Below are 121,896 nucleotides of genomic sequence, written 5' to 3' on the forward strand. Positions count from 1 at the left end.
ATTTCTCTAACTCACTCGTTACGGATTTTAACGCACCTGCCCTATAAAGACTCCTAACATTCCATGTTCCAAATCTCATGTCCATTTTCTTTTGCTGAGGTCGTGCCAAGTTATCAGTCCTTGTTCGAGGCTTTTGTGAATATTTCTGAACAAGTGCTTTTTTTTTTTTTTTTTTTTTTTTTTTTTTTTTACAGGATGAGGTTGTTAGCCCTACTTAAACCCCCAAGCTGGAGGACCGCTCTTAGTCGGCTGTCCGCGACTGCTTATTCAGTATATTCGCAGCTAACCTCTATATCTAGAGACCTTCTCCTCGATCCGCAACCTGAGGACGCGCCATGCCGTGGTGACAGGAACCCACGTTACACGGACAAATTATTTTAATTACTCTAAATTAATATAAAATTAATATAAACAAATTAATATATTAATATATTGTTATATATTATTAATATATTGTAGATACATGCGGTTGATATTATTTAGGAACATATTATTTTGGGAAAGGAAGCATCTTAATTATTAAATGTTATATCAGAATAAAGAAATGAAATATTGTCATATAATGTAAACACGTGTTTGTGTTTATGTGTTTACGTCAATGATTTGTATATGTGTTGAATGTTATGTTTTGTTACGACTAGACGCTAAGTCGTCAGTTTGTATGTTATTGTGATTAGTAATTTGTAATGTTTTGGTTAAGGAATGAAATGTCATCAAGATGTAATGCTGTAACAACGTGAATTCCAGGATGTCTGGAAACCGAGTATAAAAACTTATGGTCCTAAAGGATTGGGATCAGAAGGAGGTCAGAAGTGGATCATCATAAGTTGAGTATCAACGGAGAGAACCACTTGTACTTCTATCACAGTAGTCATTCAGCTGTGATTCCAGTCGAAGATTAGATCTAGGAGATCTAATAGTATCCAGTACAATCATTAAAGTGGATTATGGTTGAACAATAGTCAGCTACTATAGACTATTGCCAGCACGAGATATTCATCATCCAGAACTTCAACATCAGTCCAGGCGTCATCTACTCGAAGGTACGTGTATCTCAGCTATGTTCGAGTTATTCGTGATTGACTTCTTAGATGCTTAAGATATGTGATCTGACGCGTTATACACAGTCTACGCTAACAACAGTAATACATGATATTTATGAAAATACAAATATCTAAATGAAAGTTAATTTTATGTGGTTTTCTTCTGTTACCACTTCGTACCTACTCATTACAGATGGTGAGTAGTAGCGATCTTCAACCGTCACACATTAGTTTATCCCCATGCAATTTAGGCACGACGGTTGGAGGTTGTTATGGTGGAGATAGCTGTGGTTCGAATCCCGCGCCGGTACAGTTTTAGTTTTTAAGTGTGTTTCCCACCATTGTTATGGTGGAGATACTTTCGGTTCGAGACCCGGTGTGTGTACTAGTGTAGCTCTCACCGTGTTATGGTGAGGACAGCTATGGTTCGAATCCCGCAACGGAATAATTTTAGTTTAAGTATTAACCTACCATTGTTATGGTGATGGAGTGTTATGGTTCAAGTCCGGTTTAAAATAGTTATAGATTAAGTAATTTAGTATGATAAAATTTTGTAGTGTTAACGTTCACCAATTGAATACGAGATTTGGTTCGGATCTCGAATGGTTTAGGCATTGACTCTAGTAGATTAAGTAATTAGGTTAACCCTCACCACCCTCCCACACTTCGTAGTCAAAGATATAAGTTGCATTAAGTATATATTGATAAATGAATGAAAATACTGTGTTGAAGAGAGCGCAGAAAGCAAATAAGAGAATTAGTATTGAAGTACATAATTTATTTGGTGTGAGGACACCTGAACGACGAAATACTTCTAGTAGTCAGGACAAAGTCGCGAGTCCCAAAATTATTTTAAGTAAGGAACCAGTGTTCAATTTCCCGAGTAGTCCGGTAACTAAATCCGTGTCGGAAGATTTTCCATCCATTATAAATTTAGATCAGAATTTAATAAATAGTAACGGTAAGGATTTTAAAATGGCTTCTAATATTACTTTTTATGCGGACATAAATAAGCTACCAAAATTTGATTTGAAGAACAATAATGACATCGTTTCTTTCTTTGATGAGTTCGACGATGCTTGTCAGATGGCAGGTATCTCCGAAAACAAAAGAAAGGAATTGTTACCTAATATTTTTAAAGGAGTAGGGAGACAATGGATAAAGTTGTTCCTGAAACGGAAAAATACGGCGGAAATACAATACAAGGATTTGCAGGCTGAAATCGTGGAAGAGTTTACCAAATCGAATGTGACGCTCGATATCGAAGACAGAATTAAGGAACGGTTGCAACATGAAGATGAGGCTGTCATAAACTATGTATATGACATGCTCGTTCTTTGTGAGCGGTTAGATTCAAACATGACGGACATAAAGAAAATTGGTATAATAGTTGGAGGATTACATCCATACTATATGGAGAAAGTAGGGACGATAGCCTACTCTAGTTTAGATAAGTTCGTTGACGATCTACAAAAGATCGAAAAGAACAAATGTAAAATCGCGAAGCGCGTGAAAAGAGAAACTGGAAAAGTCACGATTAAAGATCTAGTCAAAAACATTAGGGAACAAGTAGAAGATGACGAAAGTGAGTCCGAGTTGGATCACGTAGTTTGTATGGTGGAGATAGCTGTGGTTCGAATCCCGCGCCGGTACAGTTTTAGTTTTAAGTGTGTTTCCCACCATTGTTATGGTGGAGTATGTTTAGGGTTCGATTCCAGGCGGAACTAGTTTGTCATAAGATTATATTGCCACTTTGTTATGGTGAAGATTTGTTGGTTTTGTAACGGTCCTAGGGTAGCTTTCACCGTGTTATGGTGCAGACAGCTATGGTTCGAATCCCGCAACGGAATAATTTTAGTTTAAGTATTAACCTACCATTGTTATGGTGATGGAGTGTTATGGTTCAAGTCCGGTTTAAAATATTTATAGATTAAGTAATTTAGTATGATAAAATTTTGTAGTGTTAACGTTCACCAATTGAATACGAGATTTGGTTCGGATCTCGAAAGGCTTAGGCATTGACTCTAGTAGATTAAGTAATTAGGTTAACCCTCACCACCCTCCCACACTTCGTAGTCAAAGATATAAGTTGTATTAAGTATATATTGATAAATGAATGAAAATACTGTGTTGACGAGAGCACAGAAAGCAAATAAGGGAATTAGTATTGAAGTACATAATTTATTTGGTGTGAGGACACCTGAACGACGAAATACTTCTAGTAGTCAGGACAAAGTCGCGAGTCCCAAAATTATTTTAAGTAAGGAACCAGTGTTCAATTTCCCGAGTAGTCCGGTAACTAAATCCGTGTCGGAAGATTTTCCATCCATTATAAATTTAGATCAGAATTTAATAAATAGTAACGGTAAGGATTTTAAAATGGCTTCTAATATTACTTTTTTATGCGGACATAAATAAGCTACCGAAGTTTGATTTGAAGAACGATAATGACATCGTTTCTTTCTTTGATGAGTTCGACGATGCTTGTCAGATGGCAGGTATCGCCGAAAACAAAAGAAAGGAATTGTTACCTAATATTTTTAAAGGAGTAGGGAGACAATGGATAAAGTTGTTCCTGAAACGGAAAAATACGGCGGAAATACAATACAAGGATTTGCAGGCTGAAATCGTGGAAGAGTTTACCAAATCGAATGTGACGCTCGATATCGAAGACAGAATTAAGGAACGATTCCAACATGAAGACGAGGCTGTCATAAACTATGTATATGACATGCCCGTTCTTTGTGAGCGGTTAGATTCAAACATGACGGACATAAAGAAAATTGGTATAATAGTTGGAGGATTACATCCATACTATATGGAGAAAGTAGGGACGATAGCCTACTCTAGTTTAGATAAGTTCGTTGACGATCTACAAAAGATCGAAAAGAACAAATGTAAAATCGCGAAGCGCGTGAAAAGAGAAACTGGAAAAGTCACGATTAAAGATCTAGTCAAAAAGATTAGGGAACAAGTAGAAAATGACGAAAGTGAGTCCGAGTTGGATCACGTATTTGTAAGGAAAAATAAGGAAGAGCACAAAATTAAACAAGAGCCGCAAAGTCTAACGCAGATCGCGGAATTAGAGAAAAAGATCGATAAATTGCAACTTGCATTGTCAGCGAAAACGCAAGAAGAGAAACACGATAATAACGGTAGAAAACAAGGAAAGAATCAAAATTATAGAAGTAATCGGCAATATAGAGGTAATAACCGGAATAATTATCGCGGAAATAAAAACAAGTATTGGTCTAATAATAATAATAGAGGTCAAAACAGTAATAGAAGAAATAATGGTTTTCACAACAAACGTGGTAATCGAGGTGGATATTGGAGAAATAATCGAGGACGTGGTCAACAGGGAAACTGGCAAGGCAGTTGTCAGAATTCTTGTTGTCAACAATCCTATTATTCTGATAATCAAAATCAGCAAAGATTTGTGCAAGTGGTACCAGCACAAGTGAATGGTACAACATACTACCAAACCGCAGGTCCTAGTCATTTAAACTGAACACATCTGTAAATGGGCGAGGCGCATTTACAGGGAACAGAAACGTAAGAACAAGAGAAATAATTGCCTCAGTAAATTTGGAAAACAATATGGTATATTTACCATTAGAAATCGATAATGTGATTCTGTGCGATATTGTGATTCTGTGAACAATTTTCCAAATTTTAACGAAAAGTGCGGACACGTTTTCATAGTCAACTGTAAGTATCGAAGCGACGCGACAAATAGGAAGATACGTGGAACTTTCTCAATGTCATTGCCAAAAACTTTGCTGAGCCATCAATCTATGGAAGGAAGTTACGCAGAGTTGCTAACTCTACGAATAGGAAAGAGACTAATAGTGAAGTGATTGATATTTTTCAAATTTTAATTGTGTTGTAAAAATCATGCAACGAGAAGAGACGTTGTTTATGAATATATTAGTGTACTATGACAAGATAAAAAGTGTATAATAAAGTGTGTTATGTTCATTGAAAACATCAGTGATGTGGACACTGATACTAGTGAAACAAGTGCAGAGATAACAAACACTGTTTTGGACTTTGCTACTAAAAGCAACGGAAAGTTTTCGAGAACGAGAGAACAAAAAGTATATGTATATGTGTTTCAGAGCACAAGAAGTGCTAGATAGTTACATGTAGTTATGTATATAATTCAACAGATGGCAGGAGCTGATACTTTTATAAGAACTCTTGACAAGATTTTTTTAAAGAACAACGATGAATGTAAATAAACGATGTTTTACAGTTTTTTTAAAAAAATATGATAAATAGCTAAATGAATATGCATATATATACAGGGTGTTGGATAAATATATAGTCAATTATTTTATACCAAGGATTTTTGTCAATTTCTCGAAAGAAATTTATTCGAGAACGCAGTTCCCTCATTTTGAAGGAGGGGCATGTAGGTACATGCGGTTGATATTATTTAGGAACATATTATTTTGGGAAAGGAAGCATCTTAATTATTAAATGTTATATCAGAATAAAGAAATGAAATGTTGTCATATAATGTAAACACGTGTTTGTGTTTATGTGTTTACGTCAATGATTTGTATATGTGTTGAATGTTATGTTTTGTTACGACTAGACGCTAAGTCGTCAGTTTGTATGTTATTGTAATTTGTAATTTGTAATGTTTTGGTTAAGGAATGAAATGTCATCAAGATGTAATGCTGTAACATTGACACACTTTGACTGTGGCATAATCGTCAAGTTTGCAGAAATTTGTTGGTCTGAGAATTTGATCACGATGTAATTCGGGTGAAACCAACGTTTTACCAATAGCTGAGATATACAAAAAGTCAACAACGTGAATTCCAGGATGTCTGGAAACCGAGTATAAAAACTTATGGTCCTAAAGGATTGGGATCAGAAGGAGGTCAGAAGTGGATCATCATAAGTTGAGTATCAACGGAGAGAACCACTTGTACTTCTATCACGGTAGTCATTCAGCTGTGATTCCAGTCGAAGATTAGATCTAGGAGATCTAATAGTATCCAGTACAATCATTAAAGTGGATTATGGTTGAACAATAGTCAGCTACTATAGACTATTGCCAGCACGAGATATTCATCATCCAGAACTTCAACATCAGTCCAGGCGTCATCTACTCGAAGGTACGTGTATCTCAGCTATGTTCGAGTTATTCGTGATTGACTTCTTAGATGCTTAAGATATGTGATCTGACGCGTTATACACAGTCTACGCTAACAACAGTAATACACGATATTTATGAAAATACAAATATCTAAATGAAAGTTAATTTTACGTGGTTTTCTTCTGTTACCACTTCGTACCTACTCATTACAGATGGTGAGTAGTAGCGATCTTCAACCGTCACACATTAGTTTATCCCCATGCAATTTAGGCACGACGGTTGGAGGTTGTTATGGTCACCATAACACATTAATTAATCCCCATACAATTTAAACACAACAATTAAAAGTTGTTATGGTGGAGATGCTGGGTAAGATGTAAAAATGTGAACATTATTAAGGCATCTTTTAATTTTTTAAAATTAATTTGATGTTTTTTGGTTTATATGAATTTGTGCTTTTTTTAATAATTGTTGAAAATTAGATGATATTTTTGTGTAGTTTTTATAAAACTTTTGTATGTAGTTTGTTAATTTAAGGAATGATTTAAGTTTTTTTGCGCTTGTGGGTGGCTTATAAGCTTTTATTGCTTGAATTACCTTGGACTTATTTTATATTTGGTTTTGCTTATAATGTGATTTAATGGTATATTTTTTTTATAAAGTGATATTATTTTATTGACAATTTTAAGCCATATTTTTTTAGTTTTTGAAAAGTAGAATGTAATATTGACATTATTTTTTTTGATTGTTTGCGTAAAGGAATATGTTGTTTATGTAATATTACATTGTTTTTGGATGAATGTTAGTTAATGTTATAGTTATGATTTTTGTATATATGGTGGGCGATTGGATGTATTTTATGGGGAGCTTGGAATATTGGTAAGCACCGACGCCAGGAATGTTAAATGTTGTGTATTTTTTTGATTTTTTAGAAATTGATATAGTGTGGTAAGCACTTTTAATGTTAAGTATACTAAAGAATTTGTGATTCCCCATACATGTTAGAATTTGATGTATGGGCGGCAACGCCACAGAATGGAACTTTATGTGTTTATTTAGCATTTGATAGTTGAGACAGGGTTTGATTGCTTTATTAGGTTTTTTGATGAATAGCATGGGTGAATTGTAAGAATTATTATTTTTTTTGATAATGTTTTGTTTGAGTAGGATGTTTATTTGCTTTTTATTTTGTTTTTTTATTGTAATTGGTATTGGATATTGTTGTTTTTTAAAAGGAACTTTTGTTTTTAATTTTATTTTATGTTTTATGCTTTTAACTTTATTTAATTTATTTTTTTATGCAAAAACATTTGCATAATTATAATATAGCTTTTTTAATTTTTTTAAATTTTTGGTTGAGTTTTTTTGCCAAATTTTAACTTTGTTTTGTTATAATTTTTTTGCATTTAACACCTTTTTAATTTTATTATTTGTTAATTTTTTTGTTTTAATTTTGATTTATTAATACATTTTTTTGTATTTTTAACTTTTAAATTTTTTGTTAACATGATTGTTTTGTTTGATGGATTAGTTATTTTTTTGATTTTTTTTGATAATATTGCTTTAGGTATAAATACATTGTATTGTGTTTTTAATAACTTATTAGGCTTTAATAAGTACTTGTTGTTCTTTTAAGAGTTGATTAGGTTGCTTTTAATAGTTGTTTTAGTTTTTGGTAACAATTTTACTTTATGTTTTAGGACTTATTTTGGTTTTAAATTTGTTTTTATATTAATTGCGATATTATTGGAAACTGTTTTTGTTTTTTGATTATTTTTACAATTTTTAGTTGGTCTCCCGAACCTATGAACTATGATTTTATTATTTTTGTAGTTTATTTGACAATTTTGTGTTTGCAAGAAATTGTTTTCAATTAACATTTGGTATGGAATTTTTTTTTTATTTTAAACTTTTGATGAAACGTTTGATTTGATATTTTAAATTTAATTACTGCTAATTTATTAATTATGAGTGTATTTTGCGTAATACCCTTAATTTTTGTTTGTTGTGGAATAATTTTTGCATTTGGTGGTATTATTTTTTTATTAATAATTGAAATTTGTGACTCACTGTTAAGTAATAGATAATAAGCATAGTAAATAGATCATCATAGATGAGAATAGATACGAGCATGTAAATAGTTAATAGCTAGGTTATATAACAGCATAATATTAGTGAAATCAGTAGCTCAAAGCTATGGAAAACAAAAGCAAAAAAGAGAAAAAGTAGAAAGAATTGTCTATTAGTAAAGCTAGACAAATAGAAGAATAATAGATATTGTAGATGCTAGTGATATAAACTAGTTCAGTAAGCTTACGAATCAAGAATAGAAGTCGTAAAAAGTATGAAAAAGTATGAAAAAGTCGTTAAAAGAAGTAAATAGTTTGAATAGAAAAGTAAGAAAAATAATAGATAATAGACGAGAATAGTCAGAATAGAATACAGTCATAATGCATCATGTCTATAATTGTCTTTAAGTGTATGTAAACACGTTATTTTTAGTCAAAATTCATTTTCTAAATTCAAGTTTTTTTAAAAAAAATAAGAGTAAAAGTATTGATTCATTATTGTTATAGAATGATCAATTGGCTTATTGATTATTATTATAATAATAAGTTAAAGTATTCAGTTCATTAGTAATTTCAATATTCATGTGGATAAAAGCATCAGCTTGTAGCATTTCAGTTCACTGGGAGTTACTACTTGCAGTGGCTGGAATCGCTTCTCTCGCGGAAGAGAGGAATGGGTTGTTAGGGGGCGGAGCTTCTAAGCAACATGGCAGCCACTTAGCAACAAGCCACACCTATTCATGAGGAGTTACATTCATTCACAACGATTTTTGATGCATTATGAATGAGTTCTAAGTAAATAGAACGTTGTAATGTTAAAGAATGATGGAATAAACATCAATAAAGATAGTAGTACCTACATATAACAGTAAAACTAGCAGTAAAGTGTATTTAAGTACATAAATATGCACGAAAATGTAGGACTTTACGACTTTAAAAAAATGAAAAATACGGCGTTAAATGAATTAAAATGTAACGAGGATAGCATTTTAGTATCCGAATAGGTTACATAATTATTAGAACACTAGTCATTATTTAGAATATGCATCGATTATGCATTTTATAGAGAATAATGAGCAAATTTCGAACATTGATACTAGGCCTATGGTAAAAGTACGTAATATTTTTACGAAAGAGAATCATAGACCGAGATTTAGCAATATTAGTTTTTAAGATAAATAAAAACGGGATTTCACAACTAGTTATTTATATTTACAGGCAATATGGAGAAGAAGTTTATGGTAGTTACTATTGCATTAACAACTTTAACAGTATTAGTACTAGCGACGTTTATAGTTATAGTATATGTAGTTATTAAATTAAGTAAATTTAGTAGGAAGAAAGAACAGAAAGGAAATGTAGAAAATAAAAATAAGGTATATGACGATATTAATAACATAGAGAACTACGAATCATTCCCAATATATGCAGTAGTAAATAAAAATCACACTAGAAAGCACACTAGTAACACAGAAAATAATTCAGATCACTATCAAAAGCACAGGGAGTTAGCACAAAATAACTTAGACACAGTTGGTACACACGAGATTCACAACACCAAAAATCAGAGTGATGCACTAAAAATCACGGAATCATCTAATTTCGAGACGGAAAACACGGATAGACATTTATCCACGAACTCGAGAAGTGAAAAACTTTACGTGAGACCATGCGATATTGTGATTCTGTGAACAATTTTCCAAATTTTAACGAAAAGTGCGGACACGTTTTCATAGTCAACTGTAAGTATCGAAGCGACGCGGCAAATAGGAAGATACGTGGAACTTTCTCAATGTCATTGCCAAAAACTTTGCTGAGCCATCAATCTATGGAAGGAAGTTACGCAGAGTTGCTAACTCTACAAATAGGAAAGATACTAATAGTGAAGTGATTGATATTTTTCAAATTTTAATTGCGTTGTAAAAATCATGCAACGGGAAGAGACGTTGTTTATGAATATATTAGTGTACTATGACAAGATAAAAAGTGTATAATAAAGTGTGTTATGTTCATTGAAAACATCAGTGATGTGGACACTGATACTAATGAAACAAGTGAAGAGATAACAAACACTGTTGTGGACTTTGTTACTAAAAGCAACGGAAAGTTTTCGAGAACGAGAGAACAAAAAGTATATGTATATGTGTTTCAGAGCACAAGAAGTGCTAGATAGTTACATGTAGTTATGTATATAATTCAACAGATGGCAGGAGCCGATACTTTTATAAGAACTCTCGACAAGATTTTTTTTAAAGAACAAAGATGAATGTAAATAAACGATGTTTTACAGTTTTTTTTAAAAATATGATAAATAGCTAAATGAATATGCATATATATACAGGGTGTTGGATAAATATATAGTCAATTATTTTATACCAAGGATTTTTGTCAATTTCTCGAAAGAAATTTATTCGAGAACGCAGTTCCCTCATTTTGAAGGAGGGGCATGTAGATACATGCGGTTGATATTATTTAGGAACATATTATTTTGGGAAACGAAGCATCTTAATTATTAAATGTTATATCAGAATAAAGAAATGAAATATTGTCATATAATGTAAACACGTGTTTGTGTTTATGTGTTTACGTCAATGATTTGTATATGTGTTGAATGTTATGTTTTGTTACGACTAGACGCTAAGTCGTCAGTTTGTATGTTATTGTGATTTGTAATTTGTAATGTTTTGGTTAGGGAATGAAATGTCATCAAGATGTAATGCTGTAACATTGACACACTTTGACTGTGGCATAATCGTCAAGTTTGCAGAAATTTGTTGGTCTGAGAATTTGATCACGATGTAATTCGGGTGAAACCAATGTTTTACCAATAGCTGAGATATACAAAAAGTCAACAACGTGAATTCCAGGATGTCTGGAAACCGAGTATAAAAACTTATGGTCCTAAAGGATTGGGATCAGAAGGAGGTCAGAAGTGGATCATCATAAGTTGAGTATCAACGGAGAGAACCACTTGTACTTCTATCACAGTAGTCATTCAGCTGTGATTCCAGTCGAAGATTAGATCTAGGAGATCTAATAGTATCCAGTACAATCATTAAAGTGGATTATGGTTGAACAATAGTCAGCTACTATAGACTATTGCCAGCACGAGATAGTTGTCATCCAGAACTTCAACATCAGTCCAGGCGTCATCTACTCGAAGGTACGTGTATCTCAGCTATGTTCGAGTTATTCGTGATTGACTTCTTAGATGCTTAAGATATGTGATCTGACGCGTTATACACAGTCTACGCTAACAACAGTAATACATGATATTTATGAAAATACAAATATCTAAATGAAAGTTAATTTTACGTGGTTTTCTTCTGTTACCACTTCGTACCTACTCATTACAGATGGTGAGTAGTAGCGATCTTCAACCGTCACACATTAGTCTATCCCCATGCAATTTAGGCACGACGGTTGGAGGTTGTTAATATATAAAATTAATATATTAATTAATATAATATTAATATAAACAAATATAAAATTTATTTTAATTACTCTAAATTATTTACTTATGAAAAATAGAAACATCAATGACAAAACTCAATTTCATGACTACAAAAAATACAAAAAGTGAGAACATGGCGTAAATTCATGTCAAAAAAGAACTCGGACACTTTATTTGGAGCAAAATTTTAGAATGTTATTAGATATTTTTAATATTTTGTAGTCAATCGTTTATTTTTCACGATCGCTTTCAATCTTTCTGCCATGAATTTTACAAGTTTTTTGCAGAAGGAAGGGTCACCTTTTTCCCATTCAGTCTGAAGTGCTGATTCCAAGTCTTCCTTTGTTCTGATAGTATATTTTAACTGGTTTACCAAATAAGCCCATAAATGCTCAAAAACATTAATATTTGGAGATTGCGGAGGTGTTTCCAGCACATGCGGACAATTATACAGGAACCACAAACGCACATTGAGTGCTTCGTGCTTGGGATCGTTATCCTGGTAGTACTGGAAGTTCTCTATTATTCCCAATCTTTCAGCACTTTGTACCAAATTTTGCTTCAGAATGTTTAAATACTTTGTTCAGTCAATAATACCATCGATTACACAAAGCTTACTTGGACCAGCAGAGGACATACAGCCCCAAACCATTACCGAGACACCTCTATGTTTCATAGTGGATCGTAGATTACTCGCTCTGAGTTCTCCATTAGGTTTTCGCCAGATGTAACATTGATCATCTGAGCGGAACAAATTAAATTTGCTTTCGTCTGCGAATAACACAGTGCTACTAAACGAAAAATCTTTATTTTTATAAGCTTTTGCAAAAGTAAGTCTCTTTTGTCAATTGCACTTGCTCACGAACGGTAATTTACGGGCTACTTTTCCATGTAAATTGCTTCTCTTAAAACCAATCTTATCGTTTCGTTATGCAAACTTTTATTAAGGTGTTCTGATACTTCTCTGACCAGTTTAGGACACTTATTTTGGAGTTTTTATTAACCTATAGTACAATCCATCGCTCGTCTGATTTTGAAAACACTCTAGATCTACCACTTTTTGGTGAATTTTCCACTGATTTCGTTGATGTAACATGTCTAATAATATTATGAACTGTAGAGAGTGACCTATCTACTATTTCCACACTATCATGAACTAATTTTCCCTCTTTATAATGTTTTTGAAAAAGTTCTCTCACTGCTAAAGATGTTTCCCACGTTGACTTCCCATTTTAACTTTTAAACACACAGTTTCATCCACGTAAAAACAGTACGGCTTCAACTCGTTTCATTTGGACACCTAAAACTGTCAAGCAGACAAACTCTTGGAAATTCCCCTATTAAGCCCAAATAAAAAAGAAAGAGAGTGGTGCTACCTGTCCAAGTTCTTTTTTGACACGGATTTTAGCTGTATTTTCATTTTTTTTTTTTTTTGTATTTTTTGTAGTCATGAAACTGAGTTTTGTCATCGATGTTTCTATTTTCCATAAGCAAATAATATAGAGTACGTAAAATATATTTGTTTGTTCTTTGAAGCGTACTATTGGAATGTCTATTCTCTCTTGAATATCTGAATATGTATATGTCCGACTTCTTTATTGAGCCACTGTATATACCTCCATTCTACATAATCATCTGTCATACAAACTGCACGAACACTTGCACTGGTAATGAATAGGATAAATGAGGCACCCACCCAGTCAGATATAGGAAAAAAGGCTGTTGCAGCGTTAAGAAATTCCAGGAAAACACGGTATATTTGCTTTTAGTTTCAATGTGTCACGGGATCAAACAGAATTAGGGCAAACTATGACAGCAAAAGGCAAACATTTGTATGGTTTTAGTCAGTCGTCCGTGACCCATACTGAACATGGGTACTCGATCTGCGGCGAAGATGTCGAAAGGTGAAATTTCTTTCAACCAGAAAGTTTTAAAGATCTATAGCATTCTTCTCAACAGGGAGCAGCAGTCTTTTGTATTGAGAAGCATAAAAATAGTTGTCATACTCCATTCCATTGAAAGCTGTCAGTCGGAAGCTGCCACAATTTTGCATGGCAAGTTCTCAAATAGCTGAATTTCCAGTCTTGAAGATAGATAAAGCCTAGGGCATAACTTTAACGCATTTTGGAAACAATCTCTGTGTACACTGAAGAAGAGAATATAAGGGAAATAGACTCTACATTCAAATTATAAGAGCAAAACCCCTCTGCTTTTAGATTGGAGAAAGAGAACAGAAAAGCTTCGCCCCCCCCCCCTTCTTAAAGTCAGCGCCAACAGATAGTGTGATAGGTGTGTGTATGTGTGTGTGATATTCGCCTTTGGCGTGGGAGACCCGGGTTCAATTCCCGGCGGGAGCTCATGTGGTTCGGATTCCACGTTAATCAGCAGGCCCACGTCTCATATAGCCTCGCTGCTGAAAGGGACGCTAAACTAAAATCAACTCAACTCATGTGTGTGTGATAGTATACTGCTGCGAGGAAAGAAACGGAAGAAAGACTGAAATATAATTAAATCGGGAAATTTTGGTCGAGTACTGCAAAGTTCAAAGTATTACTTTGTATAGTGATGATTACAGACGTCTTTCAGGGTCCGTTTTTGTGAAATATAATCCTTATTAGCTGAGAAAATGTCGAAAAAAATCGAAAAAAAACGCAATGCCAAAACATTAAGTGGGGCGAGCGCCCCCCACTTGCCCCCACGTGCGCACGCCTATGTTTCACGCCATACTATAGGTCTATGTTTCATACAATCATGACACTGAAATGAAATGTATGGGACTTACGCAGAGTTGTTCTGATTCATGATTAGTAACATACTGAAGAGTTCGACTAAAATATGTTTCTTCCAGTAGTCAGACTTTAAGTATTACGCTAATCAAACGTGAAAACGACTCTGTATAAGGCCCTGTATGTTTTGTGGACTAAATAGATAAACATATTCATGACCTGAAAAGTTTTAATTTTACAATTTAATTGAAAATATTAACTTTATGCCTAACAGACATTTCGTGGTAGCAACAGAGGAAAAGGGAAAATAAAACACAAACGCGACGTTTACAATGTAAACAGAGAAGAATTTTCAGATAGCTGACCTATGATAAACGTTTATATGCGCTAGCTTCAGATAATTGCATAATATAACCAACTTAAATTAGCAGTCTGAGTTAAAAACAAGTTTGGTGAAAAAAAGTTTTAAAAATAAGGAACATTTTTTAAAATCTTGATAGGCCATCTCCTTCAGCTTGTACAGGAGATTATTTTTGATGAATCTCAAATGCTGACGTCACCCGTGGGCAAGCGAGGAACTCAATGTGAGTCAGCAACCACTCCCTTTGTGCATAGCTGATTAACCTTTAATAGTGCAGTGGATTTAATAGATTGTTTAAGATTTCGTTAGCAGTCTTGCTTTTTGTTGAATTCTTGAGGGACGTTTTTGTTAGTTATTTTTCCTACAGCATTACTATAAAAATATATAGAGAGAGCAGTGATTAGGTAGTGTAGTGTGAAGCAGTGTTTCTTCCGAACATATTTTGGGGGCACTGTCGCCTGGAGCTCTGAGAGCGCCCCCCGGAGGAGACCAAAATAATACGTCTATAATATAATAATAATAATTAGAATAGTACAGTCTGAAAAAAATATGTGTCCCTCCGAATACCAAGTGTGACCCCTGGAATATTTTTTTCTGAAAGAAACACTGGTGAGAAGTAGAAAACACGTGTTAGTACTGCGTGTGCTGTCTGTTAATTGAGGTAGAAATGCCTAACACGTGCTGTGCTTTCGGTTGTAATTCTCGTGCGATTAAAGCCGAGGGACATAAAGTATTTTTTTTTACGTTCCAAGTCATGAAAAAGCACCAGATCGATCTCCTCAAGAAAATTAATTGAAAAAAATTGTGCTAATAAAAACACTCATATGTGTTCCAAACATCTTGAGGGGTTCGAGCAGTCTTGTTTACTGAAAGAAAAACTAACGCCATGGTAATCATTTACACGCAAACTGAGAAAGAATACTGTTTGAAGTATATTATTGAAAAGTTTAGAATCCGAGCCATTGGACAAGCACCGATATATGTCCAGTTACCAATGTAGAATTATCGTACAATATGCAATTGACGGTTGTAGTCAAGACGAGACATTAGGGGGTAATAGTGACAATGTCACTCATGATTCTGAAGGCACTGGTTTAGAAATAAATGTAAATACAACTGCTATACAATGTGAACTGGGGAATGAAATAAAATACTCTATTTGTAGAAGGAATCAATAACAATGACAATGTTCCTCAGGACATTGATTCATCGTTAATTTTTTCTGTATCAAATGACAATGATGAAACGGGTGACGAGAGTTGTTCCTCAGGGAGTGATGCGAATAAAACAAATTTAACCGGTAAAATATTTACAGATTTTATTTCATATTTGTCACATATCCCGTGTTCCTGTACATACCTTGAAGCACAAAATTATGGGGTCATCATTAAAAATTGCAACAAAACGTGAAAATGAACATATGTTTGGGAATCGGAACCATGATTAAAGGAAATGTACTTAGGTGTTGTAGCAATCTCGTCAACCATCTGTTTAAGTGGTATTAGTTTCGAAATTTTAGTTCCTTTTGTTAAACGCTGAACTTAGCTTTGCAGGAAAATCCACGTTTAATAATATTACAAAACTTTTGTGCAGACCACCATCCCATATTATTATTTTCTAGATGTAGATGATTTCTAAGTTTTTGCAGTCAGTTCTGGAAAAGGAAATCACACATGCCACTGCACCACTCACAAACGAAATGCTTGCAGCTGTGTATAGAAGCCTGATCTCCCAGCTTGACTACGGATGACGTCGTCACAAAATATATTTTCCTCTGTTACTCGCTAATTACTGGACGTATCGTGATCAAACAAACACCATTCCTTTTAGAATTTTCAACTCTATAAATGGAAATAATTTGTAAAAATACATTTCTAATTCGAACTGCTCGTTTAATTATTCAACGGTATGGGCATCTATAGCATGTAAAAGTTGAGGAGGACGACTTCAACAAAAAATGATTGTAGAACCCAACTAAATTTATGTTAAAATCGTAATGGAAATGGGAAGCTAGTGGAATCTGGCTTCTATCTCTACCAGTACAATTAATTACAATATATTCTTCCAGCTTTCTAAAAGTTATCCTAAACGTAGGAAAAATCCAAACCTACAACTCCTCGCGGGAGAAAGCGGCAACATCTTAGGCGGCCAAGGTAAGTGCAGACCGACTGACTACGGGGATAAGGAGTCTACCAGGTGCCAACGGCCTCCTAGGAGGGTGGTTGAGCGGGTAGAGATTAGAGCATCTTTTTGTCTTTAGGATGGGAACTGTCCTTAAAACGGATGAACCACAAAGTAGTCAACGGCATGGAGATACGGAAACGAAATAGAAGTACAGTGAAACCTGTCTATGTTGGCCACTATCGGTTCCATTGAAAAGTGGCCAACTTAGACAGGTGGCCAACTTACAGAAAATAAGTGTGACGGTGTATTTTTAGAATAGCATTACTTGATTGTAAAATTCTAGTAAGCAATGGCACGAAAGCTACTTTTAAATAATGTATATTGAGTAATCATAACAATATGCAGTACTAGAAAAAACTACGATATGTGTAATATGTGTACATACCTTTCCCTTCCTGAAAACTAGTCTGGTACACTGAATTATTCGCACTGAAAACACAACACAAACAACCACAAAATAGAAACACATGTACGCAGTTCATTGAAATTAATATTGTAGCACACTGAGTTATTCAGATTTAAAACAATAGAAACAAGTTTATAAATTGAACATTTTTGTGCAGTTTATACGACCGTTTCTCCTTTGCTACTGTTCTTGTCTATTACAAAATAGTCCCATATTTTTGTCTGTTTTCTTTTCATTTTTGAAAAAATCCAATGTGATTCAATTCTGTTGTACAGACGAAACATATAATCTGTAAACTGAGGTTCATAAGTGGATGTGTACGCAAAAAGTTCAGACGCACATTGCAAAGCTTCTGCATGACTCATTAGTGGAACCTGTTCTTTTATCTCTTGCGACTCCTCTTCATCTTCACTATTTTCAGACACTGACACCTTATGCTGCCTTTCTTTTACTATAGTTTCTAAGATATCTTCTGGTGTAGTTGGGATTTCTTCGTGAACATCTAAACCATCGTCGATTCAATTAATTTCATCCACTGGCACTAAATCTGCTTGAGTGTTTAACGGAAACGTGCGGATGACTTCATTTAGTCTTTCAACAATCTCAGCATCACCAGATTCACTACTTGTCACTTCGTTGTAAAATCCTGCACGACCAAAACACTTCTTTATTGTTTCCTTTGAAACTTGGTCCCAGACTCTGACTAACCAACGGATAGCGTCCAACACTGTTATTGACTTTACAAAGTCTGCCTTATTGCTACTAGCTTCAGCTGCAGTTACAACATATTGTAGCATGTGCTGACGATACTGAGATTTCATGTTCTGAATTATTCCCTGGTCAAGAGGCTGAACTTCTGCTGTTACATTTGGAGGGAGAAATTTCACTTCGATATTGCTAAAATCGTTTGTTTTGCGGTGGCTGGTTGCGTTGTCAATAATCAACAAAATTTTGCGATTTAGCTTTTTCATTCAACTGTTTAAATTTTCAAGCCAGTTTTCAAAAATGTCCAATGTCATCCATGCCTTTTTGTTCGAGTACCAATGAACTGGCAAACTCTTAACGTCGATTCGCTTTTCTTAGAACACCATGGGGCGTGCAACACTACCGATCACTAATGGCTTCAACTTTTCACCAGTAGCACTAGAACACAAAAGGACACTTAATCTTTCTTTAGCAAGCTTTCCTCCTTTGCACTTCTCGCCTTTCTGTACCAAACTTTTCCGTGGGAGTTGGCGGTCAAATAATCCCGTTTCATCGGCATTAAATATGTTTTCTAATGGGTAACCACTGATAACTTCATGCAATTTTGACTTCCAGTCTTCGACTACTTTTGTGTCTATTCCTGCAGATTCACCGGAAAGGAAACGAAGATTAATGTTATGACGGGATGTAAACGATTCTAACCACCCATTACTAGCATGAAAGTTTTCAATTTGAAATCTTCGGGAAATTTCCTTTGCTTTTTCCTGCAGCATCGGCCCTGTAACAGGAATGTCCATCGCTCGACACTTATGAAAAAATTCAAGGGTTAACGAGTTGACTACTTCGTAATCAGTTTTTCGTAATTTTCTTTTCCTGTCTTATTGTAGTTTTCCTCCCAGGCTTTAATAATTGAGTCCCTGTTTTTATTAATGTTCCCTACCGTAGATTTTGATACCCCACATTGTACGGATATTGAGCGTTGACTCACACCTTTATCTATCAAATCTAACGCTTCTTTTTTCTTCTTTACGCACAGTTCATTCAACTTCCTACGTTTTGAATCCATTATGAATTCATGAACTCAACACGTCCCCTTCCACTGAACACACACACAGAAATCGGAAATCGTTTTTTTTTCTTTCTTCTTCTTGCTATCTGTAGAGTAAGAAAATTTCATCTGAACTGACTAAACAGTGACAAACGTTTTATGGTGATTCATTCTAGACGTATTTCTTTTATTCTTTTTGGCACATATGCACAGGCTTGTACAGTATAGTATCGTCTACCTCTTGTTAATGAGCTACAAGTGTTTCCCTCGCAGCAAAAGATGTTTTGGGAAAATCTTAAGGGAATTCAGAATTTCCGCTACCCTTCGATGAGCCGTCAGGTGCCAATAGTTGACAATTGAGATGGTTAGCTTTAACCTTGAGAATTTTTCGGAATTACTAAAGCTTCCCACTGATAAAAGGAGCCGATATTCCTAATGGTTTTACCAAAACAGACAAGGTAAACAAACACGTACAACCATTTCCTGAATTCCTGTACGTGCTTTTTCTTATTCACATCTTCTTTCACCAGGGTAGTGTTCTGGCCATTGACCTCTAAGAACAAATCGTGGGAATCTATGCTTCTTGTCTCCATTCACAAATACAGAACATCTGCCTCTCGTATGTAAGTACGAAAAAGTTTAGAAAAACAACAAAACGGTATTTTGCGTGACCAAGATACACAGGTAAATTGATCATTATCATCATAGGATAACATTGCTTCAATGCGGCCAACTTCCGAGATAGACAGGTGGCCAACTTATAGAGTAATAAGTAACAAATCTCTTATGGGAGAATGAAGGTTGAAGACGAACCAGGCCAAGATGAGCAGGTGGCCAACTTAGAGAGGTGGCCAACTTGACAGGTTATGCTGTACTACCACATTATTTTTTCTCAAGAGAGACGAAGGAGGAGCACAAATACACTGATGGTTTTTCCTGAGGTGAAACATTTAGAATAGTTCCTGTTCGAATCTCCGGATGGGGACCACTTCAGGAAGAATCATGAAAGGAGAAAATCATAACTATTATTTCAGTACAGGAACCCGGAGCGTACGAACTTTACGAGTGCGGGTAAACTTAAAAATTTAGAAGTAGAAATGCACAAATGTAAAGTGAGAATAGTGAGTTTAAGTGAATTGCAATGGTCAGGAAAAGGTGGGACAATATCGGGAAATTACACAAAATTCTATTATAGAGGCATAGTATTTAGAAGTTTCTATATACTACAACCCATCGGAAATTTCATCTTGATGTAGGAATTATACTATTTTTTCCTTCCATCATACCACGTCACTCAAAGTACAATTTATTTAACAATATCAGAATATCTTTTAATAATTATTTAACATATTTGACAATAAGATCATGAGACGAATGTTCGGACCCAAGAGGAAGAATGGGGAATGGCGGAAACTTCATAACGAGGAACTAGATAATTTATACCGTTTACTAAACATTGTTAGGATCATCAAATCTAGGAGGCTCAGGTTGGCAGGTCACGTAGCCAGAATGGAAGAAAATAGGAAAACTTTTAACGTTTTAACTGAAGTCCAATCGGAAAACGACCATTAGGAAGACCTAGGCGCAGATAAGAGGACAATATTAAGATGGATCTCGCAAATTAGGAATATAAAATAGAAACTAAATCCAGTTGACTAAAGATAGAAGTCAATCAAGAGCTTTTGTGAACGCGACATTGAACCTCCGGGTTTCATAGGCATATAGTTAGTTTTTTAGTTGTTCTTTCACCTCTATTATTCTTAATGCCATCTATTAATTTATCGTTTCAACCAGCTAAGTTTTTTTATTTTCCTCGACATGCGAATTTCGGTATATTTTTTAATGGTAATAACTATGTTTTACTCCGAATAATGCAATAAGAAGCGTCTTACCCTCTTTGTTAGGCCTAGTTTTAGACGGAAGCATTTATCGTAGCAAAAATCGTATTGATATCCTACCATGTAAAGTAGCAAATGCTATAGCATTTCACATGCCATGGCATATCGTATGGCATTTCTCGTCGATAGAACCTGCTCTATTTCGTAGCATTTCCCCCAGCATTTCTGGTCCGATTGCAGCGCCGTGGTGTGTTAATTGGAAGCGAAAGAGTTTGTGGCAAATATCCATGCTGTTTGTTTTGTGTTGGGAAATTGAATTGTAGTAAAGAAAAATGAGTTGGAGGAGGGATGCCTTTTGCCCACATACTTTGTGGTTTTCGTTTTTAATATAACCGGCGAGAACTGTTTTTACAACCACTATAACTTTAGCTACCTCACGCTTTAGTTTCGAAACCATAATTGCGGTCTTCTCCATTGATTTGTTTGCTACGTCACGACAAGATGCTTATCAAAATGCTACCGTGTAAAAGAACCATATATACTTTTGATGCCATAGAATATTATACGAGATTTTTGGCAGCACATCTGCTACGAGAGATGCTACGATAAATGCTTCCGTCTAAAACTAGCTTTATTCTTCATTCAGAAACTCATATAGTGGGCTTCTCATCATTATCACTATAATCATCTTAAAGATATTTCACCATTTCTTAGTTTCATTTTCGTTTCTCATTTACCTTTCATACATTCGTTAATCGTACTACCGAACCATTGAAAATGAGGAATCTATTTTATTTGCTTTCCTCCGACTTTTATAATAGTCACATCCGATCATGATAACCACAATTGCACGAACGTTTTACACATTTTTAAGTCTTCTCAAATTATTTTGGTTTTTCTTTATCTTGTTTGGTATCTTGTTAATTTTTGAGTGAGATTCTGCAACAGCAGCCATACTATCCGAAAAGGAAATATACAAGTTCTTCTAGTACCTATCAAATAAACATTTCTCTAATCAAACTCTTCCTTGCTATTCTGGATAATGAATAATGCCACTGAAAGGCAAAATTTTTGTCGAACACCTTTGCAATATTCACTATCCTTCGCCATTTCTTGTATTCCAACTTTTAATGCTTGGTTTATATAAGAGTTTATTCTGAGTCTGATCTTTCATCTCGTTTAAAACATCTTTCAAGTGCCCAGCACAAGCGGGTTGAGGTATTTTCTTAATCAACGAATACTATAATTGTAATCAAATCTTTCATATTTGAAGCCGACTTTTTTCTACATGTAATGTGAAACTAAGGTACTGGTGTTGAAGCATTTTAGATCTATCGGGATATAGCCTGTATCGCACGAAATTCGTACCATAGAATGTGTGTCTTGTAGAGGGCATACTCATCTTAATTTCAAGGTCTTAGCACACGGCGAGCATAGTAAATGGTAAGCTAATCGTAGTGTGTATATAGTGCATGCTGCTCCTAGTACAAGCTTGTCGGCAAACGAAATGAGAGTAGTTAAGTGTGGATCTTTCCCAGGACGTCAGCGAATGTGTGTTGCACAATTAGGTGTCTTTTAGCTTAGCCGTATACTGAGACAGCAAAATTTCGGATGGTTCTTCGTTGAGTTGTCACTTGTATATAATGCTGTGTTAGTGGGATAGAGAGGTCCCATGGCCAATGTTCCCTTTCGGTGCCTCCTTGACGTACCTCTATGCTCCTGGAAAGAACAATTCAGGCCGTTCTACTGACAAAACGTCGACTTCCAGTGCAATCAGACCCTCCGTGATCCTCCATGCACTAAACACATTGAGCCCATAAACACTAAACAATTGATTGTTTAATATCAATATACCATCCGACGTTATTTTCGCATGATTACTCCTAACGCTGGATTTTTCCAAGAACATTTTTTTCTGTGATATCGATGAAGGCTGCAGTGTCAAGGTGAATGAAGAATGGATTATTCAGCGATGGGACTAGTTTCTTAGGCACAAAGATGATTCTGTGTGTGTAAGGGAAAATCCAAGTGAGAGGGAAAATCCAACGTGTTCTCATTCACCATATGGGATACACGCTTCACTTTCTGGTGAGTAGTAATCGCATGACTTGGCCTAACTTTTTGGCCCCTGGGTCCCTGCCTCAGGACCCATGGTCCCTGGCCGGGGTCAATGACCTAGGGGTACCTAGGACCACCCCTAAAATTTGGCAGGGGTACATAGGACCACCCCCCAGGACCCATGGTCCCTGGCCCGTGTCAATGACCTAGGGGTACTTAGGACCTCCCCTCTAGATTTTGGCAGGGGTACATAGGATCACCCCTTAAATTTTGGAAATTGCCAAATCTAAAAAAATTTGGTATGGTAGCCTAGGACCATAGTATGTACCTCTATCAGTATTGGGTGTCTATGTCGTTCCCTTTCATGAGTAAAAAATTGCCAAAAATTCAAATTTCGGGGCGTTTTTTGACCTAATTTATCCCCTTTGATGAGGTATTATTACCCTATATGGTTATATGTGCATATACAGGGATTCATTACCTTTCATAAGACATGGGTATATTGCTGCACCCCTTTAAATTTTTGGGAGGTGTACCTTGGCCCACCCCTTCAATTTTGGAAATTGCCCAATTTAAACATTTTGGTACAATAGTATGTATTACTATAAATTTGGGTGGTCCACTTCGTTCCCTTTTAGGGGTACAAAATTGCCAAATTTTTAGTACAAACACATGTTTGGTTTTTTGGCTCATTTTATTCCCTTGGATGAGGTCCTATTACCTTATATAGTTATATGGGTGTATACAGGTGTTTATTTCCTATTGTAAGACATAGGTATATTAATGCACCCCTTTAAAAATTTGGCAGGAGTGCCTTGGCCCACCCCAGGCACCATGCCAACTTCAGTGCAAGCAATTTTTGCGTATGAAAAAAGAACATGAACAGATTATGTTACATTACTACACATTTCTGCTCGTTGTTACGCATAGAAGCTTGTTATTGTGAAATTGCAGAATCTGCTTATACTACATCAGCATTTTTTTCTCAGCTGACGGACTTTTAAGCTCAACTTTACATTTATGTCAAAGACAGTTTCGTAACATATCGATGAGTGTTACATTTTTTCAATCAAGTTTAAGAAAAATGAATCACATTTTAGATGTGGTAATTTGAATGTCGTAAGAAACTAACGAGTCAACGGTATGATGTCATTATCAAAATTGCGATACTAGATGTCGTAATGATTGATGTGTAAGGAGAAAAAACGTGAATAATGTCACAACCAATCAGATTGCTTCTTACATCACGTTTCGGCTCATGATACATGATGAAAGCTGTGTTTTCATTGGTTCTCCGTGATGTCATTGATTCATTTTCCTCGTTTCTGATTGGCTGATAGTGTTGTCACTTTATAGTTGAACCGTTTCAGACCTAAATAAATTTCTTAATTTCATTTTCAAATCCTACTTCCACGAAGATCTTGAATGAACGTAGATGTACCTCTAGTGACAGCGTGACTTTACTCCGTTCCTTGAATTTGAGGTAAGTATCGACTGCGTTTTCTTAACATCAATGGAGTGCTTTTGCATGAGGATAACATTGTTATCATTGTTTTATTTTAACACGAAATATTTAGCAAATGGAAGAATAACCCTCACTTACTTGACCGGGGATCGAATTAGGAATCCCACACATTAGAAGTAAGCACGAGAAAATTGTTGATTTTGGTTTAGCGTCCCTTCAGTAGTGGGGTGCTAGGAATACAGCTTAATGTTGAATTTGAGCGCATACTGGGTGTTGAACCCGGGCCACATCCCACACATTAGAAGTAGGCACGAGAAAATTGTTGATTTTGGTTTTAGCGTCCCTTCAGTAGTGGGGCTAGGAATACAGCTTAATGTTGAATCTGATCGCATACTGGGTGTTGAACCCGTGCCAGAGGAACGTAACGCTAACCACTTAGCTCAGTTTCTGAAAGTAAACAAAGAAACTACGCACGAATTTGTTCCCTACAACGTGAGACGTGGACTTGCAGTTTAATGTGGGATCTGATCTCCCGCCGAGAAACGAATTCGAGTCTTTCTTGTCTTAGCTCGAAAAAAAAAAAGCAAGCGCATGAGATTTTGTTTTCGTTTCATGTTCGTCATACGTTTTAAAGTTCAGTGTCAGAGGAAAAAATGCTTACTACTACAATGATTCTTTCAGCACAGTTAGAAAAACAATTTCATTCATTCTTTTTATCACTACAGAAACTTAGGTCATTTACATGTTGATGTTGGTCCGGGTTTGATTTCCAGTATGACGACAATAAAACGTTTCAGTAGTAGAACTATTTGAGATATGATCATTCTTTTAGGATTGATCGTGTAGTCATTTTGATAACGTAGTGATCTCTGAATTCAATTTAATTCGTGCTTTTTTTTCTCTTTTCGTTTTAGATATTTGTTTTTCTTTGCCTATTCCTTTTTTGCTTACCTTACCTTTTTCCCTATTTGAATATGGCTACTTCTGGCTTTACTGTCTTGCGAGAAATCAATAGACATTATCGGCGTTTTAATCTTGAAGGACGAATGCTGGAAATTCAAATTAATGCTCCGACCAGTGGCACCGATATTGTGGAGTGGGTTCAGACCTCCTTTCAACAGATGTTGGATTACTTATTGGAAAATGTCGACGAATCATCGATGGTTGGATTATCGATTTTATCCCACGATGAGAAGAACAAACCGTTTTATCTATCTTTCCGGCATGCAAGTAATTTGACACTGGAGCATCCTTTGATCGCATCCTTCAAAGTAACGATAGTTTTCTCATGAACGAACCGTTCATTGTCCATTTTCATCATGTGGATGTGCCCCGTGGATTTGGATTGGTGCGTCGAGGTCTTTTATCAAACGACGAATTATTAAAGTGCAAGAAAGGCATTCTACGAGTAAAAAACACCGACAAGAAATGTTTAGCGTATGCAATTGTGATTGCTATTGGCCTAAAGAAATATAAGGATACGAACAAGAAACTGTACAGACAATATCACAACCAGAGCAAGTGTGTTGTTATTCCAGCCGTACATGAACTTTTGTCCAGATCATCAGTGAATTTAGACCATGGGGGATCCGTGGAAGAATTACGACAATTGCAACGCTACTTGACAAATTATAAACTTACCGTATACACTAGCTTTTCCGGAGAAGATATTCTGTATGAAGGGCCTGGTGGCGAAGATAAAATTCCAATCAATTTAATGTGCATCAATTCACATTATGACATCATCACGTCATTAACGGCCGTTTTCTCTACTGTGTATTATTGTGCTGCATGCCCCAAAAAATATAATAACAGAAATAGACACGTCAAGAACTGTTCGGCCATGTGTGAGAAATGTTTGCAGAAACCGCCATGCAGTAAGACCAATACGGAGAAGCAGTGCCCAGAGTGCAATCGTGAATTTTATGGTGAAACATGCTATACAAATCATCTGACTGTACCATATCATAAGGGCCAGCCAATATGCAAGATGGTGAAACAGTGTGCCAAATGTCTACGCATTTATTCGTTTGTCCATACAGGGGAAAGAAAACATGATTGTACTGATTATTTTTGTAATGTGTGCCATAAACACGTTACGTCTACCCACCAATGCTACATGAAGCCTGATACGACTCAATTAAAACCTGGAGTTCCATCAGTGTTACATGCCAAGAAAGCTATGATTGTCTTCTATGATATCGAAGCCACACAGGATACTTTCTTCGATGAAGACACATTCATTCATAAGCCCAATTTACTGGTGGCCCAACAAGTATGTTACAACTGTGTTCAAGATGAAGATATACATCATCCGTGTGAAGTTTGTGGACAGCGAGAACATATTTTTCAAGATGATCCGATCAATGCCTTTCTTGCGTATTTACGTCAACCACGACCCAACATCAAACTTATTGTATCTTTGGCACATAACTGTAAGGGATATGATGGTCATTTTATTCTTAAATCTTTAGTGGAAGAACATAAATTGAAACCTACTTTGATCTTGAACGGAGCAAAAATTTTAAGCATGAAAGTGAATCACTTATCGTTTATTGACTCCTTAAATTTTATGCCAATGGCTTTAAGTAAATTATCCAAGGCATTTCATTTACCAGCGACCAAAGGATATTTTCCACACTTTTTTAATACTGCAAATCAAACGTATGTGGGAAAATTACCGGACATCCATTATTATGGTGCAGATGAAATGAAAGTGGATGAACGAGAAAAATTCATGACATGGTACAACGAACACCAGAACGATACGTTTATTTTCCAAAAAGAATTGGTGAACTATTGTGTTCAGGACGTCAACGTACTTCGAATGGCTTGTATATCTTTCATGACCACTTTTGAACAAGAAACTCACGTTAATCCTTTCCTGGAGGCTATCACTTTGGCGAGTGCGTGCAATTTAGTATTTCGACGAAATTTCTTAAAACCTAATACTATTAGCATTCTTCCTGCACGAGGATACCGTCACAGAAACAATCAGTCACGGATTGCTTTGCAGTGGCTTGCCTACATGGAAGAAAAAGAGGGTCATTCAATTCTACATGCGGCCAAAGGTAAAGAAGTTTATGTTGCTGGTTTTCATCTGGACGGCTACTACAAAGATCCCGACACTAAAGAGGAACACGTGTATGAATTTGAAGGGTGCAGATTCCATGGATGTCCTCTATGTGTCCCTACAGGCCGTGATCAACCCATTTATGAGAACTCCGAAGAAACGATGAACTATCGCTACGAGAGAACACAGCGTAAAATGAAATTATTACGATCCATGGGATATAAAGTACATGAAATGTGGGAATGTGAATTTCGTCAAGTGTTAAAATCCAATCCAGCATTGGCCTCTTCTTTAAGCACACATCCTTATACTAATAAGACACCATTAAATCCAAGAGACAGCTTCTATGGTGGCCGTGTTAATGCCATTAAATTGTATCACGTCGCAAATGAAAATGAAGGCGAAGAAATAAAATTCTTGGATATCGTCTCCCTGTATCCTTATGTGAATAAATGTGGACGGTATCCAATAGGGCATCCACGAATATATCTACAGGGAGATCCAGAAATGCCCGACATTCAAGATGTCAACGGATTGGTCAAGTTGAAGATTTTGCCTAGCAGAAATGTGTTTCATCCAGTGCTGCCATTTCGCTCAAATAAGAAGTTGTTGTTTCCACTTTGTGCTGCCTGTGCCACAGCATTAAATCAAGATTCTGAATGTACACATTCGGACAGTGAACGAAGTCTAACAGGAACATGGGTGTCCTATGAAATTCAAAAAGCCATTGAACTTGGGTATCAAGTCATTGAAATTTACGAAATTTGGGATTACGACATCACCGTATATGATCCAGAAACCGAGACTGGCGGATTATTCAGCGAATACATTAACACATTTTTGAAATCGAAGCTGGAAGCTTCTGGTTGGCCTGCCAATTGCGTCACCGAAGAAGAAAAGCAGCAGTATATCCAAATGGTACAACAACGGGAAGGCATAACTTTGGATGCAGCAAATATAATGACAAATTCAGCACGTCGTAGTCTTGCAAAACTCTGTTTGAATGCCTTCTGGGGACGACTCGCTATAAGAGACAATTTCAGCCAAACGACCATCATTAACGACCCCAAAGAACTGTATCAAAAATTAACTGCTCCAGACATAAAAGTCAACCAAATTTTACCTGTTAATGATTCGATGTTATACCTTTATTGGCAGTATGAAGATGATGTTCCAGTACAAAATCACAATGCTAATGTTGTCCTTGGAGCATTTACAACGTGTCAAGCTCGTCTGGAACTCCACAAATATTTAGAACTGCTGCAAGAAAGAGTATTATATTTCGATACAGATTCCGTAATATTCACGCAGCGACCATCAGAGCCCACAATAGAACCAGAAGTATTTCTTGGTTCAATGTCAAATGAACTGGAATCAATTGGACCAAAAGCATACATTAAAAAATTCGTGTCTGGTGGTCCAAAACAGTACGCCTTGGAAATCTACGACCCCGACACGAAATCAACCAGTTATGTATGCAAAATTCGTGGATTCACACTCAATTATACTGCAAGTCAAAAGTGAAATTTTAATAGTCTGGAGCAAATGATCATAAATCAATCGAGTGAAAAAGTCTCCATTAGCACGCCGCACAAAATTTACAGAACCCACGATCATCATCTTGTCACAAAACCTGAAGAAAAGAAGTACAGTTTCAACTATAAAAAACGCCGATTAATACCAAACACATACGAGACATTGCCCTATGGGTATAAAAAAGCCAGAACAGAATAACAGCCATAATTTCCCCTAATCCCACCAACATCACCTCCCAAAGACGGGGCAAAGAATCAACGCCTCCCAAAGACGGGGCAAAGAATCAACGCAACACGGGACATGCTTCAACGAGGCCACAGCGAAGACAAAAACTCAGATAACATCACCTTGCAAAAACCCGTGGAGAAAAAAAAAGGAATTCAGGTACGTCACATTTGCGTTTCTTTTCTCACCTCACTCTCTCTTGATCAGTTAGTTCGATGTTAATAATCTGTTTTTCTTCTTTCACAGGAAACAAAATAAATATTACCATGTATATTCATATGTTTTATTTTCTCTTTACAGAATTTGTACCCGTCACGGACACGTCTTCCTTTGAAGAAAAAGAAATTCTGTATTCTATTTCACATGCTAAAAATAAATGTACAAAAACATGATTCTGTGTTTTTATTTCACATCCTAAAATCAAATTCTTTTTCCTGTACTGCGATTTCAATTTCTTTTTTCTGAATCAGTTTACCGATAAAATAAATCAATGTTTTGCGGGAAAAAAAAATCAAACTAAATTTTTTGTTTCAGAAAATTTTTTGTGTACGAAAAAAAACTGATTCAGAAAATTTTTGTGTACGAAAAAAAATGTTTTCAGAAAAAATTTTTGTGTACGAAAACAAAATTCTGTTTCAGAAATTTTTTTGTGTGTACAAAACAAAAACTGTTTCAGAAAAATTTTTATGTACAAACAAAATTCTGTTTCAGAAAAATTTTTATGTACAAACAAAATTCTGTTTCAGAAAAATTTTTGTGTGCAAAACAAAAATCAGTTTTCGTCACGAAACTGCTCCGACTAAATGAATCGATTCATTCTGATAGTGTTGGCAACACTGGAAAAATTTCGGTAAGTATCGCTCAGACCCTGAGTTACAGCGAACACAACTAGATTCGAACCAGCAACCTTACATGTCTGATTCATCTCTAAATACAGCCAACTAAACAATAAGATTATGTGTATACGTCAATGCTTTGCACTGAGTCAACAAGGTTTTCTTCAAGGTCAAAGTTGCACACGAAGTAAAAAAGATGACAACGCAGATCTTCTATCTTTCTATATGAAACATAAACCTAGTATAAACTGCTCGCACTGAAATGTGTAATGTAACATAATCTGCTCGTCTTCTTTTCATACGCGAAACTGTTCGCACTGAATGGAGTACGGCGGCTCAGCGCTTCAATCCACAACGAAGTAAGTTCATGTTTCCTCCTATCATTTTTCATCATCGTTTCAAGGGGACGTTAAACTCAACATTTCTTAAACTAACACACACACACAAAAAAAATCGAACTCGGGACCATGACATAGTAATCAACAAACTGAACTTCTCAATGGGCCATGGTGACTCAGCTCTTATTTCTGATGTGTGAGGTCTCTGCTTCAATCCGCAAGCAAGTAAGTTTATGATGTTTCTCATTTCTCATCATCGTTTCTAGGGAACGTTAACATTTCCTGAAACTAGCACCAAGAATCAAACTCGGGACCATTGCATAGTAATCAACACACGTGTACGATGGCTCAGCGCTTGTCTCTACTGTATGAGGTCCCTGCTTCAATCCTCAGTCAAGTAAGTTCATGTTTCGTCCTATCATCTCTCACCGTTTTCGCGGGGACGTTAAATTCAACATTTCCAAGAATCAAACTCGGGACGATTGCAAGGTTCACTCCTAAAGCGGAACAAAATGCCCCCTAAAAGGGAACGAGGTGGACCACCCAAATTTTGTAGTAATATATATTAGGGTCCAGTACTATGATACCAAATGTTTAAATTTGGCAATTTCTAAAACTTAAGGGGCGGGCCAAGGTACCATTCCCGGGGGTGCACATATGTACTTATGTTTCATAATAGGGAATGGACTCCTATACATGGCCATATAACCATATAAGGTAATAGGATCTCATCCAAGGAAATGAATTAGGTCAAAAACCAAACACGTGGTACAACGTAATGCTTACGTTTATATTTTGGCAATTTTGTACCCCTAAAAGGGAACGAGATAGACCACCAAAATTTATAGTGATCTATATTAGGGTTCTATACTATTATACCAAATGTTTAAATTGGGCAATTTCCAAAATTTAAGGGGTGGGCCAAGGCACTCCTGCCAAATTTTTAAAGGGGTGCACAAATGTACCTATGTCTTACAATAGGAAATAAACACCTGTATACACCCATATAAGGTAATAGGACCTCATCCAAGGGAATAAAATGAGCCAAAAAACCAAACATGTGGTTGTACTAAAAATTTGGCAATTTTGTACCCCTAAAAGGAAACGAAGTGGACCACCCAAATTTATAGTAATACATACTAGGGTTCTATACTATTGTACCAAAATGTTTAAATTGGGTAATTTCCAAAATTGAAGGGGTGGGCCAAGGCACTCCTGCCAAATTTAAAGGGGTGCACAAATGTACCTATGTCTTACAATAGGAAATAAACACCTGTATACACCCATATAAGTTAATAGGACATCATCCAAGGGAATAAAAATGAACCAAAAAAAAAAAAAAACAAACATGTGGTTGTACTAAAATTTTGGCAATTTTGTACCCCTAAAAGGGAACGAAGTGAACCACCCAAATTTATAGTAATACATACTAGGGTTCTATACTATAATACCCAATGTTGAAATTGGGCAATTTCCAAAATTGAAGGGGTGGGCCAAGGTACACCTCCCAAAAATTTAAAGGGGTGCAGCAATATACCCATGTCTTATGAAAGGTAATGAATCCCTGTATATGCACATATAACCATATAGGATAATAATACCTCATCAAAGGGGATAAATTAGGTCAAAAACCCCGAAATTTGAATTTTTGGCAATTTTTTACCCATAAAAGGGAACGACATAGACACCCAATACTGATAGAGGTACATACTGTGGTCCTAGGCTACCACACCCAATTTTTAGATTTGGCAATTTCCAAAATTTAAGGGGTGGTCCTATGTACCCCTGCCAAAATCTAGAGGGGGTGGTCCTAAGTACCCCTAGGTCATTGACACGGGCCAGGGACCATGGGTCCTGGGGGGTGGTCCTATGTACCCCTGCCAAATTTTAGGGGGTGGTCCTAGGTACCCCTAGGTCATTGACCCCGGCCAGGGACCATGGGTCCTGAGGCAGGGACCCAGGGGCCAAAAAGTTAGGCAAAGTAACCCCATTACTACTCTGGTGCTTGATCTCGCTCGTCTTTCGTCTTTTTTCAGGGTAATATTATTATAGTACTTCATGCAATCTTGTCCTCCGACTTTATCTGGACATTTTTTGATATCTACGTATTTTTGAACAGTATATCACGCATCCTTATACCGCCAGATGAGCCCAGCGTACTATACCGCCGAATACTCCTCCTATTCTGGTCTGCTAGATCTCCGGACCTATGCTTTATCAAGCATGTGTGGAGCATGATGGGACGGCATCTGACCACCAGCTGACTATGTAAAAAGTCTCCCAAGGCAGACAATACCTACAACTTCTGACTGGCTACACCCGAACAGTTATATGGTCATTTGGAGTGGTTACATGTTCTATTAATATGACTACTGTAACGTTTTTGGTAACATGATCAGGATGTACCGTGAGAGGCATTTTGGGAACAGTCACACTCACGATCGTCGTCGTCTCGTTTTCCAATTTTGGGTCAAGTCTATGAATTCCTACTGTATCCTTAATTGTGGTTACGCCAGTGCAATTCTTAGTCCTAATATATTTTGATTTTTTCCCATATTATATTCATTCAGTCTCATTCTAGCGTCATATATAAAAGAAAAAAGTTGATTTCTTAATAAACAGAGTCAAAGGGCAATATTCTTCGTTGAATTTTTATTGTAAAACAAACCATTTTAATAAATTAAGGAAACAACCGACTTTTAACACATCAATTCCTCTGTAGATGCACATATAGTGTTACACAAAGAAGGAAAAAGTGTATGACTAGAGCGGGACTCGGAATACCGAAGACCTTAAGTTCGAGTTCTGGTCCAGTCATGCACTTTTTCACTCTTTGTTTAAAAAACCATGTTTGTTTCCTTACCTGTGAAGTTGCAGGGAAAGATGTAAGGGAAAGACCAGTGAATTTGCCAGGGAAGGGAAGAAACTACATACATCCACACAACTGACCCTCAACTATTCTTTATACTTATTATTTTTTTTCTTAAGATTCCCACCAGAAAACAATTTATTATAGAAAAGAAAAACAAAGAATTTCGAATTCATCTTGCAACTGTTCTGTGGTGGCTCACTAGGTCATTGACTTATGACAAATATATTTTGTAAGAAAGATATTTTTTGTTTACTGTAATGTGTTTCAGAGCTGAGAAGAATTCTCTGTTTGTTATGAAAAGGTTACTAAAACGTTTTGGGAGAACAGGAGATTGTTTGTCTCCATAGAAGAAAGGAGTTTCTTCCGTAACAACATATATTTTGGCCAGGACAAAAAATGTCCTAATTATATATATACCGTTAAGGGAGGTTTTAATGTAATGGGAAAGAAAGCAGAAGCATCAATTTTAAGACAATTTTCAGATATGTAAAATAATATAACCAGTGGCGTATTTACGATGTTGTATAAGTAGCTTTGCTTTGTGAAAATGTGAAAAATTGTGCAAAATATTTAATTTACTTTATTATAGTAAATAAAATTTCGGGGGTAAGCCCACTTAAATACGCCACTGAATATAACATATCATTGATTTAGGAAATATTTTTCTTCGTTAGTTTTATGTAAAATGATAAAAAAAAAAAAGCCTCAGACATTTTCAAGAACGTATAGAAGGACAGAGAAAATATTAGTAAGGCTATATATTATATAATCTAATGTTGTTTATTCTCGTTGTTTGCTGTGTAGAGATCTGAACTGCTAATCGTTCACTTCATTTAGTATTAAGAATATTTGTAATTTTTTGAACAAGCAGCAACTTTTCCCTATGAGTATACGGATAATGAGCATATTATTCTTGATAAAACATTCCAAATGTTTGCACACAGTCCTGCACATTACAAGATAAGCATCGCGAAGTTTAATAAATTCCACTCGGTGAAAGTTCTTATTACCAGCCTCAATAACAATCGAAATTGCACGCGTGTCACTCTTTCACTATAAAAACGTATCTTGCATTATTATGTAATTTCCAATATCGAGAAATATGCTTGTTTTAAAGAAATCTCTTAGTTAATTTTATGATATAGTTCATCAGATACAACTTTCTGGTTATGCTGTTGCATTTGATGCTTGGTGTTTTCGCGACTAATTGAAATTTGGTGAAGTAACTGTTGATAAAATCCAGGACCTGGCACACTAAAGTTACGTAGTTCTCAGCTCATTTGTTACAGAATTTTACTTTCCTTCGCTGCCACCACTTCCCGCTTCAACGTCACGTGACCCTAGTTTGATAGTAGACATGGCTGACAAAGAAGAGTCGGAGAAGACGATTGCGGAAGACTTGGTTGTCACCAAGTATAAAATGGCTGGTGACATTGTAAACCGTAAGTCAGTGATGTTAAGTTAAGTGTGAATGTGACATAAGTTATGTTATGAAGGTTTTAAGGTGTCAAGTGGTATGTTGAATTGATGTTTGCGGAATGACCATATGGCATCCAGCATCTAAAGTTAGCGGCAACGTGTTCGGGAGAAATGGTGTATTATAGAGTTCTGTTTTGAAGGAAGTAGTTCATGTGCCTTAGATACTTGTTGCTGTGGAAGATTTAATTGAATGAAGTCTTCAGCAAGACTTATAAAAGTATATTTTCGCAATGGCATAGCAAAGTGCGGAGCGGTGTATCGTTTGATCCGTGCTGTTGACATTTACCTTCCAGCTATAGTGCAGATAGTAAAAAGCGTATGGAGGGCTTTAAAGGTGTCGGATTAACTAGGGCAGAGAGTATGTGATTGAAGAGTTAAAAGTTAAATATTAAATGCACCATTTAGTATTAAGAATGTTTTTTGATTGAAAAGAGCACGGATCTCCACTGTTGAGAATTGGAAAAGATACGTGTATTCTTACCAGACAAGTTTTCAGCCACTGGTCCAGTAACATTGCATCTGTGTGACTTAACGAGTCAAGGGTAGGCTTATCCTATCACTCGAGGGACAATTTTTTCATCGACGTTTTGACTGTATTCCGTCAAACTGCATTAAACATTTAAATTTCTCAATTCCTAGAATATGCTTACGCAGGGAATTTAATAAAAATAGGCGTACTGTCTCTTTTTATGGGGGTACTTAATATTCATGAAATATTAACTTTTCTTAGTAAGAAACGCACCCTTACAGCTTTAAAATGTGTTTAAGGGAGAAGTTGCATCAACGGCTACATACTGGACTGATTTGAGAACAGAGTATAAGTACAGCGTGTAGACACATGCATACTAATAACTACAATTCTTGGTAAATGTTTAGGGCAAATTTTTACTTTGACTCCAACTGTGACTTCAACCGATTCATGTGATCCGGTTCCCGGAGCAGTTTAGGAATCATTCCTAAACTGCTCCCGGAACCGGATCACATGAATCGATTACAATTACTAACACAGTGAAAGTAACGTACGATGTTAAGAATTATACTATAAGTACAAGGGCCACAATGTTACTATACGATGTTAAGAATTATACTATAAGTACAAGGGCCACAATGTTACTATACGAAGTTAAGAATTATACTATAAGTACAAGGGCCACAATGTTACTAAACATCAATTCAGGTGAAGCGGTGACTATGAATTTTGAGATCTAAATGGGGGGCTACCGCCCCCCAACCCCCCCGCTCAAGTACCATAAAAATATCCAAAATAATAATAAATAATCACACCACTACTATAAAGCTAAGATAAGAAGGGAAAAATTAAAAAAAAAAAAAACACTCGTCTCTAATCATAAATCAGTGCATGACAAAGAAAAAAAAAATTACATCTCAACAAGACAATAGGACAAGCAGCAGCAAACCAAATACTTTGCCTAATACTCAAATGCAAAACAAATCAAGAATAAAAATAATATGAATTAAAAAAAGAAAACACCATTTCGCCATAGGAGAAATCTCATGAATAATGAACTCATAACTGCTGATTCCACACACGAAAAAATAAGATACCAAGAACACATGCACAATACTCAACATTACTGAAAAATGTTCTTTTCCGCACACACGTCGTTTTATTAAACCGAGCACACTTGCTATTATTACAAACAAGAAACCAATAAACGTCCACTTTTAGAATACGTCGAAAATATCTTCAGTTTAGACCACAATTATGATAGGTTTTCTCTAACTCAATTCAACCAATTCAATTACGCGCTCCCGCATGCCGCAAACAGCAGCACACACATACATGCACACAGAACATGTGACTACTAACCAACTACCATATGACTACACAGACACCTAGTGGGAAAAATATGAGCTAAGCCGTCACACCAAACGCACGAACAGTTCTAACAAGTGACTCACGCACAAACAGTTCCAGGAAGTAACTGAACCTATAAGAACCGATTAAAGTCACAGTTGGAGTCAAAGTAAAGACTTACCATGTTGAGTAATGGGGGGCCAAGACCTATGAAGACAGAAAACAGTCCCCTGCGGGGCTCTTACGCGCCTTCACTCGCTAACCTCTTACGCGCCTTCACTCGCTAACGCTCGCTCAACAGTATCGTGTGAATTAAATGTTATTAACCTAATCGAACAATGTGAATAGAATACGGCAAAAAAAAAAAAAAAAGTTTAAAACCTGGCCCCTTAAAGTTAATAAGCCCACTGCTTAAATGACGAATGAACTTAAAACCATCTTGTGCTAGCTCGCCATTAAAAAGCCCGAATCCTATTGAACCGAGTAAAGACAATAAACCGGGGAGCACGCGCGAAGGTGGGTATACACATATACTAGGATAGTGCAAAAGCATTTAATATAGGAAGTTCGAGACCGGAACCAAGGCAAGCATAATCTAACCTATTCATAAGTCACTATTGTCAGGTTGAAAGTCTCGCGAGGCTTAACGGAATGACATAAAAAGATGCCTTGCGTGTTCCATAACTTCGTGAAATTTCTATGGTCAGTTTGTACATTGGTTTCTCATAACCTCTCTTTACCTTCATCTTAGGGTACTGAATGGTAAAGAGTACGTCTGGCATTTCCTGTTTCTACCTTATAATACATGTGAGAGGTGAAATTATGTGTTAACTTTAGTATTGCTTCTGTTTTCACTAAAAATTTGAAGAATTTACAAGTGGAAGAGGTAAAAATTGGTGATGTGGAGATCTTACGTAATTTTAGGTGTGTAGGCTTGGAAATAAATTTGTTTAATACGATAAATTATATGTAGAAGTTGGTACTATTTGAAAAACGCGGAAGGTTTTGATGTGTTCTATGAGCGTAGTAGTTGTGTTTTAGAAGGTAACCTAACGTAACAAGTTTTTAAAGTTTGAAGTGCTTTTTGGTAGATTTGGACTGGAAGAACACCTCTTTAGTTAAGCCAGAATTACAATATATATTTTGATTACAGTAGCGATCGTGTTGTAAAATCATGTGACATATTTCTTCTGTAGATTTTACGTATTTACGGCTCTATGAAATAGAATAGATGTTGCCAAAATGTGATTGTGATTTGATAGGTAGTAAATCATCTATGAAGTTTACTAGCAGATCAGGTATTTTGAAGCCTTGAATGATAGTGTGTGAGAGTTACCAGCTATCAGATGTAAGCTTTGTGCAGGTCAAGTTTAGGTACAATGCTCGAAGAAATTGTTGAAGTATTGTAATTCTTTCACTTTTTTTTTTTCTGTCCTCCAATAGATATACGATGGGCGACGTGACATTACCCCACTTCGCATAGATGAAATTCAAGGAGGCCACGATATGTAATTGTTGAGAAATTAGTTTTTGTCAGCATTTTTGTTGAAATGGTACAGCATCCGGATGTATGGGAATTACAATGCGAAAGCAGACAAACTTTTACTGGGCGGCCACCAGAACTCACGAATGATATCTAACGAGTTAGGGGAATGCGAAGCTGTTGGGAACGCGCCGGGTTTGCGTCCGAAGGAAGCAGGCGCATCAGCGATGGTAGGGACACTTGCGGGATTAGGATTAGGATTTAGATTTCTGGGCTTTCAGTATCTAAGGCCATTTAGCCCTTCACGTTTTGAGGGATGACGTCCCTCGGCAAGCACACAATCCGGGGAAAGGGAACGAAGAAAAGATTGGGAAAGGAAGGAAGCAGCCTGGGACCTATAAGTTAGGTCCCACCCCGGCATTTGGCTGGTGTGAATGAAAAAGACCTCATTCAGGGTGGCTTACCTGAAAAAGCGTGTTACACTTTTTCGACCGAGTGCCCCCACTGGGAATCGAACCCGGGACCGCTCGGTAGGGACACCTGGGTACGAGGATAGTGAAACGACTGGGTTTTCGTAATTATGCGAGTCCAGTGGCGGTCGTATTTGTTTCACATTAGTAACGCTATACTTGTAAAATACAGCTTTTATACACTGTGCAGAAATATTCCACCGGTGAAAGATAGGATCTAGTACAGTCATCTTTTATATGCATTCATATGTAAACCTAATATATAGTTGTGGTTTATGTTTAATTTTGCCATCTGCAGACATTTGTTTCGTGTAGACATGTCTTTTCTATGTAGAGAATTCAATTTCACCTGGAGGTTTTTCAAAATGTGGTTTGCTAAACTTGACCAGTATTATTATATAAATCTCATCACAGTTTTAGCCGTGTCTTCTAGTAGTGCTAAACTAAAGATGATGTCTCTGTTTCATATTTAAACATTAGCACCATGATCTTAAGATCAGCAAACAAACTATTTGAAGACACGGCAATGGGAAGGTTATATCTGATAGTTCTTTAATCTATGGTATTACCGCGCTGTCCCATTGTAGAAAGCTATACTTATTTTCATGAAATTAGAACTTGTAGCAAATGCACTCTTCCTTACAGGGTTAGCTGTTTTTTTTTTTTTTTTTTTTTCAAAATAACCAACTGGTTTAAAAAAAAACGAAAAATGCTTTAAATCGTGTGAACTTCATGGTGACGTTTTCACATATAAAATCATCCGCATTACGTTTATCTATTTTTCACCTTTTAATCAAGGGGTCCCGTGTTCAATTCTCGGTCGAACCACAACCCATCTTTTCAAGTGTAAGCCAAGTAGCGATTCGAGGTGTCCCTTTTAGCGAAAGTCTTCTCCGTGATAACATTGGTATTTCACAAGGATGTTAAGCCTAAACATACTCGAATGAATGCCTGTTGTTTTATAAAGAAGCCAAGGTTGCTTAAATATATTGATAGAAATTGGCAAAATTTATCAACTGCCTACGTAGCTTCGAACATCAACTTGGATTTGACTTTGTTTTAATTTTATTGAATGATATCTACATACCAAATTTGTAATTTAATACCTTAGTTTTAGCGTAATGATTATGATGCGTTGACCTTAAAATTTTACATACAAATACATTTAAAGTAATAACAGGATTTTCCCAATGGCTAAGGCGGGAGTTTCCCGATTTATGTATAATTCTGGTGTAATGTTTATACTTCTGTAACTGTTTCTTTTTGTCCTTCTGAAATGACTCTTCAGAATTATATTAACAAGTAGGCCTATGTAAAGATCAGTACAACGTGTTTTTATCAGGAGTCCTTCGTGATTAAGTCGGCAATCGCATATGTGGCCAGTAGTCCCGGTTTCGTATCTAAATGGACAATTTCTCTTGGATGTAAGTCGAGAAGCGGTTTGGATTCCGCTTTAAGCTTATGTGACTCCTTCCATCATAACCTTGTTGTTGCATAAGAACGCCAAGGCGAAACAAATTAATTTCTGTCCATATCTAATATAAATACATAGAATAAATTATTATTAAAAAAAAATTTAAACCCCCCAAAAAAAACGGGATTAACCCAAAGGAACTTGGTTTTTTGTTTTTTTTTTTCAATAAGAACCATGCTTTTTGCCAAGCTTGCTTCCTTAGAATGTGTTTCTTAAGGAAATTGTAGAGGTATACATCCCTGGATCAAGTATGACATTCTATTTTATGGGTTTATTTGTTTCGGTTCTTTCTAGCTTAAAATGTAGGTAGAAACACGTTAAAAATAAATACTAAAGGAACATGGATAACAATAAGAAATGGTATAGAATATAATGAGCTGATCAGTACAATACTGTATACCTACTTTTGGGCCTCCCTATATTAAGGGTGCAGTTCCATTTTAGGAGGACTGAGTGTAAATACAGTGTGCGCATATGGTATAAAAACTGCAGTGTATGAGCCACGAATTAACTTAAAAACACAAACTATCGGTATCACTATTTGACAATGAAGAAAGCAAATAGTAGTGCCGTAATGAAAGTAAAATACTATATTTTTTTCTTCCTTCAGCATAGTGTTCATGATCTATATTTTTTCTACTGCTATTAGTAAACGAAAGAAATTTGTATGGAGCCAACCGTATCGAGCTAGACATTAGTTTTTACTTTTTAAAAGCATTAATTTTTCAATTTCTTTTCTTTCTGATAGCGCCCAGAAAGCTGAAGTCTCACAACGTACAAAGTGCACTACTCCCGTGTTGTAATCCGTTCGCAAATTAATTATGACATACTAAACTTTAAGTAGTTAGTGTAATATTTCTGTCTGAGGTTAAGTATATTTTATGTGAACTGGTTCCTAATGAGGTGGTCTCACAAGGAACCCCTTGAATGCGAAGTGGGAAGTGCAATGTCTAATAAGGCTCATTTGAAAGTGTAGTGTGAACAATGATTACAGGAAAAATATTAGCTGCTAATGATTTACTATGTGTATCAGGAGGGCGACAGGAAATGCGTGTCTCTGAGAGGTGCAGAGATCAACCTTCTGTGGGATGTATGTATTGCACTTCACAAAATGGACATACGAAATGTTAAAGACAAACCATTAACTTGCACCATGAACACCGAATGAAAAATATGCGTCACAGTGTTCACAAACGTTCGCACATTCAAGATCGAAGACCAACTTCTCGGGACATACAAACCGTTTTCGACGTTCAGCTAAGTATCCACTCTTAAAGAATGCATATAGAATCATGTTGGTATAACGGGAAGATAAGATCTGATGGAATATGATGGCACCCATTACACCAGTATGATTCTATATGCATTCTTTAAGAGTGGATACTTAGCTGAACGTCCAGAACGGTTTGTAACTCCTAAGAAGTTCGCCTTCGATTTTGATGGTGCGAACGTTTGTGATCACTGTGGCGCAAGTTAATGGTTCGTTTTAAACATTACGTGAATGTCGAAGATGTCAATTTTGTAATGTGTAATACATACATCCTATAGAAGGTTGATCTCTGCACCTCTCTGACACATATTTTCGGTCGCCCTTCTGATGCGCATGGTAAGTCATTAGCAGCTAATATTTTTCCTGTCATCATTGTTCACACTACACTTTCAAATGAGCCTTACTAGACATTGTACTTCCGACCTTGCACTCAAGGGGTTCCTTGTCAGTTTCTTATGCAGGAGAGCTGTGTAGCAGTCCAGGGTTCAGTTCTTGATTTGAACGGTTCGAATTCCAAGTCACGCTATAGCCCCATATCTCATGGTCTTAAGTGCTGGAAAGGCATTAAACTTCAAACGAACCAAATCTTATATAATTATAGCAGTAAAACTGAACATTTTTTACAATGTTCTCAATGTTATTAGTCACTTGAATTAAATCCTAGTATTAAATATTACAACACATTACTTACTTTACACGCCATACTATGATGTGACATTTGTAAACTGGGACAAGGTTGCATTTTAAAAATGGTGGGTGAAAGCGCACAACGTACATTGAGTTAATACTTATTTTCTTCAATCTTTACACTTACTTTATCACCGCTTTACTGTTGATACTACAATTGGAGATAATACATGTGTACGTTATTGTATTATTTCTGTTGACTTGCTTAGAATTTTTTTAACCTTTTCAGCTCCAAAGCTATGTGAGACAAGCATCCACAGCATAACACTAAATCTGAACTATATGCCTTTGCAGATTTAACTGTTAACAACGAATTATTCTGTACTGAGGGGGTTAATTTTATTGTATCTTAAATATAACTGTATTTGAAAGCTGCTACTTGATTAATAAGTTACATATTCAATATTTATGAAAAAAATAAATAAAATATAATAAGTAAATAAATAAAAACTCAAATTTATGAACTCTGAACATTTCGGCATAAATTTATTGCTTTCCTCAGCGCAGATAGTCTCAGAAAATTAACGTTATCTGTGTAATATCTTTTTGAGTATCTTGTTCTGGATGTCGTAACTCTTTTATTTCCAGCAGCGTTTCAAAAAATGTTGTGTCTATATTATACTCTTGATGAGCTCTAACTGGCACCTTACACAGCAGGCTAATAATTGAAGAAACTGTGCTTCTAAGTCTCATTTCTGTTACGTATTTCATTTCATTGTATTAATTAAACGGAGTTGGCCGAAGAAAAGTGACAAATTGGAACCTTATTATTTTCTGACCTGCAAATGTAAAAGCTGTGCCCTTACTCCAAATGTTAGCATGTTTAGATTAAAGAAAAAATAAATTTGTGTCGTAGAGTATAAACCATTTTTTTTTTTTTTTTTTTTTTTTTTTTTGTAGAGTATAAACCATTTTTTATGTGCATTTTTACTTTTGTTACTTTCATTGAAATCTTCACATCCTGTAAAAAGATTGCGTGATTTCTATTTCTTAAATAAAATACGCGAAACATGAGCTGGACATTTTTTTTGTCTGCTCTTTTTAAAATCTCACGTCTTACTAAAAACTTAGTTGTATAAGGTGAAGAGGAGTATGTAGGTGCAACGGAAATTTTGTTGAAAGACTGCTGGAAGTAAGAGTTACAATGTTCAGAAGGAAATAATCAACGAAATGTACCTCCTTAGACGATGTCAGTTTTCTGAAAAGATCTTTGCTGAGAAGGCAATAATTTCTTCATTAACTTTTACAGGTGATAATTCTTGGGTGTGCTCGTCTTTGAGAATTGTTTGTGTAGTGTACATTCAAATATACCTGTTGAGTAGGTTCATATTCAAAATGAAAAACTGGTTTTTAGATGGCCGAGTATGTAATGATGACAATTTTGTGTCTGAATTTCCAGATTCACATCAGAGCCAGAAATGGCGGAACCCACTGTTGTGGCTGGAAATTGTGAGCAAAGGATGCGTCTGAACATGGAAATTAGTTACTGTCCTAATAGACTTTATAGCAGCGTTTCCCAGCCTTTTTCAAATTGTGACACTCTATGGGTGTTACTTGGATTCTCGCGGCACACTTATAGATATTATTATTTGTAAATATAAAACACAGTGGTATTTTTTTTGTGATTATTGATCTCCTTCTCACAAAAAGCTCTATCACTGGTTTTTCTCCGTGGTAAAACATTATGCTTATTTTTCATTCTAATTTAAAAATAGAAAACAGTTGCAATGAAATATTGGACTCAGGTTTTCAAAAATACGCTTTCTTTTTAAAAACTGTATCCAACCTTTTGCTAAGAAGGAAGATCACTAAATAACGAACGAACAAACAAATCTCTTTTACTTTTAAAACACAAATGTAAGTAATTTGTCGAAAGGATTGAATGATATTTTAAATTTTCAAGTTACGAAATAGTCTGCAATAATGAAGAAGCAATAATGGTAATAACAATGATAACCATTTTGTTCAACATTAGAAATATACAGAATAGTAACCTGGTATGAAATGTAAAAGTGTAGATTCAAAATAGATGTTCATAGTAATGTGAAATACAAATATACATTTTTCCCTACGTTTTGCAATTTGATTACTATAAAATTAATAATTTTGTTTCGATTCCTCGCGGCACACCAGCGGCCCATTCACGGCACACCGGTTGGGAAACGCTGCTTTATAGTATACATTTCCCGTAAATAAATAAGTACTCAGATTGTATCCAGAAGTTAATTTAATTAGTTGTGTTTTTCGGCTCTCTCTCTCTGAAACGTTCGTGAGTAACAATTCTAGTTGCTCTTTTTTCCCTAGATAGTCATCCTCGAACAAGATATTCATGGAGTACTAAAACAATACAGGACCATCTGATAATATACGAGGTGGGTTCAAAAAGTATCGAGCCTTTGGTTGGCAGAAATACATTTATTGATTTGGAAATCCGAAACACTAACCTCCCTTCAAAGTAGTCTCCTTGGTAATGCACACACTTCTTCCAGCTCTCCCGCCTTTATTGGAAAAATTTTGCAATTTTTGGAATTGTGAGCAACCGTGCCGACACATTTCGCATGGTGTCTTCTCTTAACTCAAATCAAGTGCCTTTTAGTGGCATTTTCAGCTTAGGGAATAACCAAACGTCACTCGGAATGTTGTGTTTGACGGCGAAAGCCTGATTCAAATTTCGCGGAAACTCTGCTCATGTCCAAACTCTCATTCAAAATTTGAATGTATCGATCCGATTGAATGGTTTCCGCTTATGTATCGCCTAGCTTTTAGCAAAATCTGTTAGCTCAAGTTTTTTTTAAAGACCGCTCACTACACGTCTTCATTCGTTGGCTGTCTGTTAGAGACTGACACTTTTTGCGGGCGGGAAAAAAATTCATGACCCCACGTAAGTGTCCTCTCTACATCTATCTTGAAGAAAGTTTCCCGCGCTTCATTGGTTTACGCGGGAAAAAATAAGGTTCGTTACTTTATGAACACACCTCGTGTTATTTTCATTTAATCAATTTTAAAATTAGTAGATCACTTTTTAATCTGTGTAATTCTTCGTTAAACAGAAATCAGTTCTTTAACATAGAAGTTTCAAATTATGTCGTCAATGATAGTGTATGAAGGACTAATGTAGATATGGATTCAAATGTTATCTTCCATTCCAGCGATGTGTCGTGAATTCTGTTTTCCAAAGGAAATTAACTTTTTGGGTCTTCTTGATTACTTACAGAACTTAACTTTCCCGGCAGCTTTTTATTTACGGGAACTGTAATTATTAACGTTGAATATATTCGAATTTACCTTTCCGTGTGTGAACATGTGAGGAGACACCTGGAAGAAATATTGCTGACGAAGGCTCCCGAGAGAGGCAATTGTTATGTAATAAACCCTTATGAATACAACGTGAGTGCCTTTTTTATTTATTCTTTGGGTAATTTGACATTTGAAGACCATGATTCGACATAATTGCCCAGTGTATGATGATGATAATACGTAATGATGATCTATCCCTCAGTATTTGAATTTCCAGGTTCATATCAGAGCCAGAAATGGCAGAATCCACTGGCGTGACTGGAAATTTGTTATAGAAAAAAGGTCTGAACATATAAATGAGTTCTTTTGTGTGATAGTCGATAACGCAAAAGTTTTTCTTGTATTTTTGTTTGTCACTTGTGGATAATGTTATTGAAATATTAACCTTGATCTCCACGTAAGCATTCTGTTAATTTATTCGTAAAAGTTTTGTTGACTGCTTGTCATTATCGTCACTTCAGGATTTAGTAATTGTGGATAATGTTTTTTAATTTTTTTAAAAAAAAACAAGATAATGTTTTGCGTAGTATACATTCAAACATGTCTGTTGAGTAACTTTGTATTTAACGATCAAAAAAAGTTTCAAATGGCCGAGTGAGTGTAATGATGATGATAACTATATCTGAATTTCCAGTTTCACATCAGAGCCAGAAATGGCGGAACCCACTGGTGTGGCTGGAAATTGTGTTGAAGATGCGTCTGAACATGGGAGTGTGTTTACGATTCGAATGGATTATACGATATATTACTTATAAATAAACAAGTACTCCCCGTATATCCACAAGTTAATTTACTTTATTATATTTTTTCGGCTTGCACTGGAGCCTTCTAGAATAACTATTCCTATAGTGCCCTTGCTTCTTCATACAGGCATCCTCGAAGAAATTATTATTATAACACTACAGTGTTATCTGAAAACTTTATTGTTTTTATTTATAGAAATGTGTTCTTTAACATGGAAATGTAAAACTATACATACCGGTGATAGCAGGCACGTAGCCAAGAGGTGGGTGGGAGGGTCCGGACCCCCCTCTTAGAGACCATAAATGAAAAAATTAAGGAAAGATGAAACAAAAAGAAACGAGAAAAAGAAGAATCAGCGTTAAAAATAAAAAGCTACAGAAAGCGCTTGTAACTCTTTCTTATGAGGAGAATTGTGAGGAGGAAACGGGAGAAGAACAAAGTTTAAAATGGATATTATTGTAACAGAATATTCCGAATTCCATCTAGCTTCATACTAAGCCTATGGACTACAAATAACGATCAATAAACCGGTTCGATCAGATACTCTCTCCAGTAGGTCTTAAGAAATGTCCCAAATTACCATCAATATGAGCATGGCAACATAGATTCCAGTTACACTTGTTACAGAAATTTTCAATTTCGCGGCAACACTAATCTATTTTATAAGATGTCTTTACTGCCGAAAGAGATCTCGTTGCTATCCTTGATGGCACTAAACGAAGGTAAGAAAAAGAAGAAAAACCGAGTTCAAATGACCTCGGAACACTTATCTTTTTAAAATATTGTTTTACTCCAGATTTCTTGATAGTTCGGCCCGCCCCAATACGAAATCTTAGCTAAACGAACCAATATATGTTGCCAGTAAAATAGATTAGAATGATCGAGACCCTGGTGTGATAACCACGTCACGGACCCCCCTTCCCCTTCCTATTACGAAATCCTGGCTGCGTGCCTGCGTGATAGTATTTAGTGATTATTTTACAATACATGGATATATATATATATAAAAAAGGATGATCTTCCATCCCAGCGATAGGTCGTTAATTTTGTTTACCAAAATTGTTTTTCCATTTGTTGAACTGTGCATTTAAAGAGCTTGACTTTTCCTGTAGCTTCTTATGTACAATAACTATAAGTTGTTTAATGTTGAGTATATTCAAATTTGCATTCATCTCTTTGTTTTAGTTTTCTGAAAATAAGAACAGATTTCTGTTAAATGAGAGAGTACATGGATTAACAACTGAAAATTAAAAAAAAAAAAACAAAAGTTAAATATTCCAGCGGAATTCTTTTCCCAGGGTGAATAGGTAAGGGGACAGCTAGAGGAAATATTACTAAAGAAGGCTCCAGAGAGAGCCAAAATATGATAAATTTTTCTAAATACAACGTGAGTGCTTGTATTTATTTATTTATTCTTTTGAGTAATTTCACATTTGAAGATTATAACTCGTTATAAATTGTCAAGTATGTATGAATGTGTATACATTCAAACATGCCTGTTGAGTAACTTCATATTTAAGGATGAAAACAAGTTTCAAATGACCGAGTGTGTGTAATGATGATAATAGCTATATCTGAATTTCCAGTTTCACATCAGAGCCAGAAATGGCAGAACCCACTGATGTGGCTGGAAATTGTGTAGAAAAGATGCGTCTGAACATGGGAGTGTGTTTACTATCCTAGTAGACTTCACAGTATACATCTTTCATAAATAAATAGGCCCTCACCTTGTATCCAGAAGGTAATTTAGTTTGTTGTGATGTTTCGGCTCTCTGTGGAGCGTTCTTAATTAACAATTCGTGTAGTTTCCCCTATCTTCCCTACTTAGTCATCCTCGAAGAAAGTTTTCGTGCAGTACTTGAAAGGACCATCTGATAACATTATTTTCATTTATTTATTTCAACATTAAAATTAGTAGGATCACTTGTTAATGTCTTCACGCCCTCATGTACAAGAATCTTATTTTTTAATGTAGAAGTATCAAATTATAATGTCACTGATAGTGTTCAGAAGCCTACTCAGCAGTCTTCCATCTCAGCAGTCGGATTTTTTTGTTTGTTTGGTAAATAAACCAGTTTCAAGGAAAGAAAGAAAAAAGGACTAGCACATGATATAACAAGGGAAAAAAAATCCGAGTGATTCTGTGCTCTTCAAATTTTTCAGAATACTTTCATAATATTCTGAGAAAGGTCTAGAGAAAGCAGAGCATGTAGAATATATGCAATGTATAGAGTATTGTGTGTATAATATACAATACAGTGAGTATGTACTATATAAAATTGAAAGTGACTCTTTGTGACCATAACTCTTAAGTGTAACATAAGTTTACGCCTGGGATTTTTTTTCAGTGTTGAATCCATAGTTTTCGGAGTCGCTTAGATGAACAATGACAATTCCGATGTAGTTTAAATCCAAATTCAGCTTCCATTGTCCTTCATATCCAAAATGAAACGTATTCTTCCCGTGCGAAGAACGAGCAGTCTGCTAGTATTATATAAATTCCATACATTATAACAAGCCATTCAACTTCTGGATACAACGTGAATGCCTTTTCATTGATTCTTCTGAGTTTTCGTCATATTTCAAGATAATAATTTGTATTGATGATGTAGTTCCAATTGTCGGATCCATAGTGAGATTTACGGTGCTAAGTCCAAGTGCATACTTACTTGACATGTAAATTAAAAAGGCGTTAAATGTAAAATGTCCAAAGTAACTTAGTATCGAATCCATAGTTTCTAGGGTTGAAAAAGCGGTTGACCCGTTCGAATATATTTTGGAACATGGTTAGTATCCAGGGGCCGCGGTGGCTCAATGGTAGAACGTTCACCTCTGGTGCTTGGGGTCCCGGGTCCGATCCCAGCCCCCGCCAAGTGAACTTAGTGGTGGACAAACACTGTGTGCGTGGATTTCCTCGGGGTTCTGTGGTTTCCTCCCACTTTCTTCATTCTACCATTTCATTCATTACTCATCATCACCGTCTCTTTTAGCCTAACCGGCATAACTGTGGGACGTAAAACTCACAAATTTCATTTCATGGTTAGTATCCATCTCAAGCTGGAATTTTATTTTATCTCTTTTAAATGGGTATCGTTGGGCTGGAGGAGAGGGTATCGAAAAGTAGGATTTCTGAAAATTTATGCCAAAACTAGAGTATTGCGTGGATTTTTGTCGCTACACTTTCATCGATGTGTTCATTCTAAGGCGGAAGGATATTTAGATATTTTCTAGAAACTTATACTCCCCGTGCGAGGAACAGACATTTCTGGTAGTAAAAAATGTAGAATTCTTTGCGTAGTGAACATTCACACATACTTATTGATTATCGTCATATTCAAAGATGAAAATGTGAATGGGGCTTCAGATGGTCAAGTATGTATTGATGACAATTTTGTATTTGAAATTTTCCCCTACTACTTCGAATGAATTCTTACCAAACTGAAGTAAGGAAATGAAATATTACCGAAGAAGGCTCCGAAGAGGGAGAAAATTATACAATTTGTCCCAAACGTAGGTATACAGACCAGCATCGATCAAGTATGGCATTTTATTTTATTAATATAATGAATTTCTTCGCTTTGGTTGTTCCGAGCTAAAGGTATGAGTGAAAATAAATTAAGAATAGATAAGGAAGAAACTCAATCAATACCTGCATGGATAAGAATAAGTAAACGATATAAAATGTCATGACCAATCAGTACGGGACTGTATACCTACTTTTGGGCCACCCTGTATAGTAAACTATGAATACAATGTGAATACCTTATTTGTTTATTCTTGAAGTAATTTCAGATTTGAAGATTATAATCCATTATAGATTGCCAACTATGTAATAATGATATATTTCCTCAGTATCTGAATTTCCAGTTCCGCAACAGAACCAGAAATGGCCGGAACCCACTGATGTGGCTGGAAATCTTGAAGAAAGATACGTCAGAACATGGAAGTGTGTTAACTAATAGGCGTTACAGAATATACTTATTGGGTATAAATAAATACTCATCTTGTATTTAGAATTTAGGTAGTTATATTGTTTGGGTTTTGTCTAGGACCTTCTACAGTAACGATTCATTCTGTTCGTCTTGCCCCTTACAGACACACACATCCTGAAATATTAGAACACAAATATAATCTAAAAACCATATTATTTTTATGTATGGAAATGTGTTCTTTAATATAGAAATTTCAAATTCTGCATACCAGTGATAGTGTTTAGAAGACTTCTACGTTGTGAAAAGATGTTAACTTCCATCTTAGCGATGTCGTGAATTTTATTTTCCAAAATAGATAAATTCTCCCCTTGATGATCTATACACTTAAAAGCACTTACTTTTCCTGTAGTTTTTATTTATAATAACTATACACTGTTAATATTGAACATATTTCTTTAGGTGAGAATGGATTTACAACTGATGAATAGAAAAAAAAATCATATGTTCAAATATTCCATTAAATTTGTTTTCCGAGGACGATAGGTGAAGAGACAACTGGAGCAAAGATTACTGAAAAAGGAGCCAGATTTGTATAATACATTCTTCTGAATACAACGTGGATGCCTTTTTATTTACTCTTTTGTGAAATTTCACATTTGAAGACTATGACTTACTATACGTAGACTTATTATAAATTGCCAAGTATATAATGATGATAGTATGTAATGATGATAGTATGTAATGATGATCTATCCCCCAAGTTTTGAATTTCCAGATTCATATTAGAGCCAGAAATGGCAGAATCCACTGGTGTGACTGGAAATTTGTTATAGAAAATAGGTCTGAACATTTAAATGAGTTCTTTTGTGTGATGGTCGGTCGGTAACCACAAACGTTTTTCTTGTATTTTTGTTTGTCACTTGTGGATAATGTTATTGAAATGTTAACCTTGATCTCCAGGTAAACACTCCGTTAATTTATTCGTAAAAGTTTTGTTGACTGCTTGTCATTATCGTCACTTCAGGATTTAGTAATTGTGGATAATGTTTATTAATATTTTTAAAAAATGATATTTTTTGCATAGTATATATTCAAACATGCCTGTTGAGTAACTTTGTATTTACAGATGAAAACAAGTTTCAAATGGCCGAGTGTGTGTAATGATGATGATAACTATATCTGAATTTCCAGTTTCACATCAGAGCCAGAAATGGCGGAACCCACTGGTGTGGCTGGAAATTGTGTTGAAAGATGCGTCTGAACATGGGAGTGTGTTTACTATTCGAATGGATTATACGATACATTTCTCATAAATAAATAAGTACTCTCCGTATATCCACAAGTTAATTTACTTTATTATATTTTTCCGGCTTGTACTGGAGCCTTCTAGAGTAACTATTCCCATACTGTCCTTGCTTCTTCATACAGGCATCCTCGAAGAAATTATTATTATTATTATTATTATTATTATTATTATTATTATTATAACACTACAAAATTATCTGAAAACTTTATTGTTTTTATTTTTAGAAATGTGTTCTTTAACATGGAAATGTAAAACTATACATACCCGTGATAGCAGGCACGTAGCTAAGTGGTGGTGGTGGGTCCGGAGCCCCTTCCCCCCCGTTTGAGACCATAAATGAAAGAATTAAGTTAAGATGAAACAAAAAGAAACGAGAAAAAGAAGAATCAGCGTTAAAAATAAAAAGTTACAGAAAGCGCTTGTAACTCTTTCTTATGAGGAGAATGGTGAGGAGGAAACGGGAGGGGTAAAGTTAAAAATGGATATTATTGTAACAGAATATTCCGAATTCCATCTAGCATCATGCTAATCCTATGGACTACAAATAACGATCGATAAACCGGTTCGATCAGATAGACTCTCCAGTAGCACTTAAGAAATGTCCCAAATTACCAATAACACGAGCATGGCAACATAGATTTCAGTTACACTTGTTGCAGAAATTTTCAGTTTCACGGCAACACTAATCTATTTTATAGGATGTCTTTGCAGCCGAAAGAGATCTCGTTGCTATCCTTGACGGCACTAAACGAAGGTAAGAAAAAGAAGAAGAAAGAAGAACCGAGTTTGAATGACCTCGGAAGACATCTTTTTCTGTACTTTTAAAATATTGTTTTACTCCAGATTTCTTCATAGTTTGCCCCGCCCCCAATACGATATCCTAGCTAAACGAAGCAATATATGTTGCCAGTAAAATAATTTAGAATGATCGAGACCCTGGTGTGATAACCATGTCACGGACCCCCCCCCCCTTCTATTACGAAATCCTGGCTACGTGCCTGCGTGATAGTATTTAGTGATTATTTTATAATACATGAATAGAAAAAAAATGATCTTCCATCCCAGCGATAGGTCGTTAATTTTGTTTACCAATTTTTTTTTTTTTTCCATTTGTTGAACTGTGCATTTAAAGAGCTTGATTTTTCCTGTAGCTTGTTATGTACAATAACTATAAGTTGTTAATATTGAGTATATTCAAATTTGCATTCATCTCTTTGTTTTAGTTTTCTGAAAATAAGAACAGATTTCTGTTAAATGAGAGAGTACATGGATTAACAACTGAAAATTAAAAAAAAAAAAAAAAAAAATATTCCAGCGGAATTCTTTTCCGAGGGTGAATAGGTAAGGGGACAGCTAGAGGATATATTACTAGAGAAGGCTCCAGAGAGAGCCAAAATATATAATAAATTTTTCTAAATACAACGTGAGTGCTTGTATTTATTTATTTATTCTTTTGAGTAATTTCTCATTTGAAGATTATAACTCGTTATAAATTGTCAAGTATGTAATGAATGTGTATACATTTAAACATGCCTGTTGAGTAACTTCATATTTAAAGATGAAAACAAGTTTCAAATGGCCGAGTTTGTGTAATGATGATAATAACTATATCTGAATTTCCAGTTTCACATCAGAGCCAGAAATGGCGGAACCCACTGGTGTGGCTGGAAATTGTGTAGAAAAGATGCGTCTGAACATGAGAGTGTGTTTACTATCCTAGTGGACATCACAGTATACATTTTTCATAAATAAATAGGTCCTCACCTTGTATCCAGAAGGTAATTTAGTTTGTTGTGATGTTTCGGCTCTCTGTGGAGCGTTCTTAATTAACGATTCGTGTAGTTTCCCCTATCTTTCCTACACAGTCATCCTCGAAGAAAGTTTTCGTGCAGTAGTTAAAAGGACCATCTAATAACATTATTTTCATTTATTTATTTCAACATTAAAATTAGTAAAATTACTTGTTAATCTGTTCACGTCCTCATGTACAAAAATCTTATTTTTTAATGTAGAAGTGTCAAATTATGATGTCACTGAAGTGTTCAGAAGCCTACTTTAGATGTGTATGGAAAAATGTCTTCCATCTCAGCAGTCAGATTTTTTTTTTTTTTTTTTGAAAATAAACCACTTTCAAAGAGAAAAAAAAAAGGATTAACACATGATATAGCAAAGAGAAAAAATCCGAGTGATTCTGTGCTCTTCAAATTTTTCAGAATACTTTCATATATTTCTGAGAAGGGTCTAGAGAAAGCAGAGAATGTAGAATGTATACAATATATAGAGTATTGTGTGTATAATATACAATACAGTGAGTATGTACTATATAAAATTGAAAGTGACTCTTTGTGATCATAACTCTTAAGTATAACATAAGTTCACGCCTGAAATTTTTTTTTTCAGCGTTGAATCCATAGTTTTCGGAGTCGCTTAGATGAAGAATGACACTTCCGATGTAGTTTAAATCCAAATTCAGCTCCCATTGTCCTTCATATCCAAAATGAAACTATTCCCCCCTTGCGAAGAACGAGCAGTCTGCTAGTATTATATAAATTCCATACATTATAACAAGCCATTCAACTTCTGGATACAACGTGAATGTCTTTTCATTTTTTTTTTTTTTTTTTTTTTTTTTTTTTTTTTTTTTTTTTTTTTTTTTTGAGTTTTCGTCATTGATGATGTAGTTCCAATTGTCGAATCCATAGTGAGATTTACGGTGCTAAGTACAAGTGCATACTTACTTGAAATGTAAATGGAAAAGGGGTTAAATATAAAATGTCCAAAGTAACGTAGTATCGAATCCGTGGTTTCTAGGGTTGAAAAAGCGGCTGACCCGTTCGAATATATTTTGGAACGTGGTTAGTATCCAGGTTCCGCTGTGGCTCAATGATATAGCGTTCACTTCTGGTGCTTGGGGTCCCGGGTTCGATCCCAGTCCCCGCTAAGTGAACTTTGTGGTGAACAAGCACCGTGTGCGTGGGTTTCCTCGGTGTTCTCTGGTTTCCTCCCACTTTCTTCATTCTACCATTTCATTCATTACACATCATCACCGTCTCCTTTAGCCTAACCGGTATAACTGTGGGACGTAAAACTCAGATTTAATTTCATTTCATGGTTAGTATCCATGTCAAGCTGGAATTTTATTTTCTCTCTTTTAAGACGGGAGCTCATGTGGTTCGGATTCCACGTTCATCAGTAGGTCCATGTCCCATATAGCCTCTCTGCTGAACGGGACGTTAAACTCAAAATCAACTCAACTCAACTTTATCTCTCTTAAAGAGGTATCGTTGGGCTGGAGGAGAGGGTATCGAAAAGTAGGATTTTTGAAAATTTATGCCAAAACTAGAGTATTGCGTGGATTTTTGTCGCTACACTTTCATCGATATGTTCATTCTAAGGCGGAAGGAGATTTAGATATTTTCCAGAAACATACTCCCCGTGCAAAGAACAGACATTTCTGGTAGTAAAAAATGTAGAATTCTTTGCGTAGTGAACATTCACACATACTTATTGATTATCGTCATATTCAAAGATGAAAATGTGAATGGGGCTTCAGATGGTCAAGTATGTATTGATGACAATTTTGTATTTGAAATTTTCCCCTATTACTTCGAATGAATTCGCTACCAAACTGAAGTAAGATAATGAAATATTACCGAAGAAGGCTCCGAAGATGGAGAAAATTATACAATTTGTCCCAAACGTAGGTATACAGACCAGCATCGATCAAGTATGGCATTTTATTTTATTAATATAATGAATTTCTTCGCTTTGGTTGTTCCGAGCTAAAGGTATGAGTGAAAATAAATTAAGAATAGATAAGGAAGAAACTCAATCAATACCTGCATGGATAAGAATAAGTAAACGATATAAAATGTCATGACCAATCAGTACGGGACTGTATACCTACTTTTGGGCCACCCTGTATAGTAAACTATGAATACAATGTGAATACCTTATTTGTTTATTCTTGAAGTAATTTCAGATTTGAAGATTATAATTCATTATAGATTGCCAACTATGTAATAATGATATATTTCCTCAGTATCTGAATTTCCAGTTCCGCAACAGAACCAGAAATGGCCGGAACCCACTGATGTGGCTGGAAATCTTGAAGAAAGATACGTCAGAACATGGAAGTGTGTTAACTAATAGGCGTTACAGAATATACTTATCGGGTATAAATAAATACTCATCTTGTATTTAGAATTTAGGTAGTTATATTGTTTGGGTTTTGTCTAGGACCTTCTACAGTAACGATTCATTCTGTTCGTCTTGCCCCTTACAGACACACACACATCCTGAAATATTAGAACACAAATATAATCTAAAAACCATATTATTTTTATGTATGGAAATGTGTTCTTTAATATAGAAATTTCAAATTCTGCATACCAGTGATAGTGTTTAGAAGACTTCTACGTTGTGAAAAGATGTTAACTTCCATCTTAGCGATGTCGTGAATTTTATTTTCCAAAATAGATAAATTCTCCCCTTGATGATCTATACACTTAAAAGCACTTACTTTTCCTGTAGTTTTTATTTATAATAACTATACACTGTTAATATTGAACATATTTCTTTAGGTGAGAATGGATTTACAACTGATGAATAGAAAAAAAAATCATATGTTCAAATATTCCATTAAATTTGTTTTCCGAGGACGATAGGTGAAGAGACAACTGGAGCAAAGATTACTGAAAAAGGAGCCAGATTTGTATAATACATTCTTCTGAATACAACGTGGATGCCTTTTTATTTATTCTTTTGTGAAATTTCACATTTGAAGACTATGACTTACTATACGTAGACTTATTATAAATTGCCAAGTATATAATGATGATAGTATGTAATGATGATCTATCCCCCAAGTTTTGAATTTCCAGATTCATATTAGAGCCAGAAATGGCGGAATCCACTGGTGTGACTGGAAATATGTTATAGAAAATAGGTCTGAACATTTAAATGAGTTCTTTTATGAGATGGTCTGTCGGTAACCACAAAAGTTTTTCTTGTATTTTTGTTTGTCACTTGTGGATAATGTTATTGAAATGTTAACCTTGATCTCCAGGTAAACACTCCGTTAATTTATTCGTAAAAGTTTTGTTGACTGCTTGTCATTATCGTCACTTCAGGATTTAGTAATTGTGGATAATGTTTATTAATATTTTTAAAAAATGATATTTTTTGCGTAGTATATATTCAAACATGCCTGTTGAGTAACTTTGTATTTACAGATGAAAACAAATTTCAAATGGCCGAGTGTGTGTAATGATGATGATAACTATATCTGAATTTCCAGTTTCACATCAGAGCCAGAAATGGCGGAACCCACTGGTGTGGCTGGAAATTGTGTTGAAAGATGCGTCTGAACATGGGAGTGTGTTTACTATTCGAATGGATTATACGATATATTTCTTATAAATAAACAACTACTCCCCGTATATCCACAAGTTAATTTACTTTATTATATTTTTCCGGCTTGTACTGGAGCCTTCTAGAGTAACTATTCCCATACTGCCCTTGCTTCTTCATACAGGCATCCTCGAAGAAATTATTATTATTATTATAACACTACAAAATTATCTGAAAACTTTATTGTTTTTATTTATAGAAATGTGTTCTTTAACATGGAAATGTAAAACTATACATACCCGTGATAGCAGGCACGTAGCTAAGTGGTGGTGGTGGGTCCGGAGCTCCTTCCCCCCCCCTTTGAGACCATAAATGAAAGAATTAAGGAAAGATGAAACAAAAAGAAACGAGAAAAAGAAGAATCAGCGTTAAAAATAAAAAGTTACAGAAAGCGCTTGTAACTCTTTCTTATGAGGAGAATGGTGAGGAGGAAACGGGAGGGGTAAAGTTAAAAATGGATATTATTGTAACAGAATATTCCGAATTCCATCTAGCATCATGCTAATCCTATGGACTACAAATAACGATCGATAAACCGGTTCGATCAGATAGACTCTCCAGTAGCACTTAAGAAATGTCCCAAATTACCAATAACACGAGCATGGCAACATAGATTTCAGTTACACTTGTTGCAGAAATTTTCAGTTTCACGGCAACACTAATCTGTTTTATAGGATGTCTTTGCAGCCGAAAGAGATCTCGTTGCTATCCTTGACGGCACTAAACGAAGGTAAGAAAAAGAAGAAGAAAGAAGAACCGAGTTTCAGTGACCTCGGAAGACTTATCTTTTTCTGTACTTTTTAAAATATTGTTTTACTCCAGATTTCTTCATAGTTTGCCCCGCCCCCAATACGAAATCCTAGCTAAACGAAGCAATATATGTTGCCAGTAAAATAATTTAGAATGATCGAGACCCTGGTGTGATAACCATGTCACGGACCCCCCCCCCCTTCTATTACGAAATCCTGGCTACGTGCCTGCGTGATAGTATTTAGTGATTATTTTATAATACATGAATAGAAAAAAAATGATCTTCCATCCCAGCGATAGGTCGTTAATTTTGTTTACCAATTTTTTTTTTTTTCCATTTGTTGAACTGTGCATTTAAAGAGCTTGACTTTTCCTGTAGCTTCTTATGTACAATAACTATAAGTTGTTTAATGTTGAGTATATTCAAATTTGCATTCATCTCTTTGTTTTAGTTTTCTGAAAATAAGAACAGATTTCTGTTAAATGAGAGAGTACATGGATTAACAACTGAAAATTTAAAAAAAAAAAAAAAAAATATTCCAGCGGAATTCTTTTCCGAGGGTGAATAGGTAAGGGGACAGCTAGAGGATATATTACTAAAGAAGGCTCCAGAGAGAGCCAAAATATATGATAAATTTTTCTAAATACAACGTGAGTGCTTGTATTTATTTATTTATTCTTTTGAGTAATTTCACATTTGAAGAGTATAACTCGTTATAAATTGTCAAGTATGTATGAATGTGTATACATTCAAACATGCCTGTTGAGTAACTTCATATTTAAAGATGAAAACAAGTTTCAAATGGCCGAGTGTGTGTAATGATGATAATAGCTATATCTGAATTTCCAGTTTCACATCAGAGCCAGAAATGGCAGAACCCACTGGTGTGGCTGGAAATTGTGTTGAAAGATGCGTCTGAACGTGGGAGTGTGTTTACTATTCGAATGGATTATACGATACATTTCTCATAAATAAATAAGTACTCTCCGTATATCCACAAGTTAATTTACTTTATTATATTTTTCCGGCTTGTACTGGAGCCTTCTAGAGTAACTATTCCCATAGTGCCCTTGCTTCTTCATACAGGCATCCTCGAAGAAATTATTATTATTATTATTATAACTACAAAATTATCTGAAAACTTTATTGTTTTTATTTATAGAAATGTGTTCTTTAACATAGAAATGTAAAAGTATACATACCCGTGAAAGCAGGCACGTAGCTAAGTGGTGGTGGTGGGTCCGGAGCCCCCCCCCCCTTCCCTTTGAGACCATAAATGAAAGAATTAAGGAAAGATGAAACAAAAAGAAACGAGAAAAAGAAGAATCAGCGTTAAAAATAAAAAGTTACAGAAAGCGCTTGTAACTCTTTCTTATGAGGAGAATGGTGAGGAGGAAACGGGAGAGGGGGATCAAGCTAAAAATGGATATTATTGTAACAGAATATTCCGAATTCCATCTAGCATCATGCTAATCCTATGGACTACAAATAACGATCGATAAACCGGTTCGATCAGATAGACTGTCTAGTAGCACTTAAGAAATGTCCCAAATTACCAATAACACGAGCATGGCAACATAGATTTCAGTTACACTTGTTGCAGAAATTTTCATTTTCACGGCAACACTAATCTGTTTTATAGGATGTCTTTGCAGCCGAAAGAGATCTCGTTGCTATCCTTGACGGCACTAAACGAAGGTAAGAAAAAGAAGAAGAAAGAAGAACCGAGTTTGAATGACCTCGGAAGACTTATCTTTTTCTGTACTTTTTAAAATATTGTTTTACTCCAGATTTCTTCATAGTTTGCCCCGCCCCCAATACGAAATCCTAGCTAAACGAAGCAATATATGTTGCCAGTAAAATAATTTAGAATGATCGAGACCCTGGTGTGATAACCATGTCACGGACCCCCCCCCCCCTTCTATTACGAAATCCTTGCTACGTGCCTGCGTGATAGTATTTAGTGATTATTTTATAATACATGAATAGAAAAAAAATGATCTTCCATCCCAGCGATAGGTCGTTAATTTTGTTTACCAAAATTGTTTTTCCATTTGTTGAACGCATTTAAAGAGCTTGACTTTTCCTGTAGCTTGTTATGTACAATAACTATAAGTTGTTAATATTGAGTATATTCAAATTTGCATTCATCTCTTTGTTTTAGTTTTCTGAAAATAAGAACAGATTTCTGTTAAATGAGAGAGTACATGGATTAACAAGTGAAAATTAAAAAAAAAAAAAAAAAAAAAAGTTAAATATTCCAGCGGAATTCTTTTCCGAGGGTGAATAGGTAAGGGGACAGCTAGAGGATATATTACTAAAGAAGGCTCCAGAGAGAGCCAAAATATATAATAAATTTTTCTAAATACAACGTGAGTGCTTGTATTTATTTATTTATTCTTTTGAGTAATTTCTCATTTGAAGATTATAACTCGTTATAAATTGTCAAGTATGTAATGAATGTGTATACATTTAAACATGCCTGTTGAGTAACTTCATATTTAAAGATGAAAAGAAGTTTCAAATGGCCGAGTTTGTGTAATGATAATAACTATATCTGAATTTCCAGTTTCACATCAGAGCCAGAAATGGCGGAACCCACTGGTGTGGCTGGAAATTGTGTAGAAAAGATGCGTCTGAACATGAGAGTGTGTTTACTATCCTAGTAGACTTCACAGTATACATCTTTCATAAATAAATAGGCCCTCACCTTGTATCCAGAAGGTAATTTAGTTTGTTGTGATGTTTCGGCTCTCTGTGGAGCGTTCTTAATTAACGATTCGTGTAGTTTCCCCTATCTTTCCTACACAGTCATCCTCGAAGAAAGTTTTCGTGCAGTAGTTAAAAGGACCATCTAATAACATTATTTTCATTTATTTATTTCAACATTAAAATTAGTAAAATCACTTGTTAATCTGTTCACGTCCTCATGTACAAAAATCTTATTTTTTAATGTAGAAGTATCAAATTATGATGTCACTGAAGTGTTCAGAAGCCTACTTTAGATGTGTATGGAAAATGTCTTTCATCTCAGCAGTCAGATTTTTTTTTTTTTGAAAATAAACCACTTTCAAAGAGAGAAAAAAGGATTAACACATGATATAGCAAAGAAAAAAATTCCGAGTGATTCTGTGCTCTTCAAATTTTTCAGAATACTTTCATATATTTCTGAGAAGGGTCTAGAGAAAGCAGAGAATGTAGAATGTATACAATATATAGAGTATTGTGTGTATAATATACAATACAGTGAGTATGTACTATATAAAATTGAAAGTGACTGTTGTGACCATAACTCTTAAGTATAACATAAGTTCACGCCTGGGACTTTTTTTCAGCGTTGAATCCATAGTTTTCGGAGTCGCTTAGATGAAGAATGACACTTCCGATGTAGTTTAAATCCAAATTCAGCTCCCATTGTCCTTCATATCCAAAATGAAACATATTCTTCCCGTGCGAAGAACGAGCAGTCTGCTAGTATTATATAAATTTCATACATTATAACAAGCCATTCAACTTCTGGATACAACGTGAATGTCTTTTCATTGATGATGTAGTTCCAACTGTCGAATCCATAGTGAGATTTACGGTGCTTGAAATGTAAATTGAAAAGGGGTTAAATATAAAATGTCCAAAGTAACGTAGTATCGAATCCGTGGTTTCTAGGGTTGAAAAAGCGGTTGACCCGTTCGAATATATTTTGGAACGTGGTTAGTATCCAGGTTCCGCGGTGGCTCAATGATAGAGCGTTCACTTCCGGTGCTTGCGGTCCCGGGTTCGATCCCAGCCCCCGCTAAGTGAACTTTGTGGTGAACAAACACCGTGTGCGTGGGTTTCCTCGGTGTTCTCTGGTTTCCTCCCACTTTCTTCATTCTACAGTTTCATTCATTACACATCACCGTCTCCTTTAGCCTAACCGGCATAACTGTGGGACGTAAAACTCAGATTTAATTTCATTTCATGGTTAGTATCCATGTCAAGCTGGAATTTTATTTTCTCTCTTTTAAGACGGGAGCTCATGTGGTTCGGATTCCACGTTCATCAGTAGGTCCATGTCCCATATAGCCTCTCTGCTGAACGGGACGTTAAACTCAAAATCAACTCAACTCAACTTTATCTCTCTTAAAGGGGTATCGTTGGGCTGGAGGAGAGGGTATCGAAAAGTAGGATTTTTGAAAATTTATGCCAGAACTAGAGTATTGTGTGGATTTTTATCGTTACACTTTCATCGATGTGTTCATTCTAAGGCGGAAGGAGATTTAGATATTTTCCAGAAACTTATACTCCCCGTGCCAAGAACAGACATTTCTGGTAGTAAAAAATGTAGAATTCTTTGCGTAGTGAACATTCACACATACTTATTGATTATCGTCATATTCAAAGATGAAAATGTGAATGGGGCTTCAGATGGTCAAGTATGTATTGATGACAATTTTGTATTTGAAATTTTCCCCTATTACTTCGAATGAATTCTTACCAAACTGAAGTAAGGAAATGAAATATTACCGAAGAAGGCTCCGAAGAGGGAGAAAATTATACAATTTGTCCCAAACGTAGGTATACAGACCAGCATCGATCAAGTATGGCATTTTATTTTATTAATATAATGAATTTCTTTGCTTTGGTTTGAATTTCTTGTGGATAATGTTCCGAGCTAAAGGTATAAGTGAAAATAAATTAAGAATAGATAAGGAAGAAACTCAATCAATACCTGCATGGATAAGAATAAGTAAACGATATAAAATGTCATGACCAATAAGTACGGGACTGTATACCTACTTTTGGGCCACCCTGTATAGTAAACTATGAATACAATGTGAGTGCCTTATTTGTTTATTCTTGAAGTAATTTCACATTTGAAGATTATAATTCATTATAGATTGCCCACTATGTAATAATGATATATTTCCTCAGTATCTGAATTTCCAGTTCCGCAACAGAACCAGAAATGGCCGGAACCCACTGATGTGGCTGGAAATCTTGAAGAAAGATACGTCAGAACATGGAAGTGTGTTAACTAATAGGCGTTACAGAATATACTTATCGGGTATAAATAAATACTCATCTTGTATTTAGAATTTAGGTAGTTATATTGTTTGGGTTTTGTCTAGGACCTTCTACAGTAACGATTCATTCTGTTCGTCTTGCCCCTTACAGACACACACATCCTGAAATATTAGAACACAAATATAATCTAAAAACCATATTATTTTTATGTACGGAAATGTGTTCTTTAATATAGAAATTTCAAATTCTGCATACCAGTGATAGTGTTTAGAACACTTCTACGTTGTGAAAAGATGTTAACTTCCATCTTAGCGATGTCGTGAATTTTATTTTCCAAAATAGATAAATTCTCCTCTTGATGATCTATACACTTAAAAGCACTTACTTTTCCTGTAGTTTTTATTTATAATAACTATACACTGTTAATATTGAACATATTTCTTTAGGTGAGAATGGATTTACAACTGATGAATAGAAAAAAAAAAAAAAATCATATGTTCAAATATTCCATTAAATTTGTTTTCCGAGGACGATAGGTGAAGAGACAACTGGAGCAAAGATTACTGAAAAAGGAGCCAGATTTGTATAATACATTCTTCTGAATACAACGTGGATGCCTTTTTATTTATTCTTTTGTGAAATTTGTAACACTTGGGGGTTCCGGTATTGGAAGCCAAGTTTTATAATGATAATGTTATTGTCTCGGGCGCTAAGTTTTGCAACGATAGAAAATTATTAATAATTAAAGGAAAATTTCTGCTCGGGCTGCCAAATAGAATTACTGCGTGATATTATGAATAAGCAGATCTTACGTATTTGGGCGACGAAGAATATGAAACGTATTGTTTTCGGAATTCGATTCCTTATCTCTAATTTGCATATTTAATCTGCACTAGAACGAATAATTAAGGCACTCACGGATGAGCCTAATATGCATCAGAAAAATGAATACCTGACCTTGTGCTTGAAAAGTGAATGGTACTGATGAGCGACAACTCATCTGCCTATTACACAAATGAAATAAAAAAAATGAATGAGAGTTTGGAGAATTGAAGTTGACTCCACGGGGCTCGAACTTCAGTTCTCCAAGGTAAAGATACAGTTTTGCTAAGATGGTTAGGAATTAAAAAAAAAAAATGATATATATAACGAAAGATGACCTAAGTCTAATCGATCCTGTTTTCCCCATAACGGTGTCTCCAAGGCGCTAGGAAAACAGGTGCGTAGTTAATAGTTAAGTGATTTAAACATGCGGAGCAAAAATCTCACAAGCTGCAAAGCTGAAAGAAAGATTTTTCGCTAATGGCTTGTTCAGTTGGCTACACTGACTATCACTCTGTCACCGAAGTGTGTGGAGATAGCAAAAATAGTTAAAAAGCAACAAACAAGGAAAGTTTAATTTAAAGTTTAAAAAAATGAGTTAATTTAGATAAAAATTTCTGATGGTCAATGTAACCGTGCTTCAACTTTTTCTGTTCAGGGTAATTTGAAATAACATCTAGGTATGCTAATGTCAGTTAAAGAAATAGGCATATCTTTGAAATGATAACCACATAAATGCTTTGGTTCTAACGTCAAATAGACTTTTAATAAATTTAACGAGAAATAAGGTGATATCTACAAAAATCAACAAGAAAGTTAATTTGGATTTACAAAAAAAATGAATTAATTGACTTTACTGCAAATGAATCAGACTTTTGACTGTTTTGACCAAATAATATGATTTCTCTTAACACATTCTTCACTGTACAACGTAATATTCAAATTATTCAATCTTGACTGTAAAATTTAGCAACAATCTATTTCTACTCAACTAAACTGACAATATTCGATTCTTTATAATTACTAGGACGTAGTTATACAAACAGAAATTTCTATTAAACTGAATATTAATTAGCAAAATGATTTATTGTTTTCCCCCTAGACATAAACGACTATTAAGTAATTCGCCCACAGTTACTACCTCTTTTTATTAATAAAAGAAATGGAAATAAGTTTAAGAATCGGATTGCGGAATGAAAGAATTAATGATTTAGGTTGCTTGCAAGACTTACTGGAGAAATAGTTTAGAAGCGATAGTATGCTTTTGAGAAAATTTAGTGCACTGTTTCTAATGAACTCTAATGAATTTTCAATATTAAAAGATTTGCATAAAGAAAACATAGCTTTGTACACATACTATATCAGTTGGTAAATAATACAATTCACAATAAAAATCGTTACACAACACTAACTACACAAATATTTCATATTCAAGTACACTACACAGAAATATATATATATATATAGTACTACCATTATTATAGTTTGGCCAATTGATCAAAATAATTATATTGTCGACGCTTGCTGATTTTCTCACTGATTCCTTATTTTGCGAATACACGTTTCTCCATAGCTATGGACCCTATCTGCGTTCGTTGCTCAGATAGGTACCTCCGAAGGGATTTACTCGAGTATCTTAAATTTGTTTACCTTATTTACGAGACTCTAACGATATTACGGGATAAGAATGTTTACACTTATTTGTCTGAAACTTACTCAACATAGCACGTCTTTGGAAGCTTTATATTGATTGTTTCTTTTAAGAATGAGTATAATAAAAATTGACAAGTTACAATAAAATCATATTAAACCTGTTTACCGCTCTGACACATATTTCCCTAACACAACCTATACAACTGTTAAAATTTGAAAAACTAGACTTTGACGCTAAATCATAGTTTACTCAAAACAGAAATTACATTACATTCACACATCTTAAACGCGATTTATGTTTAAAAGAGAAATAATTCATACTTGATATAAATAAATACTGGATTGCATATAAATGATTATAATGACGGCTTCAAGGATCTAAATATTGACACATTACGATTACAAATAAATGCATGATTGAAGATCAAATCAATGTATACAAATTTCACTAGTAAAATAATCAAAAATTTTATGGTACTTATTCAAGAATGAAATTAACAGTTCCTATATCAGTGAATTAATTTTGGAAATGCAACCAAGGCATTAGGCTATATGTTTACTTCTTTTAAAAAGAATAAAAAAAAATGCTCTAAATGTTTACGGACAGTTCCGTATGAATAAACAATGTCCCGAAGTTTCTAGAAAAAGGTGAGTATGGAGATCACGAATCACGGAAATATTGGCCATAGTCCTTCTTCAATAACGAAAATAACAGAATACTTTGTCCTACCTTAATAAGTCCTTCCGCTTATATTTCCACACTTCAGAAGAAAACTGCATTGTACTTAACTGACCGTCACAATGCTTCCTAATGTCCCTTCTCAGACCCCGCTGTCCTCTGGATTCAACTCCCGGAGAAGAGGTCCTCGTTTGTCTGAAGCGTCTGGGTCTTCCTGTGGCAAGGCATCTGTCTCGAGTATCGGGGATCGAACACGTGTCTCCGTCCTTCATCTCCATGTTGTTGAAATGCAACGATGCGTCACTTATCAAATCCATCTGCACTTAAATTTCACTCGCACAGTTTATATATATATCCGCCATACATCGCACTACTTTTCCTGTCTTTGCACTTTATGCGGGAAATCAACGTATATAGAATCACAGACTCACTTCAACATCACCATTTATGTAGCGTTACCGTAAGATGATAAGAATTATGTCTATCTGTCGATGTTTTAAATATTTGTATAAATAATCTTGTAACGACGAAGTTGCTGTGGATAACGCGTGATTTAAGTAGCTGGCTGCTAACGGGTGTTTAGCTAGCCATTTTTCTGAAATTTAAACACTTAAATATATATATATATGTATATATGAGTTGACGTACGCTTATGAATCGCGTGTTGGTGATGTTTTCACGATGAAGTGTCGACTTAGAGTAACCTCTCTTCCGTGTGGGCGTTCTCCCAGCTTTCTTTATTTTTTTTAAAAAAAATAGACGCTTCATTCTTCTCTTTGTGAATTTTGAATTTCGGATTCTGATTCGCCGCTTTAAGTTCGTGACACCATTTCCCAAAAATCGGTTGATAATTTGGCTTGGGTCTCTAGCGTCTCTTCTGGGCTAGTACGTGATGTTAAAGAGTTTCATAAGCACTTGCGAAGATTGTAGATAAAAAATTTTGGTTCCTGTGTGTCTGTGACGTGATATTTGCGATATGGAGGTACTTAGGTAGTGCGACAGTATGGCTGGAGTAACAATAGCAAATTCCATTACCGTTTACTGGCGAGGTAGAAAAGTGGGTGGTCAATTAGTGCGGTTACCGTCTTATGTTTTTTTTTTCTTTCTGAAAAGCAGAGAAACTTCTTTACCTGGGACAAATGAAAGAGGTTGCTTGGTTGCTAAATGAAACAAAATAAAATTTTCCTTGACTTTTTGAAATAAATTGAATTTACATATAAATATGTTTTAATTTGAATATAAGAACAATTAATTGAGTGTGTGAGCGTAATTGTCACAAATTTCACATTTGAAGACTATGCCTTACTATACGTAGACTTATTATAAATTGCCAAGTATATAATGATGATAGTATGTAATGATGATCTATCCCCCAAGTTTTGAAATTCCAGATTCATATTAGAGCCAGAAATGGCGGAATCCACTGGTGTGACTGGAAATTTGTTATAGAAAATAGGTCTGAACATTTAAATGAGTTCTTTTGTGTGATGGTCGGTCGGTAACCACAAAAGTTTTTCTTGTATTTTTGTTTGTCACTTGTGGATAATGTTATTGAAATGTTAACCTTGATCTCCAGGTAAACACTCCGTTAATTTATTCGTAAAAGTTTTGTTGACTGCTTGTCATTATCGTCACTTCAGGATTTAGTAATTGTGGATAATGTTTATTAATATCTTTAAAAAATGATATTTTTTGCGTAGTATATATTCAAACATGCCTGTTGAGTAACTTTGTATTTACAGATGAAAACAAGTTTCAAATGGCCGAGTGTGTGTAATGATGATGATAACTATATCTGAATTTCCAGTTTCACATCAGAGCCAGAAATGGCGGAACCCACTGGTGTGGCTGGAAATTGTGTTGAAAGATGCGTCTGAACATGGGAGTGTGTTTACTATTCGAATGGATTATACGATACATTTCTCATAAATAAATAAGTACTCTCCGTATATCCACAAGTTAATTTACTTTATTATATTTTTCCGGCTTGTACTGGAGCCTTCTATAGTAACTATTCCCATAGTGCCCTTGCTTCTTCATACAGACATCCTCGAAGAAATTATTATTATTATTATTATTATTATTATTATTATTATTATTATTATTATTATTATTATTATTATTATAACACTACAAAATTATCTGAAAACTTTATTGTTTTTATTTATAGAAATATGTTTTTTAACATGGAAATGTAAAACTATACATACCCGTGATAGCAGGGACGTAGCTAAGTGGTGGTGGTGGGTCCGGAGGCCCCCCCCCCCCTTTGAGACCATAAATGAAAGAATTAAGGAAAGATGAAACAAAAAGAAACGAGAAAAAGAAGAATCAGCGTTAAAAATAAAAAGTTACAGAAAGCGCTTGTAACTCTTTCTTATGAGGAGGAAACGGGAGGGGGATCAAGTTAAAAATGGATATTATTGTAACAGAATATTCCGAATTCCATCTAGCATCATGCTAATCCTATGGACTACAAATAACGATCGATAAACCAGTTCGATCAGATAGACTCTCCAGTAGCACTTAAGAAATGTCCCAAATTACCAATAACACGAGCATGGCAACATAGATTTCAGTTACACTTGTTGCAGAAATTTTCAGTTTCACGGCAACACTAATCTATTTTATAGGATGTCTTTGCAGCCGAAAGAGATCTCGTTGCTATCCTTGACGGCACTAAACGAAGGTAAGAAAAAGAAGAAGAAAGAAGAACCGAGTTTCAGTGACCTCGGAAGACTTATCTTTTTCTGTACTTTTTAAAATATTGTTTTACTCCAGATTTCTTCATAGTTTGCCCCGCCCCCAATACGAAATCCTAGCTAAACGAAGCAATATATGTTGCCAGTAAAATAATTTAGAATGATCGAGACCCTGGTGTGATAACCATGTCACGGACCCCCCTCCCCCCTTCTATTACGAAATCCTGGCTACGTGCCTGCGTGATAGTATTTAGTGATTATTTTATAATACATGAATAGAAAAAAAAATGATCTTCCATCCCAGCGATAGGTCGTTAGTTTTGTTTACCAAAATTGTTTTTCCATTTGTTGAGCTGTGCATTTAAAGAGCTTGACTTTTCCTGTAGCTTGTTATGTACAATAACTATAAGTTGTTAATATTGAGTATATTCAAATTTGCATTCATCTCTTTGTTTTAGTTTTCTGAAAATAAGAACAGATTTCTGTTAAATGAGAGAGTACATGGATTAACAACTGAAAATTTTACAAAAAAAAAGTTAAATATTCCAGCGGAATTCTTTTCCGAGGGTGAATAGGTAAGGGGACAGCTAGAGGATATATTACTAAAGAAGGCTCCAGAGAGAGCCAAAATATATAATATTTTTTTCTAAATACAACGTGAGTGCTTGTGTTTATTTAATTATTCTTTTGAGTAATTTCACATCTGAAGATTATAACTCGTTATAAATTGTCAAGTATGTAATGATTGTCTATTCTCAGTATCTGAATTTCTAGGTTGATATCAGTCAGAAATAGTGAAATCCTAGTATGACTGGAAATTTGTTATAAAAGATATGTTTGAAGTGAAAGTGTGTTCTCGTGTGTGATATTCGTTCGGTAACCAGAAATTCTTCTCTTGTACTTTTAACTGTCAACTTGTGGATAATGCTATGAAAAACTAACCTTAAACGCGACGTAAGCAACTGTATTAATTTATTCGTAAACGTTTCAATGATTGCTTGCCATCATCAGCACTTTAATATTTCATTAATAAATATGCATTCTATTAGTTAATTTAGTAATTGTGGGTAATGTTTGTTTATATAATAAAAATTTGGTGAAGGAGCATAAGTTACTGTGTTATATACTGTATATATTTGGAAATTTGCATAGTTTACTGTTCATATCCACTTCTTTCTTTTCTTTTGTAGGAGTGCTGAAGCAGGTGATTGAAAAATGCGTTGCCGGTGCGTCAGCTCGTGAAATCTGTGAATATGGTGATGGCCTTCTGACAGAGGAGACGGGCAAAGTATTTAAAAAGGAGAAGGAGCTTAAGAAAGGTACGTAATTGCATATTGTTTTTAGCTTTTCCCATTTATATAATAGTGTTTTTTTAGACTGAGCCTAATTTGTAACGTGATTGTAGGGTACGTTTCTTCAGAATATGTACCTTATAGCTTCAATCATTAAATAAATTTGTTTACAGACCACAGAGTTACTTTATACTTACAGAAGTGCAATCTACACGCAAGCGTAATGTAAATTGTACCGTAATGATTTAGAATGTCGCGGCAGAGAAGTTGATTCAATAGAGAGGACTTAAATCAGTTGGTATGCATGGCTTAGATAACAAAGAATTATTAACACAGTGCACTTATAGTACTGGCATAATGCAATAACTGCACATAACATTTACTATTGCACACTTTGTAATCTTCCAAAGGTACTATAAATGATTGTTCATTGTGAGTAACGTTCGCTTGAGTGCTTGACAGAGAAGTTCGCTGTGCAAAGATATGTGGTGAAAATGGGAGTAGCGAGGAAAAATAAAAATTTATATATATATATATCTCCATGACTATAATAGGTATTACTATTCTCAGCATACATCATCAAATTTTCAAATATTTCTTACAATTCTTTTCTAACATGTGATGATAAAAAAAGAAAAAAATGTATTTTAGATTTCAAACTTTCCATGGCCTAAATATATTTCTAAATTTTTTCTTACGACTGAAGTTATCAGAGAACTTGAAACTGTACCTCGAATTTACTTTTCACTAAAACCTTCAGATTCTGTAAAAAGATTAGATGATACTTTTGTTTCTTTTAAATATTTCATAAGATACCGGGTATTGTTCATGGAGAGGAGTATGTAGATACAAGGGAATTGTTTCGAAAGACTACTGATAGTATGGCAGTTATGGTATTCAGAAGATGATGATCAACGATATATAGTTCCACAGCGAACGTTATTTTCTGAAGGGATCTGTGCTAAAGAAGGTAATAACTTTTTGTCGAAACGTTCAGTTGGTAATTCAGGATACTTTAGGTTTATTATCGTTATTATTATTACTAAAGTGGTTCTTTATGCCTATAGACAGCTTGGTTTCATTTTACGGAACACTAAAAATTTAAATGTTGTAGCTATTTCTATGGTGTACAATGGCTTGGTTCGGACCAAAATAGAATAAAAATGCGTTGTTTGTGCTCCATATTATAAATCTCTTCAGGAGAAAATAGAAAGTATTCAAAAGAAATTCCTAAAGTATCTCTATTTTAAAACAATGGGAGTTTCCGCTATAAGAAACAAAATATCGTATAAAACCCTTCTAGATAAATTTAACTACGTTAGTTTGAGTAAGAGACGTGAGTTTTTTCAACAATTATTTCTCTATGAAGTTATGAATTCTTATGTTGACAATAGTAATTTCTTACAAAAAATTGGACTCTGCTAGACGTAAGCGACATCTGTTAACTGTAGATGTTCCAAGAACTGAAATGTATAAAGGCTCACCATTATATAGAAAGTGCAGTAGTTTTAATAGCATATCAGTATTAAACAAAAATCTAGATTTGGCATTACCTCTGTATGTACAAAGAAGTTGAAAAATATATTGTATTAGAATGTGAATACATGTGTTTGCATATAGATGTGTAAAGCAATTATTTGATTTTTAATGGTTTCTTTACTTGTAATATTCTTCACGTTTAATTGTTTTACACTCTTACGATAGTTATTATTGTCGTTGTCAGATATCTACAGAAATTTTGTCAGTATTATTATATTTACTATTATGTATGAAAATATAAATATTATATGTACTATCTATAGTATGTACCTTCTGTAATTGGAGATTCTATTCTCCGTTGAAGGACAATAAATAAATAAATAATTTATTTATTTATTTATTTGAGAATGCTTTGCATAGTATACATTTAAACATACCTGTTCAGTATCTGCTAATTTGGCACTATAGGGTACATATTCATAAGACCTTTCCTAGCTAAAATCCACAATTGGGGATGTAAAGGGAAAAATCCGATGACGCAGCATAAATCATTAGTGAAGAAAATGGCCGTGTAGATTGAAAATTACAATTAAAGGAAGAACAACGAGGCTCAAGGTTCGTCACGTTTCTTATTCCTGTTAAGTAATTTCACATTTCAAGATGAAAACTCGTTATAGATTGGAAAATATGTAATGATGACAAATCTGTATCTGAATTTCCAGATTCACATCAGAGCCAGAAATGGCGGAACCCACTGATGTGACTGGAATTTGTGAAGACAGGATGCGTCTGAACACATAGAAGGTGTTTTCTTTTGTATGATGGAACTTCTGTAATCAAAAGATTCTTTCTCATATTTTTATATTATTGTGGATAAACTATGTATTTACACTAGAAATTTAGTGAATGAGATTGAATTCAAGTGGCCATTCTACGGGCTCTCAAACCAGTGTTGGAAGCGATCATGGTAGGTTAGTGTTAAAGCATTTACCTTTGGCGCGTGACGTCCCTTGTTCGGTTCCCAGCCAAGTAAGTTTGTGGTGGACAACATTTTTTTTTTTTTTTTTAAATACCCATTTCCTCTTTCATTTTCGTTATACCAATTCTTGCGTCATTCACTATCCTTAATCATAGTCTCCTTTGGCCTAAAAGGCATAATCTTCGCACATTAAACTGGAAGATCATTTCATTTTCAATCCAATGTTTGGTAGACTATCAGAAAATGATGTAAAGTTTCTGCATAATGAGGTGGACCATTGATTCACTGTCATGCTAGAGTGCTAGGAAATGCTAGAGTACCACATTGGTGTAGTGCAGCCTTTCCCAACCGGTGTGCCGCGAATGGGCCGCTGGTGTGCCGCGAGGAAATCGAAACAGAATTATTAATTCTATAGCAATAAATTGCAAGACATAGGGAAAAATTGTATATTTGTTATTTCACATTACTATGAACCTCTACTATGAATCTACAATTTTAAGTTTCATACTGTGTTATTTTTCTGTGATTTTTAATGTGGACAAACGTATTTGTTATTATTGTTATGACCATTATTGCTTCTTTATTGTTGCAGACTATTTCGTAACTTAAAATTTTAAAGAAATCATTCAATCCTCTCGGCAAAGCAAACATGCATACAAATTACCTACTGTGTTTTAAAAGTATAAGAGATTTGTTTGTTCGTTCGTTCTTGAGTGATCTTCCTTCTTAGTGAAAAAATCGAATACAGCTTTGGAAACAGAAATTGTATTTTTAAAAAAAATCTAAATCCTATATTTCATTGCAATTGTTTTGAAGTTTTAAATTGAAATGACAAATAAACATAATGATTTCCACGGGCGAAAAACAGTGATCGAGCTTTCTTCTCTGTGAGAAAATCAGTAATCACAGAAAAGCACCACGGTACTTTATATTTACAAATAATAATAATAATAATATATTTGAGTGTGCCGCGAGAATTCAAGTTACCCCCGTAGTGTGCCGCAAGTTGAAAAAGGTTGGGAAACGCTGGTGTAATGACTAGAGCGTATTCTTTTGATTTGATTATCCGTGGGAAAGCAGGAAAAAAAAAAAAAAAAACTAGATCAATCATATGTCAGCTTAATACAAATAAGGAGTGCATAAAGTCATTTGCATAGTTTATTAGTGTTTGTGTTGATATTATAACATGTATCATTATAAGTAGTGTGATTTTTAAACAAGTCATTAGTTCTGGTGCGATTTTTTTTAGAATTTTTCTTGTTATTTCAGGAATTGCTTTCCCTACATGCATTTCGGTCAACAACTGTATATGTCACTTCTCTCCTGTTGCAAGTGAGCCGGATTATGTGTTGAAGGATGAGGATATGGTTAAAATGTAAGTTGTAGTGTTATTTAGTCACAATCTGAATCTAGCTGAATGACACCGATAGGTCTAAGATGAGTGGGGGGACTTTTATCACTAGAGGTAGCGGAGAATATATAGAGTTGTAGATGAGAAACACGTGTGTACACTAAAAATAAAATGAAAGGATAATTGAAAATAGTATTTTAGATCGGGAGCAAACCTGATTGGATTTTTTTCACGGCGTGGAATCAATATGATTGGAACACTTGCAGGTAACTAGGGAAGAGGCTGTGGGCTTTTAAAAACTTTTGTGGAGTACTGCATCAAATGAACTGCAGTATTAAAAGATCTAAAACAACTTATATCTAACTCAGGGTCTTAGATGTTTCATCACCTAGCTTAAATGTAGAAAGAATCAATTTTCTACTTCGATACGGTGTCTAAATCCCGACTCCCTGAGTGTGAGTATCCTGAAATAGAAAATTGTTAGGGAAGATCTTTTATATTTGAACTATACTGAAATCACTTTGAAAATTTTGTGAAAATCATTGTAGTAGTTTTGTAGAATAAAAATGTTGAGGTTATTTCCTTTCCTTCACAGAGATCTGGGTGCCCATGTAGATGGTTTTATTGCTGTCGTTGCCCATACGATTGTAATTGGAGCTTCCAAGGATAACAAGGTGAAAGGAAGAAAGGCAGACGTTGTATTAGCTGCCCATTATGCGTCTCAAGCAGCTTTGCGGCTTCTAAAGCATGGCAATGAGGTAACATATAATCTGTGTAGATTTAACTACTTTATAACCCGGAGACCAATACGGGTGCTGTGGTCACTTTGCTATGAAGTGATTATTTAACAAATGTTAAATAAACTTATGATATTTTTTCGGTGTATGTGAGTGGGGAAAATTGCTTTTGGGCAACATACAGTAAAATAATGGTATAAGAAAATCTTTGGAGACCTTTGAAATTAATTTGTTATAATGCTTTTTTTTTTTCTTTAAAGTGTTTTTAGTGTAAGTGGATTTTCAAGGACTGACTTGTTTTTAGGGGGGCGCGGTGGCTCAGTGGTAAAGCGTTTACCTCCGGTGCTTGGGGTCCCTGGTTCGATCCCAGCTCGCGCCGGACAAACTTTGTGGTGGACAAACACCATGCTCGTGGGTTTTCTTGGCGTTCTTCCGTTTCCTCCCACTTTCTTCAGTCCACCATTTCATTCATTTCTCATTATCACCGTCTCCTTTAGCCTAACCGGCATAACCGTGGGACATAAAACTCAAACATTTAATTTAATTTTTTAATTTTTTTTTTTTATATGAACGTAGATCTGCATTCAGCTTGAATCTACTGAAGAAAGCTTAATATTTATTGGATAGTAGGAAAATTAAGTTATACATATATACGAATTAATATGTACGAAGTAGTTGCAAGAGCCATTTCTGTAATTCATCATATCTTTCTTAATATTGAACACAGTGTTATAGGGCCGCGGTGGCTCAGTGTTACAGGGTTCACCTCTGGTTCGTGGGGTCCCTGGTTTGATCCCCGCTCACTCCAAGTAAACTTTGTGGTGGACAAACAGCGTGTGCGTAGGTTTTCTCGGTTTCCTCTCGTTTTCTCCTACTTTCTTCATTCCACCATTTCATTCATTTTTCATCATCATCTCCTTTAGCCTACACGGTATAATCCTCTCCCCCCCCCCTACCGAAAGCTGAAAGATTATATGTTATTTCATTTTGAACACAATGTTCTTGACTTTGTTTTTGGAAAGAGACTTTTTCTTTTCTGAACAACCCCAGACATAGAGTAGTTTTACGAACGACATTCTGGTCGAGTTCGACCACTAAATATATTGAGATCGTTCTTTGCTTGTTCACCTGATTTCTTTCAGATCCGGCCAGTAGTTACCGAGTACCACATACACCTGGAATGAAACTATGCTTACGCCGGAAGCTTACAAAAGACTAGTTTGTGTATTAATGGACAAATCGTAAAGAAGAAAACTATGTGACATAGACAATAGGTCTGTTTTCTTTCTTTTGCTTGATGTCAAGTACTGTTTTGCTCTGATTTTAAATAATTCTAACAATGATGTATAGCGATATTAAGTTAAATCCTACTACCTCTTGAAGGAGGATACTAATGGTAGGCAAACATCTTTATTACAGTACTTTTTATGTATGTATTATAAGGCAAGATTAATTTAAATTATATTTGAAAAAAATAAATATAGGGAAAAATTTGTATTCTTCATATCCTCTGGTGAATTGGGTCCTTGGTTCGATCCCAGCATGCTTTGAGTGAGCTTTGTTGTGGACAAACACCGTGCGCATGCGTTTTCTCGAGGTTCTCCCATTTCCTCCCACTTTCTTCATTTCGCCATTTCATTCATTTCTCATCATCGCAGTCTCTTGTTGCCTAGTCGGCATAATTGTGGGACGTAAACCTTAAAAAGATTTCTTTTCATATTCTTTGTAACGATAGTTTGAAATCCAATAAAATGAAATGCTTTAAACACCCATTAAGTAGGGAAAAGGCCTAAAAGTAATTTCGCAGTTCTGAATATTTATACTGGTAGTTCGTTTGAGAGACGTTTTACTGTATCATATTTCACACTTTATTTAATGTTTGTTACGGATTAATAAATATGAGTTTAGCGTATTCATTGATTTTCGTACTTGGAGTGACTGAGGATGACGGCTCTCGAAATAATCCGTTGTGGTAAACAGGTGAGGTTAAATTTACATTAAAGTTACAGCACGCGATCGTGACGTAATGTCATGTGGTATTTGTCCACTTTTCAATTCCATGTTCCTTGTTTAAAAGAAACAAACTGTAAAGCGAAACGTACTAGTCTGTGTATGTACCGTGTTATCTGTAAATGTCAAGTCTAAAAAAGGTGGAATAAAACGAGCCCTGTGGGCCTTCTAACCACCTTCATTCGCTCAGCTATGTTCCGTAGCATAAATAAATGAGTAGCGTAAGTAAATAAATAAATAAATCCACTTTTTTCTTTCTTTTTTTTAATCAGTAAAGTTGTGTGTGCAACTGAATATGAAATGGGAAAGTGGACTAGTACCACGTGACAGTATGTCATAATGGATGGTGTAACTTACAATGTAAATTTAACTTTAACCGGGGTAAACAAATTGGGTCTAAGGTCAATAGGCCTATATTCTAATTGGTTAGTTCATTGGGTAATTGAGAAAGTAATATGTAAAGTCAGTAGGTTTTTTTTTATGACTGTTTAAGCATTGTAACTGACTTTAGCGTATTGATTATTATTTAGAGAATAGTGAAGCTTTCTAAAATATGTGAATTCATTAAAATGTAGTACAATATTTTAACTTTATTTATTTATTTATTTATTTTTTTAAGACATATGCAGTAACGGACGCAGTTCAAAAGATCACTGAAGCTTTTAAGTGCAAACCAATCGAAGGCATGCTTAGTCATCAATTGAAACAGTTCAAAATCGATGGTGAGAAGACAATAATTCAGAATCCTAATGATGCTCAAAAGAAGGAGCATGAGAGGTTTGAGTTCAATACGCACGAAGTATATGCCATGGATGTACTTGTTAGCACTGGGGAAGGCGTGGTAAGTTGCAAAGTTTGCTCTATGAACAATTTTCTGAAGATAATATAATATTCTTACCTTGACTAGCTCATTAGGTGAATTGTTGTTTATAAAATTTTAGCGGGCTATGATGCTTACGTTAGACTTATTTCAGGATCTGTCGTGTAGAGTTACTGTACAAGAATAATGACACACAAACGTTATAATTGATGATAACACGGAAGTTCCAGAAAAAAAAACTGTTGATCACTTTAGCCACCTTTTCTTGAAAAACTGGTGTGTTACATAGTTTTAACACTGTGCTTGTAAAGAATTCTTTGTGTTAGAACGAGAATAGCTTAAAATACTGACTACTTTTAGTGACTTTCGTCAAAGTTAATACGAGATACATTCAAGTTATGACACCTACTTTCTCTTTTATATATATATATATATCAGGACTGGTAACAGATAGAAACGTGCTGTTTGTTTTAAAATACGCGAGCACTTGTTGTCAGTGAGTGACATAGATGGCAACAGTATGCGACACATAGAACCAGCGGCAGCGGTGAGAGTATGACTGTTTTTGATACTTACGATACTCGTAAAATGGCTACGTTTTCATTACAAGAACAGCGTGTACGCATTCGTTTTGTCCATTTGCGTGGTGTGACACGGCTTAAAACTCATCGTCAGTTGACTGAGACATGTAATAATGCTGTCATGGATGTGTGTAATGTGCGTTCGTGGGTGTGACAGTTCAAAGAAAGCAGAACGTCGTGTGACAACAAAGCAGGACAATCCGTTTTGACGACAGTGTGCACAGATCCCATGGAAATGCCACCTTTGGAGGCGATGTTGTTGGACACATTCATTCGACAATTCTCCAAAAGAACTTCGTCCACTCGTTTGATCATGTCATAAGACCGATTTGTGAGAGGCTGAGATTGTCTTGGTTTGTCACACGAACGTCTGCCTTTTTCGAAGTGTCGCACCAACGAACGCACATTAGACACATCTGACATCATCATCACCACATGTCTTATTCAACTGGCATTCAAGCGGTGTCACACCAAACAAAAATTGAGAAAACGACGAGTCTCGTAAGTATCAAAAACAGTCATACTCTCATCGCTGCCGCTAGAGTTCTGTGTGCCGCACGGTGCTGCTATCTCCGTTACACATTGACAGCGAGTGCTCGCGTATTTTAAAACAGAAATTGGAGGTGTTATAGCTTCAGTGTACCTCGTACATGATATAGATGGGGGTTAATCAACCATTTCTTCCTGTGTACATTCGCGGCCAAGCGGTAACACGTGTAATTGTGATTTCGAGTCTCATTTGAAGCAATACGCCCCTTACCGTAGCCCCGTCTGTATAACCAACGTTGAATTTCAATCAAATATTTTGTTGGAAGTAAATGTACCTGAAAAGTGTACTCCTGTGTATCCGAATGGGTAGCGTGCGTACGATCTGGTGATCGATGAGTGAAGGTGAGCGTAGAATGGGCAATATTGACAGCGTTGAGAGATGGCGAATTCTGGTTTAAGTATCTCGGAAAAATTGTATTCTGAGCGATACCTAAAACAAATTACCCAGTTAAGTGTCCGCCATACTCCACCATGAATTGTGGTATTTTAATTTAATCTGTTAGAACGACATGTAGAATCGAAACGTACTTGTTGCTCAAAAGCATGGGAACTATTCTTCCGAGAATTCCATTATTTCACTGAAAGACCTTAATTCTTCCATCTTGCGATTGATGGCGTAGGCTCAGGAAAAGGTCTCGTCTCGCCTCTGTGAAGTATTTTATATATCACAGAGAACGATTAAATATTACTGAAAGCACTAAGCATGTTAATGTAGCTTTTGAAATATTTTGATTCATTGAGCTTACTCGGTTGTTACTATACTTACCTGTCGTTTCAATGGGTAAAATAGTGGACATCGATCCGACGTTGCCGATTGTCCCTAAGTTCCAGGGTTAGAATTTTCAGCAGCCTTCCCTCACACACAAAAAAGAAAAAAATCACCTCTAAAAATGTACTTCAGAACTTAGGTTGAAATGCTAATCTTAGTGTGTGGTCATAGTTTCTTCATTCGTGCTTCTCAGTAGACGCCTAGTTTCAGAATTAGCTGTAAATATGTATTTATCAAAAGGAGATCTCCAGAACAAAATACCACCCCAAAAAAAAAAAGTGTTTGTGAATTGCACATAATGAATTTAATTTGCGCTTGATCAAATTTCTCTGTAGCGGCTTTCAACTAAAATCGGACGTCATCAGTATTTCAGTTTGCATATATATATATATATATATATATATATATATATATATAATATGAGTAGGCTGAAACTGTGATGAAGCCTCCAGCAAGATAGGTGGGCGAAATATTAATGATAAACAAACTATGCCACAAAAAAGTAATAAAAGCCCTTTTCGCTCATCTAGTTCCTAGCGCATGTGCTTTTAGTACACGGTCACGGGTTTCGATTTCCTGGAAGAGCATGAAACATTTGATTTCACAGTCATTCACTTTCCTTAATCATACGTCTATTTTGTTGTTTAAAGAACACAATCGTGGGACGTTAAACTAAAATTTAATTTCAAAAGGTAATAAATAACTTTTGTTTCATTGTAGAGTACTTTAATTTAGCTTGTGTTTGTAACTTGTGTGCATACGTTAGAATGATAGATTCATATGTGATAAAGGGTTAAGTAGATTTTTTTAAAGTTGATTTTCTTGAATTTTTAACGTAATATCGTAATAATTTAATTATTTCTTTTGCAGGGTAGAGAAATGGATACTAGAGTTACAATTTATAAGAAAACCGATGATACGTACATGTTGAAGCTTAAAGCGTCTCGAGCATTTTATAGTGAAGTAACTCATAAATATGGTACAATGCCATTTAATCTAAGAGTGTTTGAAGATGAGAAGAAGGCCAAAATGGGAGTTGTGGAGTGTGTTAATCATAAGTTGATAGAACCATTCCAGGTTCTCTACGAAAAACCAGGTTTGTTTCACAAATTGGTTGCGTAAATTTTGGCTATGACTGTGTAAAACCATTATTTATACTAGTGGTAGTTGTATTTTACTTGTTCGTTATCAAAATGTACATAGTTCTCTTTTGCTCTGGACACAGGGGTCACACTGATTCAGTGGCATTGTGTCACCTTGATACGAAGTGTCCTCATTAACAAAAATTGGCTTCTTACCATTGAATCCTCCCTTGGGAAGCCTAAATATTTTCCATACGTTTTGGAACAAGTTAGTTTCGTCTTCAGTGGCAAGGTAAAAAGGATAAAAACTGATACGGTGCATGGGGGCAGGATATTCTTTCCCTATAAATCAGTGGTAAAAACGTCTGGAGGAAGTGAGAAAGAAGCCAAAACTGGATTAAAAGAAAAGAAAAATCATCTAAGTTAAAAGAATTCGTATTCCTAGTGAAAAATCTTCCATTAAATATTCAAAAATGAAACGTTGGCTGATATTGTTTTTTGGATTCTTTCGTTTTGATTCACTCTCTTCAATCTATCAGTTCTTTAAACATACGGTATGTCGTTCATGTCCGCGAGGCTAAGCTAAATATTTAAATGTTGCTGTTGAGGTTCACTTGCTGAAGAGTAAAAATAAACTAGCCATCTTAGTGTATAAGAAATTTTAAGCTTAACTGTGAAATGTTATTAAAACAGTAGGTTGTACTTAAGGAGCTCACTTAGAGAGAGGCAGCTTCTATTGCTTGAATTCTGTAGCTGCGCACATTGAAGTAGATGATATTGCTATATATATCTCTGATTATTCTTTTAGGTGAATATGTGGCGCATTTTAAGTACACTGTTTTATTGATGCCAAATGGACCTCATAGAATCACTGGTTTGCCGTTTGAAATGGAACTTTATGAGTCTGAATTAGGTGTAAATGATCCTGAATTAAAGGTACGTATTATAACAAATATCCTATTCATAAATTCTGGCTTCGAAATGCATGAGAAACTTTCAGTAGTTTATAGTTTCATGCCTCGATAAAGTAATAAAAGATTATCATAAATTGATTTTCTACCTAGATGAAAGTGGATATAGAATCGTTGGATATAAATAGGTCGTGGAAGTAACTATAGTATTAAGAACGAATAATATTTCTTACCACAAATCAATTGAGTATGAAAGTGGATTTGAAATTTCGGAAATGAATTAATATCCTCTGTTAAAATCGAAGTCAGAGTATGCATTATAACGCCTCTGGAAGGAAAATTTTTGATAGTTAATCCGGACTTAGAAATATGAAGAAAAGAATATCTGGATGATATTAAAAGAGGGTTGCTATAATGCAGGTAAAGCAACTAGTATAGGAAAGGCAGAGAACTTAAGTCTGTAATGTTGCTCACCAGCCTTTGGTTTAACAAAAACTCATAATCATACTTCATCTTGACGTTAATTGGGAATTACAGTTACAGATTTTAGAGGAAAGGAGAGAAAAAGGAAAGCAGTATATCTTCGTCATATTGTTCATATCTGTCGTGGTTATTTACGGATTGGAATTCTAATGATTCAGATGGCCCTTTTCGGAGTGCAGGAACATATTTCTCGGAACAAATCAATATGAAAGAGAGATTGAATTTTAGCAAGGGTTATAATGTGTTTCTACGAGGGCTGCTGGAAAAGTTCCTGTAAACTATATTCTTTACCGTGGCGCTTATATTCTACTATTATAAAATTCGGAAGACTAGACTTTTCTGTGTTTCAATTATATCTTTTCATTGATTCTTTAAACCGATTCGGTTATTTTTCACTGCAGTTTGAAGTACTAGTTCTGAAATTTTTCGCACACTTTTCGAGCAATACGTTTTTATTTTATCAAATGCAGTTAGAGACCGAAACAATGCATTGAGCCACTTAATATGACTTTTTGAGATGAAGCATAATCTAATAGAACCGTGTACAATTGGTTTTCCAAATTCCAGCATGATTTGCATGTTAAATTTCTTGAAGATTGTCCATCTACGTCTGTTCTTGCCAATAATATTGATGCCGTACGTGAAATGATTGCGAGATATTAGCATGTGACATGAAAACAATACGTACGATTTTGCATGGTGACCGAAACGTACGGTAAATCTTTAGTTGTTGGATCCTACAACTTGACAGAAGCCCACGTATAAGTTCGTGCCAATTGGTGTAAAGAAATGTGAAGAAAGAAAAAAAACTCAACCGAGGTAAGTCAGATCTAGTGTATTACATCGTTACAGGGAAGAAACTTGGATCTATTCGTACGAATCCGAAACTAACAGCAATCCATTGTTCGGTTGTTTCAAAATGAGCCAATACTAAAAATAGTTCGTTTGAGGAATGCTGCTAAGCAGATGATTGCTTGTTTCTCTGATTATGTCGGACATGTGGCAACTGTAGCTTTAGAAGAGCGAAAGGCCGTAAATCTGGAGTGATAGACAATTTTTGTTTGCTAGAGATCATCAACGCATTGCAGGTTTTTTAAAATTTAGCATCATTCTTCGCCACCACAACGACAGTTCCCACTTAGCACACTAAACTGCTGATTTTTTTTTTTTTTTTTTTTGGGTCCAGCAATCCAGCAAAAATGTCTTTTTTTCTTTTCATTACCCATACTCATCTGATTTAACACTTAATGATTTTTTTTTTTTTTTTTTTGTTCCTGCATATAAAAAATTAAGATAACGCGGTAAGGTATTTTTTCAGACTGCTGTGAAAAATAAACGAATAGGCTTTAACAAACAAAGATTATTTAAACATGGAAAGATCTGTTCTTGGGTATTTTATAATAACAGAATAGCGCCATTGTAAATAGTAGTTTGCAGAAACTATTTCAGCAGCCCTCGTACACGAGGAAACCATAAAATTCATCTGTTTTCCTAATAATTATTCGTCGTAGGGTTATTCTTCGTAAATAAGTTGGAACCTTAATGAATGACAAATTAAAAGAAGAAAATAAGGTGGAAAATACTCATGGTGGATAAAAATTCGATTCCACGACCAATCACGCTTGCGCTAGTTACTCTTATTTAACATATCGATTAACGTCAAATAAGGGCACAAGTTCAATCTATTTTTATGCAAATGGTACTATTATTATGAGAAGTAATGACCTAATTATTAATTCTGTCATTTGAATACAGTTGTAGTTATTTGCACTAAAGCTCGATTAGCTTTGCTGGTCTGTATTCGGTTTTATAGTACTGTTATCTGGCGATTTGAAATAGGTTAGTCTTTAGTTCATGGAATACACTTGTTCTGTAAAATTCTAACCGAAAGTTTGATGTACAACAAGACACTTACACCAGCTGTTCATGGAATATTGACGAAGTTCTCGTTGTGTAGGTATTATGGTTTTATACTCAAAAATTAATTTTTGTTCATGGATGTGCAAGTAATAGTACTTTCCACCACCAGATTTTGTAACCTGTATGTACGAAATGAATGTCAATTTTAGTATGGTTTACCATAAGGGATACAGAATTATTATGTTTTCTATACTAAGGGAACTCTATTCAAGTCAGTCAATTTCTTCCTAAGTTACTAGTAGATGTGATAAACATGATAATTTTAAATCATAATAATTTACCTTTATATGCGTCGAAGTATTTAGTTACTGGAATTTTTGAGTAGAGCTGTCATCATCTTTAGCGGGGTTAATCTGCAGCTCTGTTAATCACAGGTAATGTCCTCAACGAGATATTTACTGGTAAGATTCAGATGAATTAAATCGTTACCATCGTGAAGATAAAAAACAAATACTTCAGTAAATTGATCTGTAACATTTCACTTTATTTTTTTCCATATCTGAATGTTTACAATAATACAAATATACTATTTGTTGTCATGCATCAGTTAGGTTTCTTTAGTATTGTAAATTTTAAGTCTGCTTTTTAAGTACTTACGACGACTGCCTTATTTTGCAGCAACTGTTGAACACACCAGCTAATCCGAAGTCCGCCAAGAAGAAAAAGAAGAAGGCTGAAAAGGCATTGGCCAATGAAGGTTCAGCACCTGAAGTTGAAGTAAAAGCCGAGGATTGATGTTGTGGGGAATGTCTCAGGTCTCAGGGACTTTCAGCGAGAGGAATAACATATCCTCATGCATGGGAGGACCGAATCCCGTTTCAAATTTAAAAAAAAAGGAAAAAAAAGTGAAAAAAAATCAAGGCCGGTGCACACAACTTTATATAAGTAACTATTTAAGTAATAGTTTCTTTATTTCATTTTATTTCTAATTAAATTTTACTCGTGATTTGGACTCTTTGACGTTCTCAGAAATGGATCAAGTGGTTCGAGCAATAACATTTGATTCCTTGTTATCACATGGTGGTATTGTGGTCTATGGACTTCTGTCAACAAGGTGGGATAATAACCTCAGAAGATTTGCACTAGATGCCTTGGACTTCAAGAATGTTATTTTAATGCCATCCGGGGAAATGTGATTTTTTTTTTTTAATTTTTTTTTAATAACGCGATCAGTCTCAAAACTTTTATTTTCATTTCTTTTAATTTTCTTTGAATCACCCTGTGAGTCTCCTGTACGTAGCAAATGAATTATTTTTTTCTGTAACTGATAATGAACTTGGAGTGAAAAAAGAAATGTTAATGTTTTGCAACTTTTTAATTAAAAAGAAACTTCGGTGTGATCTTACCTTGACTCATTACCCGGAGTGGGGAAATAAAATTTTGAAAACTAAAGGAAAGATAAAAAATTGAATATTATTATTATTCACCTTTTTCCGTTTATTGCCGAGAATGTGTTCACAACACAATCCTTTTCAGATAGGCGGAAAATATATACATACATAAACATAATAGGTAATTTGTACCCGTATCACTGCCACTATGTAATAACCTTGTTGATAGCTTTTCGATGATCAATGTGGAAGAAAAAAATTGTTTTGGGTGTCAAGGAAATTGACTCCGCAGTACAAATCTTTGTCCTTCGAGAGATAAAACAGTGTGTTGTCGTTTACAGCGAAGTTATAAGTACTACATGATCGTGTATTGAAACAATTTTTAAATCTTTATATGGATGAAAATGCTTTAAAGCCCACTCCCTATCTTTATAATAATAAAAAAAAAAACTGTATGTGATTTGAGACTTTACACAAAACCAGAGTTTGTTGATGTATGCAGTATCTTTTTATTTCTATTGTAAACTGAATGATACAGGCATAAATTAAAACATGCCCAAGCAAACTGGAACAGAACTTTTTTTTTTCATGCTTAATAAAAGAAAATGTGGTTGACTTGAAGAGCATAATGAGTAATGTATATTACATGCACTGTTGAAGACAGTAAAATAATGTTGTGATGAAGTGGCGTTTCTTGATTGTTTTATTTTGCTTACTTATTTCAAGGTTGTATTAATTTTGTTACCACCAAAAAAAAAAAGCCATACATTAATATGTTATCTTACTTCGCTCGTATGTCCTGCATTTAAAGATTTATATTTTTAGTAATGTACGTGTAAAATATATATATATATATTGTGTATGTAAATAAGTTTGACTCCCACGTACAATGCAGTACAGTATCTCCGAAAAGGAGCTTTGTACTTAATGTTTGTTAAAATTCTGACGACAGAAGAAGAAAAAAAAACTTTTAAATTATTTTTGTTATAGACTTACCGTCTGGAAAAATAGAACAAACTTCATTTAGAAAAAAAAAAGAAAAAATATATATATATAACTTATCCATGTGCTGAGAATTCAGAAGGAAATTTGGTATACTAGGGACCATATGGTGTAGAGATTTTCCCAGAATTAGAACAGGTGAGTTTTTTTTAAGGACATTGTTGGTTTTGAGCAATGGTCTTGCACTGTATCTTATACCAAAATATTTTGCTAAGTACATAAATAAAGGTATTGATACAGGATGTCACATAAGAACTTTACTTTGGCAGGCAGTATTACTTTAATTTTTTAGTCAGTAACTTGGAAAGTGTGGCGGTCAGTATTAACTTAAATGTGTTGAAAAATTAAACTTTGTTGTAGACAAGTTCCATTTTTTATTTACTGCAATTTATTTTCTTTAAAAATAGTGTCTTTTATGTTGTAGCTCTAATTACTAAACCGAATAATTTGTTCACTTGATTATGTTTATAAATATTTTCTTAGTGCTCACTTCTGAATTTATGCGAACATAATGACAAAATAAAAACAAGAAGAATAATTCTTATGTAATTGATGAAAACTGACACTTTAGTACCAACATCAGTATTGGAGGAAAAGTATCTTGGTTTCAAGACAATTACCAACATTATATAGTAAACGCACCTGTTTAACAAGCGCAAGATAGGTAGTTTGATGTTTTAAATGTCTTATGTATCATTTCTGATTTACGATTTTTTTGAGATAACTACTAGCTCTATCTATTAAAGCAACAGATCATCAGAAAGCTGGATATCTGCTCAACAAAACGAGACCAAAATTGTGAGAACCGATTAACGGAGTGTCAAGGTATAGCAAGAAAAGTGAGTGCATCTTTTATCACCGTGTCACAAAAACACGATGGAGCAAAGAGCCAATATTAATTGTTTCAAGCTAGATGAAACATTTTACACGAACATTGGAAATGATGAAACAAGTGTATGGTGATAAGTGCTTATCTCGTACACGTGTGTTTGAGTGGTATACGCGATTCCGGGAAAGGTTGTGAGTCCTTGAAAGACGACCAAAAGTCAGACAGACCCAAAGACAAAAATCGCGATGAGTTGGTGGAATACGTGCGTGAAATGATCGTCTACGATGCGAATTCGATTGTGAGATTGATGGCGGAGGAATTAAATACGACGATGAGACATGATTCACGAAATTTTGACAAAGGATTTAAAGAAACGGAAAGTCTGTGCTCGATTTGTTCTCCACACCTTAATTGGCGACCACAAAATCGCTCGCGTTGAACATTGCAAGGGCCTGATTAAAACAGACAGACGGAACAGAACATTCCTGGAATCGATTGGAACTCGTAATGAGACTTGGTGCTTCAAGTACGACCCACAAACAAAACGCCAAAGTGCTACGTGGAAGTCCCCAGGTTCTCGGAAAGCGAACAGGGCTCCCAGCTGTGTCCTATTTTCCTATATTTTGGAAATTTCTGTATATTTGTCCTATTTATGTCCTATATTTTAATCTTGTCCTTTATTTCCTATATTTTTCATTGATTATTAAAAATACAAGCCAAAGGCAGTTCCCGAGACGATTTAACTTACTACATATTAGCAATATACTAAATGTGTCTTAGCATTTTTTTTCTGAGGACCCGGGTTCGATTCCCGGCGGGAGCTCATGTGGTTCGGATTCCACGTTAATCAATAGGTCCACGTCTCATATAACCTCGCTGCTGAACAGGACGTTAAACTCAAAATCAACTCAATTTTTTTCTGAGGGATAGTCACTAATCCTCATTATTATTTTTTTAATTTACTTTTTCCTATCCTCCCATGTCCGCTTTCTTTTCTTTCTTTCTTTGTTTCCAATATGCTTATTTTTCCCAGTGAAGCTTAGCTGAGGAACCTTGCTATGTTCCAGTTTCTTATAACTCAAGCTGTTTTAGCAGTTTCTTTCAGCAGTGTATGCAGCAGTATTGGCCAGGCATTGAGGTGTATTGGTATTTATCAACATATCCAAACGCCTTTCAATATTGCTGTACATAATATGCAGGGTTCTTACGCGTCCTGGAAAACCTGGAAATAAAAGTGTCATGGAAAGCAGAAAAATTGTAAAAAACCAGGAAATGTCCTGGAAATTATTTATGAACTGGAAATGTCCTGAAATTTGTTGTATAACAGTTGTTAGAAGTGTATATATAATTTCCAGGGCTAGAAATTTAAAAAGTAAAAGGTTATATATACTCTTATTCTGTATTAACCCATCATAGCCCAGGTTTTCCAGCTTTCGATTTTCTTGCTCATCTTGCATATTCTACCACAATACACACATTTTGTAAACGAAACACACTTGTTTTTGATTTTTGTCTTGTCGTTTCACCAGGAAGGGGGGCGTTACCAAATGGTAAAACTGAGCTAACACAGTATCAATTAAACTATTTCATTGGGATCCAGCGTTACCATATGGTAAGGTTGGGCTAGTAAAATACCTTTGGAAATGTGGTTATATGAGTTTATTCCGTATGTATGATACTACAAAGGTACGATAAAAGTGTATTCCTCTATGAACGATACTCTACATACATTATTTGACTACTTCATGACCCTTTCCATCAAACCGTAGACATTCGAAAGTAGGTGTAGATTTCGGTTTGATTGTTTGTCTTCCTCTAGCTTCAGCATCCCGGGTTCGATTCCCGGCGGGAGCTCATGTGGTTTGGATTCCACGTTAATCAGTAGGTCCACGTCACATATAGCCTCGCTGCTGATAGGGACGCTAAACTAAAAAAATCAATCAATCAATCTAGCTTCAGCAGGTTTTCCATATGACTTTAGGTTGTATGTTGCAGTTGCTCTCTTGAAGTCCTTATTGAGCCATTTTGTCATGTGAAGATACCAGGCATTTTCTATTGTAACATCTAGAGACCACCACCATTTCTTCTCTCGAATGCTAATACGATAATTTATTTTTTCATCCATCGGGTTTGTTCCTCGTATAAACTTCACCAATAATACAAGGACGTGTTACAGAAAGCATCTTTCTTTCCGACGTTGAGTTCTTGCCATCGAGCTACCAAAATACTGTCATGGCTGTAATAATAATAATAATAAAACAAATCCTTTCCTTCTTTACTTTCTTTGTAGAAATGATCTTGCAGTCCTTAGGAACACTATTTTCCTTTATAGTCCCGGTAGAAGAATACCCACATTTTTTAAGTATGATAAATTCATGTTAGTTAATAGATTGTCAAAATACAAGTAATAAGGAAGCTTCTTCTCACTGAGTAATTGGTTCAACATACGAACCATGGTAGCTGAAGGCTTGCCAAATATTTTGTCATAATAATCACTCTGGCTTTGTTTACCTTTATATATATCAAAATTAACCAGAAAACCATTGAATGTATTCAGACACCATGCTTTGAATCCAAATCTAATCGGCTTTCCCCTAATAAACTGTTTACAGGAATGTCTTCCATAATAGGCTATCATTGATTCATCAAAGTCAAGCTGCTGAACAGGAACAAAGTGTTCCATGAAGTTCTTTTGTAGTTTACTTGTAAGTGAGCGCAGCTTATACATTTTGTCTGAGGTATCTCAAAATTCAACTGTAATAATTTAAAACATGCAGAATGAAACCAGAGGCACAAAACATTCATTATTAAGTGATATTGCATCTGAATACTCATTTTCTCTGTTAAATAATTAACACAGGGAAATAAATTTATTAAAATAAAATGTACAACTTTCGCCATTATTCGGCCGCCAAAATTCAGTACTCGGCCATTTTAAATCCTAAAGTCGGCCACAAATCCCACAAACAAATAATATCAAGAACTTGTTTAAATATAGTAGTGTAGTGATGGTCATACACAACATGTAGTTCCTATGAACAAATGGAGCTTAGTGCCACCTCCTCCTTCCCCCCCAAATTGAGATTTTTATGGAACCTTTCATGTTGAAATTTAGAACATTTAAAGCCTTATAGCTACTGGCTCTAAGAAGTTACCTTATCTGTTCCAAAAATACGTCATAGGCCTATTTTTCTTGAAAGACTATCACCCCCTCATCTCAACACTGCAACAAAAGCTCAAATCAGCAGGCTGAACCAATAATTTAACTGTTTTGTTGCTTACACTAGTTAACAAAGGTTTTGTTACATAAAAGGAAATACCTGTTCTTAAAGGAACTTTTTGCGCTGAATTCGAATATGCACTCGGTTTCTCTCCATCACGTACGATTTTCCCGTAACAGAGGGATTTTCGGGAAAATCCCTCAAAAAATTCCCTTTTCGTTTATTTTACACCCCAAGATCTTGTCCCCTTGCATATACTAACATAGAAATTATACCTAAGTATACTTTGATTCATATTTAACAAACCCTCCAAGTTTCGTAATAATCGCTTTATTCTTTCTAGAGAAATAAATATGTTTGTATGTATACTGTGTGTACTGTTTATTGCACCTTATAGTAATGCTTTCAGATCTCTTAAGTTGAGGTAAAACGTTTTGCTTTATTACCACAAACACACACATAAAATATAATACAATATAATTTACAAGTGTGACAATTTACAATAAACAATAATACAAATGTACCAAAAGGTCATGAAAAGACAATCAAAACTATCACAATATATGAAACTTCCATTGGGTTACAAAAACGTACACTACTTCCTTCTTTTGTAAGAAATGTTGCATTCTCTAACAAGACCCCAACAATAGTCCCCCATCATTGAAGGATCCCATCGTCCCTGGTACCTTTTCTCCATTGCCATTATATCTTGGTGGAATCTTTCCCCCTGTTCGTCGCTGAGAGCACCTAGGTTAGCAGGAAAGAAGCTGAGGTGGGAGTGCAAAAAGTGGATTTTTAAAGACCTCCTACAACCCAACTCTTTGTATTTCTGTATCATGTCCTGTACGATTTCTGTGTAACTCTCAGCTTTGTTATTGCCCAGAAAGTTGCGCACAACACACTTAAATGCTGTCCAGGCAGCTAGCTCAGCACTGTTTAACTTGTCCAGGCAGCTGTCAAAGCTATCATCAAGCATTAATTTCCTAATTTGGGGACCAATAAACACTCCCGCTGAAATCTTAGCATCACTCAGGTTAGGGAACTTATCTCGCAAATACTTGAAACCTTCACCAGATGTGTCCATGACTTTGACAAAGTTTTTCATAAGTCCTAACTTGATATGAAGTGGCGGTAGTAATATCTTATTAGGATCTACCAAAGGAGCGTATTTGACGTTGCATTCTCCAGGTACGTAATTCACTCTAGGTTCCCATTCCTTCACTTCATAATGTTTATCAGCAGCTCGGCTATCCCATAAACATAAAAAACATTGGTACTTCGTGTAACCGCACTGCAGTCCTAATAAAATACCAACTACCTTGAGATCACAACATATTTGCCAACAATGGTCCTTGTAATTTATAAGATTTAGCAAAGTTGACATGGTGTCATAGGATTCCTTAATCTTCACTGAGTGCGCAAGTGGTATAGAAGGTTTTTTATTTCCATTATGTAAAAGGACAGCTTTAAGGCTGACCTTTGACGCGTTGATAAATAACCTCCATTCTTCTGGAACGTAAGGAATTCCTAGCTCCGCCATCAACCCATTTATATCCGTACATACGCACACATTATCTTGCATTGAGAAATAGCTTGAAAATTGAACATGCCTTTTCCTGTACACTGATATGTTCGTTTCTGCATCCAATAAGTTCCACTGCTGGAGCCTTATCCCAGAAGTTCCACCTCTTGTTTTGTCAGGTGCAAATCACGGACTAGGTCAGGACAAAACGAAAAAACTTGGAGAATTGTATATATATGTATTAAGATATACATATACTGTACGTTTAAAAAAAATATACGTTGGAAGTACATTCTATTTTTATACACGTTTCTAATTTACAGAGAGCAATACAAGTGTGTTGTTGACTATTGTAAATATTCATTTTTATGTCTGTGTTTGTAGTAATAAAGCAAATCGTTTTTACCCCAACTCAGGAGATCTGAAAGCATCACTATCAGGTGCAATAAACAGTGCACACAGTATACATACAAATATATTTATTTCTCTAGAAAGAACGAAGCGATTTTTACGAAACTTTTAGGGTTTATTAAATATAAATCAAGGTATACTATTATACTTTATATCAAGGTATAATTTCTATGTTACTATATGTAAGGGGACAGGAGCTAGGGGAATAAAATATCTGAAAAAGGGAAATTTTTGAGGGAGTTTCCCGAAAATCCCTCTGTTACGGGAAAACTGTACGTGATGGAGAGAAACCGAGTGCATATTCGAATTCAGCGCAAAAAGTTCCTTTAAGATCAGGCGATTTTTCTCATGTAACAAACAAAAAGTTTAAATTTGTTAACTAGTGTTATTAAAGAAACAATTGAGAATTCAAATAATGAGTTTACTTATTACATAGGCCTTCATACATGGATTACTAACAACTTTTATAGTTATTACAGTGGTAAGAAATTTAAGGCTTTCCGTGTTAAGAAAAAAATAAAAATAATAATAAAAAAAGATTAAGAAATACGTGAAGAAGTTGCATGAGGAATTTTCTCATTGAAAAGTAAATTTCTCTTTTATGCCCTCATTTTCCATTACTTGATATGATACTTTCAAAGAAATGTTTCTTTAAACAAATTATCAAATAAAATAAAAATGCATAAATATTTTCTAATAATAATAGGCCTAATAGATCATCTTGGTGATGTTTCAGGTTCTACAATTAACAGTAGCACTAATAGGACTTCACTCAGAGAACAATGTTGAATTTACGAAGCTCGACTTGTACCGGAGCAATATGAGGCAAAAAAAAAAAAGAAAAAAAAAAGCTTTGTCTATCACAATTTCAAATGATTGACCAGCAGACATTGTTCACTTCAGATGGAACCAATTTGGGCATTTATCACAACCTACGTTCTTCTCAGGATCGTCCTCAGTATCACTGTAAAGTTCTTCGTTGCATTCAGTGCACAATTTACGTTCGGCATTTGGGACTAATTGTTGTCCCGAATTTGCAGAATCTTTGCTTCTCACTGCCCGGTTTAAGTTTAATTTTGTCTTATGCTTCTGACCGCATTTGCCAGTTGCTTTACACATTTCTTCTTTCTTTCTCGATTTCGTATTTTGTTTTGGTGCCTTCACTGCATCTTTCTCCCTCATAAACTTCCTCCACGCAGCTGAGGAAACAGCTTGAGGAGGTTTATTTCGTACAGTCTGCTTTTTTCTAATGAAGGTCTGGTCCTGTCCAAAACAGATGATCTGCAAAAGCAGGAGAAATTGACCCAGAATATCTTTTCCTGCGACCTGGAGAACTGACAACTGACTTCAAAGGCTCAGATGATGCTTCTGGAGAAACTACTGTGTGAGTAGGAGTTGATGCACTTTGGTTTCCTTGCAATGTTTGTGGAACATCATCTACAAGTTGAGTGGTAATACTAGTTTGTTCTTCCAAAGTCCCATCGTTTGACATGGTGTATATCCCAGTATTTAAGTCTTTCAAAAAGCTTGTGTTTGGAGGAAGCTCAATGGTAGTATTTAGTTCACTTACATCTAAATCAGTTGTCTCTGTTTTTGTTTGGATTGGATTAACAACAGTGTGCTAATTCGGATACTGATGACGTTTTGTCTTTTCAATTTCTTGCAGAACTCTATCCACATCTACATTTCTTTCCGGGAGTGTCTCTCGGGGAGTGTTAATTACAAATGAAGCACTATCAAAAGCTTCCAAAGAAATAGTTTCTTTAGATGCTGTTGGAGTTTATAAGCCTTCAACGACATTTCTAATGCATTTGGAATAGTCAACATTGTTCTCATTGAAAGGAAAAAGTCCATAACGTCTAAATCCATTTTTGATTGCCTCTGGCATTGATATATTTGTTAATACTGTTTTGAGAAGCGAACAGAATTTCACTTTTGTTAGAATTGAATTCTCTGGTTCATTTTGCCACTTCCTAACTGTAGCTTTCCATTCAGATTTCAGTGCTTTAAAAACACTGACATCTGCTGGCTGCAGCAAATGAGTTGAATTTTGCTATAGAGCATAGCGGATTATTCCATTCTCTGAGCAAAACTCAATCACCTGCATTGTGATGTGACTACTATGTCCATCCTTTTAACATTTTTATTACACAGCCATTGATTAAAACTATTTGCTATGTATTCAAAGAAAATGTCACTTTTCATCCAGCCACTTTCAGAACGTCCTAAGATCCATTTTTCAGGCATACTCTCCACCACATCTCGCGGAGGTCTCACATAGGGAAACACAACGACAGGAGAACCTGACCCAGAAACACAAGAAGAACAGTGATTGTTTCCTTTTTATTTCCATGCTGCACTATGTAGACATTTTTGTAACCTTTAGGCGCCTAGACGTTTCCTATTTTAGGACACTAAATGACGTCTCATCACCATTAAACATCCTTGTGGTGTCCTCCAAGATATCTTCTGCGTCATTCTGTCGGAGATATTCCTTTAGGTTGCGGAACCAAATCCTGATGTTTTCTTCCGACACTACAGCACAATTCATGGTTAGTCCCTCAGGCACTCGCAAGGACAGTTCTGGGCATTTTCTTAAAAAACTATAATACCACTTATTACCTGGAATGCTGTCTTTAAATGTTTTCTGACCATCTGTTGTAACAATTTTCCGAACCGTTTGAAGCACTTCCCCTTTCTTCAGAGAGAAACCTGCTTTTGCCAAACTACATATCCACTCGATTAACTTTGCTTCTTCTGATTTAGTCAATACCGTATCTGGTCCCATTTGTCCCAATTTATCCGGTACTCGACCATGCAATCTGTCCTGTAATGTTGCTCTGGGAACACCAAACAAACTACTTGTTTCTCTGATCTTCATGCCACTTATTTCCTGTAGAGCTAACTGAGACTTTCCTCAGGATATTGGTCAATAGGCCTTACTGTTTGTCTTGGCATGACAGGAAACTGAAAATAGAATAGGAAAGATACGAATTAGTGAAAATTAAAATATATAATTATTCACTGCTGAAAAAGAAAAAAAAAAGGATGTATTAGACAGAGAAAAAAGTACCAATTTACCAGTAAAGGCGATGTGACGTGAAAAAAGTGAAGCATGAAAGTATAAAAAGCGTAGAAAGGATCCTATCACTAAATCCTGAATTTTAAGTTTTTGTTATTAACGTTTATGTAGTTAGAATAGGATAGGAAATACGAAAGACAAGAAGAAGAATTATAGCAAGTTAAAATATAGACCAATGCTCAAAAAGACAGCTAAGAAATAAAGGAGAAGAAATGCAGGAGACAGAAGTACAAGAAAAGGCAGTGTGAATGAAATATGAAAGCAAGTGGGCATGGGATTTAAAAACATATGAAGAACCTTAAGTGTTTGGCATAACGTTTATATGGTTTAACCTCTCCCCCTTCATCCCAACTATCTCCAAAAAGGCTATTGTCAAATCGCATTTGTGGCTCTATATATGCAGAAGGCCGATTACTGGACGAAACATGTTCCATTAGTCGGCCGTTTTCGTTTGACTAGGCCGACTACAGGATAAATAAGTTTTGTAAAGGGATATTTTTCACTTCATTGTTTAAGAGCAATAAGGTTCATTCTCTGTACCGCAAAACACTAACAGCTTCAAACAGTTTGCGTATTTTCCAGTAATTGGCCGACCTTAGGAAAATACGGGGTAGAATATATTCCAGTTGTCACCCCCCAAGGTCACACATCAGAGCATGCTTTTCGATGCACAGTGAGTACACACACGTTTTAAAACAAATATTAGCCTGCACTACACATTAATACACCCATTTGCACTGAGAAATCTGATTTTACTTAGCTCTCATGTACAGTCTTCACCTTAGCAAAACTCGAATGAATATTCACGTTTTCCAATGCGCATCAACTGTAGCACAATGGTGTTTTGCCTCTTCTGCATGTAGACGACAGAGTGATAGGAGGAGGTGGGCCGACTACGGGAGAATATCACGTGGTTTTCCTGCATAGCTGATTGTTGCCGATACTTTTTCTTATTTCATGTAAAAATGCTTTCGTGTGGTCGACTTTAGGAACCACTACCCTACAAGTTGATTCCACATATGTAAGTCTTATTTCCAGTAAAAAAGAAATCCAGGAAATGGATTATACCCAGACATCACAAGAATTCCAAGAAACACTTGAATATCTCTTTTGAAATATTTTGGTCAAGGCAGTCTCTGAATTTAGCAAGACGACGACTCTCTTCTACCATCAAAACAAAGGTTTTTTTTTTTTTTTTTTTTTTTTTTAAACCGAACAATTCAATTGGTGAAAAATCAGAGTACTTTGAAAAATTACTTTCTGGAAAGACTGCATTTGTTTTTACTAGATCTTTTTTTTCTTCCTTCGGCAAAAACTATTGAATGGCAAACGTAGTGTTGTTATTTGTATTATTACAGAAACGCTTTTGTTCATTCAATGAAGAGGTTGGGATTGTGAAATACTGTCTCAGGTCCATGTAAAGGGGGACGTATTGGTGGCAGCGCAATGCCCATGAAAGAACATGAGACTCGGGTAGCTCTATATAAATATTCTCTATGTTTGGTAGAGACTGTTCTGTCAATAGTTCATCAATAATTTCGGAAAGGCTCAATCCCCTGCAAGAACAAGAGGGAAATAAACGAGATCAAGTACACAGCCTTAGTTGGTAATAAAACTAAAGTAGAAGATAAAGAGAAGTGAGGAAAAGTTGATACTAAAACCACATTATTATTATTTGTAGGATAACATTTGTGGAATTTATATAAAATCTTTTAAACTACGTTCTACTCACACTAAAATTATTACTTTTATAACACTGCTTTGCTGTAGTTGATACGGTAAATGCCCAGCATTACCAAATGGTAACACACAAAAACAATCGATTACAGAGAGCACGAAAATGAAGTTTCATTAATCGTGGTACCATTACATAATTCAATGATGTATTATGAATCAAAACGTGCAGGGAAAATGGAAGGAACAAAGCATAGGAGGAAACAAAAGGCAAACTTACCTCTCCAGGTGAGTCATTTTTGAATTCTCGCAAAGGCCAACAAAAGAGACGTAGCTCACTCATACAAATAATTATTTGACACCGTCCTTTCTGTACCGCTAGTATTTTGCAGTGATCCTACACCACAATACAAGAGCTACTTCTTCAGTGTTGTGAGCCTAACACTTAAAAAAAAAAAAAAAAAAAAAAAAAAAAAAAAGATACATACATTTTACGTTACCAAATGGCTGGATTAAAATAGGTTAATCTAAATTTTGTTTCCTGTTGCCTATTGGGGTGAAGGGTGGCCTTTTCTTACAATACATTTGTATTTTTCTTTTGTGCTTCAGAGCATAATATTCTATTTTATAAACCAAACTGTCCTATATTTTTTCAATGTCCTGCTGAGAGGCCTGGAAAGTCATGCGAGAAGACGATGTTGATTTGCTTTTATGATTCCAAAGGTATTATACTTCGCGAATTAGTTCCACAGGGTCAGACTGTTAATGTATCTAGATATTATGGAGTGTTCGCAGAAGCGAATCGTTCGCGTAAGGCCCGAGTATTGAGCGTCACGCAAAATTGGTCTTTATTGCACGACAGTATACAGTGAAACCTGTGTTCAGGGGAATCGAGCGGGAGTCACCAAAATTTCCGTTAAAGCCAGGTTTCCGCTTAATAGAGGTAGACCTTTCCTTTTAAAACATACATGCTTATAGGGGACAAAGCATGCAAAATATATTGCAGTACGTACCGTATTCAATTACAGTACTTCTTTGTTCTACGAGATAATACACAGAAGAAATAAAATTAAATACAAAATATGATATGCACACGTTTTCTTTATTATTATTATTTTTTTTTTTCCAGTAGTCAAGCAGGGTTTTCTGTATATATTACTGCTTGGCTGCTCGACTTTCCGCACATCCTTTAACCTGAGAAACTATACTAAGTAAATGAAAATCATTTTTTCGTAAGGCAAATTGTTGCAGTTCATTTAAACTTCTGACGTTCGGAGAGCATCTTGATACGACTTTATTCTACACTGTTCTTCGAACTGTATTCCACCACTTCGTCTTCCCCTTTCTGACTTTCCGTATGATTCTTGATTAAGTTGCGGGGATAAAGGACAGATTGTGCAGGGGTGAATATGAATAGTGGTTGGGGAAGGTCAACACTGTCCAGAAAGACTTAAGAGAACAAACACTTGATTGCAGACAGTGTAATGTATATGTTTACCCTCTCACAGAATGTCTAAACATTTTCTGAACGCTGTAGTCCTGAACTCAGAATTTTCCGTTAAAGGTTTATTTTGCTTTCCGTTGTCCGCATAACACAGTTTCCGCTTAATGAAGGGACTTTTACATGTTTTGTAATCCAAAATTCAAGAGACCGTGAAATATTTCCGTTTAAGACAGTTTTCCGTTTAATAAAGGGTCCGTTAAAGACAGGTTTCACTGTACCATGTCACAGAACCGTCGTAGTTCATAACTTTTTGGGTAAAAACCGAATTTGTGCGCTTCCACAACCTCCGTATTCGCCTTATTTATCGCCGTGTGACTATTTCCTATTCCTAAAATAAAAAAAATTGGCCATGAGACCAGCCTGCCGCCGTGACGAGGGTCATTGAGGAGATTCCGAGAAAGGACATTAAAAACTCTATGGAAGCATTGGTTGAATGTGCCCAGTGTTGTATTGATGAGGAAGGGATATATTTTGAATAAAAAGAACTACAGTTGGTAAAATACCTATTTTTTTTTTTTTTTTTAATTTAGAAAGCAGTTATTTTTCCGACGTACTGTGTATAATACTGAAAAAAAACTTTTACTGTAGGGACTGTCTTAAAAGCAAATAAGACATTAAGCAGTAGATGCAGAAACAAACTTTGGATGTTTAAATTTTTTTTTTTTTTTTTTTTTTTTTTTTTTGTTTAGTGATTTGGTTAACGTGCTTTATGAGGCACCTAAAGTTTAGAAGTTTAGATGTGTATGCAGTCCACTCGTACGACTTGAAATCGCGTACTAAAAGACGGAGAAAAGCATAAATAGTTGGTAAATTTGCTGTTAATATTATCGAATCTACCTTGAGGTCACGGTAGCTGCAGAGAACACTCACTTTCGGTGGGATGATCGTCTTCGATTCCAGGTCATGAGAGTTTGTGGTGGACATCATCACGTCCGTTATTTTCGTGATTCCCAGTTTCTTCGAACATTCTTATTCCACAAATTCATAATCATTCCTTCTCACGTATCGTCCGTCTCTTTTAGATTTAAATGGCATAACCAATGAACGTTGTCAAGACTTCATTTGTTTTTGACTTGTATGTGGGATGGAGTGAACATTATTTCGTGTGCAGTTTTGACTTTTATGCAACTTTCATGCGATTTTGACTTTATTTATTACCAGTTAAACTTTTCACGCGAAGTAGGTCGCACTTTTTTAAAATACAAAATTCGTTATTATTATTATTATTATTATTATTATTATTATTATTATTATTATTGTAAGCATCTGCTTGATGTGCGTTCATAGGATGGCCACCATGGTATTTGCTGCATCCTAACCCTGAGGACTGCTATGAACCTAAGGGGTTCTCCTAACCACATCTAAACCCTGGAGGCTGCTATAAAGCTAAGGGGTTCAGCTTAGACAGCACCGTACATCATGACGGCTGCTATGAAGCTAAGCCCGTACGGACCATTATAACCTACAAACCTTGATCATTACAGAGAGACTGTTATAAGAACTTTTGTAGACACAAAAGAATTAATTTTATAATAAAATTGGTGAAGAGATAAAAATCTCGATACATCATTGACTACCCATAAAACATTTCATGGGGGAGGCGCCGGGTAACGATCCCGGTATCTCTCGCAGATTAATATGAAGTGCTGTTCTCCGGTTATCACCCAGGAAAACTGGCATTCTTTTCCCTGTCGTACCATTTAATTTTCTTATTCAATTCAGAACAAGCAATGAGTTGCCTTTCTGCGTATATTCTTAAATTTATTTGTGAAATACGAACAAATTTTTTTGGATATTTCGAAAAACTTCGTCGAGAGCCCTTGTGGATGTTTTCGTAATTGCTTTACGCAACATTATAGGGTTGTTAATGAAATATTTATGAAATATAAACTAAATCACTTATTACTTAAAAAATAATCTGGAAAAAATTAACCCTCCCATGAGTGAATACTCTCTTTCTCCTTATAGATTTTTGAGGATGAGTTTGCCATATTGTCAGGTTATTAATGAAATTGAAAATCGCGTGCGTAGTTTTGAGGAAAAAGAGAAGCAAACTACCCTCTTACGGATTTTTTCAGGGCGAATGAGTTATGCCATATTCTCAGGTTATTAATGAAATATGAACAATATCACCAGAGTAGATTGTAAGAGAATAGTCCGAAAAAAATTACTCCGAGGAGGAAACTACACCGTGTAGATTTTCTCAGTGAAATGACCAGCACAGTATAGAGTTCTTAATGAAATATAAACAAAATGGTTAGAGCAGTTTGAGAAAATCGTGCTAAATACCTTTATATTGGGCAGGGTTGATTAATTTGAATCAACTTGATTTAAATCACCGGATTTTTAAAATTAAAATCGTTGCTTTAAATCAAATTTCGAAATAAATTAATTTGACGTGAAAATAAGTGAAATCCCGTTTCTGTTCTTTCCATTATGGAAGATAAAAATGATAATACATTGAGACGCAAATGTATGTACAGCACAGTATGAAAACAAAGTGTTTCGTGCAGAGGATGATTAGGGAAATTCTCGTTTTGAACGGGTAACGGGGAATCTTGCTTTCTTCTCTCAACATGGCGGTTGTAAATCTTTAACTATGCCATCGGCGAAATCAACATGGACATTTAAGACGAAAATTCTTTTGTGTGCGCGTCTGTCTATCTGTTCCCAGATAATAGGGGCGTATTTAAGGGGTCCGATACCCTCTTCGAAACTCAAAAATTTTGCACATTTTACGTCAGGTGAAATTTACGTATTTTATATATAATTCGTGCCGCAAGGTAGTTCTTGACCGCCTTTTTTTTTTTTTTTTTTTTTTTGTCCGTGTTAAATATTAATAACTTGTGAAGAAAAAGTGCCATGTTGATAAGAATGCTTAAGAAACATTATTTGGAATTGAAATAGGTTAACGACTGGTGATTAATTCAAACTTCTTCAGTTCGCGACTTGTATTATACGAGGAGCAAGATATGATTTAAATAAAAATAAGAACAAGAAAAATTATTTTCTCCCCACCTTGATAATGGGGTGTAGAAAGAATATTTGAAGGAGAAAAAAGACGAACTTGGAGAATCTTATGAAAACCTTAAGTTTAAAATTTGGTGCGGATACGTTGAATGGTATATGGCTCGAGGCGAGTGTACTTACATTGGAAAAAACGAACATTTGAAAATCTTTTTTTTATTATTTATTTATTTTTTTGCATGTATCGCACACGAAATGTTAAATTCATTGAAATCTCGAATTCGATTATTTCACAATCATCCCGTATTTTTCTCTGCTGTCGTAGCACGAAACTAAAACAAGTAAGTCTCGTTTCATAGTGTCACAAACTTCAAATAGTACATTTATAACTAAGTGGAGATACAGTGGCTCAGTGTTAAGCGCTTAACTCAGGTGCGTGGGGTCCCTGGTTCATCTCTGCCCAAGTAAGTTTGTGGTGGACAACATCGTGTCCGTGGGTTTTCTCGCGTCTCTCGTTTTCTCCCGCATTCTCATTTCACCAATTCTTCCATCATCCTCACTTGCCTTGATCGTGGGACGTTAATATTGATGGATTTTTACATCTATACTGGTTGCAAGACATTATTAAGATCAAAAATAGAACCTGGTTCTCTGACGCTGAATTCATATCAGAAAGCCATTACTCGCTATGCCTTATTGTTTTTGTTCTATGGTGATAAAGATTGAAACCGCAAATCATTAATTTGAACCACTTCCGGTACAGTAGATGGTTAAGGAAGTACATAGAATCTACTCTTGGGAAGATGAATCGATTGCAAAATAACTGCATGTAGATATGTCGTAGCGTTTTTGCTCTACGAAATCAGTATTGAACCAGAAGTAGAAGTAAATTTCAAGCAGCTTTTGTTTTGGCAGTGTGTTACGGGTTGTGATGGTTATGTTCTGTTGACACGCTGAATAGACTGCAGAAAACAGCATGTCACTATCATAATTTTTGTCTTATGACAGTAAATAATGAAACCGGAAGTCGTTCACTTTAATCACTTCCGGGTTCAATAGAAAGTTAACGGAGGAGATGGTATTTATTCTTGGAAAGCAGAATCGAGTGCAAGAAAATACTTCTCGATGTCTCAGTTTTGCTCTACGGACTTGAGATTTGAAACTGAAAGTACTGGTAAATTTTAACCACTTTCGATTTCGGTAGTTTCGAGTTGCGATGACACATATTTGAGACACTGTGTCCGTTGCAGAATAACGTTTGCCGCTATTACAGTTTCTATTGTATGGTACGAAACGTTGAAACCGGAAATGGTTGATTGGAACCAATTCCGGTTAGCATAGAGAGTTCACGGAGAGGATGGAACGTATTTTGGAAGCTGAATGAATTGCAAAAACCCGCATCTCGATATATCGTACCGTTCTCGTTCTATGGGAATCTGTATTTGAAACGGAAATGGTAGTAAATTCTAGCCACTTTCCATTTTCGTAGAGTGCAGTGCGCTGTGGTAATATATCCGCTTAACCTGAATCAATTGCAGTAAGCCGCTTGTCGCTATCTATAACCATTTTGTCTATAGGGATTAATGTTGGCACCGGAAATTAAGTTGAATCACTTCCGTTTGAATATAGTTAGCGGAGGGTTTGGTACTTATTTTTGGGACCTAATTGATTGCAAACACTGCATCTCGATCTCTCTCTTACAGTAGTTTCAGTATAGAAATCAATATTGAAACCGGAAGTAATGGTAAATTTGAACCACTTCCAGTTTTAGAGGAGTGTTGTAGATAGTCGTAAAAACTGAATCATTTGCAAGAAACCATATTGCGTTATCTGTTTCCGTTTTATAGCGTTAAGTGTTGAAACCGAAAATGGCTAGTTCCAACCACTTTCGGTTTGAACAGGAGATGAAACCTATACTTGGGACGCATTGTTTGTAATAAACATCTCGATCTCTCGTACCCTTTTCGCTCTGATACCTGTTAACAGATGGACGAGTGTATGACAGTCAGTATATCTTTCTTGCATCGGATAATGACTGGAGACGGAAATTGGATCTATTTCGAGAACCCAAAATGCAAAAAGTCATGGGTTGACCCAGGACAACCATCTACATCGATCGCAAAGCCGAACTGCTTCGTAAGGAAGACAATGCTGAGAAGTTGGTGAGATCAGAAGGTTGTAGTGTACCATGAGCTTATGAAACCAGATGAAACTCAATACCATTCGCGACGTCCACAACTGATCAATTTAAAACATAGATTGATCGAAAAGCGTGCAGATTGGGCTACAAAACATGGAAAAGTGATTTTGCAGCAAAACAACGCTTTCATCACAGCGAAAGACGTGATAGACACCGTTCCTGTTCTTGGTAAGTAACTTGTCAAAGCTGAGACAGGTTCCCAAATGTCTGAATGCTGAACACAGTCGGCAGTGAGTTCAGTGTTCTTTCCAACTATACTTCTTCCCCTCTCCTCTTGGAGTTGAAACATATTCCTGCACCGGAGCTAATATAATCAGCGTATTTTAAAACGGTACAAATTAAAAAAATGTATCGCAAATTGTGATGTATCTTTCATTACTGCCACGGAAGCTAAAATAAGAAGTAAGCTGAAAAATATTACTATTATTTCAAGAAACCTTTCTTTGAAGTGTTGGTTGCTGTAAGCAGGGCTCATAACGAGTTACTTTAAAAAAAAAAAAAGTTACTTTTTTTCAAGTTGATCACTAAAAGTTCCTTTTTTGGGGAGGTAAAGTGAATTTTTCGTGTGATTTATGTTTTGCGTTGGCAGTTTTCTAAGAAAAATATAAAAATAAATGGGAAAAGGCAGAAACTTGTTACTCATTATTCTTCTGAAAGCTTCAGTACTTCAGTACTTGCTGAAACAGTCAGCTTTATTCTCACTTCAGCCTTTATTTTTTTCTAAAGCACAGTGGATGGTTGGTGGATGCCTAAGCTCTCAAGGTGGGGTTGAGAACTCTTCTGTGTCTATTCTTTCTTCTATCATAATAGTCTTTTAGTTTTCTCTTGTAATAGTTAACGCTCCATTCAATGTTGTGCTTGTGTGGTTCATCATGTTCGTCTTGTGTTATGCTTCTTGCATGTTCTTCTTAAGAGTAGGTGATGAATCTGAATATTTCATGGCTTTGAGAACTCTCAATGCTAAGTTAATGTCTGGAATGAAGAAATTCGGAAATAGACCAGAACTGGTTCCACTTACTCAGAAGCTTCTTACATCTGCTTACCGTAACTACACAGCATATTTAGAAAACCTAAGAAAGGAGGAAGCTTAAAAAGAAGAAAAGATGAAACGAAACAACAAAGAAAGGTGACGGAGAAATTGACAAAAGAAAACAGGGACATGATGAGATTTTGATCACTTTTTCGTGTACTTTTGGTCACTTTTCAACTATTTACAAGAGACCAGACCACTGTGAGCCCTGTGTAAGAAAAAAAAATGCCTCGACTGTGGGTTACAACACAATTTTCCACTCTTTCCTTTGTCGGTTTGTTGAATGTGGGTAATCTATTCTTGTTTCTGAGTGTTATTTAAAAAACAAGTTCAAACTATATTAGGCCTAGCTGATATATGGAGTAGCATGAATGGGATTGGAAATGCTTAATAAACTCAGAAGTGCGTACCAGTAGATCACTGAAAGAGTGACGACATTCTTCAGCGCCGAAAATATAGAAAAATCACTCGTCTTTTTTAGCTTTTCATTTGAAGTACTAATATATTGGATGCCCATTTACGCTCCTTGTAAAAACCAAAGAAAGTAATTCATAATTCCATTCATAATGACCTTCGATAAAAAATAAAATTTGTATGCTTTTCTAACAACAGGTGTTATCCTCTTGAGCTTCGAGTTTAGTTATCCGTGTATACACATAACAGAATTTGTCCCGATCGTTCTTAACACTTCCTAAAGATTGTCAGAAATATAGCATTGTATTTTCACAATACGAAACGTTTGCAAATGTTAGCTAATTCATAATGAAAGATCAACACGTCAATGTATCGCAAGAACACAACTTTTAATATTGTCTATTTGCTATAGCACAGTACTTGCAACAATTAAATGAATCTCACCATACGTGTAATATTGATGCTCAATTGACAACATCTGACGATGCTGAAACAATAGTGGGTAGGTAAATTTCCCTCCGACGGTCACTTTCCTTTCTTTCTTGCCGAAGTTTCTGTATCTTCTGTGACGGGTATTAATTTTTTTTTTGTTAATGAACGTTTATGTTTAATATACCGAAAAAATAAATGTTTTACGTCCCACGATTATGCCTGCTAGGCTAAAAGAGACGTGTAATACCTGATAAATGAGTGAAATGGTGGAATAAAGAAAGTGGAAGGAAACGCGAGAACCTCGAGAAAACCCATGTACACGATGTTTGTTTACCAAAAAGCTCGTTGGCGAGAGCTGTAATTATGACTTAACATTATTATAACCACTTACAAAATTTCGGGTTTTCCAAAAGCAGATCTGATAAAGAGAAACTAATATCGTTTTCTAATATAACAGAGAAAAAAAGTGTTAACACTAATTTTAGATCTTTTATCCTTCCTTTCTTTAAAATTCCAGACAAATATTGATCATTTCCCACAAATGAAAAGAAATCAATTGCTTGAAAAAACTATGATGCACAGTTAACAACACGTTTGAAATTTGTAATCAATTTCTCCATATTGTAATTCACTATTCTTAGGTAGTAGATTTTATATGCAGAAGTTCGTGAATGTACGCAATTGATAAATTACCTGGAATTTCGTTACAATTTTATTTGTAAATACAAGGGAGATCTAAAATTAGTGATAATATTTAACTGCAACGAACTAACGATCATACCCTTAATAAAAAGTGCCCAATAAATTCCTGATTGCTGTTTTTGTATTAGTTTGAGAATGGTGAATCGAATGATTTTATTTTCAAACATATCCGTCCACAGAGACGAATATTCGGACCCAAGAGGAATGGGAAAGGAGATGGTGGAAACTTCATAACAAGGAACTGCATAATTTATATCGTTTACCAAATATTGTTAAGGTCATCAAGTCTAAGAGTTTTAGATGGGTAGGTCATGTAGCCAGAATGGAAGAAATTCGGAACGCTTTCAAAGTTTTTACTCGAAATCTAATCGGAAAATGTCCATTAGAAAGACCTAGGCGCAGATGGGAGGACAATATTGGCAGAAGAATCTGGCAGAAATAGTATAAAAGTAGAAACTGGATCCAGTTGGCTAAGAACAGAAGTCAGTGGAAAGCTTTTGTTAACGCGGCATTGAACGTCCGGGTTCCATAGGTCATAGAGTTAGTTAATTCGTCCACAGTGTCACGAGAAAAAAAACTTAAAAGTTGGGATATTCTTACTTATATCCGAAATTTGAGACATATTCTAGGCACCGTATGGACGCGTATGTTTAAAAATAATTTAATTAGATTCAGCATCCGCATAATAATAATAATAAAACAATTAGAAATGTATCCTAGCCTGGACACTTTTTACTAGTGGCATAACCGTTAGTTGTTTCAACTAGAAGAGAGAATCATAATTATGCCTCCAGTTTAGCAACTTTCAAGATGTCCCCGAAAAAAGTGTCCGAACACTGAAACCATGTAAGTGAATTATAAAATCTGTGATACAGATTAAAACTTCTTGAAACAGTTTCATTGCTTATAACAAAATCTGCTATCGCTCTAAAACTAAAATCAACGTAAAATGATTGTATGATTACATTTTAAGGAAAAGAACATTCAGATCTTTCATATAAATAATTCAAATTTTTTATTCAACAAAAACGTTAACAGTAGTTACGTCAGATTTGTGACTATATTTACAGAATTTTCATTTGACATTATGCAACAGCCTCTTTTCTACCTTAATTATTTACAATTTTACTAACATTATGAAAGCTTCATTTTTTCTCTGCTTCTTTACTTTCTTGTTCGCCTGTTGCAGGTGCCTCTTGTTTCGCTTTGCTGGCCTCAGAAATTTGCATAAGATACTTGACTCCTCGAATCGCTACTCGCTCAGCATGATCAGAGAAATTTGCCAAGAAACCACAGCTTGCATAGACACCCTTGTTCCAATATTGTTTAGCAGGCAATACTAAATCTTCTGCTTTTAGTGGCTCCAACAGCTGAAAATCACGATTTACAAACTTATTAGAAAATAATACTAATGTGGTTTACTGTCTTTTAAATATATATAACACCAACTTAATCATGAAAACATTTTACAACGAATATTTACACTTCCTTACGTGAAGACTGTTTTTTTTTCTTAAAAGTCTGCAGTTCCATCAAATTATCAACTAAATCGGACTCCTCTGTCAACATGATAACGGAGAAAATAAGAAATGTACAATTACTTTTTACCTTCAGTCTTAACCTAATTCTCTCCGTAATCAACTTAATAAAAGAGTCAGCATAAATTCGAAAATGTTATGGTGCAACATACTTTATATAAACAACAAATAAGAAACACATTAATGCAGTTCAGCGACGTTTCCATGCAGAGTGCCACAGAAACTCTCCCGATGCCAAGGAAGTCAAGGTGTGGAGAGCAGCGTTTCTAGAGAGAGAATCTGTTGCGAAGAAGCATAGTGGTAGGTAGATCATCAAGAACATAAGAGGAGACTGTTAATCGTATTTCAGATACGTTTGCAGGAAGTCCTAAGAAATCTGTTCATTTTAGTGTATGGCATCACGTGAGCTTGGTGTAACAAAATCAACTATCCACGATATGTTACGCAAGTGCCTAAAGCTTTATGCACAAAGTGCAATTGTTACACTTGAGATGAAATTCGACGATAAACCCGAACAAGCAACGTTTGTCTAAGACATTTTTCAGCGCATCGACATAAACAACAACTTTTTGACCAAGACTATCCTTTCAGATGAAGCAACATTTCACCTCAGTGTAACAGTCACCAGACACTGTGTGCCAATCTGGAGTACTTAACATCCTCGAGTAGCCCAAAGATTAACGTCTTGTGTGACTTAATGGAGGATGAAATTACTGGACCTTTTTTCTTTGCAGAAACAACTATCACTGGCCACACATATTTGTATTTCTTCAGATGAGATATCGACACTCACACCTGTTCTTCCAGCAGGATGGAGCACCTCCACACTGACACGTGGAAGTTCGTAACGCATTGAGTGAGGAATGCTTACAAAGACGAATTGGGGAGTTACCAAATACCATGCCCAACCCGGTCACTTGACTACTACCCTGGGTATCTTAAGGACAGGTTGTACTCTACCAAGATGAACTCTGGAACAGCCTTGTGACAGGATTAGAACTGTAATGGCGACAATTACGCCACAGATGCAAAAGGATACCTGGAAAGACATCGAATATAGGTTAGACATCCCCCGTACCACACGTGGGGCTCATGTAGAAATAGTGTGATTGAACAAACAAAACTTCGAAACCTTGTGTACATATTTTTGTATGAATATTCTTTACGTATCAAATACATGTTGTATTACTTACATTTCAAATTAGGGAGTTTCGTCTCGGACACCCTGTACTTTACCAACTTGAATCATAGGTTACATTGTTTTAATTTGTTATCTCTATTTCAATGTTGAATGACTTACATCTTAGAAATAAGCTGACAACATTCAAATAAAAGAAGTTAATTTTGAAATTTAAATAAAATTGATAACCAATCACGGATAAAAATAAAAAGAAGTATTAAAAGTAGAAAAAAATATCTGGAAAACATGAAACCTATTACTGTAACTGAAATAAGTACAGCAGATAAAGGCTCATGTCTCTGTATGCTCATTATGTACTTGCGGATGGACGTGGCAGCTGCTATAAGAATACGAGGAGTGATCAAAAAGTAAGGTTAGAAAGCCCGCAGTGAAACGTGTATAGATTATTTCATACAACCAGTACAGCCAACAGATAATACATAAGGTTACTTTCGATATAGTCTCCATATCAGTTATATACTTGTGAAGTGAGTTTGAAGATTCCCTTGTGGTAAAAATTCTGTCCTTGCGTGTTCAGCCATGTTGTCACAAAGTGTTTCACCTTGTTGTCTGAAGCGAAGCGACGGGCTCTTAGGTGGTCCTTCAAGTGCAGGAACAGGTGAAAGTCGCTTGGAGCTACATCTAGGCTATAGGGAGGGTGGTCGATGTTGTTCCAGTGAAACTGCTTCAGGAGTGTGGTGGTCTTCTGGGCTGTGGGCGCTCCTCCTCGGTGACCTTTTCTCTACCAGCCGCAAACTTTCGACACCGTTCTGAAACGTGCTGACAAGACATTACAGTCTCGCTGTAAACCTCTACCAACTGCAAGTGAATTTCAGCCGCGGTTACATGTTTCGTCCGCAGAAATTGACGGACTTCTTCGCGAGACTAGTTTTCCAAACGAGTCGCCATTGTTTACCTACAACTAGCACCGTAGGTGGAGGGTGGCTGAAACTCTGCACAGTTGCCAACTCCATGTAATAAAATTACCGCACACTCCTCATTCCTTTATAACAGATGAAATTCCAGAAATATCGGCCATGTAATCTTAGTTTCCGATCCTACCTCCAAAAACGAAACATATGCAACCAAAATAGATGTTGGACTAGAAACTGAGTACAATTTTTTACCTCTTGCCACGGCAAGAATATGTGTAATGGAGTAGGAGGCACAACAAAGCGTGAAGTAAAGCTAGCTTGCAAAGAACAGCAGAAAAAAAATCCTACAAAGAAAACAGTAAAAGGTATTGTCTTGCCAAGTAATTATTACTAATATCGAAGCACTTAAAAGTAGATTTAAAAATTATATACAAGTCAAAGGAACAAGAAAATATTACAAATTTCATGGCGTTTCAGAAAACTTAATTACATGCTACGGACATCTAAAACGGACGTTTACAAATATAATTGTGTTTCTCAAGTAGTGTCCTTAACTTCACAAACAAATAACACAGTTGCATATGTCTATGAGAGATGATGGCGGTTGACTGAGGTTGAACCAATCAGTTTGGAGAACAAGATGTGTATCTACGATTTTATCATCTTGCAGGGCCTAGAACACTATTTAAGAAATCTGTTAGTGATTGTGTTCGGGCATCTATTATAAATATTCTAAGAAAAATATCATATCTTGAACTTACAACGGCAACAGGTGGATTACATAGTATTCTACAAAACCTCTCTGAAGAAATAAGCAAGCTTGTTAACAGTCATCCAGATTAGAAAAAATATCAACTTCTTTTTTATCAATTTTGTAACAGAGTAATAGGTTTATATTATTATTATTATTATTATTTAATTGATGAGTATTAGATTTCTATTTCAAAAGGATTTCTGTTAATACAGGATGTTAATGAATTATGCCAACAAACTGTACGGGATGATTCCTGACATCAAAATAAGAGAAAAACTTTATATGTACCTGTGAGGAAAGCCATAATTCCATAGCTAGGGCTGTCCAAAATCGCTGAAAAGCTAAATTTCAACACATGCTATTTGGAATTTGAGAAAACGTGGAGTGGCGGTCCATATCAGTGTAAGGGACGTCATACATATGCAATCGAAAAATGTATATTAAATCAATGTGCAATGAGTATACATGGAATTTCCTACAGAGTATAATTCCCAAACATGCTCGCAACAGAATTTTCAGATACGCTGTGATCTCAAAGTGAGTACAAAGTAGGCAAATGATAAGCCTTGATGGACGCTGAATGCTTCGACGCGTAGTCGGATTGTTAGAAACCGTCAGCTTCACGGTTCGGAATAACACGTGCTGCAATGTATTTTGTCACGGCACATTTCACGTTTTTTTCACATGTAAGCGTGAAATAAACCATCACAACAAGCGTTATTCCGAACACGAGAGACCATGTTGCTGGCTGTGTCTTAATATTTCCGACTTGCCGCCGAAGCGTTCCATTTTCACTGTTGTCAAAGGTTATCTTCTGCTTACCCTAGACCCACCTTAAAATCAGAACATATCTGAAAATTTTGTTGAGAGCATGTATAGGAATTATACACTATAGGGGATCTCTTACACACCCACTGAACGATAATTACGTATGCACTTTTGGATTGTTATGTATGACTTGCATTACGCTCATATGCTCCGCCACTCCATGGTTTCTTGAATTCGATATAGTGCGTGTTAAAACTGTTTTTCAACGATTTTGGACAGCCCTAGCTCTGAAACTATACCCTTTTCCCCCATAGGTCCATATGAACTTTTTCTCTCATTTTGATAGAAATAGGAATTATTATGGCTATAATGTAGTCTTCCTTTTCAATTTGGTTAACATGAAAATTCACGTTAAATGCGCAATTTTTGAAAATTCATATCTGTATTAAATCAAATATCAAAGCTGAAAATGTTACTATAGTGTTCTCTGTTTATTCCATGTCCCACCATAGATATCATATTTCAAACTAAAAAAACATAAAAAGAAAAGAAAGTACGAAGCACTTATCAGTGTTGCTACTCTAGCTACAGTGAGCATAGTACTATATGTAATTATAATAAAAAAATGAACTTTGATATTTTACCTCCTTATTAAAACTTCAGCTCTAAGCAGTGGAATTTGTTAAATCTCGATACTAAACTTAGGGAGTAATTTTCATCTATTAGGGTCCAATTTAGACTTTTTAAGAGACAAAAGTAAAGAACATAAATTGCTGAAGAAAATTAGGTTTGTTGCAATGTTTTTGAATAATCAACATATAAGTTTACGCTAACATCTGCAAAGTCACTAATTGGCAACGCGGTGCTCAACAAAAATGGCCACCACTGACAAACGAGATGGATTAAAATTTAAAAAAATAAATAAATACATAAATAAATAAAAATAAAAAATAAATTTACAAAAATTAAAATGTGTGTAACGTGTTTGTCCGAATGGAACTTGGAAATACACAATTCTGAGAGTAGCGTTTGGGACCTGAGTGGGGCATGTGAGAGTTTATACAGATGTTTGAGATTACTGATTTTATGACGAATATCAGGTAATTAAATATTTAATGTTCGTGATTTGTCATCTAACGTGTGCGAGATACTGTGAAATGTACTATTAGAAATAGAATATATTTATTGTCATTAAACAACATTTGTTGTAATAAACAGTATTATAATTTAAACAGTTATATACAGAAAAAGAGAAAAAGTTACAATTTACACCTTTCTTCAAACAAGTTAAAATTTACATCCCTCATTTCGTTTCATATAGCCTCGGCGCTCAAAAGGGAAACTGAACGCTAACTTGAGAAGAACATAGAATGAAAAGCATATTTTTTGTAAGAAGTCGGGTCAAGGAGTAGACATCATACTTATCACTTCATTACATTAGTTGCGAAATTAAGACAGGAGGTTCAAAATTAGTAATCAGAATGGCTGACTGCCGGATTTAAGCAAAATACTTCTCGATAATGAGACGAGGCAAAATTGTTCCCTTAAATGCATTTTCTAAAATGTAGTTTAGACCTGTCTAGTGTATTAACCCAATGTAAACAAGTTTTTGACTTTGCTTATTTTGGGTGATTGATTGGAGTTGACCGACCGACCCTTTTCGGTGCCGACGGTACATGACACGTAGACCTATAGCTTATGGAATCCGAAACACAGTAATGCGCTAGTACTCAAGCCACTAGACCAGTGAATGGAACTCGATTCATGCTCATCATCATTATCATTTTCCTATCCCACGATTAAGCTCTGAGCGTAATGGGGATGGTGAAGATGGGAATAAAAAAAGAATACAGTAAAGGTACTCAGTGGGAGAACTAAGAGAAAATCCACGCATACGGGCTTGTCCATCACAAAATATTATAACTAATAATCAAAATTGTGTATTTTTTTCTTCTTATACACTAATCACCAATTAAATTAGCCTACCTACCTAATACAGTGTAGCACCAACTTTTGCTCTGATGACGACGGCTACCCGCCGCTGCATCTCCAGCCATATCTGCTGTAAAGTCACCCACAGAGCCCGCAGGTTGGTCGGAAGAGGGTCCACAGCTCAAAGGTGTCGTTCCATGGCGTCCCAGATGTGTTCGATGGGACTGAGGTCCGCCGTGACCGTGATGGCCACGGAAGTGTTGCCAGATCAAATGAGTGCTCATCAAACCAGTCTGCTGGCATCCTAGAACGGTGGGCCGGCGCACTGTTCTGCTGAAAGATGAGGTCACCATTCGAATGTTGCAGCCGAGCAAATGACAGGACACGATCATCCAGAAGATCGTGGTAGCATTTATCTGTGAGGGACTGTGTCACAAGTGTTAGGGGACCCATTTCAGTCCACATAAACTGCCTCAGATGAGAATATCACCACCACCGGCCTGCATAGTTGCCTGCTGGCAAGCAACGCATCCGTACCCGTCCATCGGCATGTATCAATATGAAACGTGACTCATCTGTCCATACAACCTTTTTTCACATTTCCACGGTTTAGTGGCGGTGTTTCTTTGTCCACCGTTGTCTTTGCTAGACGTTGTTTCCTATGTTGTGCGGTTAGAAGGGGTACTCACGTGGGACAATGGCTTTTGTACCCCATGGCGAGTAGGTGGTTGTGGATTGTGTGGCTGCTAATACTGCGTTGTTCTGCATTGAACCTCTCTGCGATTTGGCACACTATGGCCCGTCTATCGACCATTACGATGCCGGCCAGTCGGCGCCTACCCGTGACCGCGGCAGTTTGCCTGTGCGGGTGCGGTTTTACCGGAAGCCAGGTATTCACGATACACCCTTGACATAGTTGCCTTTGAAAATCCGAGTGCCGAGCCGCTTTGAGCCAGCCAGTCACAATTTAATCACGGTCAAACGCACTGCGGTCCTTCATCTTGCCCGTCACACATTGCACTGACACGGATACCGAGAGAGGAAGCACACAGCAGCAGTACACGTGCGATGCGTTTCCTTCACATGCACTGGTGGAGCCTTTGCGGGGTGGTTTCTGCAACTGTCCTGTCTCTAATTCAACTGGTGATCAGTATAGCTTTGAGAAAAGAAGTGTGCCTGCTACATAATATATATATATATATATATATATATATATATATATATATATATATATATATATATATATATATAGGGTAAACCATTTATTTTGACAAGTTTTTATGATTTCTATATTTCAAGTTCAAATGTCTTAATGAATAGATAACACTGAAATTTTGTACCCTGCAACTATGGCCAAAGGGATATATATCCTGTTTCCTTATAAATTCCCATTCCATTAATTATTTCATAACCACTCACTTTTTTCATCTGTCTCCTTAGTCTGTACAGCATAACCATAGGACACAGAACTAGACTTCATTTCACAATCCTCTGTCTTCGCCCTTCACTGATTTTCCCCGAAATAATCCCGGACAGTATATATCGTAAGAATTCAACCGAATCCATTAGATCTGGATCAACTTGGCACTGTGGTAAACCTAGAGAAGCTTACTACACATGGTATGCAAGCATTTGGTTCCCGAGGTATGGGCATCAAATTTGTCATTTTTGAAAGAAAGAAAGAAAGAAAGAAAAAAAAAAGTCATCCGATTTAAATTTATGAAATATTAAAGTGTGTTGGCTTTCCGTTTCGGAGTTATAGGGCACCAAATTTGAGGTGTCACATTTCCAGAAACAAACAAACAAAAAAAAATCTACCGAACTCGTCTGATCTTGATCAAACCTTCCATGACTGTAGACCTTGACTTACTATTCAAGTTTTTTAAATATTACGGTGTGCAGCCTTTTGACTCCTAAATTATGGGCCATCAAAGTTTTGGTCTGCAGTTAGTGAAATTTTCGCAAAACGATTTTAATAAAAATTTGCTTAACAGTCACACATCAATGGAGGTGGTCAGCGACTGACTCCATACAATATTTTTTTACAATATCTCTGTTAATTTTTCCGACACAGCCTTGACCATTTTGAAGGTATCTTTCAACTGATAGCAACCATATTAATTTGGCATGGCCAAATTACTGTTGCTAAAAAAGTCTCGTAAAAAATTATACTGATCACATAATGTTCTTTATGAATTACAAAAAGGAAGAACAGATGATAGAAAGAACCCTGCATGCAGTGTAGCATTGAATGGACAAACAAAGAGAACATGATTACTTTGTAAAATTTTCCTAAAAATACATACAGATGGTGATCAGAAAAATGGAAACACCTGAACGAAATTGCAACTTACCAGATTAATATGGTGTCGGGCCACCTTTCGCCTTCAGAACAGCCTTGATGCGACGTGGGATGGAGGCATAGAGGTCGTGAATGGTAGCAAGTGGAATTTTACACCATTCCTCGTGCAGGGCATCGGCCAGTTCTGTGAGAGAGGATGGAGGTGGAGATCGTCGCCGGAGTTGTGTTTCCAAGACGGACCACAGATGTTCAATGATGTTGAGATCTGGGGATTGGGCGGGCCAGGGAAGGTGTTGAATTTCATCCCGATGTTCCTCAAACCACGCTGCAACAACGCCAGCTGTGTGAATGGATGCATTATCATCCTGGAAGATGGCGTCATTGTCCGGGAACAACATCCGGACCATAGGATGCAAGTGGTCTCCTAAAATTGCGACATAATCGTTGACAGTGATTCGTCCGCTAAGTGTGACCCCAATGAAAACCATGATATGGCGGCCCACAGCATCACCGAGCCGCCGCCATGTTTCACAGTTGGGCGGAGACACTGCAGATCATAAGCTTCTTTGGGCGTTCTCCACACATAAACACGGCCCGTGGTTGGGAATAGGGTGAAGGATGACTCATCCGACCATATCACACGTTTCCAGTCCTCAACGGTCCAAGTTGCATGGTCGCGGCACCATTTGTGGCGTGCGAAAGTGTTATGGTCCCTGATGAGCGGTTTGGCCCGTGCAACACGACCCCGTAAGTTCATATCATGTAATTTGCGGCGGACTGTGATTGTCAAAACAGGGTGGGGGAGGTGCTGATTGAGTTCCTCCGTCACTTGCTCCGCAGTGGCACGACGGTTCTGCGTGACAATGCGCTTTAATACCCGGCGTGACCTGTCACTCATGATTTTCTTCCGCCTACTGTTCCGCTTCCACGATGTGGTTTTTCCGTGTGTTGTGTAGGCCGTCATCGCCTTCCACACTGTCCCACGAGACACACCTAACACAGTAGCCACTGCCGTCACACTCACTCCACATAACCGCGCACCAACAATTTGCCCTCTTTGAAACTGAGAGGACTCCCATTTTACACTACCTCCGTCTGCTGCAGCCACTGGGCACTGCTGTTCCACTGCGCCTGACGTAGTATGGAGACCGACTTAACACACTACCACCAGCGGTCCGGCGCTGCGGGCGCCACGACACCACTGCCAACCCATACATCTGACGTGTTGCCAACTACAGGTGTTTCCATTTTTCTGATCACCATCTGTATATACCTTATTTTTAATTATTTTATAAACGATGTTTTATTTTAAGGTTTTTGTTCTTTCAGAAATTGGAAATAATGTCGTCGTACGTTATTTGACATCATCATGCATCCAGCCGTTCATATTAAACTTCATTTGAACAACATAGTCACATTCATTTCTTTTCAAGTGTATAGAAATAAAATGGAGTCAATAACCGACCCTCGCCATTGGTATATATTAACGTAAAAATACCATTGGTACGCAACTGTTAAAAATCAATGAAAAACATTTAATTTTTTATCTGCAACTGGAAAACTTGTACTAGTTACCTCATGTTCTGTCACTGTCTTTAAGTACGGTGCAGCATTCTGTCGTAATTTCTCATACAAACTTATGGACCGTGAGCTGTCTCCCCATACTCCTTGCTCGGCTGTTACATAAATTGCTGCCCCAATAATGCCTGTTTTTATTCCAAACCTATGAAAGGAGAATACATACATATACACTTATAATAATAGCTTTGACTTAGTATTATTTATGTATCTACATGAAATATATGCCAATGAATCAAAATAACATTCTGCTTTTGAGTAAAAATACATGCTCTATCAACTTCTCATTTTGGTGCTTTTATTGTAATTAATAACTATAAATACTCATATCCATAATAAGACATTTTCTTCTGAAAAATGTATAAACTAGGTTATTTCTGTCTTTTCAATTACTTCCAGTACGTTTTTCTATTCAACGTTTGCTAACATTTCATTGTTTTTTTGATTATTTTGGCCGGTTATTTTCCTCAATTCTTCTATATGTCCATATTTTGAACGCTTCCAAAAGTATTTATTTTCTACTCTACAAGAAAATGTTCTACACGAAATATCTGACGAGTCTTTTTCTGTAACTGATTATTTTGCGAGTAATAAAATATCGCTGATTTCATTACTCCTATTCTTGCTTTTATTTCCTGTTCACGTTTTAAACTTTTCTTAATAATGCCATCTAAAATTAACCACCTGCAAATTCCCAGCTCCAAATTCTCTGTACTTGAACACAGCCCACTTCGTTCCAGTTATCATGCTTAATATTTAATCTAATGTCATATCCTTCAAAACTTTTCCTTAAATTTAAATTTCGCTATACAGACACACATCATCATCGGCAAAGAGAATACACTTAACTTGGATAACTTCCTTTCCAAGTGTTATTTGATGGCTCACGCAAGTTTCTCAAAAAGAATCCTCGACGCTAGATAATAAATTTACAAGACTCTATACTGTACAGAAGAGCAGGATAACTACAGTTTGATTTTATTTACGATGGCTCTTCACGTGGTTTACGTTAAGAATAATGGTAATTGACTTAGTTCTAAATTTCACGGCAGCAAGCAATTTTCTTCACTCGAAGTATTGGGTATGAATCATTCTTTAAGCTTATGTGACCCCCTTTCCAGCATAACCTTGTTGCATATTAACACCAAGGCGAAACAAATTAATTTTTGTCCATGTCTAATATAAATACATAAAGTAAATTAAAAAAAAAAACTGATTTTTCGGTTTTTTCAATAAAAACCATGCTTTTTGCCAACCTTGTTTTACATGAACTTCATGCTAACAAAAGAAGTGTACATAATGTGGTAATTTCAAATGTCAGAGGCTGCGTGTTGTTAGTACTATTTTGAGTAGAGGCATGCAGATGTCAGACATTATGGTGTAATGAGGACATTAACTTCCAGCATTCAAAGCTGGTAGTTGCATATGACGGCCATGACATTTCGTCTGTGTTTTATAACAACTTATGTTGATGAAGAAAGAGAGTTATCACATTTTGTGGAGCGGCACGGATTATTGAAGTTAAGCAGAAACTGTGGCAAATGTAGGGAAGACATTGAAAATAAAGAAGTGGAGGAACAATTACATTTTCAAATGTGAAAATCATGTTGATGGTGTGAAATGTTATTGGTAAAAGTCGGCAGCGTAAGATTTTTTTTTTTTTTTGAGTTATCGACAAAAAAGGCTATATTGTTTATAGGTATTGGGGCAAATAGGAAAACTAACCCACCATCAGTGACACGCCTGCTCCTTTCGCTATAAGTCAGGTCCCCTGCTGCGCTTCTACCCTGAATCAGTTTGTATTTTTTTACACTGTAGTTTTCATGGCATATTTCTGGACGCAGTATTTACATGCAAAACTTGAATGACTTCTTAAAATGAATGTGCACTAAGGAATTCGAAAAACTTTCTAAGATAATGACGAAGCATTTCCTCATAAATGACAAAAAAATCACGTTCTTCTGCCTGAAAATACTGGACTCATTCTGCGACTTGAAATAACTGTTCATAAATTATAATTCTTTCACTAACTTCCTTCACACTGTGCTATAAAATATTTGTGTTGGGCGACATGACAAAACCCGACATAGTGTAGATGATGATAAAGAGACCACTAGAAATAATTGTTGAAAAATTACAATTGTTTCAAGATCTGTGTATAAATACAGGGTCCAGACATGTGCCATAAAAATATAGCGCCATATTTACTTTTCATGTTTCCATCCAGCACTATTAAGAACACTCTACTACAGTATATGTAAATAAACTTTTAGAGGGGGACTTTGGGCGGAGCCCCATATCAAACATGTCTCTCAGACATCAAAAATTACAAAACGCATACGAAAATGGATCTTTCCTGTAATAGGTTGCTACAAAAGGGGAATACTTATATCAATGACATAGGTGAAGTGAGCGCATATAAAAGATGGCTTTTAGATAAGCATATATGGCTTTATTACGTACTATTTTCCGCTGGCGAAGAATTTCTACAAGAGTACAAAAACTAGTGGTTACAAATTTCTGTAGGCGATAAAATCAAATACAAAGTAATAAGAATTGTATGGTATTTTAGGTTTAGAAGTCTAAAACCATTACATGGGCTTTACGACGGATAAAATTTGAAAGATGACTATTAGATACTATTTTACACCAGCGGTGTAGTACATTTCTGCACAGTGTACCCACTTGTATTCACTACCCGCGCTTACGCGTATAGGCTATTGTTTAGCGATGGTAGGCCAGCCTTTTTACTTACTTATTTGGAGATATTTTATTGCGTTTTGATCGTGTTATGGTTTCATACATTAGATTAGGTTACCAACACTTAATTCAGACAGTATTGCCGAGCGAGCGTTAGCAAATGAAGGCGGGTTAAAGTCCCAGAGGGCACGTAGTTTACTGTCTTCGTTACTAACAGTTCACTTTCTTTTGTCACTCAAATCACTTACACTTACTCTTGCAGATTGTACAGGTCCCCTACTGCCTTTAAAAATTGTTTTTGATATTTTCTCACCACTATCAACTCACTTCTCCTGTAAATCTTTTTTTTTTTTTTACAATTTGGCCACACATCTAAACAATTACCTGTGTATACTATTCATCGTCACTGACACGCTTGCTCCCTTCGAACGCACCCTAGCTACACTCGGGGCCCCGAGCTTAACCCTGCCCTGACTCGGTTATATATCAGTTGAGCTTTTTAGTGGCCACCTAGCACAATCCCCCTTGTTTGTTTTGGGGGATTAATTCTAATTGTGGGAAGCAATACATACCATGAAGGTAAATACAACGCAACCTAACAACCAAAATTAGGCTATAGTTATCAAAAAGTATGTTTTAGGAAAAAATTCTGCCGCTCCTCCCCGTAATTAGAATTTATCCGTCTTTTGCACTGTAGTTTTATGTCATACATCCCGACGCCGTATTTGTATGCAAATCGTATAAGAATTGTACTTGTTCTACGATTACTTCTAATGGCTCCCTTGAATTTTATTTATGCAAAATGAGATACTTTCATGTCCCTCACTGCAGATCATTTAGAAGACAATATCAAGGAAATCAATGAAAGAATTACACCTGCACGATATCTGGTAACACCCTAATCCTTTATCTGCTCTAATATGACTTCTTCCAATTCTGAGGCTTTAATGTTCAGAATCTGAACTATAGATTTTTTTTTTTTCTTCAAAATACCAAACCCGATAGGTACATAGAAAAAAAGGACTAGAATGGAAAGTGAATTGCTAATTGCTTAGAAAACTAAATACGAATTATCAAAATTAGGAACATTATAGAAAGTTTGGAGAAAATTAATAATTTACCTTAAAATTCTTCCTGACATGTCGAAAATAAAACCACTCTTTTCTTCTTCTTCTTCTGCGGTTGCTAAATGCACTAGTGAAGATCGCTCTCCCGGCAATTATAGACGGTGTTTTCAAAAAAAAAACAGATGATAAAATGAGATTAATCTTTAGAGATGCTTATAAGATGCAAAATAACGTAGTTCTTTGTAAATAAAGATAATAGGCAGTAAGAACAGATAGGGTAAGATGAAAATTAACAAATCTGCATTAAATGGACCAGAATCGTGAAATTTATGAAGAATAGAGAGAAATGGCTGACAATATTGTTGGTATAGAGGATAAGAGAAAATGAGATGATTGATGAAGCCAGTATCGAGAACATAGTTTCAATGTGGAGTAGTGCGTTTTCGGAGAAGATATAAGGGTTGGGGAGTATACAGAATGTTAAGTCTGTTACGGAGCAGAAAATGGAGGTAGGAGGGAGAGAAAGTATATTGAATGAACCAAAATGGAGAGCGGAGAGAACAAGGATGGAGCCACTACCAACGTGCCTTTGTACATGAGGCATTATAAGCAGTCCAGTGTTGATCATGAAGTAAAGTAAGTCGTGGAAAAAGGTCAATAGGCGAGACTGAAAGATCTATAGGAGTGCCGTGTAGGGCTCCGAAACGGGCGGTGGTATCAGCTAGAGAATTCTCGAGGATGCCTACATGACCTCTGAACCAAATTAAACTAGGAATGCAATGGATATACCCGATTGCAATGAAATGAGCTGAGCGAGCTTAAACTACGTAATCATGACTTTTTCCCCATGTTAAGTCTATGGAAGCGTTTTTCGGTGATTATTCCTCGATGGTACATCGGATTTTTGATTTCGACCTATGTTCTCATCAGCACGACATACTCTATCAGCGTGCTAAGTTTGGTTGAGATCGGCCAAACAGTCTAGGAGGAAGCGTTTTTCGGTGATTATTCCTCGATGGTACATCGGATTTTTGATTTCGACCTATGTTGTCACTCAGCACGACATACTCTATCAGCGTGCTAAGTTTGGTTGAGATCGGCCAAACGGTCTAGGAGGAAGCGTTTTTCGGTGATTATTCGTCGATGGTACATCGGATTTTTGATTTCGACCTATGTTGTCACTCAGCACGACATACTCTATCAGCGTGCTAAGTTTGGTTGAGATCGCCCAAACGGTCTAGGAGGAGTTCGCGGACAACCAAACGGCTAACCCGAGTATAAGAGCTTCGCTTCGCTCAGCTCAACAAGTGGTATAATTGATGGAAGTCCGACGGTATAGAAGAAGACGAATTTCATAAAGAATCCAGGAGGATTTCGAAGTCCAGGGGGAAGATTGTAGAGATTGTAGGAGAGGTTTAGAATGAGTGGCGATACAGATAGATCGATACTGATGCTGAAGAGAATGAACAAGAGTCGCAACCAAGGCATAAGCTTCAGTGAGAAAGGTAGTAACATAATGGGGCAGTTTAAGGCTGAAACATTGCTGAAGAGAGGAATCGTAAAAGGCTGATCCCAAATGCAAGC

The 121,896-nt window shown here is 35.7% G+C and overlaps 2 protein-coding genes and 1 long non-coding RNA gene across 3 annotated transcripts; 2 read left to right on the forward strand and 1 right to left on the reverse strand.

The window, feature by feature from the left end:
- The first annotated feature begins 34,635 nt into the window (after positions 1-34,635).
- LOC145678753 (proliferation-associated protein 2G4) lies at positions 34,636-85,994 on the forward strand. Its single transcript, XM_081749243.1, has 8 exons — positions 34,636-34,792; positions 69,525-69,653; positions 73,354-73,459; positions 74,031-74,193; positions 76,802-77,023; positions 79,772-79,997; positions 80,792-80,919; positions 83,916-85,994. Exons 1-8 carry the CDS (start codon positions 34,708-34,710, stop codon positions 84,030-84,032), a joined length of 1,176 nt encoding a protein of 391 aa, XP_081605369.1. The 5' UTR covers positions 34,636-34,707; the 3' UTR covers positions 84,033-85,994.
- Positions 45,253-53,013, forward strand: LOC145678754 (uncharacterized). Its single transcript, XR_014130434.1, has 2 exons — positions 45,253-45,419; positions 49,926-53,013. It is a non-coding gene; the product is annotated as an uncharacterized LOC145678754 (long non-coding RNA).
- Positions 85,995-106,609: 20,615 nt separating the features above from the next.
- QIL1 (MICOS complex subunit MIC13 homolog QIL1) lies at positions 106,610-120,518 on the reverse strand. The gene is made up of 3 exons (XM_081749244.1): positions 120,367-120,518; positions 116,543-116,690; positions 106,610-106,988 (listed from the first exon to the last, which is right to left on the reverse strand). Exons 1-3 carry the CDS (start codon positions 120,384-120,386, stop codon positions 106,764-106,766), a joined length of 393 nt encoding a protein of 130 aa, XP_081605370.1. The 5' UTR covers positions 120,387-120,518; the 3' UTR covers positions 106,610-106,763.
- Positions 120,519-121,896: the final 1,378 nt, after the last annotated feature.

Source organism: Thermobia domestica, chromosome 2 (assembly GCF_964235325.1).
Source record: "Thermobia domestica chromosome 2, izTheDome1.hap1.1, whole genome shotgun sequence".
Classification (NCBI taxonomy): domain Eukaryota; kingdom Metazoa; phylum Arthropoda; class Insecta; order Zygentoma; family Lepismatidae; genus Thermobia; species Thermobia domestica.

Excerpts from the sequence above, each read along its gene's own strand:
- LOC145678753 (XM_081749243.1), top strand. The coding sequence starts at position 34,708 with ATGGCTGACAAAGAAGAGTCGGAGAAGACGATTGCGGAAGACTTGGTT. Across the intron at positions 77,024-79,771 it reads TTAGCACTGGGGAAGGCGTG|GGTAGAGAAATGGATACTAG; the intron begins GTAAGTTGCAAA and ends TTTCTTTTGCAG. Across the intron at positions 80,920-83,915 it reads TAAATGATCCTGAATTAAAG|CAACTGTTGAACACACCAGC; the intron begins GTACGTATTATA and ends CTTATTTTGCAG.
- QIL1 (XM_081749244.1), bottom strand. The coding sequence starts at position 120,386 with ATGTCAGGAAGAATTTTAAG. Across the intron at positions 116,691-120,366 it reads ATGTCAGGAAGAATTTTAAG|GTTTGGAATAAAAACAGGCA; the intron begins GTAAATTATTAA and ends CTCCTTTCATAG. Across the intron at positions 106,989-116,542 it reads AGACAGTGACAGAACATGAG|CTGTTGGAGCCACTAAAAGC; the intron begins GTAACTAGTACA and ends CGTGATTTTCAG.